Genomic DNA, 144,179 nt, shown 5'->3' with positions numbered 1-144,179 from the left:
AGGTGAGGAGGGAAGTGATGGTAGGTGGAAAACAAAGGAGGAAGTAACAATGCTGGCTACGAAATTTACTCATTACCCTACTCATGTAACTGTAACCCCTCTGAACAACATTTTTACTATATATGAAAAAAGAACAAAACAAAAAAAGGAAAAACATAGGCAGATGGTGGCCCAGGTGGGCAGAAAGTAAGATTCTCATCCTAAAAATAACTAGCGTACAAAAGATCTAGACATGATTCAAAAGTAAAGTCCTGCCTGGCATGCTCTGGGTGAAAAACCTGGTACTAACAATAATTACTTAATTTACTTATTAACATTAAAATGAAGGGCTGCAAATGTGGCTTAGTGGGAGAGTGCTTGCCTAGCATCCATGAAGCCCTAGATTTGATTCCTCAGTACCATATAAACAGAAAAGTCTGGAAGTGGTGCTGTGGCTCAAGTGGTAGAGTGTTATCCTTGAGCAAAAGAAGCTCGGGGAGAGTGCTCTGGCCCTGAGTTCAAGCCCCAGCACTGGCAAAAATAAATAATAATAAAAATAAAAGAGCTATAACTTCAGAACAAGAGAGACAGAACTATATTTTTGATGTTTTCTTTCCTGCAAAACATGTGAAGTGAGCATGAGGAAATTGGAATAATTGTCAGAATGCAATGATGATGACTAAGAGCCTGTTATTTTCTCCTCCCTACTTCATTGTCTATTTGAAATGCCTCATACTAAAACACCTGCATGCAGGCTTTCTGAAAGCTGGGTCGTTTTTGTAAGTCATCAAATCATTTTGCACACCCACTCTCATATCATAGTTTTAACTTACCACTGGGGAAATTATACCATAAAATGGCATTATATAGTGATTAGAACTTTCCAATTGCTTATTGGAGGTTAAGAAAAGTGACTGACAGAAGGTGTGAGCCAAGAACTTTTGTAAAGTATCCCCCCACCCCCGCCCCCAGCTTGTTAATGGTATTGTCAGTAGGTGAGTGGTAGGGGCAAGACAGAAAGGTACATACGATGATCTTCTCTGGAACATATTCTTTCATTGCTTGGTAGTGGCTGGGCTATTTCTTAGATCTAGTTACTCCAAGATGGAAGGATGCTCTAGTCAAGGATCTAGGCATGGATGCTATACCCATAAGCTGCAGGGAGCTCCTAAGTACTTGGTGAAACCTCACATCAAGGTTAGACTTTCAGAAGGACAGGGAAGAAAGCCAAATGTGTGACACCAAGGCAGATATGTGACTATTTTTCAATAGTAATTTGTCCTGTCTCAGTGTACAAGCTTTGATATGAGGGCAAGACATTATCTGGAGAAGGCTCTTGCCTGAAAGTAGGGTAGTTAAATGAAAATGTCAGAAGCTGTCTAAGTCTCTCAGGATACTTTCAGCCTACCACTTATATTCTGTGACTTGGCAGTTCTTCCAAGTACAATTTATTATATGGTAAGCTTGAGGTTCTTTATGACTACCAGATATAGCATCGGGTAAATTCATAGAGTGGGTGAGGAGTAGTTTTAAATACTTGATGGGAGAGATTGGGCGTGTCTAATGAGAACTACTGTGCTAAATGTCTTTTTGTATGCATTACCTTCTTTAATTCTCATACTATACTTAAAGATTAGTAGCTTCTTTCTTACTTATAAAGAGAGTGAAGCTCAGAAATTCAAATTGGACCATGGTATATCTCAGTGACAGAGAATGTGCTATGTGTTAGGAAGGCCTGGATTTCATCTCCACACTAGACCAAAACCCAAAAAACCAAAACACCAAACAAACAAATCACAAAAACCCCCAAAACAGTTCAAATAAGTCCACAAAAGTTGCATAATAAATAGTAGAGCCAGGATTTGAATTCAGGTATGTCTGATGCCACACATCATACTACTTTAGGATATCCCATACAGCCTCACTACTATCGTCTGGGTGTTGCTAGTTTCCCAGAGAGTCATAGGTTAAAGGATTGGTCCCCAAGGTGGTATTACTGGGAGATAATACAGCATTTAAGAGGTGGGGCTAAGTTCAAGGTCTTTAGGCGATTGGGAGTGTGGCCTCTGAAGAAATCATGGGATCACATCTCTTCTTCTTCCTCATTTTTGCTTCTTAGATAATGAAGCAAGCTTTGAACTCTGGGCCTGGGCGCTGTCCCTCAGCTCTTCAGCTCAAGGTGAGTGCTCTACCACTTGAGCCACATTGCTACTTCCAGTTTTCTGTGTGGTTTATTAGCGATAAGAGTCTCACGGACTTTCATGCTTGGGCTGGCTTTGAACCACGATCCTCAGATCTCAGCCTCCTGAGTAGCTAGGATTACAGATGTGAGCCACCGGCGCCAGCTTGAAGCAAGCATTTTGCTCTGCCACATGCTTGCTCACACCATGATGTCTTGTCTTGCCAGAGGGCTAAAATAATGGGGTCACTTGATCAGAGAGACTGGAAACTCTTAACACAGTGAGGTAGAGCAAACTCTTTCTCTTAAATAAGTTAATTGCCTTAGGCTTTTTGTTATATGGGCAGAAAGCTAATACAGTCTTCATCGTTTACAACCATTTTTGAGGTTCTAGGTTTACCTAACATTCTCTTTTCAGAGGGTTGGGCGTGAGGCCTATGGAGATGGAGCAGAAGTGCATAATGGTGTCATTAGGGCTGCAATAGAATGTCTCTTCTCCTTTCCAAATCTGGTCCCTCTAGGTTGTATACTCTCTGAATCCTTATGTATCTTCAGGAATAATACCCATCACTGTCCACTCTCTTTCTCCATCAGTTATGTCCCTTACTTTGGGAGGTGTTCAGGTCTCTCTGATCTTTCAAGGAGCTGTCCTGTGATGCTGTAATTCCCTTTCATTAGTACCTAGTTTGGTAGTTGCTAGCCACACATGTATGGTTAGTTAGTACTTGAAATAATTTATTGTAATGGATGAGTTGCATTTTAAATTTTGTATAATTTTAATTAATTTAACTTAAAATACTGAAACACTGTATGATGCATTCTATGAAGCATAATTCTTCTACTTTTGTAGGACTGTATTTGACTGTTGTATCAATTACCAGACACTCCATTATAGTACACAAGGTTGAGCATCATGAGATGTGCCATGTAAACACATCACCTGTCAACTCTGTCTATGGATTGAATCCGACTGAGTTATTTTTTACACGCAGCAATGGACTGTAATATGTTTATGTTTTACACACAGAGCATAAGTTGCAGAGCTACCTATGGGATTCATATTTGGTGGTTAATTAGACTAACCTTAAATTAGTTTACTGATTGTATTAATCAGACTTCTCCAGAGAAAGAGAACCAACAGGAGATACCTAAGGTTTTTAATATATAAGACAATTGGCTTCTGCAATTATAAAGACTGAGAAGTGCCATGATCTGCAGTTAGCAGGTTAGAGGCCCAGGAAGACTGGTAGTTTAGTTCCCTTGTGAAACTAAAGTCCTAAGAACTAGGAAGCCGGTTAGTTGTGTAAATTCCCATCCAAGGGAGGCAGATCAATGCCCCAGTTCATGGAGTCAGGCAGAGAGTGAATTCTTTTCTCTGCCATTTGTTTTTTTCAGGTCCTCAACAGAATTTATATGCTAACCTCTTCCAAAAAGAAAACCATCCTCACAGAACCACCCAGAAAAAGTAGACAAGAAAATATGAGGGTGACTTTTGGTTCAGTTCAATTAATACATACAAATAATCATCATAATTGTGGCTTTTTGGGGGCTGGGAAGGTGGCTCAGTGGTAGAGCGCTTGCCTTGTATGCCTGAGGCCCTGGGTTCGATTCCCCAGCACCACATAAGCAAAAAGAAAAAAAAATAATTGTGGCTTTTGGTATGTTTATTTTGAAGTGGTATTATGGATTGAAATCAGGTACTCATACATGTTAGGCAAGTGCTCTCCCACTGAGCTATACTTTGTTTCTTCATTTGAGATGGGGTCTTTCCTAGGCTTTGTGTAAACTGCTGTGCTGAAGGAATTACCATCTAGTCTCTTGAATAGCTGGAACTATAGATAGAAGCTGCCATGTCCGACTTAGCTATTTGATACTAAATATCACATCTTTTATTAAACATTGAAGTCTTAAAGAGCAGGTCTTCAAATTTAGAAAATGATAATATCCTAACTAGTGCAGAATTGAGTGGAGATCTACAAGCTAACATTGCAACTGAAACAGTGAAGGAAAAGACACAGATAAGAGTTTTCTCACAAACTCCTTAACAATGATAATTCACATTTGCTATGGGAAAGAAAAATGAAAAAAACCTATTATGTAAACAAATAGTCTGTGTATATTCTTATCATATAACTACTTAACACTGTTTCCTAAAGTGAGTTCCTGAGAATCTTTTTTTTTGTTGTGAAAATACTGTACAGAGGGGTTACAATTATATAAGCAAGATAATGAGTACATTTCTTATCAAGCATTGTAGCCTCCTCCTTTGTTTCCCCTTCCCATCCCATCTTCCCCGCCCCCCCCCCAACCCTCCTCCCCACCCCATAAAAGTTGTAAAGTTCGTTTTCGACATAACGACTTGTACATCTCATTGTTGCAATGGGTCCACCTGTATCCCTATTTAAACGATTTGTTTTCCCTTCCCCTCCACAAATTATACAAACATCAAATACAGTGAAAGCAGGGGTTATACCGTGGAGGAGGGACATACAAAGCAACAAAGAAATAATCTTATAAAGGTGTTAGAAACAATCGCATGAAAGAAACAAAATTTGAATATATATCTTAGGGTTCATTTCCCTAACATTAACTTATCTGACCTTTTCTGCTTGACTCAGACATATACTAGTTATTGCAAATAAGGGAAACCATGGGACCTATGTTTCTTTGGGCCTGGCTTACTTTACTTAACATAATTTTTCCAAGTCTTTCCATTTCCTAACAAATGGGGCAATGTCATTCTTTCTGATGGAGGCATAGAATTTCATTGTGTATATATACCACATTTTCTTGATCTAGTCATCTACTGAGGGTCATCTGGGTTGGTTCCATATCTTAACTATGGTAAATAAGACTGCAATAAACATAGTTGTGCTGGTAGCTTTAGTGTGATCTTGTTTGTGAACATTTGGGTAAATGCCTAAATGTGGGATTGCTGGATCATAGGGGAGCTCTATGTGGAGTCTTTTGAGGAACCTCCACACTACTTTCCAAAGTGGCTGAACAAGTTTACATTCCCACCAACAATGCAGTAAGGTTCCCTTCTGTCCACTGAGAATCTTAAGCAGGACAGCTATTCATAATAAAAAAAAAAGAAGTAAAAGAAAAAGGGCAAGAATTGGAGAGGTTAAAAAAACTGGAAATTATGAATATTTGTTCTAAATCTATGGGTGCCTGAATGTATGACTCAACTTGTTGCAAAAGAAGCAGGGAATTGTCACAAAGGATCACACCAACCCATATCAATATGACCATCTCAAGATGAAACTGGTTGGGATCCTACAGGAAAAGATCCCCAAGGTTCCTCATATATTCAGAGAACTTAGAGAACACTGCAGAGTATTGAGCACAGACAGACAAAACAGATCTTGTGTGTCTCTAGGTTTGAGGGGTTCCATGAGCAGTATATAGGAAGGCTTCGAAACTGGCTCCAGCCTAGGTCTAGGTTCTTTCAGTGCTTTGGAATGGAACTTAAAAACACTTTTGTGGGAATGTCATGACCACAGCGTCTGCTGGGCCACCAGATGTCAGCTAGAGTTCATGGAGGCACGTGAGGGCTAAGTGTGGTCTAATGGGTCAGTGGAGACAGCGCCTTTGCAGGCAGAGTTGTGCCTTGGCAGCGAGCTATGGCTGTCCTGTTGTTTCACCAAGGGATCTGTGGATTGTTCGAAGCAGACAGGCTCTGGCATGCGAACAGTCCAGCTGTCGGCTTGGCTGGAAGTTCATCATTCAAGGCTGCCGGGCACTAGGGAAGGGTCACACAGTGGTCAATAAGAGAGTCAAGTTGCTCTAGCCCCAACATCTTAGCATATTCAAAGAAAGAATTAATGTTAAAGTCTTATCATTAACATTTTTCAGTGTTTTAACGGTATTGTAAGTGCTCTAGAGCTTAATTTCCTGTCCTCATGCCCCGGGAGAGGTGGGTCCCTACCATCTGTCTCACTACCACACTTTGCTTCCCTTCCCTTCCCTTCCCTTCCCTTCCCTTCCCTTCCCTTCCCTTCCCTTCCCTTCCCTTCCCTTCCCTTCCCTTCCCTTCCCTTTCCTTTCCTCCCTCCCTCCCTCCCTCCCTCCCTCCCTCCCTCCCTCCCTCCCTCCCTCCCTCCCTTCCTTCCTTCCTTCCTTCCTTCCTTCCTTCCTTCCTTCCTTCCTTCCTTCCTTCCTCCCTCCCTTTCTTTCTTCCCTCCTTCTTTTCTTTTTCTGCTGGTACTGGGGCTTGAACTCAGAATCTGGGCACTCTCCCTGAGCTTTTTTGCTCAATCATTGGGGTGCTCTACCATTTGAACCACAGCACTACTCTAACTTTTTGGTGAGTTTTGAGGACTTTCCTGCCTGGCCTAGCTTTGAGCCTCAATCCTCAGGCCTCAGCCTCTTGAGTAGCAAGGGTAACAGGTATGAGCCACTAGCACCTGGTCACATTTTTCTTTTTTCTTTTTTTAAATTGTCTTGCCTCTCTGCCTTTCCATATACTTTTAATTTTTTTTATTTTTTGACCTCCCTATAATTCTGTTTATGTCTAATTTTTTACTGACCCCATTCTACCTGATGTGCCATTGATTCCAACTATGCCATTTTCTAATACACACTTGTAAAATAAACTTATCTATGCCTTGCTGGGGAGATTGTCCCAGGAGATTTTTACTAACTTTATCTAGACTAGAACTCTAACATCATCATTTTAAACAGCTTCTTACATGTACAGCCAATCCTGTGGACTTCAGTGTAAAACAACATACACCTACCTAGAAATTACTCTTAGGAAATAAATGCCTCAAGGTTGAAAGTGAAAAGAATAAGTGGGATCTTCAAAGAAAACGGACCATGAAATAAAAATTTTAAAAGTGAAAGGAAGGAAGAAACAGCAAATTTTCTACAGCACTATACAATTCTTTCCGTTAAATGTAATGCAAGTAGGAAAAGTCGGAGAAGTAATTCAAACTGGGTGCTGGTGGCTCACAGTATAATCCTAGCTACTCAGGAAGCTGAGAGCTAAGGACTACAATTTGGAGCTAACCTGGGCAGAAAAGTCTTTGAGACTCTTAGCTTTAATTATCCAGGAAACAGATGAAAGTAGAGCTGTGGCTCAAGTAGTAGAGCACCAGCTTTGCGTGAAAAAAAATAAGCAAGAGTACAAGGCCCTGAGTTCAAGCCCTAATACAAAAAAGTAGCTTAATCTTAAATTTTTTTAAATGCTATGTCTTATTTTATTGATAGGCAAATTGCACATGTTTATGGAATAAAGTGTGGCAGTGATAATTGATCCAAATTGTAATGTTCAACTCAAGATTGTTGGCACTTCCATCTCCATAAATACCTATTATTTATTTGTTGGAAACCCTCAAAGTCTTCTAGTTCTTTAGAAAATCTGTGATGAAATGTTCCTTATAAAAACATGATTGACTCAACTAATCTTGAAGCTTCCCTCACCACCCACACCCCACAATGCAAAGAACTAGTTCCCAGCCACAAAATTCTCCTGTGGCTTGAACACCTAAAAGACTTAGGTGTGGCCCAGGGCAAATGTACTATCTAGGTGTGGTCCAAGTTTGTAATAGAAAAGCATTCTTACTTTATGTAAATTGTGTTATAAAGTGGTGTTGAATGTTTGCAGATGTTTTAAAAAATGGCTCCTGGGTTGAGGGGGTAGCTGAGTGTAGGGCATTTATCCAGCAAGTGTGAGGGCCTGGGTTCCATTCCCAGTATGGCAAGTGAGGGAGGGGACACAAGAAGAATATAAAGTAATGCCACCTGCAACAAAATTAATAATGGCAGCCTGACTGTGGTGGCTCATGCCTATAATCCTAGCTTCTCTGGAGGTGGAGATCTGAGGAACACAGTTCAAAGCCAGCCTTTGTAGGAAGTCTGTGAGACTCTTTTCTCCAAGTAACCACCAGAAAACCAGAAGTGGTCCTGTGGATCACACCTCTTAGACCCTGAGTTCAAGCCCCATGACCAACAACAACAACAGCAAAAAATCAATAACAGATGCAGTAACCTATCTATTGCAGAAACATATCTATTGGAAAAAACAGACCTGTTGTTTCCATGTCTTGGAGTTCATTTCATCATTTTGTATGGTCATATGTACCATAGCTATTAAGTTATTATCATTCTCTGCCAGGACCATCCTAGGCATATACTAATTATTATTAATGAAGGAAACTATAGAGCCTATATGTCTTTAGGTCTGGCTTACTTCACTTAATATGATCTTTTTGAAAGTCTTTCCATTTCCTTATGAAGGGCATTGTTATTCTTTCTGATAGAAGCACAAAATTCCGTTGTGCATATATACCACATTTTCTTGCTCCAAGACATGCAAACAACAGGTCTTTATTTCGGTTGTTGACCTTGTTGTTGCCAATGTACTGTATCTAGTTCTTTCTTCTTATTTTATTTCATTTTTCTTTTTCCATTGGTTTATCCCTGGCAATCACTGTCTTTGATTCTGATATCCTACATCTTGTGTATACATTTTTCTGATTTGGGGAAGGGAAGGGGAATGACAAAATGCTGAAACATGGACATAGGATGACCCATTGCAACAATGATACTTTGGCAGAAATGAACTTTACAACTTTGGGGTGGGGCAGGAGGGGGGAGACTGGGGAAAGGAAGGAATAGTTGGAGAAAAACAAAGGAGTGGGTAACAATGTTTGACAAGAAATGTACTCATTACCTTACTCATGTAACTGTAACCCCTCTGTACAACTTCTTTACAATAAAATAAAATTTTAAAAAATCGAACTGAAAACCTTTTAAGATGTAACCAGTGTGCCTCCATGTTTTTGCTCCTCTTACAGTTTGCCTAATATAGCAGCATCAGTGGGTTGTTGGATGTGTGTTTAAGGACTATTAGCTTCCTTGAAACCTGTTGATAATTCTTTCCTCTGCAATCAATTCATTTTCTTCCCATGCGCAGATAAAACAATGATTAAATTAATACCACTTAACTGAGCAACATAAGTTACTTTCCATATTTTCAGTAGTTTACCAAGTAGTTGGAGTTACAAACATTTGTGTCTGAAAGCAGTCAGTGGAGGAAGATTGGCATGTTTGTGAATGAAGGTATCAATAAAGGAGTCTTCAAACTCTTGTCAGGTCTGCTGGATGAGGGTTGTCTGGTAGGGAAGTCGTTACACCCTCCTGGACTCCCTAAGTCTCATGATCTGGTTAATTTAACCTTTAACCACTTCAGTTCAGTGCCTTGTGGAAGTACTGCTGCTGTTAGAGTAGTAAATAACTTAAAGAATGGTTGCTCCTGCTTATCAGATATCTGCCCTGGAATGCGAAACCTAAGGGAGCCATGGCCAGTGTCCTGTGCTGTTCCTATCCACCAGAGCAATTGTAATAGCGAGTTTGCAGTGACCTGCTTCTTGTTCTGTATAGGGGAGTAGTGGACACTGAATGATGTCCACATTCTGATCCTTGGAACCCATGACTGTGTTAGGTAATGTGGTGATGTTTCAGAGAAAATGAAGATTGTTAAACAGCTAACCTGTAAGTAGGTATAGTATCCAGATGAGACTATTAACAAGAAAGAGAGATGCAGAAGATGCCTTGTCAGAGTGATAAGATGTGAGGAAGGTTTGACTTTGAAGAAAGAAGAGATATCTTGACTTTAGCCCATGAAATCCTCTTTGGACTTCTGATCCACTTTGGATTTCAGATTGGGAGATGATAAACTTGTTGTTTTCAAGCCATCAGATTTGCAGTAGTTTGTTACCACAGCTGTAGAAACCATAGAGTCTGCAGTGGGTCACTTGGTTTTTCATCCTGGGAGCAGGAGAGCAGAGCCTGTGTTTGCAGGACCCTTGTCGGGCTGCAGTGAAATGGCAGTGTGCAAGCAGCTGGTACGATTCTGGCACACCATCGACAGTAAGTAAACATAAACTCTAATTTGTGTAGAAGTAATGAGTTCTCACTTTTTACTAAGCTAGACATTTCTAATTTTCTTGAATCCTTTCAGGATCAGGAAAGTCACTGTTTCATTAGAAGACATATTTCTTTTTTTTTTGGTTAGGACATATTCATGGTACAATGTGAGGGATTTCCCTTATGATATTTCCATACATACATCCATGTAATACATTTTGACTATATTCACCCTTGGTATTACTTTCCTTTTTTTTTGGGTCCAGTTGTGGGGCCTGAACTCTGGGCCTGGGCACTGTCCCTCAGCTCTTCAGCTCAAGGCTAGCACTCTACCACTTGAGCCACAGCGCCACTACTGGCTATTTTCTTTTTTGTTTATGTGGTGCAGAGGAATCGAACCCAGGTCCTCATGCATGCAAGGCAAGCGCTCTACCACTGAGCCACCTTCCCAGTCCTACAATGTATTCTGATCCTATTCCTCTATGTCTTTCTTTCCCCTCCCCAGTTTCCACTGCTCCCTGCCACCCCAAGTAGTTACTCTTTCAGGTTTAATGTCTTCTTTTCCCCGTTCAGTTCTAGATGGCTGAATAATACTCCTCTGTCTCTCTGTCTCTCTCTCTGTCTCTCTCTCTGCATTTTTATCCCTTCATCTGTTGATCGAGACTAAGCTAGCTCTATAATTGGACTATTGTGAATAGAATGGTGTTAGCCATATACAATGGGTGTGTAGATGTCTAGTGTATGTTGGACTTACGTACCTTTAGATAGTTTTACATGTGTGGTTTAACAGGGTCACATGACAGTCTATATGTAGCTTCTTGAGGAAACTCCACACTGATTTCCATAATGGGTACAGCAATTTACATTCCCATCTACTATGTAGAAAAGTTATTTCCTTCCCAAAATATGTCCTCACCAGCATTTGTTGTTTTTTTTCAGCCATTCAGATAGAATGTGAGAAGAAATCTTGTTGGTGTTTTGATTTTCCTTTTCTTTATGACTAAGAATATTGAACATTTCTTCATGTGTTTACTGGCAATTTATGGTTCTTTTGTTCAAACTATTCATTTGCCCAATCACTAATTATACTATTGTCTAATTATTGATTCATTAATTAGAGTATGGTTTTTTAGTGCTTAATTTTAAAATTATCTTTATTTCCATAAACTAATTGTAGAAAGGGGCCTCATTGTGCTATTTATACCATGCATATAATGTACTTTGAATCAAATTCATTCTATCTATATCAATCTTTCTTTACCCCTCTCCATCTCCCTTTGAAATGGCTTTTGGTAGGGCCATAATGCTATTTGCCTATCTATGACTTCTATAGTGTTTATCCTGGTGTTTAATTTTGTGAGCTTTTAAAAAATATATTGTGGATACTGATCCTTTGTCAAGAGGATATCTGGCAAATATTTCTCTTCCATTATGTGTGCTTTTTTCCACTTTCATCATTGTTTCTTATGACATACACAAACTTTATCATCTGTAACACCACTTGTAAATTCAGAAAGTTGTTACCTATTCCTGTATTCTGAACTGGTTTCCTCTAGTAGTTTCCAAGTTTCAGATCTTACTTTAAGATCTTTGATAGATTTTAAATTGATTTTTGTGCAAGGTAAGAGATAGAGATCTAAGTTTCAATCCAATACATTTGGATATCCAGTTTTTCCCAGCAGCATTTATTGAAGGGCTATATTATTCCCAATGTATGTTTCTGACTCTTTGTAGAGAATCAAACCACTATAGCTATGAGGGCTTATTTCTAGGTTGTCTATGCTATTCCTTTGGCCTAGATATCTGTATGTGCCAGGCAAGTCACTCTTATCCATTCTGTTTCTGGAGTTCTGACTGTCACAAACACTCTTCTCTATAGTTCTTTTTGTTTTTTGTTTTTTGTCAGTAGTGGGGCTTGAACTCTTGGCCTGGGTGCTATCCCTGAGCTCTTTGGCTCAAGGTTAGTTCTCTGCCACTTTGAGCCACAGCACTATTTCCGGTTCTCTGGTGATTAACTGGAGATTAGAGTCTCCTGGACTTTCCTGCCTGGGCTGGCTTTGAACCATGATCCTCAGATCTCAGCCTCCTGATTAGCTAGGATTCAGGCATGAGCCACCTCTGCCTGGCTTCCTTTATAGTTTTTGCTTAATAGTTCACTCATTTTGAAGTTAATTGGAATAAATGACCACAAAGAGAGCCCTAATTTACAAGGTACTTTTTTTCTGGTAAAAATTAGAAAAAAAAATTCTTCTTTATCAGGACAGTTTCTTCTGTTGAAAATGGAGGTAAGGTGCCAATATGTATAGCATGAGGCACTTTGTTTCCACTAATCAAAAAACCATTTTATCAGATATACAGATCACTGATTTGTATTGTATTGAAGTGAATAGTGCCATTTACATGAAACATACATAATACAGTGTCTCACCAGCACACCTTGACATGGCTTTCCCAATAAATACTGGGTACAGAGTGCTTGACAGTTTTAAAGGTTTTCAGAAAGGCTCAGTGGTAGAATAATTGTATAGCATGTGCAAAACCTTGGAATCAGTCCCCAGAGTAAAACACACACACACACACACACACACACACACACACACACACACACATTAAAAAAGCTTTCACAAAAACGATTTAATTTCATCCTCACAAGAGTTTGTGAAGAGGTAAATACAATTATAACTTTATACTTGAGGCAAGTGAGACTTAAATTGTTTAAGAGGGCCGAGCACCGGTGGCTCACACCTGAAATCTTAGCTACTCAGGAGGCTGAGATCTGAGGATTGTAGTTCAAAGCCAGCCTGGGAAGAAAAATCTGTAAGACTCTCAAATTAATCACCAGAAAACTGGAAGTGAAGCTATGGCTCATAGTAGTAGGGTGCTATCCTTGAGCAAAAGAGCTCGGGGACAATGCCCAAGACCACAAGTTCAAGCCCCATAACTGACCAAAAACATGTTTTAAGAGCAAGCTGAGGAGAGCCAGGAAGAGCAGCACAGACCTGAAATCAGAGCTACTCAGGAAGCATAGGTAGAAGAACTGTGGACTGAGGCCAACCTGGACAAAAAGTATAAGACACTATGTGAAAAAGAACTAAAACTAGAAAGGCTGTGCATGTGTATAAAGTGGTAGAGACTTTGCCTGGCAAGTACAAGTCTTTGAGGTCAAACTTCAAGAAAAGAATGAAGAAAGGAAGGAAAGAAACAAGGAAAGAGAGAAAGAGAGGGAGGAAGGAGGGAAGAAAGAAAGGGGGAAGAAAGGAAAAGAAAGAGAAAAAAGAAAATGGGTGGGCGATCACAGCTCAGTGGTACAGGAACCACAAGGCTCTCGGTTTCATCGCTAGCACCCAAAGTGTTATTTAAAGGATGCAAAAGATGATGCATCTAGGTAGAAGGAAATCCTCTTCCTTTTAGTTTCTTATCACTTACGATATCAACAGAATATCTCTATGATTTCTGATAAGTGATTGATTAAAGGATGTTTATAAGGTCAGGCCTGTTGGATGAAGATGGGAATATCTTGAGTGGTGTTTCTGTGCCAATGTTTTTATGCCATCTGATTCTCTGGAGATAAAATAAATATATCCCATTTACCGATATGGAAAGAGACTTGAATGGGTTGGGATTTGTTCAAGTCCTGTCTGTAGCCAGCAAACAGGACATGTGCATATAACTGTTTCTTTTGTTTGTCTGAACCCAAGGTCCCTATTTCCCTTTTATGTACAAGCACCATGTCTCACAAGGCATTGGCCAAATATGTGGATTGTGGACCTCCTAATTGTTTGATAGGTCAATATCATGTGCATCTTTTTAAAAATTTGTTTTTGTTGCTTTGTTTCCCCTTTCACTTTTCTTGTGTGTGTGTGTGTGTGTGTGTGTGTGTGTGTGTGTGTGTGTGTTTTAATCTTAGGGCTTGAATGTAGGACCTGGGTTCTGTCCCTGAGTTTTCTTGCTCAAGGCTAGCACTCTACCACTTGATCCACAGCTCCACTTTCAACTTTTTGGTGGTTGATTTGAGATAAGAGTCTCATGGACTTTCCTAACAGGGCTGGCTTCAAACCATGATCCTCAGATCTCAGCTGCCCAAGTAGCTGGAATTACAGGTGTGAGCCACTGGCATCTTTTAAAGTTTTTAGCTAAATAGAACCGGCACCTAAGACTATTTCTTTAAGGCCTCATACTCTTTCCCCTTTTTGGTGATCAGATGAAATTATGAAATAAGAATTCCCCTTTTGAATACTTCCAAGCAGCCTTTCCCCATTTATAAGAGTACTTTCTTACTAACTGATCATGGATAATCATTGGCAATTGCTAGAATTTAATTTAGAGGTTCCCAATGAGTTAGTACACTTGACCAACTTTACAGATGCAAGAATATTAAATTTATAATTGTTTACAATTGATAATACATTTTTAAGTCTTGTTTTTCTCTATTTCCTTAACATATATCACAGAATGACTGGAAGTGAAGGGTGAAAATAACTCAAGTGACCATTAAACATTTTTCTTGAAATTTACCAAAGCCAGAGAGCTAATGAAGTCATTGACAATAGAATTAGAATAATGGGTTGAACTAGAATGGGATTAGTATATTCAACATTTATAGCACAAGTGGACCTATAATATTGTTGAAGTTCAGATGTTCATTTCTCCTTCTTTTGGTAAGAGAACACTAGTTTTATCTCAAAAATTTGTATCTTCAAAGTTGTCAGTTTCTCAAGGTTGGGTTGAGCTAATTGTATCTTCAGCTCCAATGGGGGCCCATGGTATTGGCTCATCAGAGTTGAGCATTCCTTGCTTCATTCAGAGATGGGCCCATGACCCGCCACAGCCAATGAGATTTCATCCTGGGATTCCGCTGAAAGAATAGAGTCTGCCTGATGGCTGAGATGGAGGATGGAAAGAAAAAAGAAGCTTCTAGACTGTGAGAGACCAGTTCTGAAAACATCTATATGCCAGTTGTAAATGTATCTGTAGTATAAATACTTTTGCACTTTTCACTATCTGAGTCATCATTTATGATTAATGTTGTAATAAGCCTCCTTCTGTTAAAATTGTCTAAGGATATTTGAATCAGGACTTCTGTCATTTACAATGAAAGGAATAATGTAATCACAATGGCTAAGCGGAGGCATAGCTGAATAACTATTTGTGTAGGAAAGGTTCAGTGTAGAAATTCTTACTCATACTAAATTGGAATATGACTTCCTGACATATAGAACATTTGGTTTTTGTTATAAACCAAAAGAAATCATGGAAATATACTTCTCTATGCAAGAGATGTTTTCTAACTTCTGGTAATGGTGGGTGATCATTGCTATCTATTCTGCACTTGCTATTTCTCATTCCAAAGATTATTTCTAGTTTGTGTGATGGCTTTAAGGGAGACATGGGTCTTAGTTGGAGAATGGCTAGACTAATATGTGATCTTAACAGGAAACCATTATTGAAGCACAGATGTTTCACTAAGGAAAACAAAGGCATAGGCGAGAACAAAGATAAATCCTTCTATAGGCCTTAAGTGCTACTGATAAGAAGAATGTATATGTGCTAGCTTTCTGTTACTGTGACAAAATACTCAGAAAGACAATGCAAAGGAAGCAAAAGTCATTTTGCCTATCTGTCCCAGCAAACTCAGTCCACAGTTCCTTTTAGGCTTGTGGCAAAACAATTTATCATTGTGGAAACACATGGCAGAAGAGTGCTGTTCACGTCATGGCTGCCCTGAGTAGAGAAAGAACTTGATTTTGTGATGGAGCCCTGATCTGAGCCCATTAAGCTATGAATTCATCAATATTTGAAGGTGTGAGCCAGGGGAAACCGAACGGAGAGGGTGAAATAGGGATGAATGTGCATTATGAAGTTAGAATAATGGCCAGGTACCAGTGGCTCATGCCTGTAAATGTAGCTACGTAGGAGACTGAGATCCAAGCATCATGGTTTGAAGCCATCCCAGGCAGAGAAGTCTGTGAGACTCTTAACTGTAACTACCAAAAAGATGGAAGCAGAGGTGTGGCTCAAGTGATAGAGTGCCAGCCTAAGAGACAGTACCCCAGCCCAACTTGAAATACATTTCTTTTTCTAATTTGCTTTGTTGTTGTTTTAGAGGTGATATACAGCAGGGTTACCTTTATGTACATCAGGTTTTAAGTACATGAAATACTTTTCTGAATGAAAATAATCACAAAACAACTAGCTTATTTAAATTGTTATTAAAATAGATTAAAGCATATAGGACAAAATACACTAAAACAATCACTGTAAGCTATAATTGGTAAAACAGGTTTCAATTATGACATTTCATGATGTGTGTCAAAATGGAAAGACATTTCATACAAGTTGCTTTGGGTTCTATGAAAATGTGTTGAAAATTCTGTTAGTCTACCAAAATACATGTTGCGCTAGAAAGAATCAGACTCATTACTTATTCTGCTCTGCTGATCAAGGTGTCTTTTATCTATAGTAAAGCATATATCCTAGGAATGAGCAGTTGCTGTGGCCGAAAGGAAATGTGTACATTGTGTATATAAAGGAAGGTCTGTATTTTCAGTGTTGAGCATTTCTTCTCGTGTTTTATTATTATTGTTGTTGTTTGTTTGTTTTGCTTTTCCAGGGTATCTGCTAGGTTAGGGAAGGTCAAAGTTGTCATGGTTACCTTCCATCCTCATCATCACAGACCTGAAGGTAAGATATCTTGACAGGGATTGTGTTACAGAGTTGTTTATTATGACAATGAAATACATGAGGTGGGATATTTTACAAAGAAAAGAGGTTTATTTGATTCTTGGTTTAGGAGATGGAAAATCCACGTGTGACACTGGCTCTGGTGAGAAGCCTACTGTCTGTATAATATCAAGATAAAGAAGGAGGGACAGGAGGTGGAAGAGAGGAGGAGGGGATGGGACAGGATGGGAGAAAAGTATTATAGTAATTGCCCTCTCTCAGGGACTAACTAAATTGCCATGAGAACTACCTAATCCATTGTGAAACCTCCAATGACCTCCTACTAGACTCCACTTGTTAAAGTTTATACTATCTTTTCCTAACTTTCTTTTCCTCACTCCCTCCATCTCTCTCTTCATCCCTTCTTTCTCTCTTTTTTTCTCTCTATTTCTTCCTTCCTTCCTTCCTTCCTACCTTCCTTCCTTCCTTCCTTTCTTTCCTTCCTTCTTCCTTCCTTCTTTCTTTCCTCTCCCTCCCTCCCTTCCTTTTCTCTCTCTTTCTCTCTCTTTTCCCTCTCTTCCTTTCTTCCCCTACCTCCCTTTCTCTCCTCTTCCCTCTCCCTTTTCTCCCTCCTCTTTCCCTCCCTTTCCTTTCCTTTTCTATGTTAGAGAGAGAGCCTAGTGGTGGTTGTATTAATGGTGGCGGTAGTGGTGGTTATGGCTTCTTGCTTGATCTTTCAGGAGACTGGACTCGGAGTTGAACAGGCTTCTGCCCCATTGTGAACTTGCAATGGTACTGTGGGTGAGTGAAGAAGGAATGCTGTCGACAGAGTGGTTAAGTCATCTTTAGGAAAGGGCATATATGGAATTTGGGCATGTAGAGGTAGATTTCCTTAAAATAGTTGGTGCCTGTGATCCAGAAAGTCTCTAGGCATGTGGACCTGGGAGAGGAGAACTACACTCTGGCTGCAAAAGCCATGCTGAGGGTATTCCTGGTGCTCTACTTCCTAAAAATGGGTTGTGGGAATATTAGTGTCTGTTTTGTGATTTCAGTTGGCAGTAATGGAATTTGAATTCAGGGTTTCCCACTTGTTAGGCAGTTTACCACTTGAGCCATACGTCCAGGCCACATTTTTATTTAAATTATATATGGATATTACTGTGCTTAGATGTATGGTGTATGTCTCAATAAATCATGATTAAAAGTTACAAAGTGAGCTGTGTACCAGTGGCTGAGGCTTGTAATCCTAGCTAATCAGGAGGTTGAGATCTGAGGGTCGCAGTTTGAAGGCAGCCTGAGCAGACAAATCTATAAGACTCTTAGGTCCAATTATCCAGCAAAAAAACAGGAAGTGGAGATATTGGTCAGGTGGTAAGCATCAGCCTTGAGCAAAAAAAAAACAACAAAGCCAAGCAAGAGTCCAAGTCCCTGAATTTAAGCCCTAGTTCTCTCTCTCTCTCTCTCTCTCTCTCTCTCTCTCTCTCTCTCTCTCTCTCTCTCTTTCTCTTACACACACACACACACACACACACAAACACACACGCAACACACACCAGAGTTTACAGGATGGTTTTATAACACACATTCACACAGAAAACGTGTCTATGGTCAACTAAGCTCGATACCTTACTCTTGAAAACAGAACTAAGTACTTGCCAGTATGTGATGTGATCTCTGTGGGCATCAAAGCTCTTCTTCCCAGGTCCTCAGAGAGTAGTGATGAGTGATGACTGAAACATTGGAAGTGAGATGTGCAGAAATAGTACGTTAGTAGTATATGAAAAGAGCCTGGTGAGTAGGGGAAGATACCAAGGCCAATCCTATGAATAACAAGTTTCTCTATATACTTAGTATCTATGGCTGGCTGGGCTAATGTGTTGACTGATGGCCATACAGGCTCAGAACAATAAGCCAGGTCATGAGGACTTAAGTGAAAAATAGAATTCAGAGTCATGAGTCTGGCTGGGCTGCAGTGATTGCCAGGAAACCATCCATCCATTGATTCCAGCACACAGTTTTGTGTTTGCTCCAGGCATTAGCTCCAGGGAGAAGGCTGCAAAATCAGAGTGGAGAGTAAGGTCATAATACAAGAACTAAGGGAGGTTCCAAGTGGTCTCTGAGATGAATGTAAGTCTAGGGAAGAAGGGTTTCTATTATGGAGCTCCCTAACACTTAGCACAATAGTGGTTTCAGTCACAACATCTGCAGGGTGGGTATAGGGATGGAGAAGGGTATAGGGTCCAAGGGTATAGGGTCCAAGGTCTTAGCATCTTAAGATACCTAAATTCTTCAGAGGCCTTAGCTCCACTTCCAGTTTTTGGTGGTTCATTGGAGATGAGAGTCTCTAGGACTTTCCTGCCTGGGTTGGCTTTGAGCTATGATCCTCTGATCTCAGCCTCCTGTGCAACTAGGATTCTAGATGTGAGCCATTAGTGCCTGGCCTTAAGTTTCCTGTCTGTCTGTCTCTTTCTCTCTCTCTTTTTGTGCCAGTACCTGGAGCTTGAACTCAAGGTCTGGTCACTGTCCCTGAACTTCTTTGCTCAAGGCTAACACTTTACCATGGAGCCACAGCTCTACTTCTGGCTTTTCGGGTAATTAATTAAAGATAGGAGTGCCTAGTTTGGTGTCAAACAGCTATCCTCAGATCTCAGCCTCCTGATTAGCTAGGCTCATAGGCAGAAGCCCCTGGTGCCTGGTCTTAATACTCTTTAATTTCTTGGGATTGTGGAATCCTGGTAACATTGTTTATTTTTCCATCTAAATTCTAAAACATGATCTTTAATCATATTTTTGTTATTCATAGGACATTTCCTTAGAAATTGCTTGGAATCCAGCCAAAGAAATCAGGAAATAAGGGGGAGGATGAACCCTTCAGAATATCTAAAATGGAAGGGGATGAGGTGTAGCTACTTAACATTGAAGTAGTGTACTTCATTTCTTCATGAACCCTAGGCCCAAACCTAGTGACACTGAGGCAATCCATTGCTCCTTCAGGTCCGAAGCGAGCCAAAGAAATGGAAAAGACTAGAGAGGAGACACTATGATGGTGAAGTTTATCCCTATAGGCAAGTTCAGAGCAAGGATGAACTTGATGTGTCCATGAATTCTAAGTGATGATCCTGTTGTTGGATGGACTCTCGTGAATAAGAATTCCCAGCTCCTCAATAATGATTCTGTTCTCTATTTAACTATGCAAGGGCATGTTAGATTCTTTTGAGAAGCATCATCTTCCCAAAAGACTAAGGTTAAAAATGCAATGTAAACTCAGAGCACAAAGGGTAAGCTTTAGTCAAACAGTGCTAATGAATGATTTTGAACCATTACTTTGTGATGAGGTTTCAAAATAGAGCCTTTCCTTTTGTGCTGACAGTAGCCATAAGAAGTTGTTTTTTAATTATATATACATGCATGCATATATATATATATATATAATGTATTTTTGATGGGGAGAGAGGTCTAGATTTGTAGCTCAGTCTGATCTTGAACTCATGATTCCTTATGTATCATTTCTGGGAATTCTGGTATTACAGGTGTGTATCACCATGCCCAGTGAGATCATTGTTCTTACTCCCATTATATAGAGAGGAAGAGTTTGAGACTTGGGGAGTTAATGTATTAGCTTTAATTAAATCAGTAGAAAGAACTAGTTTACTTGGAATTAATTTTGTTTTCCCTTAAGGATGGTTTGTTTGGGAATTTTCATAACTTGTCTCTCTTGTTCATTTTAAGCTTAAATGTCAATCACTCAGACATTGCACATAATAATACTTCAGGTTTAAAATTTTTGCCTTATATTTAAGTAGTTGGGCAAAGAGGCTTCCAGTCCACGTCAATTTATGAATACAGGGCACCTTGATCAATGTCACCCCTGGAAGTGATACCTTGCTGTTCTGAATGTTTGAAATTAATAAAGTCAGTATTTTTACAATAAATACTTATTAAAAGCAAAAAACAAAAAAAGAAATTAATAAAGTCATCAGTAATTATTTCTTCTTTGCATTTCTCATGACTGGATTCTTTTGCCTTGAACATGTCGGCACCTATTGGACATGATAGCCTAGCTCACTGGGATGGTCTGTTTGATTTTTCTCAAATGAATAAAAGGTACACAGTATTGTTGTTGATGTTGTGTTTGAGACAGAGACTTACTGTGTATCCTGGGCTGGCCTTAAACTTGAGATCCTCCTGACTTTGCCTCCTGAGTGTTGGATTACAGGCACGTGCACCATACCCAGCTTAGTGATACTGTGTTATTGAGGGAAAATTGTGGTAACTGAATAATGAAATGACCAGGAACCTAGTATTGCTATGACTAACAATTGGGATGATGATATAATAACGCTATAATAATAAATGTGGTAGCAACACCTGCCTTTTCAATCCTCTTGTTGGGAAGATCAAAGAAAATGATACAATGAATACTCTCCGGGAATTTACTCTGTCATTACAGGAATATGCTACTGAAGGGAATGTTTACATGGGTTACCAAGTTTTGGTTTTGTTGGTAATTATCTTTGGTTGATTTCAACTGAATGTATCATTAGAATTTTACCTATAACTTTCAAGATGATATGAATTTACTTATTTGATTATCTTAGGATCAGATGGACTGGCTTATGTCTGGAGTTCCTTTTTCCTTCTCCCCCTTTCCTTTCCCGCCCCCTCCCCTCCCCTCCCCCTCCCCTCTCCTCTCTCCCATTCCCTCCCTCCTTCCTTCCCATCTCTCCTCTTCCCTCCTTTCCCCTTCCCTACACTCTTCTCTCTCCTCCCTTCCACTCCTTTCTCCCCCTCCCTCCCCTCTCCCTCTCTCTCCTCTCCCCTCCCCCCTTTTCTTTCCCTCCTTCTCCTGTCTCCCTTCTCCCCTTCTCTTCTCTTCTCTCTTGCTTCTCCTTTCCTCTCCTCCTCTCCTCTCCCTTCCTCTTTCTTCTTCCCTTCCTCCTCTCTCCCTTCTCCTCTCCCTGCTTCTCCCTTCTCCTCCCTTCTCCCCTCCCATCTCCTCTCCCCTTCACTCTTCTCTTCTCCTCTCCTTTCCTCTCCTCTCCCCTCTCTCCTCCTGCCCCATCCTTTCTCTCTTTCCTTCCTTTCTTCTCTTCCCCTCCCTCTCCTCTCCCCTTCCTTTTCATTCCCCTCTCCACTTCCCTCTCTCTCTCCCCCTCCTCTCCTTTCTTCCCCTTTCTTTTCCATTCTTTCTTCTTCATCCCAGGATCTGGAACTGAACAGAGGTGTTTTACCTAGCTTCCTTAAGACAAGCAAATTAGTTAAAGTCTCTAAATCAATTTTCTTATCTGCAAAAAGAGATTTATTATAATTTCCGTATGGATGAACACCCCTGGTGTGTGAAATGACTTTTGTTACATTGCACCTAGCACATTGGTATTATTATTTTGAATCCACAGTTGACAGGATACAAACAAGGACACAGGTGAAGGAAACTCTCTCATGTCCTAGATCCCGTCCAGCCCTCTGAAGCCCAGCGTCTATAACCCTACCTATCCACTAGGGTTGCACTTGCCCCCTGTCTAATGTAGACATCTGTGCCATCTAATTGTTCACATAGCATTAACTGTGTTAGAGTGTCAGTAGAATTACTAAGGGTTGACTTACATGATTTAAGATCTAAACATAATTACTATATTTTTAAACTATGTTACAATGTTTATTGAGGGGGAAAAACCAAAATAAGACTAATATTGTTCATATAGCATTAACTGTGTTAGAGTGTCAGTAGAATTACTAAGGGTTGACTTACATGATTTAAGATCTAAACATAATTACTATATTTTTAAACTATGTTACAATGTTTATTGAGGGGGAAAAACCAAAATAAGACTAATATTCTTCTTTTCCTTTAAATCTCTGCCTCTGTGGAGACTTTTTTTTTTTAGTCTGAAGAGCCTAGGCTCATTTCTGGAAAGTATTTACTTGTTTCAGAAATACTGCCCAGGGCTGGGAATGTGGTTTAGTGATATAGAGTGCTTGCCTAGTATGCAAGGAGCCCTGGGTTCGATTCCTCAGTGCCACATAAACAGAAAAAGCCATAAGTGGCACTGTGGCTCAAGTGGCAGTGTATTATCCTTGAGCAGAAGAAGCTTAAGGACAGTGCCCAGGCCCCATGATGGACTAAAAAAAGAAAAAGCAAAAGCAATAGTGCCCAAAGTGGCCTGTTTAGGTCCTTAGGTATTTCACATCAAATGATCAAGTCTCATGATGTTGCTCAGGATGCGCTCAAGGATCTCCCTGTCTTGGTCTTCCCAGTAGCTGGGACTATAGGTGTACAGATCTCTGCCTAGTCTTTCCCTTTTTTTGTTTTGTTTTTACTTTTTTTTTAAACAGTGCTTTCAAGCCCTTCTGGTTTCAAATACCTCACTGAAGCTGCCATCTTGTTCAAGGAAGAAAGGCATTGCTGCAGTGTTGGTCTTTCCAGGGCATTTCCTGTGTCTGTCCAGTTAAGTTACCCTGAACTGTGCCAGTGGCTGGGTGTGGGTCTTGTGTCAGTGTGCCCCGGTAGTGCTTGCTTGTAAGTAGCAAAAGCAGAGACTCCTTTTCTTGCTCCTTGGCAGGAGACTTCAGTCTAGAAACCATGATCTGGCTCTGTACTGTTCAGGGCAGCTTGCTGGTGAGGCAACCCCAGGAGGAGGCAACAGTCAGGCTTTGCCTTGGGCAGGAAGCCCTGGCCAGTGTCTGACTGGCCTCATTCATAAAATCCGTGCAAAGTCACAGTCTGTATGTGTGGTTGGATGCCCTACAAGCGAATCCTCGACTAAGTGACAGCTTCCAGATGTTTCCTGTGGAGCCCAGGCCACAGGAGCTTATTTTTCTTTGTCTTTCTACCCATCAGCCCAGGGGCCTGCATTCCTAACAGCTCATATCCAGCATTTCAAAAGATTTCCAAGATGTTCTCAGATTCCTTCTCCCTTTTTCCTCCTCGTTTTCCTTTCCCCCCTCTGCCCTTCCTTTCCTTTCTCTCTCTCTTCTACTCTCCCCTCCTTTCCCTCTTTTTCTAGAGATATAGTATCTCTCTACGTTGCCCTAGCTGATTTCCAACTTCGGGACTCAAGTGATTTTCCTATCTCAGCCTCACTATAAACTGGAACTATAGGTGTGCCTTACCACGCCCAGGTTAAGATTTTATTTAAACATTGTGTGTGTGTGTGTGTGTGTGTGTGTGTGTGTGCGCGCGTGCGTGTGTTGTTTCTCAAAATCCAGTTCCTACTGGAAATATTTTCTGAGCAACAGGGAGTGACACCTGGGGTCTGGGGCCAGAAATACAAAGGGACAAGGCACCCTTGTTGAGGACCGGTGACATGCAAATAACTGGCGATCACCCTGTACAGAAGGTAACAGTGACCACTGTTTCTTGCAAGGACAGACTAATTCCAGGGAAGGAAGCTCATGAGAAGCTAGCAGCTCCGGGTCTTGGCTTGGGTGCCGCAGGGAGGTATAGAAAGGCGCTCTGGGTGCAGAGGCACGGTGCTGGCTAGTAAGTAAGAGGTGGGGGCGGAGGTCCCCTCTGTCTTGAAGGATTGGGAACTTTTGGGGTGAGGTGGGTGGGAAGTTGGGGGGGGTAAGAGGGCGTGGCACCTGCGGTGAACCCCGCGGGGGCAGGGCCGCTCCGAGGAGGAGAGCTCGTGGGTGGCTGTGGGTCCCTTCCTTCCGTGGGGAAATGGGACAGGGAAGTAGAGGGAGTGGGGGAAGGATGGAGGAAGAACGGGGGTGGGGTGGGGCGGGGGTCGTCCCCGCCGCTGGACCCCGCGCCACCTGCTGCGGGGCGCCGGCAGGAGGCGCTTTCCGTCTGCCAGCTCTGGTTAAGGCGGGGCGCTCGGGAGGGGGGGGGGCCGGGCTCCCCACTTTCCCTCCTCCCGGGGCCGTCCAGGGCCAATGGGCGGCGAGAGGAGTGGAGCGGGAAGCGGAGCGAGCCGGGGCCCGGCCCTCCCGCGCGCCCCCCCCCCATCCCCACCCCGTGGCCCCAGCACCGAGGCCAAGTTTGCGCCGTCCCCTCCCCCCCGGAGGTTCGCGCTGCTGCCCGCGGCTCGCGCCCGGGCTTCCCGCTCGCTGCCCGCCAGCCCGGCGATCGCGCGCCCTCGGTGCCGCCACTGCCCCGCGCCTGGGCGGGAGGTCGCCGAGCCGGGTGGCTGCGCGCCCTGGCCGGGATGCAGGATGGCAACGGAGCCGCCGCCGTCCAGCCTCTCCTTCCGCACCACGGGCTCCACCTGTCTGCACCCGCTCAGCGAGCTCCTAGCCATCCCGCTGGACCAGGTAACCGGCGGGGCGGGGGGCGGGCGGGGGGGGGGGGGGACACGGTCTTCCCCAGCACCTTCCCGGTGCTGGGACCCTCCCCTCCCCCAGCTCCGGCAGCGATCGCGGGGTGCGGGCAAAGCCTGGGGTGAGGGAAGACTTAAACTCTGTCTCCATCCCCTGCCCCATGTCCCAGGGCAGCATACAGTTGGGCTTATTATTATTATTATTATTATTATTGGTAATTTTCCAAGTGTGAGAAATAGTCGTACGTACGACCAGGCACGTTCGACTCAACGTTTTCAAGTTGTGGGTTTGGAGTCACCTTCTGAAGTCTGATACTCGAATGGAGGGCACTTGGCCATCAGTGTGATCCGATTGATTTAGGTGGCGCTTGATCCATCTGTAGACCGTAGGCTGTGGGTTCCAAATGACCCGAGTTTAAACTTCAGCTGCGAAGTCTTGTCCAATCAGGTGAGGGCGATTTTCTATCCTGTGTGATAATCATTGAAAGCGGAGGAGGGACTCACCAGGAGCCTTTGGTCCTGGGAAGGCCTTAATTTACCCATTCTGTTTCACGCTGGCATTGGAGGCTCCGGAGCTGGGGCAGGCGAGGGGGAGAGAAAGGGCAAAAATTGGAATGTCCAGGAACTGTCTGCTACAGTTAGAACTAAAACTGGCAACTGCAGTCTGGCAAGAAATCTTCCTGGTAGTGGAGACTCTCTCACATATTTTGTTTCTTTTGGTGCCTCAGGCTAGATCAAGCTGTGTTTTTAATAGTGACTCAATAGTGGATTTAAGTGGAATTGGGCAGGGCTGGCTACAGAAGGGCCAACTGCTCTCCTGTGTTTTGATTCCTGCTCAGTTTCTGTCCTGTCACCACAGCTCAATTTTCTTTTCTTCAAACCAGATCTTTCCTGCTGCCCTTTCCACTTACATTCCTCCAGCAATGAGGAAGTGGTAGTACCTGGCTGGTTGCCTTGCTCACTACTGTTTACTGATCCACCCATGTCTCCTGCTCACTGAGGATCTTACTGCTGCCTTCTGGGTTGCAAAATCCAGAAAAAAGCAGGAACTGGGGAGTGGTGTCAAATGAGAAGGCATTTCTGCTTGTGCCTGTTACTCTTCAGTTTGTAGTGAAGATAGAGGTGACTCAGTGACCCCGAGACCCAGGTAGAAACAAACACCCCAGAAAGTTCTTTAGCTTGGAAATGAAATACTTTAAATTCATGGCTGAATTTCCTTGATGGGTGTATATTGCTGTACTAACGTCTCCACCTTCCATTAGAATTTTATGCTTTGTTTATATGCCAGACACCATGCTTGGCTTGTTTTGCAAATAGGATCTTCCTAACTCGATTCTACCTCCATGCCCAATCTCCTGGATTTCTGTAAGAGTAATCACTTCTTAATTTATAAATAGGAGTAAAGAAGCCTTGCAGATGTTAACGATTTCAGTTTACTTCTAGGATGAACTCAAGGAAAAAAAATGTTGCTGCTTGGAAGAAACACTTGAGATCTCTTAGATCTCTTAGCTTGACCATCCTTCTGCAGGGTCAAGTCGGAGTGACTCTTTGTAGAACAAGAACCTAATGGGAGGGACAATGCCCTGGGAGGCTTATTTTAGGAGAGAGAATCCCAAACCACAAATAAGGTAGGCTCTGTGAGCTGGGTACTGGTGGCTCACGCCTGTAATCCTAACTACTCAGGATGCTGAGATCTGAGGATCGTGGTTCAAAGTCAGCCCAGCAGGTCTGTGAGACTCTTATCTCCAGTAAACCACCAGAAAACTGGAAGTGGCGCTGTGGCTCAAGCAGTAGAGTGCTCACCTTGAGCTGAAGAGCGCAGGGACAGCCCCCAAGCCCAGAGTTTGAGCCTCACCACCACCACCAACAACAACAAAAAGGCTCGTGATAGTGAAGGAATTGGAAGCTTTGTCATTTGTCTCCTAATTTCCATGGCTTTCTCAGTGCTTAGGTGTTAGTCCCAACTGGAGGAATTCCTGCTTTGCCAGCCTATGCCCTCTGTGACTTCTGGCTGGTGCTGGAGCCCCTTAAGTTCTCATGTGTGATATAAGATCTCATGGAGGTGTGTTTGTGAGAATTGTGTATAAAAATGACCTATATCAGGAAGATCCATGTATCTGATGGTGTTGGTAAAGAACAAAACTGAAATGACTAGCAGGATGTGGGCAGGGTTAAAGGAGCCATACAAGGGTATTGAATGACCCATACTTGAAAGCTGGGACAGGAAGAGGTAGGAAGGAGGAGGAAATCCATTGTTATCACCCAGTAAGAAGAACTGAACCATTCCCTTCACCCCAATGTGGTGGGGTGGCAGAGAGAATCCCAGCCTTTGCACCCCATAGGCCGTTAACCTCTCACCAGGGTCTTGTGGTTGTCTGACCCATCCAAGATGGGCTGATCTTGCCTTCTGGTGATTTGTCTGCAGGAGCTCCTGATGGAGAAGAGAAGATAAAGCCAGAGTGACAGGGACCCCTGAGAATAAGAGCACAGGCCTTGATAAATCATGGTTTGGCTGCAATATGCTACAAATGATAAAACATGGTTTTACCCAGATATCCACTTCTTGCACAATCTTCCTTACTTCTGTTCATTATGTCTGATTCTTAGCTTCTAATCTTCCTGTGTCACATAGCTATGATTCTGATCTGTTGACTTTTGAGCATTCTTACATAGGAAAGCCTGTGTGTGGGTAAGTCTATAGAGTGGAAGAGTGTATGGTTTCTGCTTATGGAGAATGACATGTTCATACTGCTGTGACTTTTAAAAGCATTTTACTTAATTTCAGACACAGAGCAGGGAGAGTTTGATACACAGTAGAGCAAATGGGTGCTACCTTTGGGATTTCTCTAGGTGCGAGAAGTTTGTTGATGAGTGCTTGTAGAGAATTCCTGTTCTCAGAGCAGATGGAGCTCTAGTAGTTGGTAGGAGGATGTAGAGAAAAAGCTTCAGTTACTCAGGATAAATTAGGCAAACAAACAAACAACGACAACAACCCCCAAAGCAGTTGTATCCTATTTATGGGGAATTAAGGAGTGATGGATGAATCGATTCTCTCTCTCTCTCTCTCTCTCTCTCTCTCTCTCTCTCTCTCTCTCTCTCTCCCCCCTCCTTTGTCTGTAGTGGGATTTGAATTTAGTGATTTATGCTTGCTAAGCAGATTCCCTCCCACTTAAACCATAGCCCCAGCGCCTGCTCTCTTTTTTATTTTAGCTCCTTTGCTCAGGCCCTGTATAGTATGTTTGGTTGTGGAGGATGTTCTGTCTTTAAACTAACCATAGCCTTCTAAATTTGCAAGGTGGACTCAGTTACCAGAATGGATACTGTAATGTTACTAATTTATGTGGCTCCTGATTGTGTATTGGAAACTAGGAAAGCTGAAAAGGAAACTTTCCAGGCTATAAGGAATTTCTAATTTAGTGGTGGTAAGTTCTAGCTAGTGTCAAGGATCTCTTTACAGAAAATGGCCCTAAATCTGGTGTGTGAATGAAAAGTATCCTCTCTCTCTCTCCTCTCTCTCTCTCTCTCTCTTTCTCTCTCTTCCCCCCCCCCCCCACCATGTGTACTTGCATTTGCACTCAGACCTTGGAAGGTGCTTTGCCACCTGAGCCATACCTTCAGCCCTTTTTGCCATAGTCTATGTTCCAGGTAAATTCCTGGGCTCCTGTCCAGGGCTGGCCTGAGGCCTGGACCCTCCTTTTTCTGTCTCCCATGTACCTAGGAGGTATGTTTTACACCAGCCTTTTCTTTTGTAGGGGGAAATCTAGATACCTTTTTTTTTTTTTTTTTTTTAACCCCAGGCTGACCTGGAAACCTAATTGTCCCATCTCTCTTTCATAGCTGAAATTATAGCCATGTACCACTATGCTTATGCTTGGCCCTCAATTTTCAATCTTGACACCACAATTCTTGTAATTCTTCCTCCCTCCCCGCTTCAGGTTAGCATCTGCAGAAGACAGGGACAATAGAATTTATTTAATTGGAGACAAAGGAAATAAACATCTAGAAAATGATGGAAATAGAAAAGCTTTAGGAGTATTAGCATAAAACTTGGGGTTACAGTTAATACACATTCTCGATGAGTGAAGACCATTTTTGAAGACCTGGCTCCCTGGACTGAGGATAATATCAGCAGTGGGGTTGTGGAGTTTCAGTTGGTGTTGGTGACTCAGGTGTCAGTCACGTAGTTATTGCCCTTGCCCTTGCTTGGAAATTTCAGCCTCCAATTCTTGGCTTATCTAAGTTTTGCCCTTCCTTAAAAGCTCACCTCACATTCCCCAGTCATTATGGGACCAGTTAAATATTGATTTACTCCTATTAGTACCAGGTACCTGGTCTTATGGTAGAGATAGAAAGCTGGAAAAGCCCAAGCTTCCCACCCTAGAAGAACCTGTAAAACCAACAGGGAGACAAGGGGCCCATGTGAGCATACAGGTGTATACTTGTTGACCTGTGTAGGTGTGGCACAGCAGAAGGGAGAAGGCAAACCCACAGGACACACTGGACTTGTGTGGAATTCAGTGTCACACTGCACACAATGACTTACAACAATGTTACAGCAAATGTTGTGTATATGGTTTCATGTGCTGACTTCAAACTGATGTGTCTTATAACTCAAGGTTTTGCCGTCTTCCCCTGCCTCCCAATCCCCTGCCTTTGCTTTGTGCCAGTGCTGGAGCTTGAACTCAGGACCTCTTATTAATTCTTCCTTAGTGTATTTTTTGTTTGTTTGCTTTTGCCTTTGAACATGATTTTATTTTATCATTACCCTCTCCCACTTTCCCTGTACCAGTCCACTCCCCTGCAAATTGTAAAGTTCATTTCCAATGTAGTGTCTAGTGAATTATCACCGCTGCATTGCTTCAGCTTTTTTCATTCCAGGCTGGTAGTCTACCACTTGATCCACATCTCCTCCACGTCTGGCATTTTGCATGGCTTTCAATCACAATCCTTTCCTATCTACCTTCTTACCTACCTTCTTTTCCCTTGAAGCTGGGACTATGGGTTTCCTTGAACCTTGATCCTCTTGTCTGCTCCCCAAGTAGCTGGGATTACAGGCATGAGTCACCATACCTTGCTTGGATTTCTTAGGGAAGCAATCTACTCTTTACTGTGACCACTCATCTGCACACGATTGTGTATACACAGCAGGCCGAGAACATTGGCTTTAGTCATTTCTACCAAATCAGCTCTCCTCTTGCCATGGAATATCCCCATTATTGTCTGCAACCAAAAATGACTGGCATACATATTGGAGACCACAAAATCAAGTTACTACTCTTGATGCCAGGAGGTCTCTAGAGCTATGCTAGATGGTGATGATAAACAGGAAGAAACAAGTGCCAACCTTCAGAAAGATCATTGCTGTGTTGAGGCAGCCGCATGCCTGCTGACCAGTGATGCTTGTGCAGGTAGTTCTGTACCATCAGCATCATTTGTGAATGCATGTTGTCTGTAGACACTCTGAGCCATATGCTGGGGTCAGAACTAGCAATGGGTAGTGGTTGCATGAGTCCTCCAGGAGATTCTGGGATGCTCCAATGTCTGAAGACCACTGGTGTTCCAAGTGGTTGGGATCCCAATCTAACACTTCGGTAGAGGCATAACCAAGACAGTCCATTTTGAGCAAGGGGCTCAGGTGTGCTTGCAGGGGGTGGAACATGAGGTAGATCTTGAAGGATGTGAGAATTTCTCAGGCCAGTGGGCAGGGCCATGCTGAGCAGCACACACAGAGGTGTGGAGATGTGAACGCTTGCAACCCAGCCACGTGGCTGGTGTGATTGTGTGGCATGCTGGGCTCTTGGTTGGAGAGGGCAGCAAGGCCCTGGTGAAGTAGTTCACCTCATCCTCCAGACAAGGGGTTCACACACATTGCCTCCAGGTGGCCAGACAATCAATATTTTTGGTGGTGTGAGCCACACAGCTCTTGTTCCAGCTACTCAAAATCTGCCACGGGTGGCAAGGGAGCAGCTGTGGATGATGGGTTGGCTGCGTCCCCAGAGAACTTTACTCAGGGGGACTGGAATTTGAGTCTCATGGAATTTGCATGTGTCAACAAATTTTCCTCTTTTATTTCTAACCCTTTAACAACATAAAAGCACTTGGGACATGCAGACCACTTAAAAACAGGTATTGGGCTGGATTGAGGCAAAAGGTTGGAGTTTTCAGACCTCTGTCTTATTTCTCCAAATGCAGAGCATGGGCACGATCTGACTCTACAGTCAGGAGTCTTTCTGGGATCCAGTGAAGAGCAATTGCATCTGGGTCTCGATTCTAACGCTAAGGAAAGTTTGACAGTCACTGGTAAAAGCCAACGGAAGGCACTGAGTATCAGAAGTGGTGAAAGACTTTGGTTTTGTGAAGTAATTTGGGATATCGTCACTGACGACGCAGAGGAGGTAGGGGCTTGGAGGAAGAGTGCAAGTTTAGACCTGCCTCTAAAGAGAGTGGGAAAAGAACTGACCAAGGCCAATGTTCATGCGTTGCTAAGGTGAGGCAGCTCATGGAAGAGAGTGCTTTGACAAGCACATATTCAGTATGTTCCCAGATGTGCCTTTTCTCTTTCAGCAGCTCCTTTGGGGAGCAAAAGTAAAATAGACAGTTGGATGTTTTCAGAGAAGAGTGTTGAAAAAGTTAAGCATGGGTGTTGAAAGATGGCGACAAGCACTTGGAAGGGATAAAGGGAGAAGAGAAATCTCAAGCAGTGTGAGACTCAGAGAGGAAGGTGCATGAGAGGGCTGTGGCGGGGTTGGGCGGAGGGGTGAGGTGGATTTTTCCCAGTGTGAGATTTCTAGTGATGCCATTCAGGGCTATGATGGAAGTCAAGGGTGTGGACATGTGAAATTCTGTTAGGTGAAATTCGTTTACTTCACTACACTGTGGTACGTTGGTATCTGATGGATTTTGGCCTGCCCACATGTATTTGGAGGTTTGAGATGAAGAAGACCAAGGTCCCTGAGATCTTTAGGTGTGTGGGTTTCTGTATGGCAGGAAAAATGGACCAAAAGAGGGGCTAATCCCTCTGTGATCAGGTGCTTGGGAATCTGTGCCTGTATTATATCATTTCATGCTAGGAGTCTGGAGGAATATGGAGGAAGGGATGGCGTTACAGAATGGTGGAAGGAAAATGGTCTAAGGCAGCGATGGAGGATGTGGAAAAGCACCAACTCTTTCCTCTTGACTTTGACTCTGCTGTGGTAGTGGTCAGTGGGAGGTCAGCAGTGGGAGGATGAGTCCCTGGGGAGGAAGTCTGGAGCAGCAGCCTGGTTGCACGTTGAGAAGTGGAGCTGGTGGGGTGGGCCTGAGGGTTGGGCTTGAGCGGCAGGGATCTGGGTAGGTGGAGATGCCCTCCCACCCCCTCCCATCAAGACTCCTTGTAGGTGTCCAGTGGACTGGCCTCTGAATTTTTGTCCTTTCCTGGATGGAGCTGCATATGAGTGTGGGGTAGATTCTGAAGGGATTGCCACCAGGAGGTAGAAAGATGATGGCTATTGGAAGGAGCGCAAAAGCATCAGTCTCACCTTCCAGCCTGGAGAGGGCAAGGTTGGGAGAGTGGGAGGGGTCTCCGCTCAGCCCCTCTGCTTGGCAGGCAAGGCGTCCATACACACAGAGTAGAAGGATGAACAGTTTGCACACTAGGGTAATACCAGGAGGTGGCCTGGTCTTCCTGCAAAGTACTGGGCACTATCACCTGGTGGTGACTTGACCTGACAGTTATTGGTGGGAGTCTGGGCAGAGAGAGCACTCAGGTAACCCTGTGCTTCCTGGCTTTTAAAGCAAAGCAAAGACAATTTTTTTTGTAGGTTGTGGGGCTTGAACTCAAGGCTTGGGCAGCGTTCCCGAGCCTTTTGTTTTTTTTTGCTTGAGGCCCCTAGTTACTCTATAGTAATCCTGCCACTGTGTCCTCTTCCTTCAGTCCAGTGAGCTACTCTTCTGCCTCAAAAGTCACATCCTCCAGTCTTTCTCTGCACACACTTCCCCCTCTCTGGAACGTGGTTCTTCATCTTTGTTCTCTGGGACTTCCAGTTACTTTTACCTGTTTGCGGCCTGCCACCGTGGCCTCTCTCTCCCCTAGGGTCAAGTGAGATTTCTAGTTTTCCTTTCTTCTTTTTGTTATGGTTGACTTTATGATACTTTAACACGTGACAACTGCTTGTGAAAACCTGCGAACTGTTTAACAGGACCATAGCATCCTCCTACAGTTTGAAGGAAGACCAGGTTCGAGCTCAGAATCTAGTCTTTATAACAAGAAATAAGACAGAGAAGGCCATCCTTGAAATGTTGCATTTGGGCTTATAGGATACTTGGTTTTTCTTTTTCTTTTCATTATTGGGGCTTGAACTTAGGTTGCTTGTGTTTGTTAGGCAGGTACTCTACCACTAGAACCATGCCCCTGAGACAGAAAAAGGCTGGGCAATGGTCTAAGTACAGGTCCCCTTCCAGAGAGATTCTGCACCCCGTTCACCAAGGCATCCCATCCAGGCCCATTGCCCCAGGAAGACTTGCATTTGAAGACAGGAACAGTGGATTGATTGGACCCCTGAGGTGTGTTACCAGAAGGGGCATCCAGCCAGAGAGGGGCTAAAAGATGCATGGAGGGCATGTACAGGCTGGGTGGAGCCTCTGATTGGGTCTGGAGACTGATATGGGGAAGGGGCTGTCCAGTGAGCTTGAGAATCACATAACTTTCTCCTGGAGACACCTTATTACACCCTGTACACACACACCTCTGCCACACACACATACCCAGATGCCCTCCCTTGAACCACTCTCCTTGAGCAGAAGCTCTGCTTATCTTTTTCTTCAATGAATCTGCCATCTTACTTCTCTTCTGTGTCCAGGGTATATTCTTCAAGATCACAGAAGGAAAGGACCTCAACAGGTGTTGAGATTTTTCAGTATCATCCACTGCTTCTTTTTGTTTTAGTTACTATTACTATTATCATTATTATTATTTTTTAGACAGGGTCTCTTGCTTTTTTTCCTGGGGCCCTTTGATCCTTTTATCTCTGCCTCACTTTGCTAGCATTATAGGCATGTAGCATCACACATAGCTTGTTTTGTTGAGATAGAGTCTTCCTAACTTTCTTTTGGGGCTGTTCTTGAACTTTAGCTCCTCCTTTACATTTAGTTTTCTCTGATGAGAATGTACATTTTTGTTCCTGAGGAACATTTGATTAGCCTATATCACAAATGATGACTTATATTGTTGAGTCTTATAACTTATAAACATTATACACTAATTACACAAAGTAACAAAAATGTGTAGTATCATTTCCCCTTGAAAGCTCTAACTCATGAATCCTAGTCTTCTGATTCTTCACTGAATCTCTTGACTACATTATTAGGCCTTTTACCTTTTGTCTAAGATATTTATTTGTTTTCTGCCCTACTCAAACTCTGAAAGACTTCTTTCAACAGTTACTTATTGAACACTGTAAGTGAAACATTGGCCTAGAATGAGGATGTGGAGATTCATGGGGGCCTCCCAAGAGGCAATCCCTAAACCCGGAGTAAACTGTCTCATGGGAAAGCTTGACATATAAGCTCAGTACAGGCCATGTGCAGGACATGTGTGAGTATTACTGCCCAAAGACATGGGCCTCAGCACCTCCAAACCTGGAAAGGGACTTTAGGAGGTGGTAGAGAGAGAAGCTTAAGGCCAAGGTAATGTGTACAGGGTGGAACAACTAGAATATTCCAAGAAGAAACTTTCAGCAAAGGCACTGAGACTCCAGAAAAAGAGTACCATTGTAGGTACTGATCGCAAAGCAGAAAATGTCAGCAAAGCAAGTTCAAAGAGGGAATGGTCCTTGCTTCTTGATTCAGGAGTCTGTCTGGCCACATCCTGCTTGCAAAACAGAAGGCGCTGGGTGGATCTTTGCAGAGCCGGAGGAGGTGGTAGGCTTTGCAAGGCAGAAGGGCTGAGAGAAGCTGAAACAAGACACAAAACCACAGTGCTCATTTCTAAGTTACTTTCCTCACAGGATTGAGAAAGTGGGACTTCCTCCTCTTGAGGCTCAGGTTGCCTGGGGCCCTTTTGGTTACTGTAAATCTTCTGTTTTTTGTTTTTTTTTTTAAGACAGGCCTACTTGGGAAGTTCATTTAGTTTATAGGACTTCTAACATGCATGTGACGCTATCCATTGGGTCTGATCTATTAGGGCACTGTGCAGAAGCTCAGTCCAAAAGCATGGTCTTTGATGAATGTTGCTTAAAGCCAATGAGAAGAATGTGAGGTAGCTTTGTCCCTTCCCCATCCCTTGTGTTTCTCTCTCCTCCCATCCTCTCCCCTCCCCTCTTCTTCCCTGGTTTCCTTTCCCTTCTCTATTCTTCCTCTCTTCTTTTCTTCTTCATCCTCATCTAAGGACAAGACTATAAGTACCCTACTCTTCTCTCCCTTCCACTCTCCCTCTTCCCTCCCTTCCCCTTTTCTATTAAATTAGGGACTACATACACGTCTGTTGAGTTGAAATGGAATTTTATTTTATTTTATTTTTTGTTTGGAAGGAAAGACTAGGTGGAGAGAAAATTGGGAAGCAGTTCCCCACCCCCCCAACTGAGTTAGGTCTCATTATTTGGAACTCAAACTTCAGATTGAATCAGCCTATTTCTACTTTGAAAGTTAATTTAATTCTTATGGATGGGGTTGTAGCTCCGTGGTAGAGCCTTTACCTACTATGGCGGAGGCCCTGGGTTTGATGTCAGTGCTGAAATAAGAAGCAAGAAAAAGAAACTTCATTTGGCTTCAATGCTGATAGTTGTCCAAAGTGAGGTCGTACATGTCAAATATTCTTATTTATTGTATCCTCATGTTCCCTGAGTTATTTATAAAACAAATTTCAGGGAGGGTAAGCAGAATTCTGGAAGGGATAACATTGGTCATGGTACATTGTACACATAAATTGATGCATTGAATGGTAACAGCTATTGAACTTGTACAGCTATTTAAAAATAATTTAAAAAGTAGGATAAGATTCTATCTGAAGAGAGACAGTCCAATCTGCAAATACATTTGTGGCAACCACTTGTAAGAAGAATTCAGAACAGTGTTGTAGGATTCTGGGAGAGCCTGTAATTCAAGTAAGTCAGGCCTCCCAGTAAATAAGATAAATTGAAGACTTGCTGGAGTCTTATTAATGACACTTTCTAAACGTTTTGCCAGTAGCACAAGCATGGAGAGTAATCAGTAGGAAAAGTAAGTTAAATGCTTGTACTGGTTATAAATGGGCTTTATTAAAAGACTACTAACCCTTTGGCTCTAAGAAATGTGATTATGGGTGGGAGCTGAACTCATGAACCTATTTCTAAAGAGTTTCTGAGTTATCAAAAACAGTCCACTTGAGTAAACCATTTATCATCTTCACGTCATAGTGAATGTATGGTTTAAAGTTAGCCATGGTTAATCTTGTTTTATGCATTGATGATACTGATCTGACTCAGGTATGGTTTTGAACATTCATAGTGGCCTTAAAAGTGTTTACGATGCTGAATGAAGATTTCTGGGCTGATATGGCTGGGGATTTCCTAACCATCACATTACCATTAATATTCCAGTCTCAGGTTTTTTTTTTTAACCAAAACAAGGACACACAGCAGCCCAGGTTCTAGACTAATGTGGAAAAAAAAACAAGGACATTGGAAAAGTTTATATTCAGGTTGTTTCAGATTCTTCCAAGCAAGGGATTAACTGATGCAAATTTTAAAAAATATTAAAATTGAAATACAGCTGCCAAGTTTTTTTGGAAAAAAATGATATAGGTTTGTTTCCCCTCTTTTAAAATCTTGTCTCATGATCCTATAGTTCATAATGGAAGCAGATGAACCAGCAACACTTTCAGCTAATGTTGCTAAATTCAAAAGTTGTTTTCCAAAATTTCATCAAGTGGTTTAACTGTGACATTAGGTGGAGACTTTTTTTTTTGTTCCTGAGACTTTTTCCCCCTGGTATTACTTATGGTGCTATCTTTATTTTTATTTTATTTAGTGCATTAAAATATTCATGTTTTATTGTTTGGGGGTTTTGTTTCATTTAGGTTCAGTTTCAAAAATTAATTTTCTGGCAGTAACAGCAACAGCTGCACAATGCTTCTTTGCCTAGCTACCTGTCACGTTTCTTTTGTTTCTTTAAAATAAACCTTTGTTTCCAAAAACAAACAAACAAACCCAATAGGACAACAACAATAACAAAAAAGCAACCCTTAATTTTCTGCTGGGCCTTTAGCTACTTGGGAGGCTGAGAACGGGAGGATCGTGGTTCAAGGCCACCCTGGGCAAATATGTTCATGAGACTCCTTCTCAACCCAAAGCTGGATACGGTGACTATGTGGGAGGCTGTGGGGGAATCCAGATTCCAGGACAGCCCAAGCAGAAAAGTCTGAAAGACACCATCTCAGCGGAAGTTGGGTGTGGTAGCAAAAGCTCACCATCCCAATTATAGTGGAAAACAAAACAAATAGGATGGTTGTGGTCTATGTGCCTAGAGAAGAGGCAAGACTCTTATCTCAAAAATAACCAGCACAAAAATAGGGTTGGAAGTGAGGCTAACATTACAGAGTGCTTGTGTAGCCAAGTCCAAGGCCCTGAGTTCAAAGCACCACCAAAAAACTGATTTTCTGGCTTTGTGACTGTTCAGTTGCCACCCATTTAAGTCCAGTATTCTTTTACAGGTAGTTTACACCTTATGTGCACCAAGAATCTGTTTGTCTGTTTTTTTGTTTGTTTTGTTTTGTTTTTTATTGGTTGTGGGTCTTGAACTCTGGGCCTGGGTGCTGTCCCTGAGCTCTTCAGTTCAAGGCTAGAGCTCTACCACTTGAGCCACAGGGCCACTTTTGGTTTTCTAGTGGTTTATTGGAGATAAAAGTTTCACCGCCTTTCCTGCCTGGGCTGGCTTTGAACTGTGATCTTCACATCTCAGCCTCCTGAGTAGCTAGGATTACAGGTATGAGCCACTGGTGCCCGGCTGTTTGTCTGTTTTTGTACAAATGATAGTTCACAGTTTTCTCCTTCTTATTCTTTATTTTGGTAGCACTAAGAGTGAATTCAAGCCTTTGTTGTAACTTAAGGCACACGTCAGCCCTTTTCTTGCTTTAGCTTTTGTTCAGATAGGGTCTCTCACTTTTTACTTATCTTGTCTTTTCTTTTACCTGTCTCTGCTTTTTACCTAGGTTGGCCTTGCCTTCTGAGCAGCTGGAATTACAGACATGGACCACCGTGCCTGGCTGGAGATGGGCGTCTCACTCACTCTTTGTCCAGGCTGGCCTTTCTGATTAGGAGTTACTCCTGATGTTCCTAAGTAGCTGGGATTACAGACATGTACCACCACATCTGATCCTGCCTTTTGTTTTCCTTCTAAACTTGTCTCTTAGATTCATTCTTTTCTGCCTTATATGAAAGGTCCGTTTTTGCTCTTCCAGGAACAGCCATGACCTTTCATGTCTGGCTGTTTGTAGGTGAAAGGGTTGGGACATGAATTTTGAAGAGCTTCAAAAACCACCTCCAGAAACCACCCACCAGAAAGAGCAGTGAGTGCAGCAGAGGCAGAAAATTTGGCTGTTTTCTCCATCGTCCCCTTGGATGGAGAAAGGTAACTGGGTAGGCATGGGGTAAAGTCCTATAAGGTGACTGTATTCCCATGCATCAGGGCTACAAATGGCGCTGCTCCTAACCAGCCTGGTGACTGTGTCACAGCTCTGGCACATTTGATTCCTCATCTACTCTGCTGGAAGCAGAGTGTTGTTGGATGGGGTCCCCATTCCTGGAGGTCCTACTTACAAGTCCATAGATGGAGCAGAGGAAGCAAGGTCCTATGCCACCTCTGTGCTCCAAAGCCCATTCAATATAACATCTCCAGGTAGAAGATGTATATGCTATTAAACTGATGAGAGCAGTAAACACTTGGTCTTACCCAGAAGACCCAGAAGCCATGAACATGATGCTCTTGATATAATTCATCTCTGTGTTATTAGTGTTTTTAGTGGTAGCCAGGAAGAGTTGATTTCAGATCACAAAGAAACAGAGTTTTGACTGCAAAGATCATAAACCAGGACTCTTTATTTTTCTTTCCACCTTTCAGTGGACTTGGCTAAGAGAGTTGTACCTGTTTATTTTACTGTTTTTTCTTTTCCCAAATGGAATGTGCCTATTTTAGTGCATATTGGCTGATGTGAATTGGCCCTTGGCTCTGGAATCTTCTGTCTCTTCTTTCACTTCCTGATTAAAAGCTAGGAGGCCTTAGGAAATGGCTAGTGTTACTCTGGGAGAAAGAATTCTCTGCCCTAGCCAGTAAAGGGACATTCTCCATTCTAAAAAACACTTGCTTTAAACAATTCTTGTCTCCAAAAGACTCATCTCCAGACAATAAATGGCAAGTTACCCATAAGTTATTTAACAAAAAGCAAATGAGCACAGATACAGACTATATTCAGAGGACCATTTTATATAAATTGTGTAGGGGTAGTCAAACTGAAAGTTTTTCTTTTTTTTTAAATGTGTGGCATTTTAGGTGGTGTTTGCCATAGAAGATGATGCTATGTAGCTTTATAGTTGGGGTTACCATGTTGCAAAATTAAGTTGATGTGCTTAAGAAATATTCTTTCTCTTTAAAATTATCTTTAAGAAATTTCACAAAGAGGTTTCCATCCAACATGTCGGAGTCTGAGTACAAGGCCTCTTGATTAGTATCACCTCCTGATCATTCTCCTCCCACCCCTCTCTCTCAACCCCACTCATCCCCTCAAGTCTTACCTACTGATGTGTTTGAAGTGTCTTTAGTCACATCTTTATCTGATTGCCAGTTTCGTTATCTTCCTTCCTAAGATATTGAGGTTGTAAACTAAAAGCAGCCATTGGATCAAGATAAGGGACCAACCTGTGTTTCATCATAATAATGAACAATAAATTGCTTGGTGTTGGAACTAGTCAAAGGAGAAGAGGGAACATGAAGGAAGAAGGTAGAACACTGTAAAATGATGTAGAAACAGAATGCTTCTGACTTTTTATGGAAATGAAAAAGCCCTCCCCATCTCCACTTTGGTACCTGGTAAGCTCCAAACATTTATTAGAGGAATATGTGTCTAGATTTGATTCACTGTTGGAAGTTTTACAAGAATTGGACATGTAAGAAAAGAGCAAGAAAAAATAGGTGTAAGGAAAACAAGTAACAGTTGGCTAAACCAAAGGAAATGATCTTAAAGGAGAAAATGAATGGACCAAGAATAGCAAGGTCACAGGATCACAGAGGACCTGAGAGCAGCCATAGATGGGTCGGGGTTGTGACACATTCCATGTCCTCTAGAGGGCGCTGGATTTGATGGCCCCAGGACACCTGCTTTGTTGTTAATTTTTCAAGAACTTCCTTCAGTTCAATCAAAAGTTCTTACATCACCTTAGTGCCTTTGTGAGAACTATGATACACCAGAAGCCAACATTAGTATGATATTAAGTAGAGTCAGACCTTTGAATTTTACCTACTTGTTCGTTAATTTCTCATTCTAGGACAGTTGAATACTTCTACTATATTCACAAGGTTGTACAACAATTGTCATAATTTAATCTTAGACTATTTTCATTGTGTCCGGAAAGAAGTCTCATTTCTTTAACCTTAGCAGTCCCTACCTCTCCCCATTTCACCTCCCTCTTCTTCCTCTCCTCCCAGCCCTGGCAGCCATGCACCTCCCCTCCCTTTCCCTCCCCTCCCCTCCTCTCCCCTCCCCTTCCCTCCCCTCCCCTCCCCTCCCCTCCCCTCCCCTCCCCTCCTCTCCTCTCCTCTCCCCTCCCCTCCCCTCCCCTCCCCTCCCCTCCCCTCCTCTCCTCTCCTCTCCCCTCCCCTCCCCTCCCTTCCCCTCCCCTCCCCTCCTCTCCTCTCCTCTTCCTTCCCCTTCTCTTCCCACTTCCTCCCTCTTCTCCTTTCCTCTCCTGATCCTTTATTTGGGGCTGAACTCAAGGCTTCCCTCTTGTTAGGCAGTGTCTCTAGCACTTGAGTGAGTTATTTTTTGCTTTAGTTATTTTTTGGATTGAGTCTCACACTTTCACCTGTGTTAGCTTTGGCCCACAAACTTTCTTCCTCTGACTCCTATGTAGTTAGGATTCCTGATGTATGCTATCATACTGTATCACCACACCAGCCCTAGGGCCTGGCTAACTTTTGCCTCAGATGGCTTGATCTCTGAGTAGCTGGGATCCCTGGTCTGAGTCTCAATTCTAGAGAAAGAATTAGTCTACCCTTCAGAAATGGCCTACGATGTTCTAAAGCCCTTTGTGTAAAGGTTAGAATTTAGTCCTGTAGGGATTTGTTTAAATTTTTTGTCCATTTGAAAATTTCATGTCTCCCAGGGTTAATGACTTGCTGTTTCCAAGTCAGAACCAACCTCTGGGTATGGGTACCTGTTTTGTTATTGGTCCTTGTTACTTGTTACTCTGTTGTTACTATTTGTTACTATTGTTCTTAGCCTTCTGTTTCAGATTTGGCATACCTTTTAATCTCTCTCTCTGCTTTTCCTGTTCACAAAATTACTTCTTACCTCTATATAGTGTTCTAGCATTTGCTTTTAGTCTTAGGTACAGAATGCTCACTCTGTTAGGTTTCTTCCTTGACTTCATCAATGGACATCATTCTTTTTCTGCTTATTCTTTCATATTAGTTAATCTGGGGACTGACTGCTTCATGACTTGACTACTGTTTTCTTCCTCTTTGCTGTTAAAAGTAGAGGTAGCTGAGTTTTACATTTGTGAAATAGGAATCTGAGACCAATTTCTATGGGGAGGTGAGAAAAAAGAAACTGAATCTGTGACATTTCAGCAAAGACTCTTGGTCACTAATCTCCATTAAGAGAGTATCACTTAAATATGTACGTTCCATGGGTTCTGTGTGTATTTAGTTAATGGAACTTTAAGAATTATTCTAACGGCAATCCCATCCCTTTCCTCATTTTGTAAATGAGGAGACATTGGGTTGTTGAGATTTGAATCCTTGTTCAAGGACGCCTGGCTAGCTAGTGGCAGAACTGATTATCTGATACCCAGGGCCACGTTCTTTTCAATTTGGCTCGCTTACTCTTCTGCTCATCTCTTCAGAATCAACCTGGAAGATGTGGCCATACTAAGGAGACTAGACATCTGAGTTAGGTTCATGGAGACAGACTCCTTGTTTGGTGTTGCCACATTCCAGGCAGTTCGGGAATTCTCTCATGTCTGTGGGAGGACTATCTATCTCAAGGAGCAGTCCAAGTTATGTTTCATAGGAATAAATAGAGATTATTTTTATCCCAACGATACTTACATTTTAATAGATGGTTCTAACCAACTTGCTACATAGCTTTATAACTGTGTTTACAGGTTTCAGATCTTGGTTGAGCTGAACAGGTTAAGATGCCAATGGTTCATGCTTTTGCTCAGTGTGTATCAGAGCATAGATCTCTCTCTCTCTCTCTCTCTCTCTCTCTCTCTCTCTGCCAATACTAGGGCTAAACTCAGGGTCTCTTTGCTTAGTGGTTTCACTCAAGACTGGCGTTCTACTATTGGAGCCACACCTCCACCTTCAGCCATTTTTATATTTGATTTTTATTGTTATTAAAAGGTGATGTACAGAGGGATTACAATTACATAACTCAGGTAAAGAGTACATTTCTTTTGGGACAATGTCACCCCTTTCCTCACGCTCTCCCAATTTTTCTCTCCCATCCCTACTTACAAGTTGTATAGCTCATTTTCAACAGTGTCTAGTGAGTACCACTGCTGCATCTATTTACCTTTTGTCCTTCCATTTTGGTGCCTCCCCTTACACTCCCAAAGACATATAAACAAACAGAACAAAAAAAGAAAAAGAAAACAAAAAGAATAACAAAGAAAAAAATAACCCCTCGTTTCCATTTCCTAGAACACTCCCAGCCTTTTGTTAGCTAATTGGAAATAGGAGTTTCTTGCTCTAATTTGTCTGCCTGGATTGGCTTCATACTAAGATCTTCACATCTCAACCTTTTGAGTTACCAGCCAGAGCATGGATTGCATAAAAGAACTAGAAATGATTACTGGCATTCAACTCTGGCGCTGTGATTTCTTTACTGTATTTTTTGGGTGATTGGTTTCCTTTGAATTATGAACATTTCCTTTCTCACATGGTTCTTTTAAAGGCCCAGAGCTACAAGTGCTTTCTATCTCCCTTTATGTTGTCCAGGATAAGTCTTGGAGAGAATGTTATTTTCTCTCTACCCCCTCCTCCCCCTCCCCCTCCCCCTTCCCCTTCCTCCTTCTTTTTGTTTGTTAGCCCTGGGGCTTTAACTCAGGGCCTGGGCAATGTCTCTGAGCTTCTTTTGCTCAAGGCTAGCACTCTACCACTTGAGCCATAGCACTATTTCAGGCTTTTTTCTGTTTATGTAGTACTAAGGAATCAAACCCAGGGCTTCATGTATGCTAGACAAGCACTCTACCACTAAGTCACACTCCCAGCCTTTCTGTGCTTCGTAAAGGTTTCCAAACGTCTCTTCCCCAACAGTCATCAGAATGGCCTTCCTATGGGCTATCCATCCTTGATCTACAAGTGCGAAGCTCTTAGCTTGTGGTCTGAGCTGAGTTCCAGGCCACATTCTTCTTTTCCTCATTCTCGTGCCCTCATTCTGAGCTGCTGGAAGGCTGAGGCAGCTCAGGCTCCTGGATGATCACACGCTTGGCCTGGTAGGGGAAAGGGAGAGGATCTCGGTAGTGGGTAGGATAGAAGAACCATTGCGATGGAGTCTATAGCCCATGAAGCTCTGGTGGCTTTGTTCCTCTTTCCTTTTCTTCCGAGGGATGGGCTCAAGAGTGTGGACATTCAGGGAAGGCTTCCAGGAAGAGGAAGAAATGGTGTCAGAAGAGCTAGCTGGCAGCAGATCTCCCTTCAGGTAGGGAATAGGGGTGGACCAGTAATGATTTCGGCATGGGAGAGAAAGGATTGGATTTGGGTCCTCTGTAGTTCATTCATTTGGTGGAGGATGGTTTGGGGAGATACAGAACAAATGGTCACCACAAAATTTGTAAAGTCTGATAAACACATAGGGCCAATTACCCTTCCAGGGAGGGAGGCCTAGCCCTCAACCTTGGCTTATCAACCAGGGTCCACCATTTGAAGGTCATATCTGTTGCAAGTATGGCTGTTTAGTGTGGTCTATGCTAGATTATCAGCAATTCTTCTTTGTACACTGATTGTGATATAACCATGTCATATCCTTCCCTTGTCCCTGCCAGACCTACCCTGTCTTCACAGGGACCTAGGATGCTGTGATCCAAGGCCAGACTCCCACATTAGTACCAGCATTTAGATGGTTTTCTACCAGGCCTCCACAGTGGGAAGATCTGATGCAGGGCCTTACCCCTTCCTGTCCACCTTGCTGTGAGGGTACTGGCCACAGACTCAGTGGAATCTTGAGATATTATTAGGTTTAAATGAAAGAGACGTCAACAATATTGAAAGCTAGGTGGTGGTCTGATACTTTTGTTGGAGTCACAACTATTCATGGTGCTCTTCTTAGTATTACTAAATAGTCTGATTAATCTGACTGTTCTTAGTAGATTGTCACTTGCCAGGGTTCTGGGATGGATAGTAACCAAACAGAATGCCATGTCATCACTTAATGTGATGAATACATCTGATGAGCAAGATGAAAATATGGAGTGGTGCTGTATAACTGTTGTACTTACATCCCACCTAGGAGACATTACCAGAAAGTTCCAAGTATCAGGAGCACCTGGAATAGGTAGGCGGGTGTCTGCGTCACTGAGCCGTGTTGGTCAGATAGAGACATGTGGCTGTGGTAGATTGTTGCACCTGTTCAACTGGAGCATGCTGGGAGAGACTCCATACAGCCTTAGACAACTTTTTCTTTCCTAAAGTAGAATCCTTGCTGACCTCTCCCTTCTGTGAACCCATTGTCTTTTCCAGGTAGAGCTTAACCATGGATTAAGTTATGGTTTATTTTAGTTACATTCGAGTCTTGAGGACAGGGTTGCCTGCCAAGCACCTTCAGTGAGAGAGTAGCAAAAGGAGAGCAGAGGAACAGGGAGTTCTCCTAGGCCACAGTCTCGCCTGTGAGGAGAGGAAAATACCAAGGGAGTGCCTGGTCTAAAGAGCACTCTGTCTCCTCTTGTTCTTTTTATAAAAACATTTGCTAATCTTTTCCATTGTATTTTATGGAACTTCTCTCTGCATCAGTGAAAAAAAATTCTTTCTTTGTTTTCCTTGGTTACAATGACTGCTGAGGGTGGAAGGTCCCATTACCTACTCTCCCATGGCTTGTATAAGTCAGCGGAGAAGCACGCCCAAGTCTTAGGAGGGGTCTACATAAGGGTGTGGCAGTGTTAGTGTGGACATTGGAACTGGAAGGTGCCGCCCCATCCCAGCTGTCCACGGGGATGCTGGAGAGTGCCGGGAGAGACCATCATTTATGGAGGGAAAAGGGGAGAGAGAGATGACAGCCTGTGAATAGGCAATAGCACAAAGGATCATGGACCCTTACCACATTGCTTTTCTTGCCTGGGTTGAGTCTCCTCCACAACAACCATTGCCCTCCCTTAGAAAAGGTAACTCATGGGGTGGCGAGAACAGCGACAAGGTTACTTCCCAGTGTTCTAGAAACCAGAGGTCCAGGTTAATGTTTGGGCTTAGAAAGAAAGACGAATGGCCGATTGAGGATTGCTGTGGGCTGACTGCTCACGTCCCTCTAAAATTTACATATAAAGACCTCATTTCCCAGTTCCATACTATGAAGCGATGACGCCGCTCTGGGCAGTGATTGGATCACGAGAGCTCTGCTCTCAAGAATAAATTTAGTGTTCTTATAAAATGGGAATCCAAGGGAGTTCCCCTGCCATGTTGAGGACACACTGCAGGTGCCACCTTTGAGGAAGGAGCCTTTGCCAGACATGAAATCTGCAGGCGCTCTGCTTAACCTTCAGAACTGTAGGCAATGCATTTTTGTTAGTTATAAATTACCCAGTCTAAGGTGTTTTGTTGTAGCAGCATAAACAGACCAAGATGGGTGTCAGGCACTTTCTATTCATTGCTCATTACAATTCAGAAAATATTTCCATTCCTATTTTATAGCTAAGGAACTTGAGCAAATCGTCCAGCATCAGCTGGCCATCTATATAGGTGAACAAAGACTTAAACCCAAACTCTTTTGACTCCTAAGCCCAGGCCATCTGGTCATACCATACTGCGAAGTGAGAAATTATGTGTACTAGCACCCGTTTTAAATTCACCACAGCCGTAAATAACCTGGCAGTAATCTGAAGCACAAAACCATAAATAGACATATCTGTGCCCTTTCTTAGTGTTTGATATGGGAAAACGCAGTCTCTAAATGATCCATTGTGACACTGTGCAGACTTGAATTCTTCCCTGTCTCACTCAGCAGTCACAGAGGATGGCTTGTATTTTTGTGGTGTGTTATACTCATTGTACCCCTTTCTCTTGGAGGTGATACTCAAGTTTCCACCATTTATGTAAGCATAGTGCAGTGTAGCACATGTCTGAATACCGATTTAATTTTCACTCAGTAAATCTGTAAGGAATCTGCTTCTACTTTAGAGTTCAAGCAAGAGAAAAAAAATAAGACAGAAAAGTTCAGCAAGAGAAAATAGAATAAAGTAGAAGTGGAGGAAAGGAAGCTGGTAATAAGGAGGGAAAAGACAAGGAAAAAACAAAGAAAACAAAGAAGAGCCAGGCTTTGGTAACTTACACCTCTAACTCTAACTTGTCAGGAGGCTGAGATCTGAGGATCGTGGCTCAGAGCCAGCCTGGGCAGGAAAGTCTGTGAGACACTTAGGTCCAATTAGCCATCAGAAAACTAGAAGTGGTTCCATGGCTCAAAGTGGTAGAATACTAGCCTTGACTGAAAGAGCCCAGGGATAGCACCCACACTGACAAAGGGCAGGGGGTAGAGAGAAGAAAAGTTAATAGGCAGGTGACCAAGGCCAGGATGAAGAGTTTCCTCCCCCACCTTAAGCGATCCTGTCCTTTTCACCCATGGCCTGTGCTTCTTTGTCCAGTTGTGGTACTTGAGAGGGTATTACCACGACAGCAGTGACCAGGTTGGCCTCTGTGTGGCTGGATTAGCTTTTATAATTCATCCCTCCCTACTGTAGCCAAAGCAGCCTGAACAAGTCCTCCACAAGCAAGTCCTGGGGATGCCAAGAAGAAGACAAGAAGAAATAATTCTGTTTCTATTTTAACTTGTCATTAGAACTGCCTGGACCTGATTGGCTCATGGTAATCATTGGTTATTATTTCTATTTTAATTATATGTCTCATTAAACTCACTGTGGGTTACATCAAACTGGTTTCTGGTCATTTCACTTTCTTTAATTTTTAAATTTTAAGTTCTAATTAAGCTCCCTGATACCTCCAATTAAAAACATGATGCATAGTTGCCCTAAGAAATGCCATCTATGAAATGGAAGTCTTAATTGGATTCATTTGCCCATGGGTAAACCATATACCTCCAAAATTTATTTTAAAGAAAATATAACCAGCAATTGGTACTAGAAAGGGGAAGTTGATGTCCTATTTAGAAGTCTGAAATTTTATTTAGAAGTTCAGCAATTCTAAGGATGGTAAGGGCAGCTTGAAGCAGAGTTTTGTTGGCAAGTAGAGAAGTGTTGATACATCTTGAGTTTAGTTAGCAGGACACTGAAGCATCTGTTTCTGGAGGGTCCAGAGGGTGAAGTGTAAGTTACCTAGAGTCCTGGTATCTATTGGAAGAAGAAAGGGGATAGAACTGGGTGCTGGTAGCCCATACCTGTAATCCTAGCTACTCAGGAGGCTCTGAGGGGTAAGTAATCTATGAATAGAGATGATGGAGTTGCTAGATCATGTGACTTGGATGCAAATGCTGGCTTAAAAAATTCGCAGTGGTCATCAAAAGGATATCCCCCGGCTCTTGGAGGAGATATTTTATTTTATTTTGCATTTTATTGTTTCTATAAAGTGATGTGCAGAGGGGTTACAGTTACGTAATTTAGGTAAAGAGTGCATGTCTTTTTGGACAATGTCACCCCTTCCCTCATATTCTCTCAGTTTTTCCCACCCACAAGTTGTAGAGTTCATTTTCAATATCGTGTCCAGTGAGTATCACTGCTGCATTTGTTTGTGCTTTGTCCCTTCATTTATCTGCCCTGACCCACCATACACTCCTAAAGACAGATAAATGAACACACAACACAAAAAGCAACGAAAACAAAAAGAGCAATAAAGAAAAAAATACTCTTGTTTCCATTGCCTGGAGTTCATTTCAATAAATATTATTTTATAGGATCAGAGGCACATAGACATTGTTCCTTTGTATTCTTCTCCTGAGAATATCCTCCTTGCTTACTCTTTTAATCCATCCATTGCAAGGTCCTTGATGCCAGCTAGCCACCTAGATATATTCGTTGATGTCTGGTGGGATTGTCTTGCGCCCCTCAGATTGAGCAGCAATACAATGCACCTCTATGTACACGAAGACGTTGTTAGTGATTACATTAGGTGAAGTGAATCACTTCATCCTTAGCAGTGAGAATGGCAAGCAGCCTGCTGGCTTAGGATGAATTACTTTATCCCAGCTAAAATAGTAAACACGTTGGTACAAATTTTTGTATTCAAGAGGACCTTATGCTCCATCATATGATACCTTCCTTGATTTTCAGGGTAGAGAGTCTTGGCTGTGAGGAGTGAGATAAGTTGTACTGTGTTCCCTTCATAATTGACATTAACTTCAGCCCAGGAGGTGACTGGCACAGAACTAATCCATGAGTTGTTCAGGTATAGGGAGCCCATGTCCTTGCTCTTAGCCCTAGAAATGCCCTTTGCTTTTAAACTAATAGCAACTATTAATTTTCAACAGTTATTTCTCAGTATTTTATGATGCTTTTCACTAGGCATTTGATCAGGAGTGCCAGGATGGCACTTCAGTGTCATAGGGAATACAACAAGCTCTAGGGCAGTCCACAGGGTGATTCATGAGCAAACTTACCACGATTTCTGGTTGTCTTTCACATGATGCAGGTATGCCTATCCACATATGTGCCCAACCTAGCTCTCTTCCTCACAGAACCTGCACTCCTGGGAACTAACTAGCAGCACCTGCAGTCACTTCTGTGTACCTGGGCTGGAATCATTCAGCTTAGATGTAGAAGAGAAAGACTAAAACCACAGGAAAAGACAGGAAGTTGCATCTGTCTATAGCCTAGCTCCTGAATTGAATAGCTTTTATTTCATTTTTATGTTTGATCAAGCTAGAACTCACGGCCTTTTGTATACCAGGCAAGCACTCTACCACAAAACGAACCCTAAGTCCTTGATTTTCATGATCTAGTCCTCTTGTCTCAGCCTCCTGAAGACTGGATTACAGATTTCCTGAGATGAGTAGGCTTTTCTATTTTTAATTATTGTTAAATATTTTTAATTGTTATTACAAAGGTGGGATACAGATTTTTTATATTTACACCACTGAAAAATTAATTTTGTACTCTCAAGGTTAAGGGTATACATAGAAGGTTAAGTACTTCTGCATGTGAGGACAGAGTAGCTTTAATGTAGTTAGTTTTGGATATTGGATAATTTTTTTGTTTTGTTTTGTTTTGCTCATGGTGCTTGAACTCAGGGCCTGGGTACTATCCCTGAGCCTTCACTCCAGGATAGCACTCTATTATTTTGAGCCACAGTGCCACTTCCATTTTTTTTGATGGCTAATTGGAGCTAAGAGTCTCATGAACTTTCCTATCCAGGTTGGCTTTGAACCATGATCCTCAGATCTTACCTTCCTGTGTAGCTAGGATTGCAGGTATGAGCCACCGGCACCTGGCACATCAGAGAATCTTGTAGGCAATCCCTAGAATGTGGGTCTTACAAGGGAGGCTCAGTGCCAGCAAATCTGCCCAGCTATCATCTTCCTGGTTCTGAAGAACTTAGAGAAACTGGCATCAGAGTGAAGGAAGGGGTGGCGACAGACAGGCTGAGCTGTGTGGGCAGAGGCAAAGTGAGGAAATCAAAAGCAACAACAACAACAGAAAAGTGTTCTACAAAGCAGACCTTGAGGAAAAATGCTACAGAAACACCTGCTAAGTTTCAAGATTAGTCACAGGCCCCAGCTCCACTGCCCCATGCCCATCTACATTACTTGGTGGGGTTTTCACATGGACTTATTTGCTATCTTAAGGTAGGCCTGAACTCTGCTGCTGCTTGCTGCTTAAGATAATGAAGCAGGAGCAAAAGAAACTTCCTGAAGATCAAAGGCCCGGAGGTAACTCTGTACCAGCCTGTTTTAAATTTCCGAACTACAGAAATTAAAACAAGACCCCGCAGAGTCTTTTATTATGCCTTTCTTTCCCAGCCAAAGTCATGAGATCTTCATGGGTAGATGAGTCTATTGAAAAATTTTTGGGTTTCTTGTATGAATGAAATATGTTTATAAATGGCCAAGTCCTGTCTATCATGATGATTTATCATTCTGTGGCTCAACTTCTTTATAGTTTTTGAAATGGAATAAAACTAGGTAGTAAAGATCATCCTCTCATCGATCTTATTTTGGGGTTGATGAAAGCGTCAGCTTTAAAAAAAAATTACTTCTTTCTGAGGAAAAAAATCCCTCTCCTCCTTAAACACTGAGAGTCTCTGCAGACACTTATAAATATTCATATTTTATATGTTAATATATTAAAAATTCCCCCTTCCTCCCAGTTGGAGAAGGGGAAGGTATTATGTAGTAGCTGGGTACCAGATTTGGATCTAAACAAGCTTCTGGTTATTGGATGCTATTGGGTATGCAATATTTAGTGTAACACATTTCTTTTTCACCAGGTGAAAATGTAAATTTGTCTTAAGAACCTGAGCTTCAAACACTGCCCTTAGGAAGAAGCAATGTCTATGTTAAAGGACATTTCTCTTGAGAATTGCTCAGTGTATGATTTTTGTTTTTTGCAAATTAATTTTTGTAGGGTCTTATCCTCATTGTCCCACAGCAGTCTTTACCTTGTGTTCAGACCACGGCTTTTCTGTGAACTTTCTTTCTTCGATTATCTTATTACATAGTATATGTCTAGGATGAATTAATTTGCCTTTCATGGGCATTGCTGTTTCACTGTTTACAGGTACCCATAAGGTCACACATGAAAATGGAAATTAGAGGGATTAAAAAATTATAATTAACTTCTAGCTTTGAAAATGTTTTCCCCTAAAACAGGCTACTTGAAACAGTTTGCACTCAGTGTGGATTCCATGAGGAGAACTGTGTTTTGTTTTTTGGTCAGTTGTGGGGCTTGAACTCAGGGCCTGGGTGCTGTCCCTGAGCCTCTTTGTGCTCTAGGCTAGCACTTTACCACTTGAGCCACAGCACCACTTCCAGTTTTTGAATGGTTGATTAGAGATAAGTCTCTCACAGGGACTTTTCTGCCCGAGCTGGCTTCAAACCGCGATCCCCAGATCTCTCAGCCTCCAGTAGCTAGGATTATAGGCATGAGCCACCAATGCCTGGCACATAGAACTGTTTTTAAGTACTCTTGACTTTCTCAAGTCACTCAGAGTTACTTCATTTATGAGCCAGGTTCCACTCTCTTTTATCCCCTTCCAAGATATTGCACTCCGTAGACTCTTTAATGGCTGTCCCAACACAATCACCTGCATTCCACAGCAAACCACACTTGGAGTTGCATTCACAGTAGGTGCTTCTGCTGTCTAGGCCACCTGGTGACCCAGGTGCCTGATGACTTTTTTTTCCCCACTTCCTCTCAGATGTCTTGATTTTGGAATGCACTAAACAGGAAGCAACTATCAGAATGTGTTTTCTGTTGCTATAACAAAATACTCAGAGCTGGATTCATAGGAGAAAAGGTTTGTTTTGTGCATCATTTTGCATGGGGAAAGTCTAAGATGGGGCGACCTCATCTACTTGGTGTCTGGTAAGGGCTCCTGTATGGCAGGGAAGTGGACAGGGAGCCAGCTACGTATAGATAGGGGCAAATATCTGGGTAGCCTTGCTTTGTAAACAGCCCTTAGGGGAGGACTAGCTTGAGTGCACTGACAAGCACATCCATCCCTTCTGAAAGAAGTACTTTCAATGACTTGTCTTTTGCTAGGCTCAGCTCCCAAAGGTCCCTCTGCTTCTTAACATTATAACACAGGGGACCAAACTTCAGCACACAGACCTTGGAGGAAATAACTCCATAGTAATAACCATACTAAAGGCTCAGATTTTACTCTGAGAGATAAGTGTAATTCCACTACCTAGAAGATGGGCAAAGGATCCTCTTCCTGACATCCATTTAAATTATGCTTTGTTTTTTTGTGTCTGTCTGTCTGCCTGCCTGCCTGTCTGTCTGTCTGTCTCTCTGTTTCTGTCTGTCTGTCTCTGTCTCTGTCTCTGTCTCTGTCTCTCTCTCTCTCTCTCTCTCTCTCTCTCACACACACACACACACACACACACACACACACACACACACACACACACACACCCCTACCTTCCTTGGATCCTGATGAAAACAGAATGCACCACAAGAATAGAGATTAGTACCATCATAGATTGGTTTAGTGTGCTATAATTTTTGAACTTCCTTCAAATCTTTATAGTTTATTTAACACATGTAAACTCTGTAGAAGACCTAATAGTTATTAGTCATTTTTTGGGGTGGGGGGCTGTCCTGGCACTTGAATTCAGGGTGTAGACACTGAGCTTTTTTTTAAATGTTAAATGTAAACTTTATTTTTAAAAATACTTTTAGAATTACAAGAAGATTGTTATAGTATAGAGTTATAGTATATAACTTTTTATAGTACATTTTCCACATATCTTGCATGTAGTTTTGCCTACTATTTACATTATATAACATCTTATATGTACTATGAGTAATGTGCCAATACTGATATTTTTAACAAAGGCCTTATGTTACTCAGATTTCCTTAGTTTCACCCTAATGTTCCTTTTCTGTTTCAGGATCCCATCAAAAGTACTGCAGTATCTTTAACTGTCATATCTCATTAGACTACCTGTGCTGGTGTCGCTGAGCTTTTTACTCAAGGCTAGTGCTCTACCACGTGAGTCACAGCTCAAACTTTCATTTTTCTGGTGGCTAATTGGAGATGAGTCTCACAGACTTTCCTGCCCAGACTGGCTTTTAACCATGATCCTCAATTTTCAGCTGCCTGAGAGGCTAGTATTACAGGCATGAACCATTAGTACCCAACCCAGCAAGTCTCAGTTTTTGTTTGAGTCCATAGAGGCTCGAGTAAGTGACTGGTCCAGGGTGATGGGCATCTGCTATAGAACTGGAAGTCTGGCCCATAGAATGGAGCAGAAGCTGCTCTCCAATCCATTTCACACGTCTTTCATGCAGCACCAGTGATATCCTGGGCACTGAGAAAAGGTAGAAGAGGTGGTGTGAGCATGGAGCTAGATTTTCTTTGCTTTTCCAATCAATAAAATAGAGTACCATGGTATGATGCTACCTTTTATTAATTTGCTTGATTTTAAGTTGTTGGCCTTGAACTCAGTGCCTGTGCACTGTCCCTGAGGTCTTTTGCTAGCACTCTACCACTTTGAGCCACAGCTCCACTTCCTGGTTTTGAGTGATTAATTGGAGATGAGTCTCATGGAGACTTTTCTGCCTGGGCTGGTTTTGAACCATAATCCTCAGATCTCAGCCTCCTGAGTAGCTAGGATTATGGTTATGAGCCACCAATGATGCTACCTTTCATCATGATGATAAAGTCAAGAAGCGAGAAAGATTAGCTAGAGTCCTTCTCAAGAGCAATCAGCTATGGATTCTACTGACTGATATCTCTTAGGGTCATTTTAATGCTTCTGCTTGTGATTTTTAGCTTCCTTCTTTTTATATTCATTTGTTTGCTCATTCATTTGTATTGGGGTCTGAACCCTGGGCCTCACACTTGCTCTACCAAGTGCTCTACCACTTGAAGTATGCCAAAGCCTTTTTCTCCCTCCCTTTATCCCTCCCACAGAGATTAAATAGTTATTCTATTCCAGGCATTGCAGTAGGGCCTAGGAACCCAAACAATAACAGCTCACCAAAGTTTCTGTGAATGAGGTACTCTGATTTATCTGGAAAGTACTTGAGCTTTGCTTAGAGTTTTTATTGTTTATAAGGAGCCATCAAACAACCCAGATCTCATCTGAGCACCACAAATGCCTTGGGAAGTGTTGACTGGTACCAGGTCTTTTTGTCATCCTCATTTTTATTTCTTTCCTTTCCTGAACACTTCTACCTTCTTCACTTCTAAACCAGTGTTTCTAAATACTGAGTACCTGGTTCTGTATGTACTCCCCAGATTTAAAAAGTTTCTGGTCTACCTCTTCTTAAGTCCAGTACCGTTCGAATTCTCCTTTGGGTTCTCCTATGTGTTTTTTTGACTCTGTTTCAGATAGTGTTCCAAAATGAGTCATTATTATTGCTATTTCCACAAAGCTGTGGTTGGTGTCTTTTTAAAAACCTGTTTTTAATCTCTATGATTGTTATGTGGAATTTTTGGGATTGAAATCCTAGACTTACAGACTTTTTTTTTTCTTTTACTGGATTAGAAATGTCTTAGAAAGTTTTGGGTTCTTTTACTCAGAAGCTACAGAATTTCCATTTTTATGTGAGGCGGGTATATGAACTTACCTTTTCTTTTTACTTCTTTTGTTGGTCCTGGGACTTGAACTCAGGGCTTCATACTTGCTCAGCTTGCTCACTGGCGCTCAGCTGGCACGCCACCACTTGAATCACACCTCCAACCCAATTTTTTTTATTGCTGATTAACATCTGGATTCTTGGATTTTTCTATCCAAGCTGGCTTCAAACTGTGATCCTCCAGGTCTCAGCTTCTTGGGCAGCTAGGATTATAGGTATGAGCTACGTTACCCAGAGGAAATACAAGTGGCAACACTGAGTGGTTGCATGGCCCTTCTTTTAGATTGACGATCCAGAAGGAGGAATAGACAAGAGGAAGATGATAAGTGTTGTGGATGTGGTGAAATTTAGGTCAGTAGAGAATTCAGAAGGCTTAGGAGTGTTCCAGGAGTGTTTCTGTACTAAGTACAGAAGGTCTTATACTGAGTGAGGGAGAGGTTGCCTTGAGCATGTAGGAGAAGGGCCTATGGCCCTTCTGTGGGATTGCTCCTGGAAGCACTATCATTGCAGATATGGGCAGTGAGGGCACAGCCCTCAAAGGAAGCAGAGAAGCCCATGACCAGAAAGGTAAGAGAAAACAATCAAGTTAAATATTAAAAAGGTACTCTGGGCATAATGACTCACATCTATAATCCTAGTTTACTAAGGAGGATGAGATCTGAAAATCCCATTTTGGAGTTGACCTGGGTGAAAAAACTCACAAGACTCATCTCTAATTAACCAGCAAAAAGCTGGAACTGGGGGTGTGGCTTAAGTGGTAGAGAAACAGCCATGGGATGAGGGGTAAATTTCTTTTCAAATTGGTCCGCAGTGGAGTTTCCTTTTTCTGACACATATGTTTTAGAGAAGGTGATTTTATAGTAGGAACTCAAAATAGCTTGGCTCCTAGGGAATAAGGCAGAATTACAGATACTCTAATTTTGACAGTCTCTCCACTCCACAGTGGCCCCTAGACTTTAGGACCCTCTAGTCTTGGAATTATGGCCTGTGTGCTATATCCTAGCTGCCTTCCTCCCCTCCCGCCCCCCCCCCCCCCCCAGGCCCTGATCTCTGTTTCCTTAAAGTTAAGGGCAGTGTATCTTATTTTCAAATTAGGCTAAATTAAAATTAATTTTGTTTGGAGACTTTTGTGCATTTCACAACACAGTCTAAGATAATTGGTCACACCCAGGGGTGTTGCATAAGAAATGTTTCTGCATTTTCCACTGTCCCTAAAGATTTCATTCTTAGTAACATTGTAAATAGAAAGCAATGTGATTGGTGGTGGAAATCGTTTGGGGCTGTGGAGAAAACTTTCCTCAGAGTTAAAAAAATTATCTTTACGTAGTTGTATGAAGCAGTTGCTGTTTAACAGAGCAGTTCAATGCAACTCAGCTTGGTCTACTCACCCCTTTCCTCACTCTTCTTAGTTTTATAGGTTATACCTTGATTTTTTGACTGCATCCTCCTCCTTCTCTCCTCTTTTTTCCTCTTTGGAGCTTTAAAGCTTTTACTTAAGTCTACCAGGAAAGAGACTGTTCAAGGTGAGATTCTTACTTAGGAGACAACACAGGTTGATGGGAAAAGAAACCACTTGGGAGTCAGTTTTTCTTTGTCTTTAAATAATCGTATTTAACGTCTTCCTTTTCTACACTGGGGAAATAGATGATATTTGTACCTAGTGCTCACGCCTGTAATCCTAGCTACTCAGGAGGCTGAGATCTGAGGATCGTGGTTTAAAGCTAGCCCAGGCAGGAAAGGCTGTGAGACTCTTAGCTCCAAAAAAACACCAGAAAGCCAGAAGTGGCACTGTGGCTCAAGTGGTAGAGCGCTAGCCTTATGCAGAAGAGCTGAGGGATAGCGCCCAAGCCCAGAGTTTAAGCCCCATGACTAAAAACAAACAAACAAACAAACAAAAAAGAACCAACTATTTTCCCCTATTGGTAGTGATGGTGATCTGTGAGAATACAGCTAGAGATGCTCAAATTCTAGTTAAACATTCTATGATCCTGAAACCTTCCCTATCTTTACTCAGTGCTGTCTCCTACAGCATTGTCCACCTCTTTGCTCCCTTACTCCTAGATGAGTACTTCCATTTCCGGTACCCTGTTTTACATCCACTCCACATCTGAAGCTTGTGCAGACAACATACTGGTCCTGAGTCTTCCTTTAAATGTCTCCCGAAGAACCATGTGTTAATGGCTTGCTCTTCAGCCCATGGGACCTTGAGGAGTTTGAAGTCTAGTTGGAGCAAGTCAGGTCGTTGGTGGAGTACCTTTGAAATGGATATTGAGGTCTAGCTGTTCACCCTTCTCCCCTCATTGCTTCCTGACCACCATGAGGTACACAAATCTTCATGGCTGTTTCCTGTCATGAGGTTCTGTGATGCTACAGGGGCTGTGTAACTGTGGACTGAAATCCTGAAACTGAGACAAACTAAAGCATCTGTGCCCTGGAGTTGTTCACCCCAGGTGTCTGTCACAGTGAAGGAATGTTTGCTCACATACAGGATACTGGAGTTCTACGTCCAACTTTGACAGTCAGGGGCGATATGGCCCAGACCATGCCACTACCTGTCTCAGGGCTTCAGTTTTTAATTCATCTGGAAAGTGAGATGTTGGAATTAGTTGGAGGGGAGGGGTGTGTGGAGTGAGAGGAACCTTTTTGTGGTGGCTGAGCAGGTGGCTGAGGAACTAGATGCTCTAGGTTTCAACCCAGTGTGGTCACTGACTAGGTCTACATATCCCTTAATTTCTCTGTGTCTTAAATTCCTTATCATCAAAGGAGCTTTGAACTGTGAAGATGAGAACACATATACAGGCTAAAGGACATTGGCCAGTTCTTAAATGCTTGGCTATCATCATTAACATTTTTATAGTGGCTAATAACAGAATTGATAATAATGGGAGACTTTTACTTATATATTTTTAGACTTTTTCCTTACCATTCCTAAAAAGACAACATAACCATTCTCCTTCTATCCCCAGTCCCCCTATCCATTGTGGTCCATTTTTAAAGGGCTTTCATTCTAAACTGTAACCAACACAGGGAGCACATTATTTTCAGACTAGCACAAGCCAGAAATCATCCTGTACAGTTTAAACTCTAACCAAGTATGTGAGGATTGTTTCTCCAAGAATTAAAGAGGGATGATCTCACACCACAGGGACTGGATTCTTTTACTCTGAGCTGGTGAAGGAGGCTTGGTATGTGAGTATACAAGCTCCAGAGAGTCAGAGAGTTTAATCTCAAAGAACAGTCATTGGAAAGGACTCTGAGCCTCAGTGAGGTGGCTTTGAATACTGGCTATACAGGACAAAGATCTCCAGAGGCAGTGGGTCGCCTGTAGACCAATAATGTTGGTTTGATTCAAGGTGCTGACCTAAGGCTGAAGGTTTTTCTGACCTGGTGTCATACTTTCCTTAGTAGTATGTGGAGGGTTGTTGCGAAGATTAAATGAGATTAATGAGGTATTAGACAGGAATCACTTGCAAAAACAGTTGACATTTGTTGAGGCCCTGTCACATAACATGTGCTCAGTAAATGCTTATTGTTACTGAACTGCCTGGAACAAAGCTAAAGGCTAAAGGACTTGCTTGACACATGTGTACTTTTAACAGGCTGGCAGGTTTTCATAGTGGTAGGAAGAGTAAGAGGGAGGCCCCTTAGAAGCTGGGTTTTAGCCTCAATACTCCCAGGCAATTAATACTAGGTTCTTCTAAGGCCTAGAGCATCCCAGCAGCCTTTAGTTTAGGTGCTGCTTATTTCCCACTTGTAGGAGCAAAGACATTGGAGTCTGTTTCATCTCCTGTGAGTTGGGAAAAGAATTTTTACTGGTCTGTGTTATGGGCTGAATTTACATGTTGAAGTCCTATCTGCCAGTGTCTCAGAATGTGGCTGCATATGGAGATAGGGTCTTTAAAGAGGTGATTAGCTCATTAGGTTGAGCCATAATCCAGTATGACTGGTGTCCTTGTAAGAAGAAGCAACCAGACACTCCTGGAGGTACCACACAGGGGAAAGCTGAGCGGTCCCGAGAGACACCATCCCTGCCAACACTTTGGTTTGCGACTTCCAGCTTCCAGAACAGTGAGACAATCCATTTCTGTTGGTTAAGCCATGTCGTGAGAGCTACTTTGTGATGACAGTCCTAGAGAATTAATAACGGTAGTGACCAAATTCTCCAGGGGTGATGTGTTTATGGAGAGAATGCGAGGCATGGTAGAGTGGGCATATAGAGAGTGATGAGCTTGAATTCAAACTCCAGCCACTGTGTATATTCTTCATTTCCTTCCTTCCTTCCTTCCTAATTTTGTCCAACAACTTAGATGAAGGGTTTGGTTGTTGTTGTTTCCCCGCCACCCCCCCAACCTTGACATATGGTACATACTCAGTGAAATATATTTATAGTTAGGATGGCATGAAATACCAATATGAGGTTTGATCAGGTATAAATTACACATATTGACTATTTGTCTTAAATAATATTTGCTATCTACAAGCTTGGGAAAAAGGAGCTCTGTTTGGATTTTAGAGGTATTGTCTTGTTGATATTCCAAGGAGTTAGGAAAGAGTGGACAATAAGGATCTCTTTGACGGTGCAATGTAACTGAAGAGAATGGTACAAATACTTTTTGTTCTGTTTCACAGAAAGGAATAGCTAGTTTGGTTCTCTTATTCGTAGGGGAAATGCAAAAAGAGGACTGTTTGTGGTGGCAGAATGGCTTGCTTGAAATAAGGGATTGTTTAATTAGATTGGTTTTTGTCTTGGCACATATAAAGGCAGAGTGCTGAGCAAAACATTCCAGGCCTGGACAGTTGCTGGAACTTCCAGTGGTGAGCTATTGGTAAATTCTGGTAGGAGGGAAAATAATTCTGGTTTGTTAGTCTTTTCTAGTTGTTAAAAATAGCATGCTTGAAAAAAAATAACATGTTTGCATCTCTTCATTAGGAGGAAGGCACTATTTTTAGCTCCTGACAAAGTTTGTTTGTTTTTTTTTTTCCCCCCTCTGTTGGAAGCATGAAAGCCAGGGAAACAGAAATCCCCAAATGTACACTTCCTGAGAAGCATATGAGAGAAGAGAGATTTAAGACTCCGTGTTAGAAAAGGGCAGCACTGTTTAATTGGGGCTGGTGAAATACAAAGTCAGATGCTTGGGCTTGTGTTTGATTTTCTTGCAGTGACTTTGAAATCTTGCAAGAGCTGTGCAACTTGAGCTCTTGCTGAGTCTGAGTTACACCAGTCTCGTTTGTTTTTAGGATCTGCCCAACAAAATGCCTGCGCTTGACTGTTTCTTTATGCAGAAGGGTCTGCACAGTATTTGAAAGGTTGAGAGCCCATTGTTGGAGCTCACCAATGAAAAGGCAGCTTGCTTCTCCGATTTGGAGACTGTAGAGAGGTAGAAAAGTAAAACCCTGCACTTTCCATTGAAGTGTACAGGGTTACAAAGCACATTCTAAACTGTGTAGGGCATGAATCTCTGTCTCTTTGCCTACCCACATTGTGACTCTTGATACTTTGCTGCCTATGAGAAATTGTTTTGCTTTAAGATGAAAATTTTACAGGTGATTTCTATGATTCTTGCCTAACTTCCTCCTATTTGTAGTTAATAACTACAACTTTGAGGATGGAGTGAGTGCATTAAGGATGGATGTGTGCATGTGTGTCTGTTGTCAGTGTGTGTTGTGAGTGTAGGGGAAATTCCACATGGATCTCATCATTCTCAATTGTAAACAAAATTTTATAAAAAATTTGCCTAGATCTTGTCATCCTACTAGAATAGCCATATTCACTTTTACATGATATCTTTGCTTGTTTCTGTAAGTCATTGCTGGTCTTTTTCTGTATGTAAAGATGCACACAATTTTGTATATTATACTTTGTGTGTGGGGCAGAATTGGGACTTGAACTCAAGGCCTACAAGTTGTATAATTAATCTTCAACATAGTGTCTAGTGAGTACCATTGCTGTATTTGGGAACAGTTTTTTTGAGAAGACTAAGGAGATCTAATCTCAAAAATGAAATAAAAATTCATTCAGAGTGGTATTTTCTAGGCCAGTATTCTATCACTAAAGCCATACCTTCAGCCATATGAGTAATATTTAATTTGAGCTATGAGGGGTCCTAACTATGTGAGAGGCTGAGATCAGGAGCATCAAAGGTTCCAGGTCAGCTTGGGCAGAAAAGTTTACAAGATTCTATCCCAACAGCAAAAAGTTGGGTGCGATGGTACACACATGTCTTTCCAGCTATGATGAGAAGTCTAAAATAGGAGGATCACGGTCCAGACATATGCTTGGACAGAAAGAGAGACCTTATCTCAAAAATAACAAGTTCAAGCCAGATGCTGGTGGCTCACATCTGTAATCCTAACTACTCAGGAAGCCAAGAGGATCGCGCTTCAAAGCCAGCCTGGGCAGGAAAGGCTGTGAACCTTTTTTTTTTTTTTTTTTTTGTCGGTCGTGGGGCTTGAACCTTTTTTTTTTTTTTTTTTTGTCGGTCGTGGGCCTGGGCGCTGTCCCTCAGCTCTTCAGCTCAAGGCCAGCGCTCTACCACTTGAGCTACAACGCCACTTCCGGTTTTTCTGGTGGTTTATTGGAGATAGGAGTCTCACGGTCTCTCCTGCCCGGGCTGGCTTTGAACCGCGATCCTCAGATCTCAGCCTCCTGAGTAGCTAGAATTACAGGCGTGAGCCACCAGCGCCCGGCTTAGGCTGTGAACCTTTTATCTCCAATAAACTACCAGAAAACTGGAAGTGGTGCTTGTAGCTCAAGTGGTAGAGTGCTGGCCTTGAGCTGAAGAGCTGAGGGACAGGGCTCAGGCCCAGAGTTCAAGCCCCATGACTGACAAAAAATAACAACAACAACAACAAAACCAAGTTCAAAAAAGGACTTAGAGGCACAGCTCATCCGTAGAGCACTTGCTTACCACGTGTAGACCCTGAGTAGATATCAGTACCACCAAAAAATTAAAATAAAACATCCTCATGACTTCTAAAGGTTACCAGATCACAGAACACTTTAACCATCTGATAAATGCCTGTTCTCTGTGGATGACAGCCTAATGTTGCCAAAATCAGGGCTGTCCCCTTTTCCTCCACACTTTGGGCTTTAAATCTTTTGCCTGATAGTTGTTCACTAGACTCAGTTTTGGTTTTTTGTGTTTTGTGTTTACTTTTTATTTCTATCATCACTGGAATCAAAATCATTGCTTTTTATTGATCAAAGTGAGTTTTATTGTGGCAAGAAAACCACTGATATGAAAGTTGAGAGTTCATTCATCTCTTCAGTCTTTTTTGTTTGTTGTTTATTAAGTGCTTTCTAAAAGTGAAACAATACTGGCATTTTCATTCATAATACGTTGCTGAGCAAAAGTTACTTTTGTGAATGGTTAAGCCAACTTCAAATGAGTTTTGAATTTGATTTGTGTAAATTTAAAGTGAAAGATAAATTGGTTTACTTGCTTTTTTTCTTTTAGTTAAATCCTCTCTCTCTGTCCCCCCTCCTGCAAATCTACCACTTAGTTTTGCCATAATCCATCCATAAATACATAATATATGCCTGAAAGATGGATTCCTGAGATTTTTTTTCCTAAGAAAAGTTGGTGTTTGCCTTGCATAGATGGCCAGACTTGTTCTTGGATGTTTGATTATGATCAGTTTGAGGGCTTGAAATCAGGGCCTGGGCACTGTCTCTAAGCTCTTTTTGCTCAAGGTTTATGTTTTACCTCTTTGAGCCACAGCTCCGCTTTCAGTTGGCTTTTGATAGGTGAATTGGAGCTAGGAGTCCCATGGGGACTTTTCTGCCCTGGCTGGCTTCTAACTTTGATCCTTAGATCTCAACCTCTTGAGTAGTTAGGATTAGAGGCATGAGCCATCAGTGCCTGGCTGTTACTGGAAGTTTTAATGGAGGACTAGATCTCTTCTTAGAAATCCTTAGTAAAACACCTTGAATCTGAAGAATATCTTGGCTTATTTGTTGGTAATTTAAAATGAGTCAGGAAACACTCCATGGTTTCATTGGAGAAACCTTTGATTTTAAGGTAAAAAGGAGGGGGGTCTCCTGCCCAACTTTGCATCCTCAGGATAATACATTCTTTTCCTTAGGGTAGTGCTGGAGACAAGGAATCTCATGGCCAGCTTAGTTTCTACATTCAGAGTTTCCAATGTGTGCACTGAGAAAAGCAGTTTAAGGGGCTACAGAAAAATGTTACATGTATCATTTCTCTGGCCATGTGAAGTTAAAGTTGTTTTATTTTACTTTTGGGATTTCATTTTATACCTCTTCCAAATGTTCTTCTGAGGCCAAAATCAAAGGCAAACTTGACCATGCATCTTGAGGTAGAAATCTGAAAAAAAAAAAAGGTTTCTAATTTAAAAAATAAATTTACACCTGGACAAAAGAGTAAAGACTCCTCTTGTCTCTTTTTCCCTCTCCCCCCTGGTAGGTTAACTTCGTGGCCTGCCAGCTCTTTGCCTTGGCTACAGCCTTCTGGTTTCGCATTTACTTACATCCTGGTAAAACCAGTCCTCAGGTCCGACATGCATTTGCCACCATTTTAGGAATTTACTTTGTCATTTTCTGCTTTGGCTGGTAAGTATGTGATTCATAATTTCTCAATGTAGACACTTGTATGATACATATATATATATATATATATATAATTTATTTATTTTTCCCTGTGTGTGGTACTGGGGCTTGAACTCAGGGTTTCATAGTCTTTGAGCCATGCCTTCAGCTCATCTGATTATTTTGGGGATAGGGTTTCTCTTTTTGGCCAGGTTGAATTGGACAGTGATCCTCCTGTTCACATATCCTGCTATATCCAGGATGACATGCATATGTCACTACAGCTTGATTTTGCTGTTGAGATAAGGTCTTGTTTATATTTTGCTCAGGCTGGCTTGGAGCTATAATCCCCCTAATCTCAGCCTCCCATAGTAGTTGAGATTCCAGGTGTGAGTCAGCACACCTGGCTTGTGGTGATATTCTTTGTTACACTAAGGTAAGAAATAGATGGTCAGATGTGTAGTGCATGTCTGTAATCCCATCACTGGGGAGGTGGTAACAGGATGATTGAAAGTTTGAGACCAACCTAAGCTACCAGAAAGTGACTGACAAAAAAAATCAAGGCTGTTAATGTAGCTCAGTAGTAGAAGACTACTTGCCTTGCCTGTACAAGGCCATGGATTCCATCCTCAGCACTGCAAAAAAAATTATTCAATAAATACAGTTATATATGTATATGGTATTGTTAAATATCATTATAGACACTTCACTGTAAAATCATAAGGCTGCTGAAGGAACTCTATTATGCATAAGAAGCTGGAACCAATGAACTATCAATGAAAGTCACTGTGGTATGGGTTTTTCTTAGAAAGATAGACTTCTGAGAGCAGTGTTGGTAGCTCTTGCTTGCAATCCTAGTTACTTATGAGAGGCTGAGATCTGGAGGACTGAACAAACCTTTAAGAAGAGATTTGCAAGCTGGGCACTAGGCTCACACCTGTAATCCTAGCTACTCAGGAGACTGAGATCTGAGGATCTCGGTTCAAAGCCAGCCTGGGCAGGAAAGTCCTTGAGACTCTTATCCCCAATAAACCACTCAGAAAACTGAAGTGTGCTGTGGCTCAAGTGGTAGAGCACTAGCCTTGAGCTAAAGTTTTGAAGGTCAGTGCTCAGGCCCATGACTGACCAAAAAAAAAAAAAAGGATTTGTAGTTGAATCAGCTGTCATGTAAAAGAAAATCCTGGTATTTATGGAAGGCTAATATTTGGTACTGTTTTAGAGCAAGAACTCTGTTATCCTATAGATAAAAAGTACAGCCATTCATTAATGACTGGGATTGGCATTGGCTGGTAGGTCCTGGGTTCCAGATGTCCCTCCAGAATCTTGATTACATACAACACTTGATTGCTTGATGTACTTTCTCTGATGTGAACAAGAGTTCACAGGTCACTTGCTTTGGAGAGGGAGGGGAGGTGGAGTAGCTAACAGGGATGTGAATATGAAATATGTTCTGGGCCCATCTTTCCCTTCCTTATGTCTTAAAGGTACTCTGTACATCTTTTTGTGCTGGTGTTACTGTGTTATGGAGTCATGGTGACTGCAAGTGTATCTAATGTTCACAGGTAAGACTCTGGAAATCAATAATGTGTAGTTATTTTTATTGTGTTTTTTTAATGGCACTGGGATTTGAAAATCAGGGCTTTTTGTGTGCTAGGCAGGAGCTGTACCACTTAAACCATGCCCCCAGCTTTTCTTATTACTTTTTTAGATAATGTCTTTTGTTTTTGTACTGGATTAGCTCTGGACTGCTACCTTCTTATCTGTACTGCCACATAACAGATTATCTAGGTGCTTGCCATCATTTTTGCTTTATTTGTTGAGATGAGTTCTTGCTAACTGTTGTCCTAACTAGCCTTGAACCACAATTTTCCTATATAGCTGAGCTTTTGGCATGAGCCACTGTGCCACGCCTTGTTGCATGATCTTTGAAAAAGTATTTCCAGGGGCAATGGATACTCTCCTCATTTTCCACAGTGAAAAGCTTCTGTAGGATATCAGAAGGAGGGATAAGAGGCTTCTAGAAGGCTTCCTGGAAAGGGTGGGCTGCAAAGCTAATCTCAAGTGAAAGAGAATCAGTTTATCAGCCCAGCTGTATTTGTGGTAGCCCCAAATTAAAGACAACTCAGATGTCTACCATAAAGGAATACTACTCAGCAAGAGAAAGGAATGAATGCTGTATATGTAGAATGACATGGCACATCTCAAAATAAAAAAAGTGCCAGCTGGAGGAAGCCATAGAGTCTGTTCTAGAGAATTCAGGCTGATTTATGGTGACAGATGATTAGGGGCTTTTGGAGGGTGAAATGGTGCAGGGACTCAAAAGAGGGGTCCCAAAACAGCCTGAGAACACTTCTGGGGATTGATGACTCATGTTCACAATCTTGAACTTGGTGATATATTAAATTATATACTTTGAATATGTACAACAAAGAGATTTACTATGATGTTTTGATCACAAATACAGAGGTAATGTAACTCTGCCTAAGGTTGCCTGCTCAGGTGGCCAGGTATTGGTTTCATATTGTCACTGTTTCCTATGAGCTTCCTGAAAACTCAGTATTGACTACCTTTTGATGTCTCTGGATAGAAATTCTGTAAAAAAAACAATGACTTTCCTTCTTTCTTTCCTTCTTTCTTTCTTTCCTTCCTTCCTTCCTTCCTTCCTTCCTTCCTTCCTTCCTTCCTTCCTTCCTTCCTTCCTTCCTTCCTTCCTTCCTTCCTTCCTTTCTTTCTTTCTTTCTTTCTTTCTTTCTGTCTTTCTTTCTTTCTTTCTTTCTTCACATTCAGACAAAAACTTAGAATGATATCTGGCTCATGTAGGACTCAGTAAATATTTATGGAATCAATGTCTAAAAGACATTTTTTTTCTTTTTCTTTTCTTCCCCTCCCCCCCCCCCCCCCCCCCCCCCACTAGTAGGACCAGAACATGGTCCTTGAGCTCTTACTCAGCTTTTTCGGATCATGTCTAGTGTTCCTCTGCTTGAGCCATGCCTTCACTCTTGCCTTTTGCCTGTTAATTTAGAGATGAAGTCTTTTTCTTCCAATGCTATCTTCAAATCTCAGTCCTCCAAGTGGCAGCCTCCTGAAGAGCTATGGTTATAGGCCATTGGTATCTGCTTAAGATACTTTTATATCTTTTTCTTTCTTTTCCCGATGGCTTTTCTGTAGCATGTACTTTTTATAGCCTCAATAGCTCTTGGACTAATAATACTACAAGTACAATATATATCCTTCTCAACAACATTAAAATTTACTTTTCAGTATATAATTTTATAGTGGCAATAAATTTCTGGGTTTCAGAGAAAAACGTTTTTGTGTGCCTTTAATCTTTATAGTCTTTTAGTGTTTAAATGAGCTCTGGAAAATCTCAATTCCAATTATCTCTCTTCTCAGTGCCTTCCTTGAAAGAATAGTATTGTTTTTTCCATGAGAGAAATAATAAGTCCGAATTTCTTTCTAATCTGGAAAGAATGAATTTTAGAAATATTTCATAAGGCCGGGTGCTTATACAGCTTTACTTTTTTTTTTGTCTAAATGTGGTGGTAAGACCATATGAGATTTCTTGGCTTTTCCACATCATTTCCTTTTTTGTTGTTGTTGATCCACTACTGGATCTTGAACTCAGGGCCTGGGTATTGTTCCTTAGTTTTTTTGCTCAAGGTTAGTACTCCACCACTTGGCCAGAGCTCTATTTCCAGCTTTTTGGTGATTAATTGGCAATAAGTCTCATGGATTTTCCTTCCTGCGCTGTCTTTGAACTGTGACACTCAGATCTCAGCCTCCTGAGTAGCTAGGATTACAGATGAGAGCTACCAGCTCTAGACCTAAATACCAATTTGAAGGCAATTAAATGATTGATAAGATCGTGGCCTCTCTGTAGTTCATTGCTAACTTCTTACTCATTGCACCTCATCTGCTCTCTCCAAATGTATGGGATGTGGACAAAGTGAAGACCCTTTTTCAGAGGCCCAAGGGCTCACATGCATACTTGTTCCAGGTTACAGCCAGGTTTCCAGCATTCCAGTTGAGTGGCTAGAGCCCGGGCAGTACTGAGAGGTTTACAGACCGCTTACAGACTTTCCCCACAGAAGTGCTCTAGTAGTGGCAGGTTGTGTTCAATGAGTAAAGGGACTATTTTTCCTTTTCCTGTTTGCTTGGAGAGCTTGCCAGTTTTGCAGAGTCAGGGAGTGGTTCACAGTTTCCGGAGGATGGACCAGGGTAGATTAAAAAAAAAATCCAAGTGATTTCTTCTTGAGTTATTTCAGGGAAAGAACACTCCAGACTAGAGCTAGGAAATCTGAAGTCTGGGCGGAGAATGCAGCTTCTCTGTACACCATGTCACCCACCTGTAAAAGTAGGGTTTTATCACAGATTCTTTTCAAGACAGGATTGCACGATTCGTTGTGATTTACCCTCCTTTCCACTAAGAGAGAGAGAGAGAGAGAGAGAGAGAGAGAGAGAGAGAGAGAGAGAGAGAGGAGATATGGGGATGGAGGAATACTGTTTGCTGCCATATGGATCAATCCCATTTCAGGACTGGCTGTTTCTTCAGGGTGCTTTTAGAAACCTCTATTTCCACCCTAAGCCCCTCTGTTGGGCAGGAGCTTCAGACATCTATCTACCACAGAGGAATCAACTGGAACCTGTGGTTTTTATCTCCCAGGACAGAAGCCTTGTGAGGATTTGTGGTGATGCACCTGTCAGCCCTGGAGTCCCTGTTTTGTGACAAGTCCTTGCACAAGTTCTTTTTTAATAATGCTCCATTCGCCAGGCACTGGTGGCTCATACCTATAATTCTAGCTACTTGGGAGGCTGAGATCTGAGGGTCATGGCTTTTCAAAGCCAGCACTTCTCCTTCAGGGATTGACACGACTCTCAGACACGTTTGAATTTCAGAGTAATTTAGATTTCATATCATTTCAAATTTTAGATTTTCAGATTAGGGTTATTCAACCCATAACATCTCCTTTCCCTTTCTCTTTCCCTTTCCCTACTCCCTTTTCCCTCCTCCCATTCCCTCTCTCTCTTCCACCCACTCCCACTTCCCACTTCCCTTTCCCTCTTCTCCCTCCCCTACTCCTTAACTCCCTCCCCTCCTCCTCTCCTTCCCTTTCTCCCTCTTTTTTCTCCCTCTTTTTTCTTTCTCCCTTTTCTTTCTTTCTCCCTTTCTTTCTTTCTTCCTTCCTTCCTGTCTTTCTTTCTTCCTTCCTTCCTGTCTTTCTTTCTTCCTTCCTTCCTGTCTTTCTTTCTTCCTTCCTTCTCTTTCTTTTTTCTTTCTCTTTCTCTTTTTCTTCCTTCTCTTTCTTTCTATCCTGGAGATAGAAGCCAGGGCCTTGCACATGATAGGCAAATGCTCTACAATTGAGCTACACTCTAGTCCTTCATCCTGTGATCTTATTTATAAGTAATGGCAGAGACCTCAAGGTTATGTAATTCCTTAGAATATATATATATATATATATATATATATATATATATATATATGTAATGTTTTATAATTCATTATCTGGCTAGATTTTTCTGCTAAATGAATTTTTTTTTGGGGGGGGGGTCCGGTCTTGGGGCCTGAACTCTGGGCCTGGGCTCTGTCCCTCAGCTCTTCAGCTCAAGGCGAGCGCTGTACCACTTGAGCCACAGCACCACTTCCGGCTTTTTTCTTTTTTTGCTTATGTGGTGCTGAGGAATCAAACCCAGGGCCTCAGGCATGCAAGGCAAGCGCTCTACCACTGAGCCACCTTCCCAGCCCCTGCTAAATGAATTTTTATTAACTCTTTCTTTACTATTCCTTGTATTGACCTAATCATCCTGAGTTGTTTTAATGTGTATATATGAATTTCAATATAACTTAGCATTTTTCTTCCATGTTTTATGCTACATGTTAAAAGTAATGCCTTCTGAAGTTATGTCTGTCTCTGCTGGGCTCCTGGATCATTGGAAATGATTCCAGTGATTTGTTTTAGTTCATTTCCACTAAAAGTTGCTGACCCCTTCCAGCGTGTCACACCGAGGGCTGGGATATTCAAGGTTGTAGTATTGAGGAAACAGACACCCACACAGACATTTTAATATTGTAATTTCACAGGTTAGCATGCAGTACTAGAAAAATACAGGCATGCAGCCATGAATCATGCTGAGGTCAGGGAGCAGGATATGGGGGTGGGATGGCTGGAGTGAGAACAAGCCAAATGACCATGAGAACATGACATGTTGGCCTGAACAGGGCCTGATAGGCAGTTCTCTGATGAGCTGTAGGATGGAGAAAGGAATTGCAGGCCAAGAAAGACATCTGGTCAGATCGGACTTTGTGACCAATAGGTGCAGAGAGGAAGAGAGAGGAAGACTGTAACGTTGATTGAAGAAAGTGAACCAGTCATCTGTGTTTTGGATTTCAGGTACTCCTTTTGTGTAGCAATGGGATACCTTACGATATGCCACATCAGCCGAATATACATCTTCCACTATGGAATTCTCACTACCGATTTTTCTGGGTGAGTACCTTAATTTGAAGGTGTGGGGGGGGGGGGAGGGGAATGAGACTGTGGTGATTGGATTGCTGACTTTGGCTTAGTCCCTAAGGATCTGTTAACATCAAGGATGCATTTAAGGATCGTCGTGGCTCGTTAAATCTACTTGGAAGGACTGTGCTAATGAGATTGAAGTTGAAAATGTGGCTGCTCTGTAGGACTATTAGCTCTGCTACATTTTGTAAGCAGGGGTCACAAGCCACAGCCCAGGGGCTGTATTCTTTCTCCCTTTCTACCCTCTTTTAAAAGTTTTATTGGAACACAACCAGGCACTTATTGATGTGTTATTGCTTGTGGCTGTTTTTGTACTTCAGCGACAGAGTCAAGTAGTTCCATCTAGCCTGAAAAGCCTAAAATATTTACTATTTAGTTGTTTTAACCTAAAAAGTTTGCCGTGTCTATTCAGTGGTGCGTGGTGTAGGCTTGATGTTCATCTTTTACTAGTTAAGGATGCAGAAATTCTTTCATTATCGCTGGGTGCCAGTGGCTCAGGTCTGTAATCCTAGTTACTCAGGAGGCTGAGATCTAAGGATTGTGGTTCAAAGCTAGCCTGGGCAGGAAAGTCCATGAGACTCTTATCTCCAAATAACCACTAGAAAACTGGAAGTGGCACTGTGGCTCAAAGTGGTGGAGCACCAGCCTTGAGCCAAAGAGCTCAGGGACAGTCCTCTGAGTTTAAGCCCCATGACTGACAAAAAAATCTTCCATTATCTGATAAATAGTTACTGCGATGACCCTTTTAGTGTCTTCTGATGTTCATCTCTATTCTCAGCTCCCTATGATCTCTGGCAACAACTAGGGTAATGTCCACCATATAACTTGTGAGCATTTTGTCCATCTCTTCCTGGCAGGACCAGACCTCTCTTGATAGGTCAGCTGGTTGAGGCTATGGACGGATCAATGACAGTTCTATAGTTAGCTGAGTTTAGCTCAAAAATAGTGTTTCGTGACTCTTGAGGAAGATAGGCTAAAGCAGAGCTGTTCCTGCGACATGGACCTTATTACCACACACCTTCCTAGAAATAAATTCCCATATCTGCAGGCATCCCCAGGTCTACTCCTTTCCCCTCCATTTGAATCACAACTCATCTGGTGACTGGTTGGAGAACAGGCACTGAATGAAGGGGTCACAGCTTTCCAAAGTGTTGTGTTACACATCAAATAAAGGTCAGAACTCCCCATAATGTTTAACAGTAAGCTTTCAGGTTTTGGTTTCAATCACCCCCCATCTCTGGAACTGAGAATAGTTCTTGCAACTTAGTCTGTGTTGAACAAATGAATGAATTGACTTCTCTCACGTTTACTAGTGTTTCTAGGAGACTCGTGATTTGACAATAGCTATATTGGTTGTGATACTGCACAAGCATTTTTTTTACCTTCCTCACGAAGGACACTGTCTTCTGCTTCTCATTTTATCATATTGTCTTTTAAGGGCAGGATTGTCTACAACAATGTTTGAGTCCTCAGTGTTCAAGGCACAACGTCATAGGCCAGGGATGCTGTGCATTCTAGTCAAGACCTCTAGTCTCTAGAACAGCGAGAGAGAAGATTCATTTGTTGGCTAGGTATGGTGATTCAAGCGTATAGTCATAGCTACTTGGGAGATAGGGATCAGGAAGATTGGAGTTTGAGGCCAGGCTGGGTTAAAAAATTCATGAGATTCCCCCATCTCAACAAATAAAAAGCTGTTTCAGCTCTGTGGGAAGTGTGAATAAAAGCATTATGATTCAGGTCACCCTGGACATAAATATGAGAACCTATATGAAAAACAGCAAAAACAAAAAGTGTCCAGGGCGTGGCTGAAGCAGGAGAGCACCTGCCTAGCATAGATAAGATTCCAGTTCAAATCCCAGTACCACTTCCCCAGAACATATTAATAATTATATTATAAATTAAATATACAACTCATGGGAGGGAGGGAATGGGAGAGAATGAAGGAAAGATGACACTGTACAAAAGGAAATGTACTCATTACCTGACATATGTCAATGGAACCCCTCTGTCCATCACGTTTACAATAACAATACATTTAACAAAAAGAAAAGAAAATATTTGTGCTGGGCACTGGTGGCTCAGGCCTGTATCCCAGCTACTCAGGAGGCTGAGATCTGAGGATCGCGGTTCAAAGCCAGCCTGGTCAGGAAAGTCCGTGAGACTCTTATCTCCAATTAACCAACAGAAAACAGAAAAAAATTCTATCTATCTATGTATCTATCTATCTATCTATCTATGTATGTATCTTTTTTTGTGAGAAGCCACTCGGCTTGTAATTTGCCATAGCAGCTCAAAGAAATTCATACACATCTGTCCCATTTGGAGATTAACGACTGTTTCTTGATTCTGCTCCCATGGGAGAAGAGCACCTCTATCGTTTCCATTTTCTGGCTGTTCTTGTGACTCCTCCTTTTCCCTTAGTTTTATTAAAACCATAAATTCAGCTGTGCATGTTGGGTTACACCTGTAATCCCAGCACTCAAGAGGCTGAAGCAGGCAGATTATGAGTTTGAGGCCAGCCTGCTTACATAATAAGACTCTATTAAAAAATTAAAAAGATGTAGTTTTTGCAGTGGTTTTAGTATAGCCAAAATTGTGGAAAGTTACCAGAAGAAAAAAAAAAAAAGAGCATTTAGGAATAACAGGCCTATGTTTGTATGGTGTGGTGGCTTGGGGTCTGCCGGCAGGGCAGGAGGATAGAAATCAGTTCCTATCAACTTCACTTTCAACAGCAGTTTTGAGACATGTCCTCAAGTGATGTTGATTCTGTGTCATTTTGTTTGGATAACCTTGGATGAAGAAACCTCTGAGGAAACTGCAGAGTGTTTGAAAATAGCGGGGACATTGTTGTTGGGGAACAAATAAAAGAACACGAGAAACGCACACGATTATGTCTCCTGATTGTTCTCCCAGGATATGGTGACTTTTTCTACAGATCATTGTGAAGCAACATCATTTTCCCTACCACAACCGCTGCACAAGGGCTCACTGGAATGCATTTATGTTCTTTGATAATGCCAGGCCACATAAATGGAGAGGTACATATAATCCACCCTCCCTCAAGTTGACCAGATGTTTTACATCACCAATTTGTCAATCACAAGACATTGGATCTTGATCCATGTCTGTTCTCATTACTAACATGCAAGCCACAAGTGACCTTGCAGAATGGAATTGATGTCACCTGAGTTATTTCAGTCCAAATAGCATGCTTAGGGGTTTATCAAGAGATGAAGTTGTGTTTTGAAGTTGAACCCTGTGTTGCACAGCTGCGGCTGCTTTTCTATTGTGCGCCTGTGGGCAAAGTTCAGTGTTGTTCACACTTTGTTGCGCTACACCTTTTAAATTGTGACCCTCAAATCTCAGCCTTCTGAATAGCTAGGATTACCACCAGTGCCCAGCTTCATGATGTGTTTAGAAGAGCACAGATGGTGATTGCATGGGATTGGATGCCATTAGTGTTTGTGTCAAAGAACCTATAGAGATGTTTTTAATTTGGGAGAACACATAAACTTGTGCAGAAGTTTATTCTTGAAATTTGAAATTTTGTGTAGCAGTCTAAAAGTGATCAAATCTTTCATAAGCTGGACTGGCCTTCATGGTAGAGGGGGTACACAAGATGTATCTTCACTAATACTGCCAATATTCTTTATATTCTTTATAGATTAACACGTGGTATGCTTTTATTCTGTGAATGTGGGGTGGGAAAAGCACTGGAACAGTTGCTGTTCTCCTGGAGGGAGGCTAAACAATTGTAATAAAGCTAATCCTTGATTCCTTTTAGGTTTGTTATAGTGAGCTGAATTTTCTTTTTTCCATCACAGATGGGTATAATTTGAGTTTCCTTTTGAGGGCAGCAGCAAGAATTCTTTCTTTAGCCAGATACCCTCCCCTCATTTTGGCAATTGTGGTCACCCAATTTTGGAAAGCATTATGAACTGAAAACTCTTTCACAGTGCCTGTGGAAATATAAATTGGTATGATCTTTTTGGAAAGCAATTTTGCCATAAATCTCAAGTAACATTCCTCCCCCTCCCCCTCCTCCTCCTCCTCCCCCCCACTTCTCCTCCTTCCTTTGTCAATCATGGGGCTTGAACTCTGGGCCTGGGCACTATTCCTCAGCTCTTCAACTCAAGGCTAGCACTCTATCACTTGAGCCACAGCGCCACTTCTGGTTTTCTGGTGGTTTATTGGAGATAAGAGTCTCACGGACTTTCTTGCCCATGCTGGCTTTGAATCTTGATCCTCTGATCTCAGCCTCCTGAGTAGCTGAGTAGCCCAGTACTAGGCTGCAACATTGTTTTATAGTTTATATCCCTTAATAGGCTAGATTAGTAGGAGTTGGATTATCAAAGGAAATAAAATTTATTCACAAGAATGTTTGGCTCTTGACACTAACAGTGAAAAACTGGGAACACCTTAACCAGTCTAAAAGAGGTGAGTGATTAATACTTCTCTTGAAAATGGAGTTTTTAAAGACAATAAAAGCCGTAGACATACTCATGTGACAAAATTTCATTAAAAAAAATAGAAAAGGTGGGGGAAGCTGGGTACCAGTGGCTCACGCCTGTGATCCTAGCTACTCAGGAGGCTAAGATCTAAGGATCACAGTTCAAAGCTAACCTGGGCAGGAAAGTCCATGAGACTCTTTTTTTGGTACTTTTTTACTGTAAAAATACTGTACAGAGGGGGTACAGTTATATGAGCAAGGTAATGGGTACATTTCTTGTTGAGTATTGTTGCCTCCTCCTTTGTTTTTCCCCTACCATCCCTTCCCTCCCACCTCCACAACTACCCCCCCCCCCACTGCCTGCCAAAGTTGTAAAGTTTGTTTTCCACATACTATCTTGTACAGTTCACTGCTACAATGGGTCAACCTGTATCCTTATTTACTGTGAGACTCTTATCTCCAATTAACAACCAGAAAACTGGAAGTGATGCTGTGGCTCAAGTGGTAGAGTACTTGCCTTGAGCTGAAGAGCTGAGGGACAGCACTCAAGCCCAGAGTTCAAGCCCCATGACTGACAAAAAAAGAAAAAGAAAAGAAAAAGAAAGAAAGAAAAGAAGAGAAAAAGAGGAGGAGGGAATAATGAAAACATGAAGACAGAGGTTCTATTAAGGAGGGCAATCGTTGGTGGCTTTAATTTTATCTTACTTACATAACTATCCTATCAAGATAAATGATCCTGCAATGTTCTATAAAGGTATGAGCGGGGGTGAGAAGGTGGCTTAGTGGTAGAGTGTTTGTCTTGCATGCGTGAGGCCCTGGGTTTGATTCCTCTGCACCACATAAACAGAAAAAGCTAGAAGTAGCGCTGTGGCTCAAGTAGTAGAGTGCTAGCCTTGAGCACAAGCAGCTCAGGGACAGTGCACAGGCCCTGAGTTCAAACCTGAGGACTGGCAAAAAAAAAAAAAAAAAAAAAAGCATTATGGAGGTTCCTTAAAAGACTAAAAATAGAGCTTCCCTATGAACCAGCAATTGCCCCTTGGGCATTTATTCAATAAACCGCAACAAAGGCTAAAGCTACCAGCACAATCATGTTCTGAACTCTGGGCCTGGGTGCTGTCCCTCAGCTCTTCAGCTCAAGGCTAGCACTCTACCACTTGAGCCACAGCGCCACTTCTGGCTTTTTTCTTTTTGCTTATGTGGTGTTGAGGAATCAAACCCAGGGCCTTATACATGCAAGGTAAGCGCTCTACCACTGAGCCACCTTCCCAGCCCCGACACAATCATGTTCTTGCAACATTGTTTACCCTAGCCAATATATGGAATCAACTCAGATGATCCTCAATGGATGAATAGATCAAGAAAACGTTGTCTATATACATGGTGGAATTCTACTCATCCATCAGAAAGAATGATATTGTGCCGTTTGTAAGGACATGGAAAGACCTGGAAAAAATTATATTAAGCAAAGTAAACCAGAGCCAAAGAAACATGGATAGGTTGCATGGTAACTAGAATGTACCTATAAATCTACAAATAAACACACTGAATGATTAATATATATATACTTACATATACATACATATACACACTGGGACATGATAAATTATATAAGACTCTAGACATTCACACACTGAAGCCAAAGGAGGATATGCAAAGGAGTGGTTGACAAAGGCCCAAAGTTATCTGCATACGATCATATAAAATAATATTTTAGGAAGTGAACTCTAAGAAAAGGAAACAAGAGGCATTTTTTGTTGCTATCATTGCTGTTTCTGTTTTCTTTCCCTTTTGTCTTAAAATGTTTGTTAGTTTGTTAGTTTTTGGGGGAGTAAGGAAGACATAGAAATGGAGGGACAAAGGGTGAACAAATGCAGCAGTGGTACTCACAAGACACTGCGGAAAATGAACTATACATCTTGCAGGTGGAGACATGAGGGAAAAACTGGAAGAGAACGAGGGAAGCAGAGACATGGTTCAAAAAGAGTTGTACTCAGTACCTGATTCATGTAACTGTAACCCCTCTGTATATCAACTCTACAATAACAATTAAAGAAAAAACAAAAGACCTCTCCATGGACACTGGGCACTGGATTGGGTGCCTCCCAAACCAGTACTTCTCACGCTTTAATATGAGTTCGCACGTCCTGCAACCTTGTTTGAATGATTCTCATCTTCCAGTCTCACATGGAGTCCTAGACTGTGCATTTCTGACATGCTCCAAGTGACGCTAATGCCACTGGTACTGATCCTGGGCCCTTCTTTAGTGACAGCACAAGAGAGAATGTCAGCTGTCATTCTGCTGTCCAGTGGTGTGGTATTTGTTTTATTTAAGAGCATTTTTGAAGGGAAACAAACATGGGATGTTTTGAATTCCATATTTTTATATTTCTCAAGGGAATAAAAGTGGAGTATTTTGATTTCCCTAGTTTTGTATTTTGTTTAATTAAAACTTCAGGTAGACAACCACGTAATGAAATAGTACAAAGTTTCTTCCCATGGCATTAAATTTTTTTTTCTCCTTTCCATTTTTCGGTCCTGCTTTTAGGCCTCTGATGATTGTCACTCAGAAGATCACATCGTTGGCTTTTCAAGTTCATGATGGTAAGAAAAATGAGCTTCCTTTTTGTTCCTAGATGGAGCCTGGAATTCAAAGCTCTTCTTGTAATACTTTGTGCACTGAGCACCTTAGACAAACGCTAGAAGATCTGACTTTATTATCTTGTTCAAAATGTCTGAGTCTCTTCAATCATGGCCTTGTACTCTCACAGTGATTACTTACCATTTCCCCTGGTGAATCTGCAGTCTCAATTTATTGAAGTACTTATTCCAAAAACAATGATTTTTCCGTTTATCATTACTAAAAGCTAACTAAAAGCTAACTTGGGATGTTCTTTGACCTTCACTTCCAAATGTCTTAAGGAAATAGCATCCTTTTTGCTTTGGTGTACTCTCTATAAACTGTTCCAGCCTATAAAAAGTCAAAACAGCACTGATTGTTATTGTTGTTGTTGTTGTTGTTTTTTGTGTGTATGTGTGTCTTGAACTCAGGGCCTGGGCACTGTCCCTGAGATGATGATGATGATGATGATGATAATGATGATGATGATGATTTTGTTTAAGCCTGGGACTCAAAGTCAATATCTGATGTTTTTGCTCATTAGCTGGTACTCTACCACTTGAGCCACAGCTCCACTTCTGGCTTTTTTTGGGGGTGATTAATTGGAGATAAGAGTCCCACTGACTTTCCTGCCCAGGCTGGATTTGAATCGTATTCCTCAGATCTCGGCCTCCTGAGAAGCTAGGATTACACCAGTGCCTGGCCTTAGTTTTTTCCATGTTTTTTTTTATTGTTGTTTATTTTTAAGAAAATTATTTCACAAGATTAGCCTGATTCTAGAAAAAGTTGTGAGAAGGATGAATCTTCCCAACACTATCTTCGCTTAGGCTCTGCCCAGTAATGGCCAGGACATGTGAATCACCTGTACAAGTTACATTTCTGGGAGAGGAGGAAGAGTATCTGAGCTGGGTGGAGAGGTTTCACTATGGCTGTAAGAGATGCCAGATGGAGTTAGACAAAGTGTGTTGTGTAGATTTGTGCTGGTCCAGAGAGTGCTTTTGGCTTCAGAGATGTCTTTATATGTTGACAGGTTGAGAAAATTTATCTCTGTTTTTACTCAAAGCTTGGGAACCAATTACATTTCATCCAACCAGGGTATCTGGTTCATACTGGGAGTGAGAGTTGTTATGTAGGTACCTGTGTAATTTCCTAGCAAGGATATGTCTTTTTAGGGTAACCAGGCCCAGTAATGAGAGGTACCCTTAAGATGTGAGGTTTTTCTATGCCAGTCAGGATCCCAGGTGAACTGGTTGAGCTGTTCAACTACTTACCCTGTTTATACCTGAAAAATTAAGCTGAAATCAGCTTAATTCCTAAGATCAAGATGGCCAGCTTTGTACTATTTGAGACCTTTGAATGGATTTTCTTTTCTTTACTCCTTCCTTCCTTCCTTCTTTACCTCCTTCCTTGCTCCCTCCCTCCCTCCCTCCCTCCCTCCCTCCCTCCCTCCCTTCCTTCCTTCCTTCCTTCTTTCCTTCCTTTTCTCCTTCCTTTCTTTTTCTGGTGGTGGTAATACTGGGATTTGAACTCAGGGCCTCATGTTTGCTCAGCAAGTGCTGTAGCACATAAGGAACATCTCCATCTTTCTTTGTTTTAGCTTTTTTTTTTTTTTTCTGGTTGTGGGGCCTGAATTCTGGACCTGGGTGCTGTCCTTCAGCTCTTCAGCTCAAGGCTAGTGCTCTACCACTTAAGCCACAGCGCCACTTCCAGCTTTTTCTGCTTATGTGGTGCTGAGGAATCAAACCCAGGGCCCCATGCATGTAAGGCAAGCACTCTACCACTGAGCCACCTTGTGTTTTTTTCCTTGTATAGACTTGGACTGAGATCCTCCTCCTTTACTCCTACTGCATCGCTGGGATCCAGGTGGACTCCAGCACAACTGGCATGTTTGTTGAGATAGGGTCTCACTAACGTTTTGCTCAGGGTTGCTCTGAAATCCCATTCTCCCTAATTCCAGCCTATTGAGTAGCTAGAATTACAAGCATGAGCCATTTCATCTGGCCACTTAAGAAAACAAACAAACAAAAACCCTAACTTTGGGCCAAAATGTATTTTTAAAAGTTTTTTCAGTGTTACATATTTCCTGGGGCAACTCTTACATACAGAAAAGGATTTATTTCCTTTTCTGTTTCTTGCATGTGAAAGAAACTCCATGCTTCTCTAAGGTGTATTTTTAAATGCTGTATTTATTTAGTAGTTTATCACTTTTATTATTTTATTTATTTATTTTTTTTGCCAGTTGTGGGGCTTGAACTCTGGGCCTGGGTTCTGACCCTGAGCTTTTTCCCTAAAGGCTAGAGCTCTACCACTTTGAGCTACAGAGCTTCTTCTGGTTTTCTGGTGGTTTATTGGAAATAAGGGTCTCCTCGGCTTTCCTGTCTCAGCAGGCTTCGAACCATGATCCTCAGATTTCAGCCTCCTGAGTAGCTAGGATTACATGGACGTTAGACCACAAATATAAGCTTCATTTGAAAACATATACAGAGCCCGATACATACTCCACAATCAAAATGACTAAAGTATGGTATATGAAGAGATGGAGTCCTGTGGTTTAACTCCTCTAAACAATTAACAGACAGCTTAACAAAATGAATCTTTGGCACATCTTTTATTTTTTTGTAAAGGTGATGTACAGAGAGATTACAGTTCCATGAGTCAGATAATAAGAGCATTTCTTTTTGAACAGAAGGCACTTTTTCCTTTTTTTTTGGTCAGTTATAGGGCTTGAGCTGGGCAGTATCCCTGAGCTCTTTTGCTCAAGGCCGTCTCTCTACCACTTTGAGCCACAGGGCCACTTCCAGTTTTTAAGTGATTAATTGGAGATAAGAGTCTCAGGGGGACCTTTCTTCCTGGGCTGGCTTCAGATTGTGATCCTCAGATCTCAGCCTCCTGAATAGCTAGGATTACAGGCTTGAGCCACCAGCAACTGGCTGAAAGTCCTTATTTCTTTTCCTATTATATCCCATACCACTCCTCTGAGCTGGTAGTAGGTGGTGCACAGGATACCATCTGGAGGGGGGTGGGGGCATGTAAACTGGTGCAGCCCGCAGAAGGCAGGCTTATTTTTGTGCAAAAGCCATGAGGTGATCATGCTCAGTGGTAAGAAATTTCTAGATGAAGGGGAGAAGGAGGAATTCTTTGAAGTCCACACCATGCAATGCAAATTAGATAGCAGTAATCTTTAAATGCTCCATTTTCAAGGACCCACTAGAGACATTCTCCACCCGTGCTCATGGATAGCTCTTTGATCCAGAGCATCTCCCTCTGGTGTTTGGGTTTGAATCTAGGGCCATATGCATGCTGAGCTCGCTCCATCACAGAGCAGTACTCCAGCCTTTCCTCCCCAGCATATTTAAAAAAAAAAACATGAAAGCCAGAGGTTTTTTATGATTTATGAAGGAAAAATAATTGACCTTTTGTCCAAATGAGCTTGGTAAGGTCTTTGAGCCTCAGTGATCTACTTGATTCCAAATATCCTATTTCTCATTTTTTTTTCTTTCTGTCTCATAGGATTAGGTCGAAGAGCTGAAGATCTCTCTGCTGAGCAACATCGACTTGCCATAAAGTAAGTTAGCAATGCATGCTCAAGTTTCTTCACAAGTCAGAATCTAGAGATTTTCCTCATCTTTTTACTATCATATATGAATCCTATTATATGGATATGGTATAGTTTATGTAATGAATTGGTTGTTGGTGGACATTTGGACTGTCCACTGATTCTTGGCTTTGCTTCTAGGCCATTTTACACATGTTTGGATCTAGCTGCAGGACACAGATTCTCAAAACTGGGATTGCTAGGTCAACAAGGGATCTGTGATTTTCTTAGTTCTGTTAGGTTCTCCTTCACCAGGTTTGGTTTCTATATACAATTTATTCTGGAGAGCATGACTCTGGGACCTTCAATAAACAGATGATTATTAATACATGCCCTAAAGCATGGAAAAGAGAGGAAGCAAGGCATAGAGATGGATGTAGCGCTGGGAGCTAGAGTAACTCTGAAAGTGGGTTTGGGCCCCTGTAGATATACTATGGTATTGAAGAGGAAGAAGAGGTTCCTGAAAGAGGAGAGCAATGGATGTGGAAATGAAGATCCTACGTTGGTGGCTCACTGCAGAGAGCCCAGAAGCCATCATGAGGACGGTCCCTGGTGGAGAGAAAGAGGGAAGTAGGAATCAGTGAGCAGAGTCTGAGATAGTGGAAGATGTCTTCCTCATTCTTCCATGAAGGAATGGAGACTTGGAAGCAGAGGAGAAGATTCTAATGAGCCTAATCCTTTGTTAAGCAATAAGGGGGGAGGGTGCAGCTGGGACAGGGCACATTCCAGTAACAGGCAAGAAATAGCATTTCCAGAAGTCTTTCCCCCAATTACATCCTGTTGGAATTAACTGGCCTTCCAAAGGCCATTCATTCATTGAAGCAACAAGCAGAACCGTTCTCTCCAGGTTGTCTTTTCCTGCCACTGGTTTGGTGTGTTGTTTAGGACCTTGTGCCTGGATGCCAAAGCAGATGCTGGCTGTTATCAAGCTAGTTTGGCCTGTTTCCTTTCAAAGTGGAATTTGGTTCCACCCATTTTTTGTCTTGTGTTTATTTTGGCGTTTGAGGAAGGAGTTTCCTCACTTCAAAGCATCTTGATCAGCCTGGTTTCAGTCTATTACATTCGTTGTTTTGGGCTGTAGACAGATAAAGGTGATGGGAAAGCTTTCCTGTTCTCAGTTGTTTGGAGTGCTAGTAATTCTAGCCTGAGGGATTTACAGCCAGGGTCACCAGCAGAGGGCACTGTGGAGTTCTGTGCCAACTCTGACTGCCTGGCTCATTACCTTTTCCTGTCTGCAAGATTTCTCTCTCTTAGGTGGAGTTTACAGAAAACACAGTGAAGAAAGATCTTATCACTTAGTAATTTACAGAGATTACCATGTTTATGGTTTTCACATTTGTACATTTTGAACAAATAGGAAAAGAGTAGTTTTTGCCTCTGTGTGTGTGTGTGTGTGTGTGTGTGTGTGTGTGTGTGTGTGTGTGTGTGTGTGTATGTTTGTGTGTGTGCTAGTTCTAGGGCTTAAATTCAAGGTCTGGGCCCTCACTATCCCTTCGCTTTTTCACTCAAGGTTAGTGCTTTGCCACTTGAGCCACAGATACACTTCAGGCTTTTTGGTGGTTCATTGGACATGAGAGTCTCACTGAAGACTTTCCTGCCCCTGCTGGCTTTGAACCGCGATTCTCAATTGTAGCCTCTTGAGTCGCTAGGATTACAGGGGTGACACTGTTGCCTTGTGCAGAGTATTCATCTTTCAGAGTCTTCTTATTTCCACAGAGTGAAACCCTCGCTGTTGGAATACTTAAGTTACCTTCTCAATTTCATGAGTGTCGTCGCTGGCCCTTGCAACAACTTCAAGGACTACGTAGCCTTCATTGAGGGGCGGCACATACATGTGAAGTTGCTGGAAGTGAACTGGAAGCATGAGGGTTTCCACGGCCTTCCCGAGCCTTCTCCCACCGTAAGTTCTGAGTTCCATGGATGTCCTCAGAGCTTCAGAGAATAGGATCTGCTGTAGGTTGACCTTCTCTAGTAATAGTTCTAATAATAATAATAATAATAAAAGCCAGGGCTGAGGGTAGAGCTCGGGAATAAGAGTACTTGTCTAGCAAGCTGGAGGCCCTGGGTTCAGTGCTCAGAATGGAGCAAACAAACAAACAGAAATGCAAAACAGTTTACTCAGGATGTCAACCAGTAACTTGTCCCTCTTTAGGAGTGTTAGGACTTATTTGATCTAAAATTGTGGCCATTTTGTATTGGAGCGCATATGTAGGAGCCTAGCATTGTGTTCAGTACCTCTAGATATTCATCGATTTGAACTTGAGGTTCAAACTGGTGTGTACTGTGTACTGTCCTTATACCATTTTACAAACCAGTTAAGTGTACCTTTAGGAAGGAAAAAAACCTGATCTATATATAATATCTGTGCTGTAGGAGGAACAGAGCGAAAGCACTCCATTCAGAGGAATTTAAAACATCAGCACATTTTGACTTCAAAGCTGACTACCCCTGAGCCATACAGAAAGGCTAAAGCTGTACATTACCTGCCCATGAACTGGCTCAAGTGTCCTGTCACTTGCATAATAACTTTATACCCAAGGCTCCATCCTCGGGGTTGGTGACTCAAGCCTATTTCCTGGACTCTGTTGGCCTATAAAAGTAGAAGGCAAATAGTTAATTGAAAATTATGGATGGAAAATTTCCACCCTCTAATGGTATCCATTTCTCCTATGTTTTGGGTGATAAATGCACCTTCGTTTTGTAGAACGTGCAGAAAGATGTTCTGTTCTATCATGGATCCACTTAACTCCTCAAGTGTCACATGCGTATTCTGCTGCTTTATCTAGTGCCCGATCCTCATCATCAGATCTGTGTCATGAAGAAACACTCCTGGTGTTTCTTTTCCTTTTGGAAAACAACACATGGCAGATACTGGAGTATCAGTGATCTTAACATACCTGTGTTGAAGCTGTTGTCCTGTAATTGAGTCTCCTGAGTGATGACACAGATTTCCCCCCTATCTGTAGGGAGCTGTGATTCGCAAGTTGTACATCGCCTTGGGGTCTCTCTTTTTTTTTCTGACGCTCACCAAGTCCTTCCCTATCACTTGCCTGGGTGATGACTGGTTTGTCCATCAAGCAAATTTTCCTACTCGACTCTGCTACTTGTACATTGTCATGCAAGCTGCAAAACCCAAGTATTACTTTGCATGGACATTAGGTAAGTTGGACACAGTGACCCTAAATGAATGAACAATACAGTCATACTCCTTGGGATGGCTTAGCCAAAACAGCCTTTTGGATCACCTAATAAAATGCAAATAAAAAAAAAGTCCAATCCGTAATGGAAAGCATTTAAGCCACTGTCATTTTTTTGATGTTGTTGTTCATTGTGTAGCTTGAACTCTGGACCTGGGCGCTGTCCCTGAGCTCTTCAGCACAAGGCAAGCACTCAACTACTTCAGCCACAGTGCCACTTCCGTTTTTTTGGTGGTGAATTGGAGATAAGAGTCTTATGGACTTTCCTGCCCTGGCTGGCCCAGTGTCATTTTTTAAAAAAACTTTTTAACGTAACACTCTTCTCTTTCATCCTCCATAAACCAAATTTTCCATGGTAAGGGACAAATCATTGCTGGCTCTTGTTTAGACCCAAGGTAAAACAGATGTCAAATACCAGAAGCTTCTTCCACCCATCATATTTAACCACTGAATATAACAGAAAGCCAAGGGGAAATTCCAGAACAGTTTAGCTTCCTTGTAATTTTTCTAGGTCATATGTAATATAGAATTCCATCCTGAATTAATTCTACCATTCCACAAGCTAATTTAGCTCACACTTACTTCTTGAAGAAAGTGTAGATTTCACTTGATGTTTTAGAGAAGAGCTGACTTTTAAATTTCTTTATTTTTAAAAAAGTTTTCTCTGTTTGCCCCCCTGTGGGTAACTTGGTCAATATGAAGTTTTCATCTCTTTTCAAGTAAGTTCAGACTGGAGTTGTTCAAATTTTTGCTAAAGTGAAGTAAACCCTTCTACGTTCTTTCCAAGGCTGGTAAAAACAGCTTGGAAATATCTTTGGGAATGAAAGTTTAACATCTTGGCTGGTACTTGTCAGAGAGTAGGAGGTTTCCCATCTCTGGGTTTTGAGATGGGGGTCTCAGTATGCAGCAAAGGCTGGTGTCAAATTTGTGAACTTCCCAGATGCCTGGATTATGGGTGTGATGTGGCTTCTAAAACCAAATAGATGTTTCAACTCAGCTTCTAGTGCTTTGCCTATATTCTTTACATAATTGATGGAGTTCTCCTAGTTGGTGCTTCTGATGCTAAGCTCCCAGTTAAAATTTGCAAGTACCAAATATCTTTATTCCACTCATTTATTGTGGTAAAAATCGATGTAGTATTAAATCTGTTCATTTAAGCTTCTAGTTCGGTGGCATTAAGTTCACTCACAGTGTTCTAGCATCAGCGTCATCTATCTTCAGAGCTTTCTCATCACCCCAAAAGAAACTCTGTCCATTAAATAGTAACTCCCTGTTCCTCCCCAGTCCAGGGGATTTTTGTTTGTTTGTTTGTTTTTGTTTTTGGGTCCGGTTGTGGGGCCTGAACTCTGGGCCTGGGCACTGTCCCTCAGCTCTTGAGCTCAAGGCTAGCGCTCTACCACTTGAGCCACAACGCCACTTCTGGCTTTTTTTTTCTGCTTATGTGGTGCTGAGGAATTGAACCCAGGGTCTCAAGCATGCAAGGCAAGCGTTCTACCACTGAGCCACCTTCCCAGCCCCCCAGTCCAGGGTATTTTTAAAAGCCAAAATGTTCATGCACAAATTTTTTCAAGGCACTACTTTCCTAATATCTGACAAGATAAATTTGACTTAGAGTTATTCTAAAACTTGCAGTATGGGGAACACTTTGTCTCCACTTACTTTTAGTTTACTTCAAGGGGTTTTTGTGGAGTACCAGGCTTTGTGCTAGGAAGAATCAAAACTGAGTGAGATACCTTTTCTCCACCTCAAGATTGTGAGACTCAGAACATAGACATGTGCAACCACCAGGTGGTAATAGTCCAGAGCTGACATAAATGTCAGTCCAGCGACTGACATCAAGACAATAATGAGTGTGTACTGGTTATTGGAGAAGGCTTGGGAATTCCCTTTTATTGTACTCCTTATTCTGCTGTTACTTTCTTATTTTAAAATGGTAACTAGGCATTATACCAGTGATGATTGGAACACAAGCCATATTTTTCCATGTGAAATAGTTTATGTGATTTTTTTCCCCATCTACTCAAATGAGGTAGGGGTGTGTGTGTGTGTGTGTGTGTGTGTGTGTGTGTGTGTGTGTGTGTGTGTGTGTGTGTGTGTGTGTGTGTGTGTGTGTGTGTGTGTGTGTGTGTGTGTGTGTGTGTGTGTGTGTGTAGCAAAAAGAGAGATAGGTCTCTTTTCCTTTTAGTGCATTCTTTCTTTTTCTCTCTCCTTATCCTTCTCTTCCTGCTCCCATATATATATTTTTTTTTGGGGGGGAGGGGGTCTGGTCGTGGGGCCTGACCTCTGGGCCTGGGCACTGTCCCTCAGCTCTTCAGCTCAAGGCTAGTGCTCTACCACTTGAGCCACAGCACCACTTCCGGCTTTTTTCTTTTTGCTTATGGGGTGCTGAGGAATCGAACCCAGGGCCTCATGCTTGCAAGGCAAGCGCTCTACCACTGAGCCACCTTTCCAGCCCCTCCCATATTTTGTATCCCAGAGCTGGCTTGGACTCCATCACCTCTTGATTTAGGAAGAAAGATGGCCTATTTCATGGCCTTGTAGGGAGAGTCTGACATGACATGGGTGTTCTGATGGGGTCTGGATAAGGAATGGGGGTACAAGGAATAGGAGTGACAGCATTGTTCTGCCTTTTGGAAGTCCCTTTGGATGTCTGACACGTAGAAATGCACCCTTTCTGTGCAGAGCTTTCTGTGTGGATTAAGTTACCCCTTTTTTTCTGATCCCTCTACTGTTTTCTTGTTCTTTATCTTTTTTGGTTGCTTCAGTGAAAATATCTCATTAATTTGCACAGCCTTGAATGGAAGTTTGTTATGGTTTAGATTGCAGGGCTGATCTAAAATTAACCTTTATATTATTTATGGATAAGGAAGCAATGAATAGTATATCAGGGAATCTTTAAACTGCTTAACCGAATAATTGTTTTATCTAGCTTTTAAAACACCATTTACATATAATTAATGTACTAATTATACATGGATATAAAGTTAATTCTTAAAGCTGGCCTCTGCATGCATCTCAGCTGAGCTGTGCTGTTAGCCTAATTCTAGTAACTGTTTATATTGAAATAATGAGACTATTTTCTTTGGACTTAGCAAACAATTCTGTTTTTTCATTCCTAATTAGTACTAATTAGAATAGGCCCAACCCTAACCCAGGCTTTGTTAAAAAGGATCACAGACTTCAGCATACGGGTGTCCAAATTAATTTGTGTGTAATAATAATTTAGATCGCTGCCCAAGAGAAGGAAAGCCAATTTTGAACTGGTGAATCCAGAACCTCTAACCTTTCTGAGAACAAGTCTTGGATAAGCTACTGCACATGCATCAAGCAGATTGGGGAATTCTGACTTCATCTATATGGGGTGGTTCTGAGAATTGATACTTTGGGTCAGTCATTTTTCCTGCAGAATGGGCTCTTATCTTTTTAGGTTGTGGAATCAAGAGTTGTAACATTCAGTTTCCAGCATTGTTTATCACCTGGAGTGCTCTTGATGTTTTGTGGCATCTCTAGCCACAATAATAATAATAGGATGGTGATGATGATGATGATGATGGTGATAGCCAACATTTCTTTTTTTTTTTTTTTCTGGTCTGTTGTTGGACTTGAACTCTGGGCCTGAGCACTGTCCCTCAGCTCTTTAGCTCAAGGTGAGCGCTCTACCCCTTGAGTCACAGTGCCACTTCTGGTTTTCTAGTGGTTTATTGGACATAAGAGTCTCAGGGCTTGGGTGCTGTCCCTCAGCTCTTCAGCTCAAGGCGAGTGCGCTACCGTTTGAGTCACAGCGCCACTTCTGGTTTTCTGGTGGTTTATTGGATATAAGAGTCTCAGGAACTTTCCTGCCGGGGCTGACTTTGAACCGTGATTCTGAGATCTCAGCCTCCTGAGTAGCTAGGATTATAAGTGTGAGCCACGGCGCCCGGCTAACAGCCAACATTTCTTGCATGATACTCTGGATCAGATACTGTGCTGGGCACAGTATAGACATTTAATTTTGTTGAATCATTTCAGCAGCTTTCTAAATAGGGTCACTATATGTATCTAATTTTATTGTTAGGGAATAGTTCCTAGCAGTTAGGTACTTTTTTTTCTCAAGGCCATGTATCAGGATGCCATCAAATCCACCTTAACCAGCCTCTCAACGCTATTGTAAGGATTAAATAAGAAATTTCAGTAAGGTATCAAGTATAGAGCCCTGGAAAGGTGAGGTGATGATGATTTTTGATGATCAACTTGAGAGGATTGAGAACTATCTAGGGAGATGAATAAAGCTCCCCATCAAATCCGTCTGTGAGGCATTTCCAGAGAGAAATGACTAAAGGGAATAGGAGCAATCCCTTCCCATAGGGTTGTGGGGCACACAAGAATGGAAAGGGAATGCCAGCTACTGCTTTCTCTACTTCCTGGGGGCCATGAGGTGATCTGCTCTGTGCTTCTGAAAATCCTAAAGCCACGAAGTAAAACAATTCTCTGCTACACACACCTCAAGTTTGTATCTATCAGGTATTTGATTTTTGTCTTAGCAGTGTGAAAGTCTAACGAATACGGATAAGCACTGAAAGCATACACACGTATACATAAAATAGTTGTGCTCTTTTAGCTCTGACCAAGTGTAGCAGACATGAACTTGAAGGTAGAAGGAAGAATTTATGAGTTGCTCTGCTGTCCATGGAAATCTAGCTCTGTTTTTCCATTGTCCACACAGGGCCCTTCCCTCAGTTTATTTTATCTCTGTCACTCATATATTTATTCCTATACATGTAAATCAACTAGATTCCTTCTGATATACTCTCATTTGGTTTTTCTTTTGCTTCTCCAACTGAGTTTCTATCCATTTGGTTTGGTAGGATGACATGGTAGGGATTGGTGCTTTGCATCCTTCTTCCTGAAAGTAGCAAGATTGTTTTACACTGAGGCTAAACCTAAAATAACCACCATTTAAGTCGTCAGCTATGCCCAAAATAGATAAGACAAATACAGGACAGAACTTTTTGTTTTGTTTCATCTTGTTTTGAGAAATTCTGGCAATAGAACCTAGTATCTAACACTTGCTAGATAAAGTGCTCAAGTACTGAGCCAGCTCCCCAGTCTACAACAGTTTGTTTGCTTTAATAGAGTAGCTTTTCTAAAGGCTGTTGATTTGGACTTGACCTTATAACGGAAGAGTTTCTCTAAGACTTTACAGTGATATGACTCAATGAGTGGTAAATATTTTCTCCAAGAAAATATCCTAATTTTCTTGAAATAAAAATAAGATCAATTTAAAATAAGATGAATGAAAAGAGATAATTAGTCTCTTGGTCATCATCCTAGAAGTACATTAGTTCATCATGTCTGTATTTGATTACTCAAACATTTTGTTAAGGAATTGATTGGAAGCAAAATATTTGCTGCAGGGGGGAATTTCCTTGTAGCTCAGTAAAGTAAATAAAGATGGAAAAAGGAGGTTTTAGAATGACTTCGAGGGTAAGATGGCTTTGCTCATTGTAGCCCACGTGACCTCTCATTCATAGCTGTAGATCTCTTCTTTGTCTTGACATTTATCTTTTGTATTAGAGAACCTAGGCAGCTCCAACTGCCATCCTACTGCCTCTCCCATGCTTATCTCCAGGATGAACTCCAGTTTTTCTCTCAGAACTTGTCCTCCTCCTGACTTAGTGCATCTTTTTCTTGAGTGACAATTCTTGGTCCTCCACGGGGTCCCTTGTGTCTTTGGATCTCTGCTTTTGAGCACAAGCATATTTTCAATCTCCTTTTCTTTTTGCCTTCATTGAGAACTGGTTACTAAATTCTACTCTTTGCTTCTTCATTTTAACTCTTCTCATTTATTCTCATTGTTTTGCATCTGATGAATAGCCATACTTTTTCTCTTAGTAGGTGCTCACTAGATGCTAGGAATGAATGTGTAGCATCTGAGGGGATCAACCAGCCAAATATATTTTTCTGACTCATAATGACACTGGGTTCTTTCCGAGTTTTTTTTTTTTTTTTTGGTTCCCTTTCCAAGGAACTCACACATATGCTCAACATTGAAGTAGACATATATTTGGACTCTTTTAAGGCCACAGTGCTGCTTTCATTCTGTATCCTAACAACAGTGTTTTTAAAACCACAGCGGATGCAGTGAATAATGCAGCTGGCTTTGGGTTCAGTGGAGTGGATAAGAATGGAAATTTCCATTGGGATCTGCTGTCTAACCTAAACATCTGGAAAATCGAGGTGAGTACGTTTACTTCCAGCATGAGTAAAGCAAGCAGTTTTCTTTGAGTGCAACATTCTGAGATCCTACACCAGAGTGTTTGAGAAAAAAGTTGCTCTGGGAAAAGCCAGGCCCTGCAGTCTTCTGAACATTTTACATCTCACATTTTTTTTGTTTTATTGTTTTTCTTCTTAAATAGACATTTTCTTTTGCAGTTTTAATAGTTCAAGAGAAAAAAAAGAGACACCAAGAATCTTAAAAAGAGCCAAGAAAAATCTTTCTCTTGTTTACATTCTTATTTTTTTTCAACTAGAAAGTGCAAATGTCAATTTTCTCTTGTTCACATTATACTTATTTCCGCCAAGCACACAGACGGGAAGTTCCTGCATTTAGATTTCAATATTGTAAGGGTTTCTGTGGACCCCTTGGAAACGGTTCTAAACCCATTTGCTTTTCAGAAGGATTATGACTGAACTCAACTTGTAGGCCACTAGAAGAGAGTGTGTGTCCTCATTTTTCACTCTTCATTCTTGGACCAGCATTCACCAGCAAGTGTAGTCTTAGGGGGACTGTATCATTCATAATTTTCTTTGCTTTGTTAGCACTAGAGTGTACAGGGACAGCATGTCATCAGAGCCTTTCCTTCTTGTAGCAACCGAAGGCCACAAATAGCAGCATACAGAACCAGTACAACTCTTATATGTTGTTGGATTTGGTTTTCCACCTCTCCTGGGACAGATAAGATGCCATTGGAGGATTTTCCCAGAGAAAGTTGTTTGCAGAGAAGGAAGCCAATGACTCTGACCACTTTCTACCCACGTTTGGTGGAAATACAGCCAGGAAAGCCATAGAGAAAGCCAACTTCTTCCGCCCAAGTTTGCATTTGGACAGCCTCCAGTAGCCTTTCACAAATTCCTAACAAAACATGGGAGGTTTATAGATTTCTTTTACTTCTCTTGCTCTTCTTCTTGCCTTTTCTTTTTTCTTTTCTTCCCCTCCTGCTGCTTCATAGACGTTGTTTCTTCAAAATACAAGCAAGCAGAAAGAAATAGGAGTACTTTTATGGCCATTAATGAAGCAAATAAAATGCATCATACATTCCGCTTCAATTCATAGTGCCATTTGATCACTCAGGTTAATCAGATTCAATAAATATCCAGTTTCCACTATGGGGAAAAAAACCCACTCATTTTTAGATCATCCTAGAGAATCTGAAGACACCTGTGGTAGAAGGCCTTTCCAAGCCTGGCAAGGGAAAAGCTAAAGTCTCATCTGGGTTCTTTCTGAATGAAGCGTAACACTCTGTCTGTTGATTGCCTCATGTGAAGCAGGAAGTGCTCCCATCACAGCAAACCACATCTTCAGGGGACAAGCTCCAGACTCCACAATTACCTTTCCCACTTCTAGAAGAGCATACAGATCACCTGGAAGCATCTTTTATCTGTATAAGTGATGTCAGACAAAGCCCAAGTGAGTCATGACTTTCTTCCCTTTTCCCACTAACATCCTTCATTCCCTCCAACCTCCTGGACAGCTGACTGATCAGCTGCCTTCGAGCACTATGGGTAAAATGCCTTTTGTGGTGGTCCTCGTGACCACTGATCACTCAAAAGTGGCACTCTAAAGACAAAATCCTTTCACTTAGGGGCATGTGTTCAAGGTCAAAGGCTATGTTATTAAGTTCCATGTTTATTAGGGAAGAAAATAATGAGAATGATTGCATTTTAATTGTGTTTGATAAGGGGCAAAGGACAAAAGCAAAACAGGGATGTCTGATTTAGTTCAGGGATCCTGAGGCTGTGTTTGTAGCCTTTTATTCTTATGCAGAAGTATAGAGCAAAATCCCTTAGGGTTTCAAAATAAAAGCTCACAATAAAAATCTATCTCTCTTATCTATCATCTGTATTTATCTGCTCACATATCTGTTTATCATAGCTCTATCATCTTTCCATCTGGTCTTCCATTTATCTATCATCTATCTTATTCTCTCCCTTTCTCCTTTTCTTTCTCCCAGTTAAACATACCACATGAAGCTACTGTGTGGTCTCTAAGATTTTCTTGTACCTGAAGAAACATTAACAGGAAAAAAAATGGTCCCTGCCCTTTCTACTTTCTTCAGAAATTGTTGTCCCCATATGCGTGCTTCCTATATTTTGCCACCAATCTTTGATAAGACTTTTTTTTGATGGTTTGAATGAGAAAACCTAATTGATCACATATTTTGGGTGGCTCTTCCTCAGTGGTTGATTGATTTATATTATTGCCAGTTGGGTGCTATTTCTTTGTTTTCTTTTCTGAATTGGGATCCCTTCACGCATAAAATTGCTTACTATCTCAGACACCATTGGTAGCATTTGGAGCGGCGTAGCTATTTATAGAAATCAGTGCATAAGACTGACCTAATTTGTACATGACCTCATAAAGATGACAGTTATACTTCAATGGTCTCTAGAAAGGCTCTTTATTTGCAAGATTAAACTTTTTGTGGTAAGTCCCTTTTTAGAATATTGTTTTAAAAATCAGAGGATTAAATTTTTTTTTTTTTTTTTTTTTTTTTGGGGTCCGGTCGTGGAGCCTGAACTCTGGGCCTGGGCGCTGTCCCTCAGCTCTTCAGCTCAAGGCTAGCGCTCTACCACTTGAGCCACAGCGCCACTCCGGCTTTTTTCTTTTTGCTTATGTGGTGCTGAGGAATCGAACCCAGGGCCTCAGGCATGCAAGGCAAGCACTCTACTACTGAGCCACCTTCCCAGCCCTTAGGATTAAATTTTTTTAACCAATAGAAGGGAAAGCTATAGACTCTTCCTTCAGTATTGCTACAATTTGAAAGTAAATTCAGAGGGGAAATCAGAGTCTACCAGCCATGTTGTGTTAGTTGCAAGGCAAATCTCACAAACACCAGGAAACTTTATGGTGAGTGATGGCGCAGATGATTTACTCTCAGCTGTGGGTAATCACTTCTGAAATACCACATCAAATCTGCTGCCAAGGAAATTCTGGGGAAGACTTTCCATTACTTGGAAGATTTTTAAAGCTAATGATAAGTGTTTTCCCTCTTCTAGACTGCCACAAGTTTCAAAATGTACTTGGAAAACTGGAACATTCAGACATCTACTTGGCTAAAGTGGTAAGCAAAACAAAACCAACCTCATTATTGGCAGTAGGATATGGGAAGGTTGGGATGCATAAGATGAGCAATAGTAACTTACCACCAACTTTTGATGAGACTTTTTTGATGGTTTGAAAGAGATAACCCAGTTGATGGCTTATTTTGGAGGATCTTCCTCAGTGATTGATTGACTCAATAATTTTTGCCAGTTGGGTGGCAGTAACAGTAGTGATGCCATCATACATATCTTAACATATTTATCGTACATTATATTAACATATCCTCTGTACATGAAAAAGTAGACAGTGATTTGAGAAGGTTGTAATGAAAAACATTAATTTTATCTTGTAATGCTCCATTCCTGAGTACCAGACACTCTTTTTATTTCTAGTGTCAATCCCAAAGGATGTGGATCATCGTTATCCATACTTTATATCTGAGTTAAATGAAACAAGAAGAGGTTATGTAATTTGCCCAACAAGCCACCCAGCTAATTTATAATAAAAATGAGCCCCAATGGTCTTTCTCTTGAACTGGACTTGTGACCTGAGTCCTATGCTGTCTGCAACCAAGAGACTCATCTGTCCCTCAGATGTCTATATCCCTGCTCCTTGCTGGGCACATCCCTAGCACTACCAGCTGTGTGTTACCCCAGACATTTATGTTCTTTATGTACATTTGTGTTTATATTTTTCTGCCTCTTTGTTTCCCTTCATGTTCCACTTTTATTATGGAAACAGTGGTTATTATAGAACTAATAATATGCTATGTTTGGAGCAGCAAACTTTATCTGGTGAATGTGCCTAATGTAGCAGATTCTACTGGGTGTTTTGTTTGTTTGTTTGAGACAGAGTCTCACTATGTAATCTATGCTGGCCTTGAAGTTGCTGTGTAGCCCAGGCTGGCCTCTGACTCAGTATCCTCCTGCTCAGCATCCTGAGTACTGGGATTATGGGTGTGTAATACTACATCTGGTTGATTACCATCCTTCATAACTTAGAATTTGGGAGAAAAAGGAGAGATGATGTATAGTAATTTCTCCAAAGTAGGCTCATGATTTTTCTGAAAGTTGATCCAATCACGTAGTTTTTTTTTTTTTTTTTTAAGTTTTGGCCTTAACTTTTTGTTTTAAATAAATAATGCGAATATTTTTAACATGAACATTCACTTTTTTTAATATGGAGTAATCCCAATACCTTACGAGTCACATAGTTTCTCTTATGAGTTTGTAGTCCAAGATGACTAAACATACGTGTGTGTATAAAAAATGAAAACTATTTTTAAAATTCTGCAGAAACACTAAATGTGAAATACTAAAACACTTCTTGTCCTAATCATTTCACACAAAGGATAGTCACAGTTCTCCCCCTTCTACCTCCCTCAGAACTGGGGCTACAGTACACCTCTTTTGGATTTTCTCTTCTTCTCCTTCTCCTTCGTCTTCTCCTTTGTCTTCGTTTTTGTCTTCTTTTTTGCAGTATTGGAGTTTGTGCTCAAGGCCTCACACTTGCTAGGCAGATGCTGTACCAATCGAGCCACTCTGCCAGCCCTCTTTTGTTCGGGATATTTTTGTGATAAGGTCTTGCTTTGTGTCAGCGCTGGCCTAGACTGATCCTCCTATTTGTGCTTCCTTTTGTCACTGAGTTGCCAGGCATGTGCCATGTGCTGAGCTATTGTGTTTTCTTCACAGCTTGGAGTGACAGGAGCATACCATGGTGCCCAGCTATTGGTTGAGATGGAGTCTTAGGAGTTTTTTATGTCATGGTTGGCCTTGAGCCCTGACCCCCCCCTCCCCCCCACCTACACACACACACACACACACACACACACACACACACACACACAGAGCTAGGATTATAGTCTTGAGCCACATTGCCTGGCTGCCCTCCCTGGCTGGGTTTTTAGATATAGGTCTGACTAACTTTTTCTCTGACTTACCTCAAGTCATTAGTGGCCTTGAACCCTGACCCTCCCATCTCTGCCTCCTTTGTAGAGGTAGTATAGGCATGCACTACCATGCTCAGTTCTATATCACTCTGTCAGACAATTTCCTGGGTTGAATTCTGCTGGTCAACTACATAGGTCATATACCCAGCACACTGATTCTGTGATGTAGTCACTGACAAGACAGGTGGAAAAGCTCGTAGTGTTGATTAGATGGCAGAGGGAAAGGTAAATTAACATTGACTAAATGAGGATATCCATTGCTAAGGAGCCTTATCCCCAGCCTACAAATTGTAATACCAATGGCACTTACTGAAGTATCACTAGTAGATGAGGCCACTGGCGGTCTCACTCGCTAGATAGAAAGTGACCAACAGAACTCTATTAGATAGAGTGCAGTGGGATCCAGATCATTTACTCGAATGAGTTAAAATCTTGTCACAGCTCCTAAAATGACTGAGCCATCCATTACCCATTGGTGGTGCTCATGGAAAGCAGAAAGGCTATGGTTGCTATTATTTCATTCCAGGTTCCCCAGCAGTAATGAGTCAAATGAGTTCTGCTCCAGAGAGAAGCAGGTATGCAGCTAGAAGTGTCCAGTGTGTTCACTCGGAGCTCTTATTCCTTCCTGTCTTCACAGTGTGTGTTATGAGCGAGTTCCATGGTACCCTACGGTGCTAACCTTCGTCCTGTCTGCCTTGTGGCATGGTGTCTATCCTGGATACTATTTTACCTTCTTAACTGGAGTCCCTGTTACATTAGCAGCTAGAGTGGTAAGTTTCCTTGAGCAATTATATGTTTGTTGTTTTAGGTCCTAGCAAGAATTGGGCATGGGAATGGCAGTGAGGATATTTTGAAAACTTAAACATTATGAAAAAGTCTTCATTACAGAAAAAGGCTTCAATATATAGGAACTGGTTTTAACAAAAATAGTTAACATTGTTTCCATAATTTTTCCAGTATTCTAGGAGCAATATTTACTACCTTAAGGGATGAACTTTTTATTATTAAATAATGCACATATACAGTCTATTAATTACAGATGATGGTGCTTATCAATTAATATAGGTTCTATAGGACTTCAGTTTGCTTATAGCATGCTTGGTTTCTCATTTCATTATCCTAAGCCTAGAAATAATTCACAGTAGCTCTGAACAATGGGATAAGAACCATAGGAACTCTGGCTTTAGAGATGACTCTGACCGCTGTGTTCTTCTGTGATCTGGTTCACTTGGCTTGTGTAAAATAACTTGTGAACTTCATAACTTTCAATTTTAGGGCTTTTGAGAACCTCTAGTTTGTCCAGAGCTGTTCCTTTGCTTATTATAAAGCAGGATACTGCAGGAATAAAAAAAAATGTGATTGTCTTCGAAGAAAATTGAACATGTAATTGCAATTCAAAGTGCTTTGATTGTCAAATGTAATTTTGTGTTCAGCTTAATTTCAATCTTTGATCACAACTGGGGTTTTCCTGACTTCAGATGCCAAGACATTTTTGAACTGCCATTTACAAAGTGAATGCAGGAACCCTAGCATACAGCATAGCTATTCATTCACTTGAATTTGTTTCTTCTCTGAATATATCAGAAGCTCTGTCTTGGGGCAATCAGAATTATCAGGACCAGACTGTGACAGTGAACAAGACAGGGCCTCTCCCCTGAGGACTTCCTATTTCACCTGGAATTCTGCTGGATCCTGTTTGTGTACATGGTGGATTAACCACATGCCATACATACTTGAACGCAGAAAACAAGGAAGACATTTTCTTCCTCCTGTCCATATAACTACCCCAGGAAAGGAAACTATAGGAACAGATGGCAAGAACAGATTAAGCAATAAAGGTCACATTTTTAGCTCGTTAATATATTCAGAGTACAATTCCTTAAGATATCCTTAGCTCCATGTTCTCAGCTGACATAAAGGCTTTGATTTGTGTAGATCCTTTCTTTTGGAGGGCTCAGAAACATTTTTCACAAGGATATTAGGTAAGGGACAGAAAGGAAACAGTCAATGGAGCAGAGCTTCTGTTTTCCCTTGGAGAATAAAGTGTGGTCTTAAGCCTGTGGAAGTTACCAGATAAAAATCTCATACCAGAGGCCGAGTGTAGCCTGTGGATTGATCTCTGGTCTTTGTCCTGAGGGACTGACTGCTGAAGAGAAGAGTTTAGCTCATCAGACAACCATGGAATTTGAAGCCTTTCCTGCTTGAAATGCAACTGCTTATAAAAGCCAGCCATTTTTTTCAGCCCTGCCTTTTATTCTTGACTCTAAAACCTGAGTGTCTTTCTGGAGGCAAGTTGAGTTACATAGATCAAAAGACCTGTGCCTCACTTTTTTATATATAAATGGACATAATGATACTTGCTTCTTGGGAGAATTAGCAGAGGCAATCATGTACAGACTTGGTCCACTGTAAGCTAAAAATACCATTATAGTAGCTGCATTTGCTAATAGGAATAGTAATAACTATTACCCAAGTATTATTACTCAAGTATCACTTAAGCATTGCACTACTACAAGTAACACTGTTTATATCATCGTTACCCAAAGGAAATAAAGACAAAACAGTAGCGATTCATTTATAAAGGTATGCATCACAGAATTACTATCGTAGCAAAATGGGATGGGAAAACAAGATAATTTTTCCAGAATTCAGTTAAAAATCATACTGGAAATTAATATTTATGGACACAAAGAAATACAGTCCACAATAGATAATAAAACAAAAAAAAAAGCTAAAGATATATTGGTGCCATTAAGGATATAAATCTGCATACATAGAAATAGAACTCAGCTTTGGAAGGCAACATGCCAAGATTTTGAAAGTGCTTTTCTTTGGGAGATGTTAAACAAGAAAAACAAATTTCTTAGTTGTTTGTTAAACTTTTTTTTTCTACAGTGAATATGTAGTTTTTTACACATGAGATCATTTTAGTTGGGAATTTTAGTTGGAATAGAACTCAGAGGCTGTTTATAGTCTATAGCTTGTATTTCCAAGGTTTCCTGCCTTGAGATGGAGTACCATTTGGTTTTTGTCACCTCTGACCTTCCACGATGCCTTCCTTGACTTCCAGATAAGGACCAACTACAGACATTACTTTCTTTCTTCAAAACCTCTCAAAATCATTTATGACGTGGTTACCTGGGCAGTCACTCAGCTGGCTGTATCATACACGGCCGCGCCCTTCGTTATGTTGGCAGTCGAACCAACCATCAGTTTGTACAAGTAAGTTTCCACTGTTGTCAGTTACAACCTGGGAAGGCAGTCGGTGTTCCATGTTCTACTTAGTAATCAATAAATTGAATCTATGTATGAAGATTGTATGAAGAATTCCTAAGTGTGACTTCAAGTGGAGAAGAATGTATAGAAACTTTAAGAAGAAATGACTATCCCAGAGACTATCCCAAATATGAATATCGATACCTTCAAAGAAAGTTGACAGGAATTCCATGACATTTAGGGGCACTCATGGCAGTGCATTCTGCCAGGATGGAGCTTGATAAGAGCCCCTGAAGGGGAATTTCTTGCCCTTGATTCTTTTTTCCCTGGAGATTAAGCTATGTTGGAAGCTGTGGGGACAGAAATGGCAGAGGCTGGGGTCTGTCAGCCTCTGGGATTGCCTGGCTTGGGTAGTCATGGAATGGCTCTTGGGCCCATTTCTGAGATAAGGTTCTGGTTGGATGCACATGGGGATTTGTGTTTCAAGATGAACATGGGAAGGAAGGGAAAGAATGTGAAATACCAGAGACCAGAGGTCTTTACAGAAAAGATATGAGATCCTTCTATTTTGCACCAAATGAACTGCAAACATGAAACTGTTTCGTGCTAATTGGTTGTTGCTTCATGCTAATTGGTTAGTTTCATGTTCATTGGTGGTGGTTTTACACTCACCCAGAGTGTGTGTTGGACCAGTGAGTGAGGCAGAGCAGTGTGGTAGTGTTCTTGATATGGGAACAGAATAGAATTCCCCATGATAGGAGGCTGTATCATGCAAAGAACATCAGAAAAAAGCATGAATGGGGACAGAACATAGAGCCTAGAGTGAACAGTGGTGAGCTGAGGAGGGAGAGGGGTAAGCATCAGCACCTTTATTTGTCTTATGAGAAGGCAGAGTCTCAGGGAGGTTGAATATATCACCATTCACACAGCATCTAGCTGCTAGACCTGAGTTTCAGACTTAAAGTTCCTTTAATGGCAAGATTAGTAAAGCAGTTACTAAAAATTTCTTTGGGACAAGCTATTTTGGAAGCCAGTCACTACTTATAGATCAGACTAAGTGAAAATGTTTGTGATATCAGGCATTTAACCAACTAAAACGTGTGTCAAGTCAGACACCAAGACAGCCATTCAAGGGGTAAAATCCAGTTTCTTTTTTTTTTTTTTTTGTCGGTTGTGGGGCTTGAACTCTGGGCCTGGGCGCTGTCCCTCAGCTCTTCAGCTCAAAGTTAGCCCTCTACCACTTGGGCCACAGCATCACTTCCGGCTTTTTCTGCTTATGTGATGCTGAGGAATTGAACCCAGGGCCTCATGCATGTGAGGCAAGCACTCTACCACTGAGCCACCTTTCCAGCCCCTAGAATCCAGTTTCTATCAAGCAGCTTTTCAGTTGTTTAAGAAAGACTCTAACAGATTTTTGAAAACATCTTTATTTAGAATAAAACATTTTTTGTCAATTTGGTCCATTAGAGATTATCTAATGTAATGTTACCTGTCTCATGTATGTGCATGAATACAGACATATATGCATGCACACACATGTGTTTCTTATAGACACACCTATACATAAGCATGTTCTATAACACACATATCCATATATGTATTATATAATACATACATATAATCAATACACATGTGTATACATGCCTATACATATATGGATATATGCATATGTGGACTGTATAATGTGTGTAATAGATATACATTATATATTGTAAATGTACTCACATATTTTATATGCTGTATATTACATGCTAGATCTATAATATATAACTTAAATTCTGATCTAGATCAACTGTGTCCTGTAGAAGCGTCAGTGATAATGGGGATCCTCATCTATGCATTACATATATCAATCATAGGTCAGCAGAACATAGGACATTAAACCTTTGATGTGTGGCTAGTGAAACCAAAGAAATGAATTTTCAATTTCACTTATTTTAATGTTGAAAGGCATATGTTATCTGTTTTTGTTTTTGTTTTTTTCAGTCATGGGGTTTGAACTCAGGGCCCAGGTAATGTCCCTGAGCCCTTTTGCTCAAAGCTATTGCTGTACCACTTTGAGCCACAGTGCCACTTCCAGTTTTCTGGTGGTTAATTGGAGATAAGAGTCTCATGGACTTTCCTGCCCAGCCTGGCTTCAAACCGTGATCCTCAGATCACAGCTTCCCGAGTAGTTAGGATGACAGGCATGAGCCACTAGTGCCCAGCTGCCTGTGGCTTTTATAGATCTATTATACCAGAAAGATTTTTTAAATCTTGTCTATGTTTTTTGTTTTTGGCAGTACTTGGATTTGAACCTAGGAACTCTCACTTGCTAGGCAACAGGTCTACCAGCTGGGTCATTCCCATAGTCCTCCTGTGTGTATTTGGGATTATAGGTGTCCATCACCAGGCCAGCCCTTTCAACACAGACTCTTGCTAAATTTTGCCTATACTAAGTTTAACCACCAACCCTTATACAAACTGCCTCCCAAGTATCTGCGATTACAGGAGTGAGGCATTGCATCTAGCTTTTTAGTTTGCTTTTAGTCTAGAGTGTCTTCTAATTTCAGCTTTAGAATTTTCAATTTTTTTCTTTAAATTTCCAGGGAACTCAAGTTTAATGAATACCTAAATGTGTGATGAAAGATGCCTTTTCTTAAATCATTTTGAAAGCAAAATCTTCATACACTCATGTATCTTTAAATAGATAATGCTGTCCTTAACTTCAGTGGGTAAGAATGTTAGAATTGGTATGTGAACTTTTGTGGACAGCACACTTCTTAACCACAGGAACTATACCTTATTTGCATCTGTAGAACCTTGGTCAAGGCCAACCATGCTCAATATAGGTTTTATTAATAAAACCTTCCTCAGAATTTTATTTGTTTATTTATTTTTGGTCGGTTGTGGGGCTTGAACTCTGGGCTTGGGCACTGTCCCTGCGCTCTTCAGCTCAAGGTGAGCGCTCTACTACTTGAGCCACAGCACCACTTCCGGTTTTCTAGTGGTTTATTGGAGACTAGAGTCTCACGGACTTTCCTGCCTGGGCTGGCTTTAAACTGAGATCCTCAGATCTCAGCCTCCTGAGTAGCTAGAATTACAGGTATGAGCCACCAGCGCCTGGCCTAGAATTTTAGAATAAGGTTGTCTGTATTTTTTTTTTTTCAGTCATGGGGATTGAACTGTAACTGCTAAACTTCACTAGGGGATTGAAATTCATTTCACTGGATGGATGATCAGATTATTTAATTTAACTCAACATAATTGCTCTTGTGTAGATTTAGTCACATAAGAAAGACGGGGTTGCTGGGTGCTGCTGGCTCACACCTGTAATCCTAGCTACATAGGAGGCTGAGATCTGAGGATCAAGGTTCAAAACAGCCCGGGCAGGAAAGGCTGTGAAACTCTTATCTCCAACAAACCACCAGAAACCCGGAAATGGTGCTGTGGGTCAAGTGATAGAGTGCTAGCCTTGAGCTGAGATGCTGAGGGACACAGCGCCCAGGCCCAGAGTTCAAGCCCCACAACCAACAAAAAAAGAAAAAAAAGGCAGGGTAAAACATAAGGACCACATATGTAGTCAGTGTGTTGATTTTGAAAGCTGTAATTAACTATGGCTAAAGTATCCTTTGAGAGTCTACTGTTGACCCAGCAGGTCTACCTAAAGAGCATTTTCTTTCTCAATAATGACCTTTAAACAGTGAATTAGATGGTTGATTACTATAGCTATTTATTCTGCTCCTAATGACCATGAATCCCATTCAAAGCCCTTGGCATCCCCTCATTCTTTATCTATGAAGGGAAAAACATTTGTCTCTACTAAACCTATATAAAATTTTCTTATCATTATTCTCTAAGCAAAAAAAGTACAAGGATTATTCATAGAGCATTTGCAGTGCCTTAGGTAAAGTGCTTGTGAAGTTTGCAGGAAAATGTGTCTGGATTGCACATACTGCACCATGTTTGATAAGGGATCTGAGTATCTGTGATTTTTTTCTCAGCAGAAAGCCTGGACCAGTTCTACGTGAACAAGACAGTGTTTGTCCTCTTTCCATTTTCCCAAGGAAAGGAAGAACAACTTAGCTCTTTTGTAGATCTCAGTTTAATGCTTTTTACTGTGCATTTTTTGTTTTTGGTTTTGTTTTTTTATAAATTGCAGTTTGGGGAATTAGACCCAGGGTTTCATATATACCATTGAAGGACCCGTCATCGAGCTATTTCTCTAGCTTCATGCTTCATACATTTTAGCAGTAAACACTGAAGGAAAGAGTAAGTGAATGAAGATATATTAATACTCTTGACTCTTTTGTCATCCTTAGAGAGTCTTTCTTCTTGACAAAAGGTGGAGAATTTTAGCTCATAAGTGAATTGTTTAGTTCAAATATACTTAACCTTGCAATTATTGAAGCCAAGGAATGAAACAAATCAGTTGTAATTCCTCTTTTAACATTATTTTTCTTTAATCTTAAAAAAGTGTTAGAGAAAATATAAACTCAACCTTTCCAGATGCATCTGCAACAGTTATGCTAACTGCCAGTTATTCTAATAACATATACTTATTGATCTGCTTTAACTAGCATTTTGGGGGCATCTACACTGCACTGAATAGTGTATTTTTGCAATCAAAACCAACCAATCTCCAAAGTCAAACTTGTTTCTTATTAGTTTGGATGAAAGTTTTTTGCAAGGTTGTAGACAAAGGCTTCAAAAATCAGGATCCTTCTGATTCATATGTCACAGAGGAACTCCTTACACTTGAAAAAGGAACATATGGAAGAAACTGAGCTGGGTTTGGATTCAGAGGACAGTGTTCGGTTTGAATGTAGCCTTCTAAGTCCTAAGTTTTGAGTATTAGAGATTTCTGGCTTCCCTGGGGTTAATTCTGTTGGCCTGTTTATATGTCATCTTGACCATACTGCATCTGTTTGCCTATGAGCTGATAGGATTAGTGTCTCAGCTTTGTGGTTCCATTAATCCCTGACCTGCTCACTTACCTAATGGAGTACAATCTGGAGGGGATCAAAGCAAGCCTGACATACAGACTTTCCCTACTGGAGATGTTGCTCATATGATGTTCTCCAATTATTCCCTTCTTTCAAATGTAATTGGTGTTTGTTTGTTCTATCCCTAGGTCCATGTACTTTTACTTACACATTGTAAGTCTCCTGATATTACTTTTTCTGCCAATCAAACCACAAGCTCACACTCAAAAGCAACCCCAGAGTCTGAACTCTGTTCATAAGAAGAAAGCAGACTGATACCTCTGAGAACAGCTAAAACAACAACAGCAACAAAAAACCAAAACAACATTGCAAGACATTGGAAAGATGAAATAGAAAAGCTCGAAGGTTCTTCAGTGACTTAGAGGCAATGTTTACATGCATCTTTTTTTTTTTTTGAACTGCAGGGAGTATTTTTTATACAGTCTTTTTTTTGTACAGCGAAATTAGCCCGATCTATGTGTCTTAATATGTTACGGGATCTTCCAGTGATGGAGAAGTGTAGAGAATGTGCCGGAGTTTCTGAGACAGTCTCTTCTGGAATTCTAGGTCTTTGCTTTTCTGATATCATTTTCAGTTGAAATCTGGGTGATGGGAATTGGAATCTAGGCATTGGCCTGGGAAGTTAGGAGATGATTACTGAGATTTATCATAAATTTCTCTTCCTCTCTCCCTCTTTCCCTCTCTTCTTCCATTCCTCTCTCTCTCCCTACCTCCCTTCCTCCCCCCTCCCCCAACACCCTCTCACACTGTAGCTCAAGATGACATGGAACTCACTGTGTGGCCTAGGCCATCATTGACCTTGGCAATCCTCCTTCCTCAGCTCCTCAGCTTCCTCACCATAAGCATGAGTCTCCATGCCTGGCTGCCATGGATTTCTTAAGTAGAAGCATATCCAGGCATGATTGTTCTTGGGAAGCTCCAAACCCTTTGACTGTGGTATTATTGGTTTGTGAACCTAAGAGCTGTACCAGCCGAAGACCCTGGCTGAACAGGATCATGGAAGGAGATTTTTGGGGTACTCAAAACAATATGAGTGAAGAGGACCAACCATGAACATTTGAATGGACTAGCAGTGAGCCCTCAAACAGGCTGCTTTCCCCTGCCCTCCCCACCCCATCCCCAGGAATGTATTCTTTCCATTTGTTTATTCTGAAATGAGCCACAGTGGGAAATCACAAACTCTCCGGTGTATATCTGCTAGGAGCCTGCTTTCCATTTTACCTGCTTTCATCTGCTTGCCCAGGAGTGGCCCTGAAATGACACCCAAATATTCACACCATCAAAGGCAGTAACATACCTTTTTAAAAAAAACATAATATATATATATATTTATTATCTTTAAGTAGTTGAACAAAGGAATTACCATTCATCAAATCAGTTTATAAGTACAATGCATTTTCATCAATGTCACCCCTTTTATCTCTTTCCTCCATCTAAAGTACTTTTTGAAGAACTAATCTGTTTAAAAAGTAAAGTTCTGTAGCATTTTGGTAAGAAGAAACACATGTTTCTCCTTCTTTCCCTCGATTTCTAGAGGTGTTAATGATCATGGCCATGATATACACATGGGCCTGATTTTCATTTTTCTAGCTTCATAACTGATTAAACCCAGCTTTATTTTAGATGAATCATCATATTATAAAGCAGAAACTAGAAGACAGTTTTCTATTCTATCTTTGTCATGAATGTACCACAGTTCCTTTGGGGGACTTCTATTGGATAATCCATATATGAAAAGAAAGTAGATTAAATAGAAAATAATAATAATGATAATAATAATAAAATCTATGCTGCAATCATGTGCCTTCAATCAGATGATCTGAGTGGAGAAAATCTGTTCAAACCATATGGTAAAAAAATAAATGGTTTGTTTCTATAGAAAGGAAATGTTACTGAATGGAAGAATTATTTTTGTTTATGTCGAGAGACTTTATATACATACGTCTGTGTGCATGAGTGCACTGTGTGTGTGTGTGTGTGTGTGTGTGTGTGTGTGTGTGTTTTAATAGATGTGTGCAAAGTTAAGGTTCTATTTGGTTAAAATTTGAGCATTACAGCCTGCTCAATTTTTACTATATATGCCAAGAACATGGATGGTTTGGGTTTTGATAAGATTTATTATATTTATTTCCCACTTTCCAGGTAGGGTTTATTCCCTCTCTATAGAGGAGAGAACTGAGTGTTAGACATTTGCTAACATCCCTACCCCACAGAGTTAATGGTACAGCTGAGATTTGAGTCTAGCAGTCCTATGAAGCTGGATTTATGTTTGGTTTTTCAATTTGATGTCTGACTGGTGTTTTCTGTTAGAGTAATGAAACTTGAAAGTGGTACGTTTGTCATTTTGAAACACTTATTTAATCCTGGTGCTGAGGGAGAACATGGCCAAATCCCCCTCCATATCAGTGGGGTATTGGTTCCAGGACTCCTGTCCTTACAGAGGTCCAAGGATATGCTCAAGTTCCTTAAATACTGACATATTCTTTGTGTATAATGTGTGCATGTTCTCCTGTGTTCTTTAAATCATCTTGAGACTATTAATACCTAAATAGTAGTTATGGTATATTGTTTGGGGAATGATAAGGAAAAAAATGTCAGTATATGTTCAATGAGACATCCTTCCATGATGTGTATTTCCAATTGGTGGAAGCAGAACCAGCGAAAGTCTGGGAGAAGCAGGTGGAAGCAGAAGTTGATGGGAAACTAGCTGCGGGCTTATGAAGCATAGGCCCGTCTGCAGCAGACCTCAAGTTCTTCCACATGGGTTATAAGTTAAGTAGTGTGTGTGGATTTAATGCCTAGGGCTCACTCCAATTTAACCAGGAAGTCTCTGGGGGAAGTTATGGAAGGGAGAGGAAATAAGCATGTCTAAAATTCATCAGAGGAATCTATTTAAGAGAGAAGACCAAGGGGGGGAAAAAGCACGTTTTGCATCTATCCAATATCATCATTGGAATGAAGTATGTGGAGTAATCCATATTACAATGTAGGTTTTGAACCTGTAGGTATGATTTATGGCCAGATTTTTACTGTGTTTAGCATCTTCATTTCAGAGATTGGTAGTGAGAGATGACTGCTCCCCTGAAAAGTTTATATTGTGAGGCTTTCATAAGTGCTAAAAGGTGGACACATGGAACTAAGATTAGACCCTTTCCTCATGGGTACAATTACCTTAGGACTATAAACAGAAGGTTGGGGCTATTTTTATTACCATAGATTCCATGTTGTCCTAAGTACATGCGCATTGAATAAAAAAATGTGTAGGTGAGCTTTAATGGGAAGGAAACACATTTTCTGGTTGTTTACAGGTGGTACCCAGGACTGACAAGGCACATGTCATATGTTCTGGCAGTCTTTTGGCTGCACATTAAAACCATATAGGAAGCTTTAAGATTAATGATCAATGACTGGATCCACCAGGGATTGCATCTTTTTTTCTTCTTCTCTTGTCTCTGGCACTTGGCACTGTGCCTATCATGTAATGAAGATTTAGTAAGTGTTTGTTGAATGAATGAGGGATGGAGTGGATTAGTTTAATGCATCGTTGCTCTTGATGGTTTTGATGGAGTCACATTTACACTGGTAAACATTGTTTCTGCCTTTCAGAATTAGTTTTTGAAAGAAAGGCTTGTGTTTCTAGGGAATTCTGGGAGTACCTAATATAAAATAATTACTCTAGCAGCCAGTTTACATAGCCCGAAATTCTTTGGTCTATCCATCCACTTATTTATCAAATGCAGTGTCTGGTGTGAGCCTGGCAATATGTTAGGCATTGTGAGCAAAAGATGTTGGATCTATTCTCGGCCTAGGTAACCTCACAGTGAGAATGGAAAGATGAGACCCGGAGCAGAAATACCTGCCCCAGAAGTCAGGAAGTGACTGTTGGCCTTACCTTTGCTTTCCCAGGAGTTTATACATTCTGCTGTGTTTATAGGTTATCTAGGATGACTCTATAACTGCTATCCAGCTCTTTGTCCAGGTGAAGTTAAGCTTGACCTTGTTCTGAAACCATGACCTTGATCATTGAGGACATAGTCAATGCAGGAACTGTCCAAAGAAGCAGCTTGTTCTCACATGGCTGTCCAGATGTGTCATATTTATCACAGCATTATTCACAATAGCCAAGTGGTATAAAGCCTAGGTATCCTACCAATCAATGGGTGAAGAAAATGTGATATGTACATATATATATCCATATCCATGTATATTCATATAAATTCTTCTGTATAAATCTATGTGGTCTTACACAGGAGGCTTAAATCATCTCACACACACACACACACACACACACACACACACACACACACAGAAGAATATTCTTCAGCCATTAGGAAAAATGAAATGCCATTTGTAAGAAAATAGAACAAGAGATCATCATATTATGAAATAGCCAAGCTCATAAAATTAAATATCTTTTCAACCATATGTGTATTGTAGGTCTAAAATAATAATTTAAAAAAGGTGTCTGTGGCTTACATATTCTTAAGACCCCAGCTACTCAAATCCTACAAATCCTAGCTACTCAAGAGGCTAGGGTCTTAAGAATCTGGTTCAATGACATCCAGGAAAACCTGTGAGATTCTTATCTCCATTTAACCACCAAAAAGCCAGAAGTGGAGCTGTGGCTCAAGTGGTAGAGTGCTAGCCTTGAACATAAAAGCTCAGGAACAGTGCCCAGGCCCTGACGTCAATCCCCAGGACCACACACACACACACACACACACACACACACACACACACACACACGCACACACACACGCATGCACGCATGCACACACACACACAGGCACAACAGGCACACAAATAGTGGGATCTGAGTGCAAAAATAACAGGGCTGAAAGGGATGGGTGGAGAACTGGAAAGAATTTGGTATAAGGGAAAAGATCAAAGGGACAAAGGGGCTTTCTGTGCATATATATAATAGAGGGTGTGAACTTGCTCAAAGTATACTGTATGTATATATAGGGAGTTTATACACAGAGCAGCCTATGCTATCAATGCATATAAATAAAAAAGAAAGAAGGAAAAAGTCATAGTAAGGTATGGAGCTGGGTGTGGCGGCACCTGTTTATAATCCCAACCATTGCAGACCTGGAGGTAGACAGACAGTAGTCCTTTAGACCAGTGGTCATCTTGGACAAAAACATACAACTTTATCTAAACAAGAGACTATAGCAAAAAAGGATTGGGTGTATGGCCCCAGTGGTTGAATGGAAGACCTTGAGTTCAACCCAGTACCCTCCAAACAAAGAGAAAATAAAAAGAGGAAGGCGTGTAATTGCTGGGCTGTGACATGTTTTTCTCTTAGCTAAGGAGACATGTTTTATTTTTATTTTTGCAGGAGTAGGGACTGAACTTAGGCCCTTATTCATGCTCAGTAAGTGCTCTGTCACTGTACCTTACCCATGATCCTCTAAAGATTAATTTAATTATCATTAGGCTATACTAGGTTCCAGTTCTGTTTGACATGGAGAGAGATGAGGAAAGACAATGGAGACAGAGAATGCAGGAGCTGGAGACTGGAACCGATATGGACTGAGTAAGCCATCTGTGTGTATCTTAACATATACTGTCCTTTTGCGGGAGTGTGCTTACCATGTATTTGAACTTCTAAAGCACAGGGCCATCTCTTGTTAAGCAAGAGACCTTGGGATCAGAAGGTAACAGATGCCTCCCTCATGGATAAGTGGTAACAGATTCTGGAGTTTCATACCTCAGGAGTTATGCTCAGGAATCTATTAACTAGCTGTCTACCTGATTTTGATGCACAGCCAAGTTTGCAATCTTTTTAAACTGGTGGAAACTGAGTCCTGGGGATCCTATTGTTCTAGCCTAAGACATCACTATTCTCTGTAGCAGAAAGGCGGTTGTTGAGTGGTACATTCTCTTAATTCATTAGGGTGTACTTCACACAAACATGCTTGCTTTCTGTGAAAAACACCAAGCCTAGCTGCCTCCAGTTCTGGAGAAAAAGCAGTTCTAGAGGTTTCCTTATTTCCTTTATTGCCTCCCCCGCCTCCCTCCCCCCAGCCCACCTTCATGTGCAGGGCCTGTACATGTACATCGAGGCTCAGTAGGCCTCCCATGCCCAGGCTTCACAGAGAGTCTGAACAGAACTTCAGATCCATCCAGTAGAGGCAGATACAGAGCATTTCCTAGAGAAAATCTTTTCTGGATTCCCGTGGCCCTGGGGATACAATGCTCCCTTTTGTGCTTGGACAAAGAAAATTCACACAGATGGGCAGGCGCTTTTGACATTAAAATTTAGATAGTCTAAGCATTTTAGAGGCTACAATTGCCCATTCATTGTGAACCTTCTTTCTGTCTATTGTCTTTGCTTGAAGGCAAAATGACCTTTCAGCATTTTCAGCCACCATGGCAGGTTGCAAACTCTTCCTGTGTGCCTGGGTCTGCAAAAGCGATGCCAGTCACCAGTAACCTTTTCCCTCCAGTTCTCTAGGCAGCTGCCAGGGGCCTACTGGACAGCTCATCAGGCCACTGTTCTCCACATAAACTCCTGATGACTCCAGCTGACTGTGGCATGAAGCCATACCCTTCCCTTCCGTGCCCTTCACCAGCCCGGTTCTTACCCTCTATTCAGGCCTATGGTTACTCCCAATGTGAATATCTCTGTCTCCAGCAGCTAAGGCAGCTTGGGACTTACTTCTGTTGTCAGAAAATTAGGTAGGCACTTATTAAAGCTAAGAAGGGTGTAGAAACAGCACCCCATTCTAAAGAGCGTGGGTGCTAAAGGAAGAGAAAATACAAAGCCATTGGCTCACAACTAGGCAATTTAGAGTGTGGATTTCTACTTTTCAGGGAGAAGAAATACGTTATACATAATGCTTTTGGCCCTGAGAAATCCTCCATGCATGTCTGAATTTGGTTCATAGATCCTCCCTGTTCCCCAAATCCCTTCTGTGGACATTCACTTAATTTTGGTGTAAGGCATCTCAGTCACGAGACTGATGTACAAGTACAGGCCTTGTACAACAAAGGTGTGCGGGAGGGGGAGAGAAAGGAAATAAGGAAACCTCTAGAACTGCTTTCCCCCCAGAAACAGAGGAGCTAGGTTTGGTGTTTTTCACAGAAAGCAAGCATATTTGTGTGAAGTACACCCTAATGAATTAAGAGAATGTACCACTCAACATTTTGAGAGGTCAAATTGGGAGTTTTCACTGGAGAGTCTGCAGGTGGATTCTCAGTTCTGCAGCCCAGAACAGAGCTTACACTCCACATGCCTGGAGTGGAGACCACACCTTGACAAAAGTGGACCATATTAGGAAGTAGCTCAGGTACAAGCAGAGATCCCCATTTAGGGGTATATACCTCAAACCTTCCATATAGGGAGATAGGCTCAGAGGCAAGTGAATCAAGCCATTTCGGGAGGTTAATCAAGGATGAGCATTCTCTGTGGGGAACTTTTACTCTAAACAGAGGACATCTGCAATTCAGTCAATCGCCTCTCTCATCTCACACACACGGTGGAAAGGCCCCTCCACCCAGCAAGGCACCAGGATGGCTATGAGAAGTTACGTTGACCAGTCTTCCTCACTCAGTATCATTTGTCATTCCCTAGCCTGACTGCCAGCTGCCTGACTCTTTAGTTGTGTTTCTTTAGATCTTCATAGCTGATGAAGCCCCTAAGTCAAAGGGGTTCTGAACCAATGTTAGTTGAGGAAATGAAGAAATGAGTGAATTCTACTCACTGTGGCAAAGCTATTTTACTATTTCTTTGGGCTGAGAGAGAGAGATATCTTGGAGTTTGTAATTTAGAGGTTGTGGCCACCCCATTAAGAGACCAGCACTAGAAATGGCTCTAGCATTGAGCCAATGGCTCTGCATTTCCTTTTTCCTTGGGGTGTGGGCATCCTCTTGAAAATGGTACTGCTTCAAGGGGTTCAGTCCACTAGGAGTTGAGTGAAGTAGGTTCTCCACTACCTTATTGCTTCATCTTCTGCAACCTGTGATAGTTGGTGGTTGTGTTAAAAGAACATTCAGTGTTTCACAACCTGTCATGGGTTTACCATTCCCTATGATGGACTTTGTAGTAGTTAGCGAGAGCTGTTCAAACCACAAATGTTTGTTGTTTTAAACAACAAATGTTCATTGCCTCACTCTCTTGGAGGCTAAACATCCAAAGTCAAAATGTCAGCAGGGGTGGTACTTCTTGTGGAGCCCAATTTTTGCCCTGTATCCCTCTGTATATCTGTGCCTGACTGCCTCTTGTTATGAGGACATCTATCATGTTGAGTTAAGGCCCACCCCAATGGTCCCATTTTAACACTTTAAAGAACTTATCTCCAGGTAGTCCCAGTCTTCCTTGTCTTCCTCGTCTTCCTTGTCTTCCTCTTCTTCTTCTTCTTCTTCTTTTTCTTCTTCTTCTTCTTCTTATTATGATGATGATGATGATGATGATGATGATGATGATGATGTGTATGTGTGTGTGTGCACGTATGTGTGCCAACCAGTACTGGGGCTTGAATTAAGGGTCTTGAGCTGTTGTGATTTTTTATTTCTCCTCATGGTAGACACTCTTCCATTTGAGCCATACTTCTACTCCAGTCTCATGGTTTGGGGGTAAGACTTCAGCAAATGAACTTGGGGAAGGCACAGATCTTTAGCTCTTCTCCTTATTTCCATGGTAATTGTAAGGTATATTAAGTAGGTAGGTTTCATTAGGTAGCTGATGAAGAGAACACCACATGGTATTCAGGCAGGAAAAGAAGTGGATTTACCGAACTGCTGCCCCTACCATGCATGGTGGAGAGGCATGGATGAAAAAGGGGTGACCCCCACTCCCCAGGGCAGGACTTACCTAGGCCAGGGATGGGAAGAGGTGTGGTCAGGTGGGGGAAAGATGTGGCCACACTGGATCCAGATGTGACCTCAGGCATGGGACCTACAGTCAGATGGGAGACATGACCAGGAGATGCCCAGGTTGTGACCTAGCTGGAGGGGAAGGTGACTGCTTCCATGTGTGCAAGTTACCTAGGTAACAAATACTGGGCAGAAACTTAGCCAAGAGGGAGGGAGGTGTCTGCACAGGGCCTGCATGGCCCAGGGAAGACCTTACAGTAATAACCTGTGCTGCAGTGAGCATCTTTTAGTATTTATCGAGTACATGAATGAGGTATGATAGGGTAAGTATGGTGAAGTGAAATGTCAGGTTTTTAGTGTAAAGAAATGGACTTCTAGCATGTCTGGGTACTTTCTCATTCCCCAGGTGAGTGTCTTTCCATGTGTAACATTCTTATTTATGTTTGATTTACTTGCCTTCCTTTCTCTACCTTCTTCTCCTTTTCTTCTTCCTCCATTTTCTCCTCCTTCCTGATCTCCTTCTCCTCTTCCTTCTCCTCCTTCTTCTCTGCTTCCTCTTTCTCTTCTTCTCTTCTTCCTTCTCTATCCTATCATTGTGAAAAATGATTCCCTGGAAGCAGCTACTGTTTTTCCTTCTTATAAAGCCTGTCTGAGGCACTAGTGGCTCACATGTGCAATCCTAGCTACTGAGGAGGCTGAGGTCTGAGGATCAGGATTCGAAGCTGGCCCAGGAGAGGATAGTATGTGAGATACTTATCTCCAGTTAGGCACCAAAAAAGCTAGAAGTGGAGCTGTAGTTCAAATGGTAGAGCACTAGCCTTGCAAGAAAAAAGAAAAGGCCCAGGGACAGACCTAGGACCTGAGTTCAAACCTCAGGACTGGCATGTGTGCATGCGTGTGCACTTACATGCATGCACACACGCACGCACACACAGAGTCTGAGAAAATCCTCTATGCTATATCTGGCTTTTAGCTTGCTTCAAATATATCATAGGTATTTCTCCATGTTATTATAGGAGCTTAATAAAAGGTTTTGGTGTTGATGATGTTCTTCTAGTTTTTAAGCCAGTCCCTCTTTTTGAAGCCCAAGCTACCCTGAAACTTTCCATTTATCTCCTGAATACTATGATTTTATGCATGTAATCACTTGAAAATGCCCAGCTTGAAAAATTGCTTGTAATGGTTTTGTAATACTCTGTGAATAAGTTATAATAAGCTTAAAACATTTCCCTCATTGGTAGGCATTTAGTTGCAAAATAATGTTATCTCTGTAAATATTTTGAAATTTAGGAGGTACACAGATAGAATGAAAGATCTGTGACCCCTCGCATCAGTTGACATTATTGCCTTTCAGTTTTTTGTTTCACAGGTTTGCCTTTTATTTGTAGTGTTTATTGTTGGCCTGGGTTTCGTTTCACAATTGAATACTTGTAGCATTTTGAAGTTAAATTTTTCATTTAACTGTACGAGGGAGCAAATCTCCTGCCAGGAAATCTTCCTTTTCTTTCTGCTCTTGTGAGCACGTGAAGGAATGAGAAAGAGTGGGCCCAAGTGAGGGTCAGCGTGAACAGGCACCAGCAAGTTGCTTAATTTTTAATAAGCAAATCCATTGCAAACCTTAGCTTTTTAAATTATTGTTACTAAGAAATTACTTTGATGTATCTTATAATTAATCTCAAGGTCTGTTTTTTTGAACATTTAATGACTTCCCATCCCCCCCACCTCCGCCCCCGGCCTGGCCCTGTATGGTAGAACAGTCTATTTATCCTCTCTGTAAGTAAAATCCATTTCTATAGGAAATGTGGGCCTGTAAGACAACACATTTCTTTCTTTTCTTTTTTCTTTTTGTCAGTCATGAGGCTCAGGGCTTGGACACTGTCCCTGAGCTTTTGTGCTCTACTGCTTGGAGCCACAGGCTCCCTTCTGATTTGGAGGCTGCTAATTGGAGGTAAGAGTCTCATGGATTTTTCTGCCCAGGCTGGCTTTGCACTGTGATCCTCAGATCTTAGCCTCCTGACTACCTAGGATTATAGGCTTGAACCACTAGTGCCCAGCAAGGTAACACTTTTCTTTTGGCCTATATAGCTCATTGCCACCCCAAACCTACCAACCAGTTAACAGAGTAAGATTATTTCTTTCTTGTTTTTTTTTCAAATGTAAATTGACATGTGTGAAGATTAGTTACCCATAACCTCAGTACAAATATTAGGCAAAAGCTGGGCACTGATGGCTCATACCTATAATCTTAACTACACAGGAGGTTGAAACTTGAATAGTGGTTTAAAGCCTTCCTGGGATGGAGTTATAGCTCAAGAGGTAGAATGGTAGCTGTGAACAAGCAAGCCAAGGGAGACCAAGGCACCTCAGTGCAAGCCATGCTACCAATATCACACACACACACACATTTGAAAAAGGAATCTCAGAGTATATTCATAAAAAAGGTCAATCCTCCAAACTTTCTTGCACCTTTAAAAAAATCAACAATCCACAAACACATTTCATACTAGTAGAGTTCATATGGACAAAGCATGTACAATAAATTTAAAGCTTGTTTGGTCAATGCTAAATACAGCTAAAATGCAAACACTGAGTCTGTCACCGTAATTTTGGTGTTTGGACATTTTCAAAAACTTAATGATCAGTAAACCAGATTTGAGTCATGCTTTTCCTGCTAATTCCCATTTGCACAAGATAACCTGAATGGAGCAGTTAAATGCATATGCATCATATGTAAACTTCAGAAAGGGGTGGAGCTCTAGCGTCTTCCTGCTTCAGCACCTCTGGCAACTGTGACAAAACACTCTTCTCCCTCAATGGCTCTTGTCTGTGCTTTTGCTGAAGCCCAAGAAACAGGTGAGTAAATGAGTTCTTGCAGTATTTCCCCGTGTACATCACAGAGTCTTGGCTTTATTTATAATCCATACCTTCTTTTGCTTAGGTCTGTCTCTTGAGACAGATTTGAGAGAAAACAAGGGAACAGTCTCAAAGCCATGAAAAATACTCACACCTCTCTTGATTATGAGTGATAAATCATGTCTCAGTACAAATGATCCAAAATTCTTGGAAGAGATTTTTTTCCCTCCCGAAATGATGTGGACTAGTGACATCCTGTGGCCATCCCTGGTAATTTCAAGAGCTCTTCCATTTTGAATTGCCAAGAGGGCATTATTCACCCAATCCATTTGCACTCTGCATACCTGGAAACGGTCATTTTAACATCTCAGCTGCTCTCTTTTTAACAGTAAGTGCTGATCTTTTGTAGTAAAGGTAATATTTTTATGACTGTGTTCCTACAGGGTCAAATATTGACTTGAGTTCTTGCTCTGCCCTTTCCCTACTTTAGAAAGAAACCAAAACAGTAAGGTGGATGGATTCAAAGCAGCAGAGATGTTGGAGACAAATAGCTTTGTGCAAGGCATGTTATGCTTACTGTGTGACTGTGGAGAAAGCATGAAATCTCTCAGTACTGTCTCTCAGATGGAGTAATGTCAGTAAGGAGGATAAATAAGTTAAATATAACCTGAGCTATTAAGTGATAGATTTCTACAATGATGGCATAGTGGAAATAAGACATTGGGACAGCCACGAACATTCTTTGGATATCAATTTCCTTATCTATAAAACATGCACATTAACATAGAAGGGTCAGCAAGGTTGATTCTGTTCTAACCTTCTACAATTTGTTGTTTTCTTTTGCAGTATCAGAGTCTCTTATTTTTTAATAGTGAAATCCTCACCTTTGATTGTTTCTGTGGGCTGACTTAGTTGGGAGGCCCATTGCTTTGAAGTAAGTATTTTGTTTCTTGAGTAATATGATAGGAGCGGCCAATTTTAAATCTGGCATTTCATGTTAGTTATAGTCCAACTTCATGGTTGAGGCAGTGAGGTTAAGTTTCTAAATTTTGGAAAGTAACATGTTAACTTGTGTGTGTGTGTGTGTGTGTGTGTGTGTGTGTGTGTGTGTGTGCGCGCGCGCGTGTGTGTGTGCGTGTACATTTAAATCTGCATTGCAAGTTCAGCAGGCCCAGTAAATAGATGCCTTGCTCACATTTGGCAGTATCACATGGGCATCAGCTCTGCCCTAAGGTCAGTGGTCTTGGCAATGCCTGGTGAGTTAATATTTCTTCCTAACGCTCCCTTTCCATCTTATTTATTCCTCAACAACACAAGGGATCTAGATTAAATTTACGAGTTGAATTTATGACTCATCCTCATACAAAGAGTATTAAAAGGCAACATATATTTTAGGGAAATTTGTTCAAGTTCTCTACCACTTGACCTACATCCCCAACCCTTTTCTCTTTATTTTTTAGAGTCTCATTGCCTAGAATGGCTTTGGACTATGATCCTCCTATCTCTGCCTCCAGTGTAGCTAGGATTGTAAGTATGTACCACCATGCTAGGCTTAACCACATGTTTCTTTCTTTCCTGAGATTTTGGTTGGCTGAGTTCCAGGGCAACTCAGCTAGAATAATATTTAGCCAAATAGCTAAGCACTCCAAAGTCTATCAAATTGACCTTAAATTAGCCATCATAGAGAACTGTATAGAAAGTGAGACATTTTCCTAAAAGAGACAGATTATTAACAAAAGACAGAGTATTAACTATTAAACAGACTATTACATGACCAGATTAGGTTATGCTTAATCAAGATTGGTGATTTGGTTATTTTATTCATTCTGCACTACTAATGGGGTAATTTTGAAAAGCATCAAGAGAAAAAGAATTTACATTTCCTTCACATGCAGCACTGACAGACAAAGCTGTACTATACACCTGGTATCTGTTCTATAATCTGCTTTATTTTTTGACTCTATAAACATATATCATAGAAAACCTCTGGATCAATAGTATAGTTCTTCCTACAAATCAAAATATTTGCTCAGCATTGTCCATAAATGTCCAAATGTAGGCACCCAGACTAACCATTGATGGATAGCGAAATTATTTCTATTTTTCGCTCCTGTAGAGGGGGCTGTGAGAACACCCATAGGAGACCTCGATTCATAGAGCTTGCCCTTAAATTTTTTTCAGAGATTTCTAGTTGTAACTAAGGTTTTCTTTTTGTTTTTGCCATAATATAGAGAAGTATAATTTGTATTCATTCTCTATGCTGAGAATATGAGGAATAAAAATGAAGGCGAATGGAAATTGGAGGAGCTCCTACATGGCTGTGGGGACATACAGAGATGGGGGACTCAGCACTCCCATAATTGCTGGATCGCTTGTCCCTGCCCACAACCATGTCAGAGCTAGCCAGCTAATGGAGTGAGGTGGTGATTTATTCATGCCTCTCAGAAAATTCTGCTCACCTGCCACACACAGGGTTTCCATTGGTCTTTGTCATCACAGACTTCCCCTGGGGTCTTTGGGACCAACAGAGAGGAGGAGGAGGAGGAAAGCTGGACACAAGACTGGCTTCTGCTTCACTGCAGAGATAATGAACTGGAGGATGGAAGAGGATCTGGGGCCCTGAAGGACACCAGCAGCCCTATCTCAGTGGTCCAGAGTATGGGCTGCCGTGGGCCAGCTCCGTTTATCGAGAGCCGCATGCCACCGATTGTGGGCTACTGCATGGCTTCAATTAGACTTTTTGACTGATGGCCAGTTTAATGAGCCTATTTACAGAGGGTCATTCAACATAGCAATTACACCTATAAATCTATTTGCAGCAGGACTCAAATAACCTTCTGCACACAGCCCTGTATAAAAACTGCTGTCTGATTAATTAACATTAATTTCCCCGCCGTATGGAACCAGCTGCAGTTGGTATAAACACTTCCAGCTCCTCACGGCAGGCCCCCTGTGAATGGCAGGGGTTCTTGGGGTGGGATGGGTATGTTTCAGGGGCTAGGAGAAAGGGAGAGGCTATTCCAAAGGAGCTTATAGATTTCCTTCTGTCTTTCTGTTCTTCCTCTGGTCCTGTTTGATTGATGTCTCAGGGCAGTGTCATATATCGGGGGCAAAATTCAATTAATTAGAAATGAAATATTTATAACCCTGCTGTATGTGTCTATCAGAAAAGAACCCTTAATAGATCTTCTCATTAGTATGAGCTGGTGACTCATTTTTCTGCTTTCACAGTCATTTGGAATTAAAATCCAATTAATCTAATATCCCTGTGAATGTTATTAAATTATTGGGAAAACTGCATTCAGGAGATAGAGCGAAGGAAAGAGCAGGCTTGTGGGTACTCATTTTTCCCTTTGTAAAGTACAATATGGGGAGACAAGCCCTTCTCCCTTTGGACTCTCAGCTTCTGGTTTGGGGGTTGTACATACGCTTGGCAAATAAATCAGAGGATTGTGAATTTGGGGACCTCAGCTGCCCAAACACCACCAAAGCTAATACTATCACTACCACCACCACCACCATCACCAGCCTCAGCAGTAGCAGTAGTAACAGCATTTACTACTACTAATGAAGAATGCAGGGTTCTGCAACCAGCAAAGTACTATGCAAAATTCAAGATCATAATGAAATGAAAAGTTAAGCATTGTACTGCCTTAAGCAGCTCTAACACAATCTCTTTAAGGTCGAAGAAGAAGCATTATGAATACAGCTTGAATCAGAAACTCCCAGGCTCCATAATGTTCTAGAAAGTACATGCTTAGTTTGTGGATTTCTTTCTTCCTTCCTTCCTTCCTTCCTTCCTTCCTTCCTTCCTTCCTTCCTTCCTTCCTTCCTTCCTTCCTTCCTTCCTTCCTTCCTTCCCTCTTTCTCTCTTTCTCTCTCTCTCTCTTTCTTTCTTTCTCTCTTTCTCTTTCTTTCTTTCTTTCTTTCTTCCTTCCTTCCTTCCTTCCTTCCTTCCTTTTTTTGTGCCTGTCCTCAGGCTTGAACTCTGGGTCTGGGTGCTGTCCTTCAGCTTTTTTGCTCTACCACTTCTGCCACAGTTTTATCTCTGGCTTTTTGGTGGTTAATTGGAGATAAGAGTCTCATAAACTTTCCTGCCCAGGCTGGGTTTGAACTGTGTTCCACAAATCTCAGCCTCCTGAGTAGTTTAGGATCAGGCACTGGCATCCAGCTAGCTTGTGAATTCTTAATCTGTGTACCCAGTTAAAAAAAGCTAGAAGTAAGTCTATGATTTTATAGGAATAATGCATAATGAAGTGGGCAGAGTTTTTGTATTTGCCACAGCGGGAACCACTGCTGTCATGATGAATGAGCATTCACACCATTGAGCCTTTTGTTTTTCAGATGGCCTGTTGGAAGTACTTGAAATTTTTGCATTTTGGGGGAAGAGGAAGAAGAAAAAGATGCTACAATTAAGTGACAACCAATGGGATGCGATGGCACTTTGATCCATTATTTGGAGGTTTGCAACAGCAAACAGGGCTGTGCCCAGCAAACAGGCTGGGAACAGCTGACAGGGCTCTCAAGTTGATCTCTCCTTGTAAATATATGACAGGGCAAGTTGACTGGGTTCTTGCTGTCTGCCGAACCTTGAGGCAAGCACTGGGCATTCCAGAGCTGTTACATCTGTATAGAATCCTCCTTGACCTACAATGATTCTATTTACCAGTGGTTTGAATTAGGATTTTTTTTTCAACTTAAGGATGGTACAAATTTGTTACTTTAAAATTTTAATTTGCACCTTTACCCTGGGCTAGAGATGTGCAATCTGATCCTATCTCAAGACTCTGGACCTCATTGAAAGACTGAAGCTCCTAGCCAGTCACATTGCCAAGAGGTAAACAACAGATACCCCTAGAACACATCATTGATCCACTCGGATGGGGCTGGGAAAGTGGCTCAGTGGTAGAGTGCTTGCGTTGCATCCATGAGGCCCTGGGTTCGATTCCTCAGTACCACATAAGCAAAAAAGCCAGAAGTGGTGCTCTGGCTCAAGTGGTAGAGTGCTAGCCTTGAGCTGAACTGCTGAGGGACAACGCCTAGGCCCAGAGTTCAGGCCCCAAGACCTACAAAAACAAAAGCAAAAACAAAAAAACAACAACAAAAACCCCCACTAGGATGTTTGATTAAGTCTACCAAATGCATTTTCAATATACAATACTTTCAGTAAACAATATGACTAACCCCATGTTAAGCCAAGGAGCATCTGTGTATTTATGAATTGAGATCTTTGCCAAAAGATATGATGATAAAAAAGAGTTGGCCTACATTTTTGAGGACTTTATAAATGTTTGAACTATGTAATTTGAAAGGGCTTTATGCAGGAGCAGAGCAGAACAGGGAGACAAAGGGTTGGTGAGAGTTGACCAATGCCTTCATTGATTTGGTAATTTTTTTTTTTTTTTTGTCAATTGTGGGGCTTGAACTCAGGGCCTGGGCATTGTCCTGAGCCTCTTTGTGCTCAAGGCTAGTGATCTACCATTTGAGCCACACTACCACTTCCAGTTTTTGAGTCATTATTTGGAGATGAGTCTTATGGGGAATTTCCTGCCCTGGCTGGCTTTGAATCGCAATCCTCACATCTCAGCCTCATGAGTAGATAGGATTACAGGTGTGAGCTGCCAGCACCTAGCTAATTTGGGAGATCTGATAGGAACCCAGGGTCCTATTTGTTGTGAATCTACTTGACAGAAAAACCTGTCACCATTACCTAAGAGGGAGAGAATGAACTCACAACCTTCTAATGGCCCAAGGTCAGTTTAATTCACATCAGCAAACATTTTGAACTCTGATGATATGCCCAGTTTATGTTAGGAATACCACAACTGTCTCTGGTTTCAAGAGCCAAAGTCTATTCATCACCACGAGTGTCACAGTGAAAACTAGGAGATATGCAGGGAGCCTGGGCACCTGTTCTGTAGGAGAGTAACCAGAGATGCAGAGTGTTCAAGGAAGAAGTGGTAGATGTTGGATATCAACTCAAGTCTGTCTGACTCCACAATCCATGCTTTTTCCAATACCGGTGATGCAATATTTGGTCATCAAAAATGTTTTCACTTGTCCATGTACACTTTTACTTGCTGTAATCAGGGTAAACGTAGGCATCCAACTTTGGGCTGATAGCCAAGTGCTGGTGGCTTAAATGTCAGGAGGCTGAGATTTGAGGATCTTGGTTTGAAGCCGGCCTGGACAGGAAGTTGGTGAGACTCTTATCTCCAATTAATCACAGAAAAAGCCAGAAGTGGAGCTGTGGCTCAGGAGGTAGAGCACTACTACCCTTGAGTAAAAAGGGGCTCAGGAACTAGTCAATGATGGCAGTTCTGCCTTCTTTATCAGCACCCTCCACTCAGAGGGAGCCAGAATTCAAGGATTACCTCGTTCTAGCCATGCCCTTCATTCTCTGACATTTTCTACAATGATTGATGTTGAATTTATTTTCAAAGTATTCTGATGGGAGTTTTAGAAAAGAATACAGTAGCTCTTAGTGCTACTTCCAAATAATAGAGAGAGAACTTTATCATTATACAAAGAAAATGAAAAGGGAGGTAAAGAAGAGAGATGCTGAAGATCTTACAAACATGTTGAATGTTCACTGGATCTAGATTTTGAAGTCAAGAAACGTGATGAAAAAGTCCTCTTCTTACCTCAACCATCATGGCCAGGCACCATGATGTCAGCTGCCACCACTAGCCAGTTTGTTAGATAAGGAAAAGAGTCATCCCAGAACATATCATTAATTATAGGCTCAGTGGCCAGGCTTTCCTGTTATCCCAAAGACTCATGGGAAGTTGAGATTGGGAAGATGTAGGTTCCAGACCATCCAAGGTGGAAAGAAAAAATCCCTGACATTCAATCTCAATCTAGGGAATCTAGTTAAAATGGTGCTTACCTATCATCACAGCAGCAATAGAAGCCTCAAGTCAATGAACTGCAAGCCAGCATGTGAAGGGCAAGAAGCATGATCCTATCTCAAAAATAATCATTGGGGGAAAAAATAACCAATGAAGACAGATACTGGTGGTTCTCGCCTATAATCATAGCTATTCATAAATTAGGAGGATTGTGAGTTCAAGAGTAGCCTGCACTACATACTGAGTTCAAGGCCAGTCTGGGTTCCATATCGGGAACTTGTCACAAAACAGAATCAATCAGACAATAACACCAAAAAATGGAGTGTTGTAAAGTTTTCCTGGTTTAGTCATCAATATTGAGTGATCATTGAAACTGAGCGTATGATGGTATCTATCTCAGAGAAAGACATTACAGATCATTGTATATGTATGTCCAGAAACAAAGACACATTTTATATGTTCTTATTTAAAAATCCTTTTCTCTTATTGTGTTGTTAGTAGCAGTTGCTTTGAATGCAGTTTTATGTGGTTTAGTTTTGTTTACCATGTCTGTGCTATTTTATGGAGGAAATGACAAAAAAAATGCTGTTTCATACAGGGATGGCTCTCATGGAGAACCCTCCATTTGAGAAGGAAAAGAGTAATGATGGGTATATGTTTTACTTCACCTTGTATAGGCTGAGGGCATTGCCAGTGCTCTGGAGAGAAGAGTCGGCATAATCTGAGATTACTATCTCCATACCCCTCCCCCCCATCTCTCTGTCTTTCTGTCTATGTCTGTCTCTCTACACCCACCACCACTCACACAAAATGTTATTTCACATCTAGGAAATGGATCTTATGTGGTGGAAAGGATTAAGCAGGTAGCTGTCAATATAAATGCACAGTGTGTTGAGAACAAAAACAAATGCTTTTGTAGTGAAGGACTGCTTCAGTGAATGAGCTAAAGGTGGTTCTGTTTCAAGCAGAGTAAATTAGAACAATAGTTAACACAAATCTTCCAGGATGTGTATGTCTGTGATGACTTTAACATGTATTTTAATAGCGTCTTCCCTACTTTTTCTTCTTTGTGGCCATTGTCATCATAATCACCCTCAATAACTCCATCAAGGACATTGGTGCTCATTGGTGTGGGGATTTTTCAGTGAAGAGATCAGCATGGGTCTTCACGTTGCCTCTCTTTTTCTTTGGCGATACATGAGAGGAAAAGGCTCCACCTTGCTGTGGCAGCATGCTGTTCCTTCAGAACCATGTGTTCCTCTCAGTGGATTGGTGAATAAATGCTCATCTGTCAATGTGATGCCCAGAGACACAGAAAGCAGAGCCATTGTTGGGGAAGAGTTTCTCAAAGATCTGTGGCTAAGACTTTTCAAGAACCTCTTGTGAATACTTGATGCTGGGGAAAATGAAGTTATTCAATGCCTGAGTGAGAAATTCATCATTAACTTTTCAGCTCTCAGATGATTTAGTATGTGACAACTCAGTGCTGAATAGAAACACTTCAACTATCTCTAAGACTTGATACTTAAGAAAAATAAATTCCTGAAGTTTAAAGCCAGGCCCTCATTTGTTCCCTTATACTTTTTAAAATGGTGCTATATCCTTAGCCAACATCACTTTTATGACAGGAACAGTCTTAAATATTTAAAAAAAAATTGTACTTTTTTATTGTAAAAATACTGTACAGAAGGGTTACACTTACATAAGCAAGGTAATGAGTACATTTCCTATCAAGCATTGTTGCCTCCTCCTTTGTTTTGTTTTTTTTTTAAACTCTTTTGAAGAAGTATTAAGGTTGCAACCTCCCCCCACCCTCCACACACACTAATTAGATACTTAAATATAACTTTTTTGGGGTGTGTATGCTAAATATGGAACTCAGGATTTTGTGCCAGGCAGACATTGTACCACTGAACTACACATCCATTCTTATTTTTCCTTGTTTTTACTTTTTGGCAGTACTGGGGTTTGAACTCAGGGCCTCAACACTTTCTAAACTGGTTCTCTACCATACCTCCATCCCTGTTTTTTTGCTGGTTCTTTAGGAGAGGGAGTCTAGAGAAATTTTCTGGCCTCAAACATGATGATCCTCAAGATCTCAGCCTTTTGAGTAGCTATCATTGTAGGCCTCAGCCACCAGCACCTGGCTTCATTGTTTTTTGTTTTTGTTTTTTTTTCCATCAATCGCTTTCCATTTGACAGGTCTTCCTTCTTAAACCCTCACATGCTGGCTTGCAGTTCACCTGTTTTAGGTTTCCTATAGCTGCTGTGATGATAGGTAAGCAACACTGCGAGCAGCTTCCCTCCACTGAGATAGTCTCCCGGAAATTTCTGCCTGAAATGGCCTGGAGCCTTCATCCTCCCGATCTTAGCCTCCCATGAATTTTAGGATGATTGGAGAGGGTGGCCACTGTGCCCAGCTATTTTTGAGAAGGGATCATGTGATTCTTTCTTCCAGTCTGTTCAGAAAGTAAGATCCTTCCATTCTCAGCCTCCCACTTACAGGCCTGAATCACCATTCCCTGGCTTGTTACACTTTGTCCTTCATCTCCGGGGGAAAGCATGCAGGCTAACATGGCCTGTGGGTGACAGCCATGAAGAAGCATGGTGGACCATCTGCAGTCATAACTCAAAGGCTGTCACTATGACACTTTGCATGAAAGTGTGTGGTCACACCCACTGGGACTTCTGGTTCTTCTTGTTAGGGACTGGATGTAAGAGTTGCCTTTCTAACTTAATCCTTTCACAGGTTCATTTCCCCTCTGTCAACATGGCCCCTTCTTGTTTCATCTTTGGGAGAAAGAGGACCTTCCTGAGTATCTATCCTGTTCCTGCTTTGTAATTCATCTGCTCTGTTTCAGCTTCTTTTGCCTTTCCTTTCTGGCTGCTTTTTCTCTTTGCCAGGAAGGTAGGTTTTGTTTTGTTTTGGTTTTTTTTTTCCTGCTCCTTCCACCCACAGCAAAACCATTGCTCAAGGAAGAAGCAAAGGCTTCGCTGCAGCTTAATAACAATCCAAAAGATTAGTCTGCAATTTTTAAATGCCTGTGGTGATCTGGTATTCATGCTATTTATGGGTCTTAATGGACATTATCATGGAGCTTTAGATTTAAAAAATTACTTTTATGGTTCACTTGGTCTAAAGATTAATTTTTGAAAAACCCAATTATTACAAATACAGCATACCCTCCATAATTGACAGAAAAGAGAATCATCTTGGAAACATTTTTCTTCCTGGAGTTTTTCCAATTCTGTAAAACATAGTTGGTCCCAGGATTTTCAGGTTCCACATGCACATTCAGCTGATGCACATGCAGCCAACCACACATCAGCAATGTTGTTAGGCCCACAATGGCTATGTCTGTACTGACTAGGTGGGCTTGTGATGTAACACGAAGTCACTCAGCATTTACAGTATGTAAAGTATTGCAAGTCATCTAGACATGACTTAAAGTGTGCAGGAGAATGTGCATTGGTGTGTAAAACACTGTACTATGTTAATCAAGGATTTGAGTACTTGCTAAGAGTCCTGAAACTAGTGCTTTGAAAATACTTAGGCATTTTTTAAAATGTTTGTTTGGTTTAGTTTTGGTTGTTATTGTTGGTTTGTTTTCCTGTTGGTAGTTTGAACTCTGGGTCTTGTGCTTGCTGGGCAAGTACTCTATTACTTGAACCCCATGCCCTTTTTGCCTTATAGATATTTTTTTCTTTTTAGGTTAGGGCCTTTGCCCAGGCTGCCTTCAGAATGCAATTCTCTGTCTCCTGGAATTACAAGCATGTTATACCTCACTCAACTTATTATTTTTTTTTTTGAGATAGGATCTCCCTAACCTAACCATTTCTTGTACAAGCTGGCTTTGAACCATGAATCTCCTATTTCTGCCTCCCAAGTATCTGGGATCGCACAGGTTACCATGCCTGGTCATAGGTATGTTTTGTTCATGTTAGTATATGTATCAGCTATCTGTTGTGTAACAAGTCAGCTCAAAACTGAGCAACTTGAAACAACTAACATTTATCTGCCATAGTTTTGGGTCACATGCATATTTTAGCTCAGTACTTTTGGCTCAGCATGTCTCCTGGGGGTGCAGTGAAGATCTGGGCCAGGGGCACAGTGATCTAAAGATAATGGAGTGAAGGGTTTGCCTCTAAGCTCCCTCCCTCATGGGGCTTCAGTCTGTGGCCAGATGTGTGTGTTCACAGGGTAGCTTCCAGACACAGCCAATGGCACCCCAGTGTGAGCTATCTGAGAGTGAAGAGGAATCCATTTTATAACCTGGCCTGGGCAATGGCGTCCATTACTCCTGGCACACTTTATCAAGCACATGGATCGACCTTGATATTGTGTTGGACGAGAATGCACAATCAGCGAGTCACTGGAAGCTAATAGGAAGCCTGGCTACCATAGTGTGGTATGCATTTCCTTTCTAAGGAACATTACCAAAGCTCTCTCTTGGCCTCCCCACCCTCCTTAGGGTCCATGGAGATGGATCCACATTGTTGTCCCACCCTCTTTCCTTTCCTCTTCACATCTCACCCTTCCGCTGTGATTTTTGTAGAATGCTTCAGCGCTCACCTTCTTCACATACTGCCTTCCAGAGATGCCTAATATCAGTCTAGGCATCAGCTTCTCTCTCTCCCACCCTCTTTCTCTCTCTCCCCCCCCTCTCTGTTATGGTATTGGGACTTGAACTCAGCAATCTTGCTTGGATTTTTCACTCAAGGCTGGTGCTCATCACTTGAGCCACAGCTCCACTTCCAGCTATTTTGCTGGTTCACTAGAGATAGAATCTCACAGACCTTTCTGCTTGGTGTGGTTTCAAACCTTAATTCTCATATCTTAGCCTCCTGAGCAGCTAGAATTACAGGCATGAGCCATCAGTATTGGGCCCATCAGCTTCTCTTGAAAACCTCTCGTGGAAGGTGAGCCATGTGCTCTCCGGGGTGGAGGTCATAATGGGAGGGGAGCCAATGAACAGAGATGGGGAAGGAGGGCAGATAAAGTTAGAATACATTGTGTGGATGTGTGAAAAGGGAACCAGGTCACTTGATGAGACTGGTTTGGGAAGAGGGAAAGGAGAAAAAGGGGAAGGATGGAGGGGAATCATGATTGAGATGTATTGTATACATCAATGAACATGGTAATATATATAACTAATTAATACTAGTAAAAATAATCATACTGACATTTAAAAAGTAAAACCTCTCCTGAATCCCCCAACTGCACTAGATACTTTCGTAAGTGTTTTCATGCCCCCTACCTTGATCTTCTCTGTCAAACACTTCAACATGTATAGATCAACATGTGTTGATACTCCTGTCTTTGCTTTATAAACATGTTACCTGATGTTTCACTAAGGGAGTTAGGTGTGTGCTCATTTATACTCTACAGCTTTGCTTTTGTTGAATGACTCAATAAAAAAAAAAAAAAAGATGCTGCCAGGTGCTGGAGGCTCATGCCGGTCATCCTAATTACTGGGGAAGCTGAGATGTTGGGATCAAGGTGAGAAGCCAGCCTAGGCAGCAAAGTTCATGAAACTCTTATCTCCAGGGAATCAGAAAAAGCCCAAACTAGAGCTGTAGCTCAGGGGATGCTATCCTTGAGTTTGAAAAAACTAAGGGGACAGTGCCCAGGCTCTGAGTTTCAAGTCCTAGTCCAGACACAATTAAAAAGAAAAAAAAAGGATATGCTGCAAAAGTGCTTAAGAGTGGGACTAATAGGACTCTTTGTCACCTTCACTTCTGCCCCCACCATCACACATACCCTGTTATCAGCCCGTCACCCTCTCCCTGGTTGCATTGTTGTTGTTGTTATTGTGACTGTTGTCTCCTCCCCAGCAAGTTCCAGCCCATCCAGAGCTCTGCCAGACCCACAACGCGCCAGCCAGCCAGCCTTGCAATTGAGTTTTGTTTTCATTATGTAGGCTTCCTGTGAAGTTTGAAATTAATTTTAATCCTCTCCTCACTTTTAAGGCCTCTAAAAAGGGTTGTTTTCCCGCCTTCTTTGGTAAACGGGGGGCCGATCCCATTTCCCTAGGACAACTTTCATCCTGGCACCGGCGGTGTGCCCTCAGCCCAGTGCCAGGGCAGCGGGTTTCCACATTTCAAGGCTGTGGGTGGCTCTCCACCTGGGCTCTGGGGAACCATGCCCAGGCCACCAGATCTGTGCCAACACCCACCTGGGTTCGATGGACGCTTAGCTTTTCAAATTCACCCCAGCATGATTACTTGTTAGAGTGTTTGTTTTCATCTCTGTTAATAGAAGACAATATCCAAACCATGATTCTGCAAAGCTCTTACATTTTTTAAAAGCCATCTTCCTAAAACATACGATCCTGAGAAATACGTAGAGTCAATCCTATCTTAACATCTTTGCAGACGGGTTCTAGAAAAAAAATCTAGAAATGCCCTAATCCACAGACACTCAAATTTCTTATGTGGAAAGACATAATATCTGCATTTAACCCATGTACTTCCTCCTGTCTGCTTTAAACCATTCTACATGATTATAAATACCTAAGGCAAGGTAGATGTTATGTAAGTACTTGTTAGACTGCATTGCTTAGGGGTTAATGACAAGAAAAAAAGTCTGTACCTGTTCAGCACAGCTGCAAACATTTTTTGAATATTTTCAAGTTGTGGTTGGTTGAATCTACAGATGTGGAACCAAGAATTCCAAGGGCCTACTGTACCAAGTTTTCTTCTTTCCTGACAGATAACAGATTTCCCTTTCCTTGCCTAGAAACACTTAGACATGCTTCACAAAACAAATACAGGAATGTTGAGAGGGAGGAGTGAAAAGATCCTAATTATAGGTAGTATTTAGTTAGTTCCTGCTGCATTCCAGACTTGAGGTCAAAGATTTTTTTCACATATTTAATCTCTTTAGAACCTCACTACAACCCCACCCAGCAAATACTATTCACCTCACTTGACAGAGAGTCAGAGTTTGACTTGAAGATCACTAATCTGCTCCTTTGCCGTCTGATTTGCAGGCTAGCTCTGCACTTCAGGCTGTCCTCCCAGACTTCCTTCCAAGTGTCACCCTGTCTGGATGTCTTGCTCACCTGAAGATCAATTCCCCCTCCTTCCCACTGGAAATGAAGAGTTGAGTGATTTGAAATGTCACAAGTAAAGAAAATGAGATACTGTACTCATTCTGTACTAGGCTTTAAAAAAGAGAGGCGAGTAAAGCAGGTTGGCTGCTTTAGGCTTAGATCCAAGCTTAGCCAGCAGTGGGAGGGACGTTACAATGCTGGGAGGTGGAGAATAATAATGGTGACATGGTTCAGAGACAAGGTCTATGGCACTTCCTCCTTCAAACTGCTATCCTGGGGGAATAATAGTCTGCTTTTCTATCCATGGGGACCTTCTCTCTGTATGTAGTTTCCAACAGTGTATTCAGGATTCAGAGACTGTTAGATGCCAGCTAGATGTTATACAAGCTGATACTGTTAATACTAGGCAATACTGGAAGACTCAGTTTCTCCAGTAGCCTTAAAAAAAACTAGGATGGGAATTGGAGGACTCTCCATAAACCATGGCCAGGTTCCCCCGACTAGGCCCCCACATAAGGGTTCTATATTCATTCCACGCCTAGGCCTCCCATGTGGCAGCTGAGCCATCATCAGGCTGGCTGTGAAACGCCTTATTTTATTTTCTGCCTAACATCAGGCTGCAAATGAAAATACCTTTTCAACCCTAGTATTATTACCCTATGGATGGCACCTTTAATGTGCGCTATTCATTGTTATAATGGCCGCACCTGTGTAGCAAGTGCACATTGGAACCGCAGCAGCTGTGGCCTGTAATTGCAAAACATTATTTTCTGGTTCTCCCTGAAAGCTTTTGTGCATGTGTGTGCGTGTATCTGGGTCCGTGTATTTGTTTCCTCTCTCATGACTCTGGCCTCTGAAATTCCCTACCTCACTTATATATATATATATATATATATATATATATATATATATATATATATATATCTTTCAAACATAAGGCTCAATGTTAATACATTTATTTCTAAATGCATGCTTCAGAGCAAGTCAGATGCAACCTCTCCATGCTCCCTGCCACACACAGTGGGTAATGAGACTTTCAGAGAGCTACTTGGGAGCCTGTGGTCTGTAGAAAGGTTCCGACCAGATAGCCGCTGCTGGGAGCAGTGGTCTTTATGTGTTTGGCACACAAGCTCTGCCATGATTAATGCATTTGTTCCTTGATATTCAGCCCCTGGGTGTCTGCAGGACAGTGAATCAATTTAGCACTTGCAGGCTCAGATGATCACCAGCACCAAAGATGCTTTTACACCAGGGGCTTCCTGATTCTGAACAAAAAGATTTCTAAGAACATTTGAACATGGTTTTTGTGTGTGTGTTTTAACTCTTCCCTCCTCCCTTTGTACTCTCTTTGTGTTTTTCCTTGCAAACACCCCAGCCCCCATTCCCACTTCATGTAACACCACATGTCCACTGAAAAGCTGCAAGTCAGTTAGCATTTTGGGGGTGCTTGAAAGTCAGCTGGTAATTGGAGCTTTGTCTGGAGGCAGGCCTTCATGGTCCCAGTCCTTCTCTGGTTCCAGGTACCTGCTAACATTTTTTTTGGGGGGGGGAGGTAAGGGTGACTGTGGGAACATCCATCTGATCATTGGCTTCACAGGGGATGTCTGATATAGTTATCTCAGCAAGTACCTGGTGGATGATGGCCAAGAAACCCCCAAGTCTGTCTGCCAGTTGGTCAAAGAAATTGGGCTTCTTTCTTCCCTTATACTTAGCCTCATTTGAAAAGATACCCACGAGCTTGCTGCTGCCTCCAGCCAGCTAGTAAATGCAGGGGAAACTGAGGCAGTGTCCTAGTACAGAATTGAGTTGCCACCTTTGATTGAGCCAAAAGGCTTCTCGTCAGTTTTCTTAAGGGTTAGCAGATGGAGGATGGTGTGTACCAGCAATTTGGGAGTATGCTGGAAATTGGGGACTCACTACAGAATTCTTCTCCTGTGCAAACATGGAGAGGTGAACAGGGAGTTATCCCCATTTAGAAAGAGAATGTCTCTGAGAACTGGGGAAGCCTTCTCAGACATCCCCTGTGCAGTCCTGAATTAATGGAGAAGGGCTTGGGTTTACTACAGACAGCCACTTATTGATTTATTCATTCATTCAGTTATTATTTTTAAGTAATTATACCAACAAGTTTAAATTCAGCAAATCAGTTTATGAGTACCAGACACTTCGATCAATGTCATCACATTGACACGTCTGGTAGTGACCATTGGATAAGGGGGTATGCTAAAAGAAAAAATATCAATGTTTTACCAATGATCACAATGCATATAGATATTTTGATTAGAGTGCTGTCGATGACTTAAAAAAATAAAATATAAGCTGGTTGCCAGTGAGTGACACTTGTACTTCTAGCTACCCAGGAGGCTGAGATCTGGAGGATCATGATTCAAAAACAGCCTAGACAGATAAACCCGAGAGACCATATCTACAAGTAACCCATGTAGCTAAAGTGTCAGAGAGCCAGGTTTGTATAAAAAAAGATGATTGAGAGCACAAGGCCCCGAGTTCATGTCTTAGTACAGGCACAAACAAAACAAACCAAAACTACCAACTATATATTTTTTTAAAGTCAAGACTCTTTGGGTAGGCAAGCTTTAACTTATTTAGCAACTTATCTAGAGATTTAGTATGAATTGGTTTTACAAAAAAAACACAACATGATAAGGAGAAAAATCTAGCTGAGAAGCTTATTGTTAACCAAGCCCTGTCAAAATAATAGCATCCATTTAAAATATCTGGTAACTTGGTTAGTGTGATTATTTCTTACCCTGAAGAATTTGCCTAAATGGTGAAATGGGCTTTTTATTCTATTGCGTGTGATATTATGATTATGTCAACATGCCAGTGTTGTCCTGGAATAATAATAGAAAAGGGGACAAGGCAGTTTCCTTCCTTAGAGCAGGCTGTGGACAAGTTGGATGCCTGTGGTTGCAGCAGCTGCTTGTTATGCATCTAGCCAGAAGATGGCAACATTTCCTTAAGAATTTGCAAGAAAAAAAATGCTAGCTTCAGAAAATGACCATTTATCTCAGGACGTTGTGTTTTGTTCTCTTTTCAAAGATACAGCATAAAATGGTTGGTCTCCATCCCTATCCTCTTCCCCATATTACTCAATAGATTCAAAAGAAGACTATGATTCCTCTGTGTGTCTGGAGAGAAAAAAAATTAAACTGTTGACAATTTTCAAACTAAAATGAGTGTATTCTCTAGTGACTTTATACAAGTGAAGCATTATTAGAATCTTCACTTCAGGGTCTTCTTCAGAGAAGGGAGTCAGGATGAAGTCCCTGAGACTGAGAACAGTGAAATCAGATGCCCCACGGCCACCACCAGCGTGACAACCCAGGAAAACCTCAGCATGCGATTGTGTAACAATGGCTCTCTGCACACTTGATTTCTCTCTGTGTCTGTTCCTTTGGTAGAGATTCAGAAGCAAGAGGAAGAGTGAAGATCCTTGCTGGGGCTAAGGAGGATGAAAATAATACAGTGGAATCAGTTGTTCAGGTTTGCATAGTGTCTCATCGCAAGTTGGTGAAAAATTACTTGAAGCCTATCTATCTCTGCCTTGTGTTCTCCCATTTTACACACACACACACACACACACACACACACACACACACACACACACACACACACGTCCCAGCAGATCAGATCAGCTCCTTACTTCTGGCTCACATACCTCGATGGAATTTATAATTTCCCATGGGTAGAAAAGAGGAAATGGAATCTCCAACCTGGCCAGATGGGACCATAGGCTCCACACACTAGGCGCAGGAACCTTTAGTCCTTGATTCTCTAACTATATAACATGGCTGCTAGTTTGGCTCTCTTGGAAGACATACCATTCCGAGGAGATACTATCACTTCCTCTCTATAATCTCAGATCCATGGTCGCTTGGAATTTCTTCTCTTCTCTCTTGGTTCTGCCTCATCACCTGTCAACTAGTCCTTTCCTGTCTTACTTTTGAATGGGAGAGAAGATGCCTGATCTGCCCTCAGTGGGGTGCAGGTTTAGGAGGATCCAGACATGGCAGGAAGGAGAAGAGATAATGTTGTGCTACCTAGACACAACAAATTGAAAATTTGAAACCTACAGAGGAATTCTAGAGCTTACAGAATCACAAAGCATAGCATAACACATATACTATATATATATATATATATATATATATATATATATATATATATATATATACACTTTCCATATATATATATGGAAAGAGTGAAATGTTCTTCCTTGAAGTCAGTACCATCCATTTCTCTCAAGGCTGAGTATCTTCCATCTACTTATGTAGCCCATCTAAAGCTTTCCTGAAACTACTAGACCCAAGTTGAAGAATCTCTTCTGCAACATTGCCCTGTCTAAGTTACTATGGCCTCTTTATGAATGTTGTCACAAGCTTCCATCTGCTGAGCAGCTGGGGCATGAGGGCAGGGAAGGAAAGAGACATCATCCTTGAGTATAACTACCATTGCCTCAGCCTGGTGTATAGTTTACCTTTCTGCCTCTCTGAGTCTCTCAGATTTCCCTTCCCCAGCTCTATTCCTCTCTCAGATGACATGCCAGCTCTCGGAGGTGAGGCTCATTTGCATCGACAGCATCTTCTGAGCAGAATGTCTGGACTTTCCTGCTTCCCAGTCCAATGATCATGGAGAAATAGTGGCTCCATCTGGTTTTGAGGAGGATGGTGCATTGGTTTTAACATCCCCACCTAAGAGTGTCATCATCCTGATCCAACTTATCCATTCTCACCCCAAGATAAACAGCTGCATACTTCTAGGGATGGTAGATGACCCATCAGGCTGTCTCTACTGATGAAGTATGTTTTATCCCCTGGACAATATGCCCAGATGTATCCTAGGAATATACCATTAGCATGATTTTTACTGTTGTCCCATAACTTGCTAGCTATTTCCAAAGCTCTACTCCAATCCTAGCACAAAGAAGTGCTCAGAAGAACTTTGATGTTAGAATTTGATTTTGCAGCCTTTCTCATCTCTTTCCCATAATCCCATTCTAGAAAGGGCAGCCTTCAGGTTTTTCTCCAAGTCTTACTTATAACCTTCCCTTGGTATATCTGCCCGCCCCCCCCTCCCCCCTTCCCCCCCCCTCCCCCGCCACTCTTTTTGTCGGTCATGGGGCTTGAATTCTGGGCCTACGCACTGTCCCTCAGCTCTTCAGCTCAAGGCTAGTGTTCTACCACTTGAGCTACAGTGCCACTTCCGGTTTTTATGGTGGTTTATTGGAGATAAGTTTCATGGACTTTGCTGCCCAGGCCGGCTTTGAACGGTGATCCTCAGATCTCAGCCTCCTGAGTAGCTAGGATTACAGGCATGCGCCACCAGCACTCAGCTGATGTATCTGTTTTTCTACTTCAGGGCATAAAGGAACTATCTGTTAAAAACAGAATTCTAAGGGGATCCTAGTGCATGTATACAAGGGAATTACATAAGGGAATTCTAGCATTGGTGTATATCAGGCCTGTTGAACTTTCCAGAAGCTCTTGGCCTCCCAGCTTTCCCCTAGTCCATATGGGGACTGAATCAGACAGATAACTTAAACCACTAAAAATCCTAACACTCACCAAATAATGAAGAAATAACAGAAGTCTTACACAGAATTTCTGTGAGCTGAGCCTAACTTGTCTGTAAGATATGGAAAAATAACTATGTTATATATTGATTTAAGATCATGTCTGTACACTCACCTTTCCATAATAGCGGTTATTTGTTGAAACTAAGGTCCCATTTTAGTTCATTTACTGTTGGTTAGAAGGAGATTTAAACTTGAATTTCAATGGCATGTGTGAGACTCAGCCTTAGTCAGTATTTACACATGATGAGAGTTCTCTCATCAAGGCATAAGGACTTAGTTATGAAATGATTACACATCACAGCCCATCTATAAACAGGATTTTAATTGTCAGCAACAGCAGCAGCAACAACAAACATTTATTGAGCAGCTACCGTGTGCTGTAACTGAATTAATGAATTTGTTGGTCATTATTTCCAGTTCCGATAAACATGTGCTGACATTCCAAATCAGACAAGTCATATAAGCACCAGGATGAATTACCTCGTCTATCACTTACAATGAGCCACTGCTTCTTTTTATTATATGAAGAAGTTTTTACTTGGGTTTGTAAGGATGACTAAAGTTTTACCGACTGTCTCATTCCAGTGGGGACACAATCAGAAGTCTATGTCTATAATGGATGTTTCCAGAATGTCCAGCAGTGAGTCCAGGGATATGAAAGCTCTAAGTCCCTGGCAGAGCCTCTGAGTGTGGGACAGGTTTTCCTGGACAGTTTTCTAGCTCTAGTGGTCTGTGACTTGCCCTCTATTATTTGTCTGCCTGGTGCCATTGTTCAGCTCTCAACAGTCCATGCTGAACTTGAGTTCTTCTGTCCTGCCAGGTCCTCAGACTTTCAGTGTGGCTCTGGGATGACACTGTTTGGCAGTGGAACTTTTCTTTCCTCTCTGTGGCTCCTCCTGGCATCAGTTTGGTCACTCCTTTAGCCACAAATAGGATGATTTCCTTAAAAAGATCCAATTAGATTTGAGGCTCCCCTTTACGCCATTTTAGGTTAGATGGCCCTGTGTTTGCAGACTCCTGCCACGACTCTTTGATTTCATCTTCCTGTCCCATTACTTCACTCCTACTCCCCAGCCATGTGAACCTCTGCCCAGAATCACTTGAGGGATGGGTGGGAAGGCATACAGGGTGCTTCCCTGAACCACCCATGATTGTCTCACACACCGATTCTCATACTTAGTCAGTGTCCCTGGAGCTAATAATACACCTTGACAAGGATCTCCATCCTTCCCTAGTTGTAGGCCAGAAGTCGAGAGCAATCCTGTCCCCTGTTTGTGGTATCAGTGAGACAGGATAATTTCCTGGGATTTCAGTTAAGTCCTCCTTTCGTTTTTTTTTTTTTAAACAAATCTGGAGTTGGAGCTCTCTTGCCTCAAAAGCAGAAACTCCTTCCCACTTGGAGAAAAGTCTAAACTCAGATGAGATCCCTGGAGAAAGATCCATTGAGAAGGGAGAGGAGAGATCATTGACTCTACCTGGGTGGAAGGTGGATGCTGAGGAGTAGGAAGGACTGAGAAGTAAATACCCCAGCGGCAACTGCTCAGTGGAGCCGCACACCCAAAAGGATGCTTTCCTGATGTCATGGGAGGTAGGGGGATTTCAGCTGGCCAAAGAGCAGAGCACAGCCAAAGCCCCATGGATAGATTCCACGGTGCTGAGCTGCCATATCCCCAAAGAGTGAGTCTGTGCAGGCCAAGTGGTTCACTGTACTCACAGGCCAGTGGTCATTGTGGGCTATGCGATGGCTTGTGCTGTGAAGAATCTGTGTCACCTGTGTCCGGGGCACCCCAATAATGACTGAATTCAGCCTTTTCACTCTTCAGTAAAGTGGTGACTCAAACTTAAGTAGATTTGAAGAAAAATAAGGAAGTGTGTTATTTCTGCTCTAACGAATGGTCATGGGCTCCATTCTGTCCAATCTTTGTGCTTTCTCTTGATGGAGGGCCAATGGCAATTAAAAAAATCCATGCTTGTGCCACTTCACCAGATTTGATTTCTTGTCAAGCAAGCTCACTGGACAGCCTTGTAGGACCTTCCTAGCCGAAGCATTACTGAATATTTGGAATTCTTATTCTGATTTCTTAAAACAGAAGTGTTTTATTGTATGGTGGCGATACAAAGTTCAGGTCAAAGCAGCAAGTTGAACTTGTGATGGGTGAGAGATTTGTTCAGCAGTTTAGAAGTCTGCTGGCAGAAAGATGGGAAGTGAAGAGCAAGAAGCCGATCAAGTGGGTGAACAATGGTTTGGATTGTGAAACCAAATTAAGCTTACCATGGGATGGTCTAGTTTCAGAAGGAAGGACTTATTCAATATTCATTTGTGCCCACACATTTTGTGTTACATTCAAATGGTTGTCTACAGGAGCTCTGAACTAAAGTGGGAACTTAAATACCCAAAGAACTACATTTCAAATGATTCACTACAAAAAAAATGGTTAACTGGTTGAGGTGGCGGATATAATTATTAGCATGATTTAAGCATTCTTCCTTGTATGTTCATGTATGAAAATTTCACATGGAGACTCATAAATATACACAATTTTGACTTAGCTATTTAAAGTATTAACAAAATTTGGCACAATGAGTACTGCGCTCTTTATTGCCTTTCTCTGCTGAGAGTGGATGGATCTAGAGACTTAAATCCAATTTTCAGCAGCTCTTTCGTTTCTACTTGGAGGTTTTCCGCATGTTATAGGTGATTGTTGCTGAGTGCACAGAAGGTTTCAAGACACTTCTTTTGGAAGGATTTCATCTTGTGGGTTTCAGTGTGCAAATTGTAGAGGCGCTGTGGATGCTTTGTAAAGAGGAGGCTTCTTGTTCAATTCTTTTCTTACTAAGAAAAATTAGAGGTAATATATGATAGAGAATCATATGGGTCACATGATCTTTGTTACACATATTTAGGCAGTGTGACTTCTGATTTCTTCATCCTGTCTGGAGAATATAGGCTTTTAGCTCCTATTCAATCTCCCCTCCCAGGATGGGCAATAACCCAAAGTATAACCATATAAAAAATTTACAGTAATACATAATCTTTCTATTTGGTGATACACTACACATGATCATTCGATGCCCCTTTCCCATCTCTTCACTAACTATATCACAAAAATTTCTGTTCCAGAGGATGTCAGTGGCTACTCAGGAGGCAAAGATGTGGGGATTGTGGTTTAAAGCTAGCCTAGGTAGACAAATCCTTGGATTCCTATCTCTAAGTAACCACCAAAAAGCTTGAAGCGGAGGTGTAACTCAATTAATAGGGTGAAAATAAAGCCACGTGAGAGTGGGAGGCTTTGAGTTCAAGTTCTAGTACACACACACACACACACACACACACACACACACACACACACACACACACACACGCATGCACACGCACGCACGCACACACGCATGCATGCGTGCCTCTTCTTTTTTTTATTGTGAAAATACTGTACAGAGGGGTTACAATTACATGAGCAAGATAATGAGTACATTTCTTATCAAGCATTGTAGCCTCCTCCTTTGTTTCCCCTTCCCATCCCTCCCCCCGCCCCCCCACCCAGCCCTCCTTCCCCCCACCACCAAAGTTGTAAAGTTCGTTTTCGACATAACAACTTGTATGTCTCATTGTTGCCATGGGTTCACCTATATCCCTATTTAAACGATTTGTTTTTTCCCTTCCCCTCCACAAATTATACCAACATCAAATACAGTGAAAGCAGGGGTTATACCGTGGGGGAGGGACATACAAAGCAACAAAGAAATCATCTTATAAATGTGTTAGAAACAATCGCATGAAAGAAAAAAACATTTGACTACATATCTTAGTGTTTTTGTTCTTTGGTGCTGGGGATCTCCAGCCCTATGCTGTGCTTGTATATGAATTAAGGCAGAGATCAGGAAATGTAACAAACACTAAGAAAAAGCCTCTATTATAAATGTAGAGAGAGAAACTCATCCCCAATGGGGTGGAGGTGATCATGAATTAGTGGCTTTTATCTGTTGTAATGTGCTTTTATGTGCTATTTCAATTATCTTTTTTTTCTGTTACCAAGGCCTGAATTGTTCACAGCTAGCACTCTACCACTTGAACCACATCTCCAACTCTGGTTTTTGTTGGTTAATTGGACATGGACTCTCATGGACTTTTCTGTCCAGGCTAGCTTTAAACCACAATTGTCTACATCTCTGCCTCTTGATTACAGCCACCAGTGCCCAGCTCATTTAATCTGTCCAACAACTTTGTGGGACCAAGCACTTTTGCAGCCATTTTTCAGATGAAAAAATGGAGCCATGGAGACACACTTTTTAGGATCTTCTTTTCATAATTCATGGAATTGGAGATGGAAATTCTTCATTCCGCCACATTGCTTACTAGAGTTACACAATGGATGGAGAGCAGAATTACTTCAGACAGAGATAGAGAGAGAAAGAGGGGGGGGGGCTCTGAGAGAAATCTAGAACTACTACAGGGCTTATATAATGGGTAACAAAATAGAACTTATGAAGCAAGCGGTCAATTATTTGATCAGCTTAGGAGACAGAGCCTTGACAGCTCATCTCTGAACATAGTCTAAAATGTTGGGTTTAGATTAAAGTGTTCAAGAGATCCACATGGGGGTTAGTGTATAATCGCTACATATTGCTTTATTTAAGTCATAAGAGAGATTAAAATGTACTAAGCTGAACTGAAATGACAGAGGCAAAGCTAACAAGAAGTAATTTTGCTTTTGACAGATTCCCTTCCTTATTCCTCTACTTACTCCAGATGGAGAGTAATGTAAACTTTACATCATAGGAATAAATGCCTATTGATAGATTAAGCATTGATGATGGTGCTCTGCCTCCATCTGTATAGGGAAGTGGCTGCTTTCAGAATTAACCCTTTTATGGGCCTGACACGTGCTATCAAGATGCATCCTGAATTTTGGAAACCAGGCTGTCCACAGCTGTGCAATTATGTAAACTAGGCTATTTTCCAGACATCATTTGCATGCAATGGTAAAAAGCTACTTTTGTAGTTTAGTTTAGATACAACACACATTGGAATAATATTATTGACTTCTTTTTTTGGGGGGGGGGATGCAGACGATGTCTCCTAATTATTTGGGATTTGCCCTTTGCTGTGCAATAAACAGATTTTCTCTAAGTAAAGTTCACAATGAAGGAGTTCCCTGTGTCGTTGAAATAAATATCCTTCGCTTGAGATGTTTCTTATCTAGACCTGTTTTTGAGTCTGATATCTTCCTCCTTGAAGTCAGAGTGGAAGCTAAAAGAGGTATTTCTACCTATCTTTTTGTTTTTAATTCTAACAGTAGCTTTTTTATAATGCACAGTACTCCAAGAGGAGTATGAAAATTGCTACTGGCTTTTGGTTGCAATTTACCTTGGCTTGGGCACTGTTCATGACAAAGGTCCCGGGAGCAGGCCTAACAACTAGTTCTGTTTCTTTTGGATATTGTCTTGAAAGCCTACTGATAGGATCCAAGACGTTCATTTTTCTTTCCATTTAGTGACAACTTTCTGAGCAGCTACCATGATCATGGATTGTAGGAGCACACACAATGATTGGACACATTCACTGCATTTAGAATTCAGTAGGGATAATAAAATGAGCCTACCTAGATCTAGATACAAGAAAGACTATAATAATTGTCACATGAAAATAAATTCCAGTGGAGGTGGCTTCAGACAACAGACATATTTAATATAAGGCCTCTAAGATGAATGCATTATGCATGAACACATCTAACTCCTTCTCGAACATTTTCCTCACATTTTTTTCTGTACAAAGAGCTAGGACTTGTTCGTATTGCTACATGGCATATCGGATGAGATGTCATACATTATTTTATCCTCAAAGATTTAGGAGTAGTCCTATTTCTAAGTTTCAAGTTCCATCCCTCTTATTCACATAATAAAATTGCTTAATGGAATCTCTTAGGTGCTGATGAATGATAGATTCTTAATAGGTCAGTATGCTGGACTTCACTACCCATTGAAAGAAGATTAGTGTGGGTAGAGGTACATCCAGGGTGGCAGGAAGTATGATTTATTAGGTAGGATAAAATATTGGATGCTATTTCCAATTCTGTCGCTTGTTCATTGGGCAGGTCCTTAAGTGCTCTATATTTTAGTTTTGAGAGCAATAAAATGCAGATAATAAGATTTCAGAAGCCATTATAGAAAATTAATGGTAAAGCAGATCTTTAGAACCCTAATATTTTTTTTAAAAAAAGAATCACTTTATCCATATACATGTATAACAGGCAAGAAGGTAAGTCAGCATGCCCTTGAAGTAGCACCATAAAATGTATTTAAAAAAATTCCATAACTTCTGTTTAGTCTTTGCTGTCCTAATTCACCTTATCTTTGTCTTATTTTGCAACATTTTGCTTTTGTGGAAAGTTAGTGTCATCTTAAAGTTTCTTTCTATCCTTTCTGGACATTGTACCTTCTGTCTCTGTTGGCCATCAGTGTCATTTGAATTCAAACTTGCAGGTAAGTCAGGAGAGAAGTTTGGTTCACCATGAAGGCCTTTAAGCCATAATGATGAACAGATCTCTCTCCAAAGGTGTCTGGCTTTCAGCACTGCTGGACACTCCTGAGGCAAAGTCAGTTGCAATCATCTTTGGGCTCTACAGTGAGTTTTGTGATACCCTTTTGGCCCTCTTGCCTCTGCCTTCCAAGTCCTGGTATTAGAGATGTGAGTGAATATACCTGACCCTCAGAAAGTCAATCTTTTGGCACAAGTCAAAATTGGCATTCAAATTGGCAGAGAGTAGAAAAAAATCTACTGAGCAAATCCTTGCAACTTGTGGTTTCTCAGGGATTCTGATCAACATTTTCTTGAGAAGATATGCTTCCTGTTCAAGCTAAGAAACCACTCTCACAGAAAACTATTTGGTGTTTATGTTTTCTAATAGTGAAAAGATGAAACTTGGAAGGTGGCATTGATTCCTTCATATGGATCCGTACTAAACCCTACTAATGGTAGGTATTTTGTGTTTCACCAAGAGCATCTGATTATACTTTTTCCCTGGCTTTCAGAAATGCAAGGAGGAAACACTACCAGATATGTGCATGCTCAGTATTACCTGAATAGTTTGGGCATTATTTCCTTCCAGTATCAGAGAATAAGGCATCTCAGCTAAGGCTCAGGGCCTACCCTCTTGATTCCAACACCTGAAGTCAGTGATGATCTTCATTTCTGGGTCTTGTTCTATTTTTCTACTGGCTAATGTCACTGATATCTCACTAATAAATCTCTCCACTGCTAAGAACAAACCCAAACAAAAATTCAATTAATCCTCTGTAACATTTATGCTTTCTTCTCCACAGGCAAGCTTTCTGCAAGCCCATGCTATACTCTTTCATCTCCATGTCTTTATCTCCTGTTTATTATTTATCCTTTATAATCTGGTTTCTGCTTTCAAAATGGGCCTTGAGTCCAATAACTATTTTCACAATATTGAGCTGGCTAAGTGTCTTGGGTGCATGTGATTCACCCATGTTTCTTGAGTCTCAAAGTTCTTGGCTTTTGTGTTACCACATTTCCTGATTCTTCTTCCTATTCTATGATTATTTCTCCTTCTAGCCTCCCTTAAGTGGTGAGGGTCCCTGACTGATGGTGTGTGAAGCAGAAGTGAACTGTCCCAGAAAACACCGCTGTGAGCAAATGAGTGTCTTTGTTCTAAGCCCCAGTTTGGGGACTGATGGTTAGTCAGAAAAAGATACTGGAAAGGTTCCCACACCTTCCAAGCCCTTTCTGTCTGAACTTTTGAACAGATACATCCTTTGGCTGTATGGAATAGTTTTCTGCCTTTCCTGTATGCCCTGACCTGGCTGTTTCTCTTCGTAGTGGCCATCTCTTCACAAGGTCTGAGCAGAACTGCTTTTCTATTTTAACGGAAAATCTGGTCAGTTATTGTTTGACCTTGGGCAAGTTACTCAAACTCTCTGAGCCTCAGAGAGTTTGAATTTTTGTCAGTCGTGGGATTTGAACTCAGAGCCTGGGAGCTGTCCTTGAGTTCTTTTACTCAAGGCTAGCATTCTTCCACTTTGCTCCACAGCTCCATTGCTGGTTTTTGAGTGATACATTGGAGATAAGAGTCTCATGGGGGCTTTTCTGCCTGGGCTGGCTTCGAATCTTGATCCTTACATCACATCATCCTGAGTGGTTAGGATTACTCTTCCTTATCTTTAAAATGGAGGGTACACTTGCACATGGGGATTGAATGAAATAACACACATGCCATGCTTAGTGTAATGCCTGTGTACAATAAGCCCTTTATAATAACATATCACATGACTGGTTTCAGCCTCAGAGAGAATCTTACCCTGAATCATCTTTGGCTTCTAGGCCTTAGAGAAGTACTTATGTATATTGAGTTGGGGGATGGAGTGTGGGTGGCTTCTCAAACATCACTTACACTCAGCTGAGGACAGCTATGTGTCATCCATATTGATGGTCTTCAGACCCTCAAGTGGCTTTGGGGCTGGAGATGAAAATAGCTCTCGTTATTAAGAGACTCTGGTCTGGTGTAGGGTTATAATTCTACCATTATAGCCCTGGTCATCTCCCTCTATTTGTGCTGTTCTTACTCTGCACGGAACAGGAGAGCTCAGGGAAGATAATGATCCTCATTTGTATCAGTTAGGGTCTCAACCTGCTCTGAAATGTTCTTCATTAGGCTTGTAAGCTATATTTATTTTCATTACTCCTGTGCGTTCAGAACCATTTGCTGCTGTCTTTTTCTGGACATGTTTCCCCTGGAGAAATTTTTTTTAAACTGTATGAGAAATACATCTTCTTATCTTTCTCTCTCTCTGTGTTGTTCATTTTTACTTTTTATAGAACATATATCGAGGCACATAAGCATTCCTTGGAACTCTGTCTGGCCTGGGGGAGATTGGGTAAGAACACTTCTCAGATTCCTCCTCCTCCTCCTTCATGGTTGCTTCCGCGCTTGGTCTTCCTCCCTGATTTAGCAGCTAGAAGTTCTCTTTGTCCAGACGTTGCCTTCCTGTCGTTGTACATACAGACTGCTGAAGGTCTAAATCTTTATACAGCTGTGTTTGATGTCACTGCTCATCTAGATGACCACAGTTGGGTTTGGAGAAAAATTTTGAAAAAATTCTGGTTTCTCCTTTTTTTTCTTGAGCAATCAGACAGCCAACAAACAATAAGGAACAACTTCTGGTTGCTAGTTTGGTATGCAATCTTTGAAACAAAACCAAAACAATAACAACAACAACAACAAAGACATCAACGGGATCTATGTGTAAACTTAACAGACACAGCTGAGGCCTTATAGCAAAAAGAAAGAAGTTTAGGATTGAGATGATGTTCTTTCCAAAGCAGGAAAAGTTAAGATTCACTCCGAACCTGGTTGCTAGTAGCTACTTTAGCATTTCCCATCTCCCAGGGAGATCTCTGTGCTAGTCATCATTAGCAGATGACCCTGCCGCAAAGAAAACCTAACTCTCCTTCAAGGTGTCATTGTGAAATGTAGGGCATATTTGGTATTTACTACAGCCCTGGCTCTCACGTGATGATCTTCTCTCAGTAACAAATGTGATTCTGTTAGGAACTGTTTTGGTAAATGAGTCATATTGTAGCAATCTTCATGAATCAAAGATAATTATATTTTTACTCAGCGAGCACTGGTTAAGAAAATGCTCTCATTCTTCAATTAGCTGTCTTTTTCACTCTGGCATTTATCTGGAGGGCCTTTCATATCATTTTAACCTAGTTCCTTGCTCCCTTTTCCCAGTCAGTTAATGCCGTTTTGATTTTTCACGCCTCCCCGTGTTTCCTTGTATATTCTTTCTCCTTGCTCTTCTTTTTACATTCATAGGAAATCACTACGGTGGATTAAATTAGGCTTGCCTGGAGGGGACAGAGATAACATTCTTCCAAAGCCAGGAGAGTTATTTATAAACCATGACATTAGTTTTTCATTCTTCAAAGAGAAGGTTATTGCTCACATCTCATCTGTCTTATATGAATGTAAAATCTTCCTCAGAATGACTGTAGGGTTGGAGTAGCATTGCCATTAATTATAGT

General features: G+C 41.6%; 1 protein-coding gene and 1 non-coding gene across 2 annotated transcripts; one reads left to right on the top strand and one right to left on the bottom strand.

Annotated features, from left to right (window-relative positions):
• The first annotated feature begins 24,794 nt into the window (after window positions 1-24,794).
• Window positions 24,795-104,752, top strand: Mboat1 (membrane bound O-acyltransferase domain containing 1). The gene is made up of 13 exons (XM_042678523.1): window positions 24,795-24,949; window positions 63,008-63,153; window positions 64,614-64,691; window positions 69,522-69,617; window positions 76,643-76,698; window positions 80,225-80,279; window positions 82,026-82,209; window positions 83,276-83,468; window positions 89,619-89,722; window positions 92,762-92,826; window positions 95,393-95,525; window positions 97,826-97,977; window positions 103,085-104,752. Exons 1-13 carry the CDS (start codon window positions 24,851-24,853, stop codon window positions 103,209-103,211), a joined length of 1,488 nt encoding a protein of 495 aa, XP_042534457.1. The 5' UTR covers window positions 24,795-24,850; the 3' UTR covers window positions 103,212-104,752.
• On the bottom strand, window positions 38,692-38,876 carry LOC122107032. The gene has a single exon (XR_006147284.1). It is a non-coding gene; the product is annotated as a U2 spliceosomal RNA (small nuclear RNA).
• Window positions 104,753-144,179: the final 39,427 nt, after the last annotated feature.

The sequence above is a fragment of the Dipodomys spectabilis genome, unplaced genomic scaffold (genome assembly GCF_019054845.1).
Source record: "Dipodomys spectabilis isolate Male_0828 unplaced genomic scaffold, ASM1905484v1 ptg000045l, whole genome shotgun sequence".
Classification (NCBI taxonomy): Eukaryota; Metazoa; Chordata; class Mammalia; order Rodentia; family Heteromyidae; genus Dipodomys; species Dipodomys spectabilis.
Note: the sequence above shows the minus strand (reverse complement) of the source record. Positions and strands in the feature narration are given on the sequence as shown.

Excerpts from the sequence above, each read along its gene's own strand:
- Mboat1 (XM_042678523.1), top strand. The coding sequence starts at position 24,851 with ATGGCAACGGAGCCGCCGCCGTCCAGCCTCTCCTTCCGCACCACGGGC. Across the intron at positions 76,699-80,224 it reads GGCTTTTCAAGTTCATGATG|GATTAGGTCGAAGAGCTGAA; the intron begins GTAAGAAAAATG and ends TCTGTCTCATAG. Across the intron at positions 92,827-95,392 it reads ACATCTACTTGGCTAAAGTG|TGTGTGTTATGAGCGAGTTC; the intron begins GTAAGCAAAACA and ends CTGTCTTCACAG.